The 144,179-nt window shown below is 38.5% G+C and overlaps 2 protein-coding genes and 2 long non-coding RNA genes across 4 annotated transcripts in view; 2 read left to right on the top strand and 2 right to left on the bottom strand.

Annotated features, from left to right (window-relative positions):
• The first annotated feature begins 1,237 nt into the window (after positions 1 to 1,237).
• TMC1 (transmembrane channel like 1) lies at positions 1,238 to 78,263 on the top strand. The gene is made up of 20 exons (XM_068927938.1): positions 1,238 to 1,496; positions 15,169 to 15,234; positions 15,360 to 15,735; positions 20,105 to 20,245; positions 29,172 to 29,262; positions 30,939 to 31,020; positions 40,881 to 40,987; positions 42,233 to 42,331; positions 46,609 to 46,751; positions 54,321 to 54,465; positions 56,489 to 56,683; positions 61,778 to 61,957; positions 62,161 to 62,313; positions 63,609 to 63,737; positions 68,534 to 68,601; positions 71,357 to 71,596; positions 74,232 to 74,357; positions 76,084 to 76,162; positions 76,257 to 76,395; positions 77,336 to 78,263. The coding sequence occupies exons 1-20, from the start codon at positions 1,238 to 1,240 to the stop codon at positions 77,605 to 77,607; spliced, it is 3,090 nt and encodes a 1,029-aa protein (XP_068784039.1). The 3' UTR covers positions 77,608 to 78,263.
• Positions 78,264 to 99,134: 20,871 nt separating this feature from the next.
• Positions 99,135 to 135,629, bottom strand: ALDH1A1 (aldehyde dehydrogenase 1 family member A1). The gene is made up of 13 exons (XM_009683236.2): positions 135,286 to 135,629; positions 124,929 to 125,033; positions 121,132 to 121,272; positions 117,627 to 117,756; positions 116,497 to 116,558; positions 114,319 to 114,447; positions 111,312 to 111,425; positions 109,446 to 109,548; positions 108,706 to 108,890; positions 105,777 to 105,941; positions 103,751 to 103,908; positions 102,071 to 102,145; positions 99,135 to 99,777 (listed from the first exon to the last, which is right to left on the bottom strand). The coding sequence occupies exons 1-13, from the start codon at positions 135,373 to 135,375 to the stop codon at positions 99,705 to 99,707; spliced, it is 1,530 nt and encodes a 509-aa protein (XP_009681531.2). The 5' UTR covers positions 135,376 to 135,629; the 3' UTR covers positions 99,135 to 99,704.
• A 79-nt stretch (positions 135,630 to 135,708) lies between these two features.
• Positions 135,709 to 144,179, bottom strand: part of LOC138064516 (uncharacterized) — a 13,736-nt gene continuing 5,265 nt past the window's right edge. Inside the window, exon 3 of the long non-coding RNA XR_011137782.1 lies at positions 135,709 to 135,777. This is a non-coding gene — a long non-coding RNA (uncharacterized lncRNA). The remainder of the gene's footprint in view (positions 135,778 to 144,179) is intronic.
• LOC138064515 (uncharacterized) overlaps positions 142,746 to 144,179 on the top strand; it is an 11,336-nt gene continuing 9,902 nt past the window's right edge. Inside the window, exon 1 of the long non-coding RNA XR_011137781.1 lies at positions 142,746 to 142,843. This is a non-coding gene — a long non-coding RNA (uncharacterized lncRNA). The remainder of the gene's footprint in view (positions 142,844 to 144,179) is intronic.

Raw genomic sequence — 144,179 nt, forward strand, 5'->3', positions numbered from 1 at the left:
TGTTGTGCTCCTGAATCTCTGAACTGGTCTGTGCAGACTAGGGCTTCTATCTGCCCCTTTTTGGCTGCTGCAGCCGCATTTACTGTGTTGATAGGTACTTGAAGACATGTCATAAACATTATTTTTAAAATCTAATCATAGAAAAAATGAGCAATAAAAGGTTGCAGTGAGACACAGACCTGGAGTCCCTCTATAAAGAGCAGCCACAGCTAAGCAGCAAATACAATTATCTGAGCAGCATGCCCATTTGTCAGCATAGCGGGTGCTGGAAGCAGCCAGCCATAGCAGACAATGTGCAATATCAGATGGAATTATTAAAGAAAGTATCTGTATCCATGACCACTCATTCAGTCATTCACTTTGGCTAGGATAAAGATAAGAATATACTTCTCAGTAGAAAACAGCATTGTCTTTAGAGGATATATATACACACGCTTTCAGATAAACATCTTCCCAATGCAGCAAATTTTTGGAATTGGCCTAAGGAACAGAAAACATGGCTGTGTAGAAACTCTGCTAAACATTTCCATTTTTTAATAAAAAATTCATTTGGCAGAATTTTTGTGAATTTAAAGCTTTTTTCAAGCTTCTAATTAAACATTTGCATTAATGGTGGAGCAATATAGATTCGGCAATCAAGACCAGTTTGGATAAATTCCTCAAAATAATATATGCTGCCCAACATGTCCTCTGATCTACATTACTGGGCTAGAAAACTTAGAAAAAATGGCTTCCTCAGAGACTGCTGATGGTTTCTGGATCAAGCTGAGCTATAAGTACAGGAGTATGTATTTTTTGTTATACTTAGGTGCTCTGCAGTCTCCTGATTGACCTAATCGCCTGGTTCAGAGGAATAACATCTGATTTTCAGAGAACCTTACAGTACAGCATTTCAGAAATGTCAGGAAAAAAGAAAGCTTCAAACGGCTGGAATTTCATTTAGTTTTGTGATTTAGCTGTTAAATTTTCCTTTTCATTTGCTACTCAGAAAAATTTATCCAAATAGGGGTTTACTTGCAAGTAGGTTTACAAAGTAGCTGCTTTCTCCTCAGATAGGAGAGTGGCACCAGAACAAGGTTGCTCGTGCTTCTATGACGTGATATTCCCTAACGAGTGTTCAAGAGCTGAATGCGATGGCTGGGGAGGCAATACTGAAAGCTTATTCAACCCAGCTTTTAACAATTTCTTTCATCGGATTTGTCATCCGAAGGTATGTGTATCCGAAGCCTCTTCAGGGATGCCCTGGTGTCACTATCACCACCCTGCTGAGCTCGCGCTGCAGCGGGACCGTGCCCCGTCGGGGAGGGCACTGCCCGTCCCAGGGTCACCCTGGCGCCTGGCTCGGCCCTGCACCTTGAGCATCCGCCTGCTGCTCCCAGACATCGTCAGCGTAATCACCCACTCAGCTGTGAAAAGATGTGAGATAATGAGGATGTTAGGCAAAGACCTACTAGTTAATGCTGTGCGGGCTCATCTGACTCATTTGGATGCAGCAGGTTAGGGAATGATCGATGCAAGTATTGCGTTACATTGAAAAAGGCCTTTTCAGTGGCACAACTACAGTAGTGCCATGACTTCAGCTTGTTCTTGTATATGCTTCCAGAGCTGCCTGCTTTTACTTTGTGCTTCCTTAAGGAAATATGCATTTTGAGTATCCAGAAGCAAAATGGCATTTTAAAATCCCTCCCTGAAAAGAGCCACCTTTAGCAAAAGAGTCTGTAGAAAATCATTAAAGGCAGTATTTATTGCCCTAAGTTTTGCACTGTGTTTGGAAACTGATAGAAAATGCACCATGAAGCATGGAAAAATGAACAATCAGAACATTTCATCATATTAGAACGGGTCCGCAGCTGATGTCAGAAGTGGCAGGAAAAAATTACATTGGTTATTTCTTTGAGAGTAGGTTACAGCATTGTAACTTAAATGCTGATTACAAGCAAAATTGATGCTTTCAGATTTACTGAGACACTAACGTATGTAGTAAATGTAGTTATGTCATCATTCTGTAGTGTCATCTTCATTTCCCTTAGGTAGATTCATCTGGTTGGCAGATGGCTATTGAACGGATTATCAATTTAGTGGTATTAGGGAGATGTTGTGGACTGATACTTTCCCCTCCTCCTTCACTGAGAGATGTTCCCTGACTTTCAGCTGTGTTAAAGGGATAATTGTATACTTCCATCTTTATCTTTTGTGTATCAAGCTTCAGTGTTTTGAATATATGGTAAGTGTCCCTGGCAAGGAGATACCGGTTTGAACAAGGAAAGAAAGAAGTAGCAAAATCTTCTAACAATAGAAAATTTTGCAGCGTTCAACAAACCTATTTAGGAATGCGACCACTTCTCTGAATCTGTCTGTGTCTGGGCCATTTTTCTCATTTATTTTGTATTAAAAACACTTTGTATTGTTCTAATTGTATTGAGTGCTATTACACGGAGCTAAATTAAATGTAAGGCCTCTTTTCAAGATTAGAGCGCTGTAGAGAGGACCCTGTGTAAATGAGAACTCTCCATGCTCTCTATGTAGTCGTTTATGTCCCTGTAAGAAGAGCACAGAGTGGCAGTAAGACGCTTCCAAGTTAAACTGATGCAGTTTGTCCTCAGCCCCCATTCATTGTTTTACTTCCAAGGACAACCACAAGCATGGGGTGTAGCTCCATGATATGTTATCTCCAGTGGCAAGCCTGTCTTAAAAAGTTCGCACCCTCTTTCTGCCCCCTGACCCTGGCTGTCCTTTCCCACGTCCTGTCACAACCTGAGTCCCGCTTTGGGCAGATGCAAGTGCTTGTGGGGCCGTGCTGCAGACAGGGTCACTGCACTAAGCCCACTTAAGCAAGTGATTATTTACTTTGATTAGTGACCCAGTCTACAGTGCAGCCCCGTGGACAGTTTTAGTGGTACAACTAAGTGGGCAGCAAAGGGTGGAGCGAAACAACAGATGCCTTAAACCGGCTACCCTGTTCAAGTTGATATGCTCTCAGTACACATGCTCATTGCAGCGTGAACTGTCCTGGAAAGTAAAGGTGGGAACTTGCGGAGATATAGTAACCCCTGCATCCATAAAGGTGCACCACAGACCAAACTGGAAAATCTGGCTTGTCTACAGTGAAAAGTTGCACTGTAGTAAAAATATTAAACTGTAGTAAAAATATTTAACTATAGCTGAACATTGACTGAATCAGGAGACCTTGAGGAACAAATAAAATGGGATGTGAAATTCAACTGTATCATAGTTAGCGCTCACTCAGGGATATTGTAGCTAGTGCTCACTCAGAGACCACATTCATACTGATTTGTAACCTTAATTCCTTTACTTCCTTAGATTTTGAATACTTGCCTTTGCTTCTTCGGTATTAATGTCATATCATTTTTGCTGCCAATTATTAGTAAATCAGACAGCTCTCTGTGTATTCCTTTCCTTTGCATATATCCAGACAGATACTTTCCAAAGTGGCTAATAAGTGAAAATGAGGTATTTCGGAGGTTGACCTATACAGTTCCACCAAGTCTATGCTCGTAGTTTGACTGCAACGGGCAAACGCCTTGTTATAATTCTCTCTCTGCTTCTTTTTGCATGTATTTGCAGAATCATAAACTTGAATGCCTTGTTCATCATACCTCTCAAGATTTTCTTCTTTTTCTTATTAAAGAAAGAATATTAAATTAAGCACAGGAGACTTCCTCCTGGATTTTTAGAAAGTGGCTATTCTTTTCCTGAGTTCTTAAAATCACAGCTTATTGGACATGGTCTAACTATGGCTTTACAGATGTGATGTGAATCTTTCCTCGCCTCTCTTTTTGAATGAGAAATATTTCCTAGGCATATCAAGCACAAGGGGCTAGGATTTTGTACAATGAGTAATTTTAGAATGCAGTAAAGGAAGTTAAAATACTTCAGGAAACATATTTTACAGACAAATGAGTAGTGCCTAACTTACATAAAAAGAAATGACTCTTATAATCATATATACAGACTTAATCTCTCTGGGCATATTTGAAACAGAGGGTGTTACTATTCTGACAGAACCAAGGCTATACGTGTGTGTATTTTGTCTCTAACTTGAATTTCAAGAAGAAGAAACTATGCAAGAATGACCTATTTAAATGCAAGCAGAGAACTGCATTTTGTATCATTTTATTTATAACCTGTTGTTTATAATCTTCTACTTCCAAACCCGACTTTCTGTCTTGTCAAATAAGCTTTTACTTTGTTTTACCATTAAGCTTGTCTGGTGTTGTAGAGTCAAGGTGAATCAGGGTAAAATTAGTAAACTTAGGATGTAACGTCTGCATAGAGGCAGAAGCAAGGAGTCTTAAGGAAACTGCAACGTCTAGTCATGCAAATTTAAACCAGCAGATTTATCAGCATAAGGCTTCTTTTGCTATGATGTTTTAATTCAGGGGAGAAATGCTTTTTGGCTTTTAAAGCTATGCCCTTTAAATATAAGTGTAAGGTAAAGGATGTCTTTTATGAGAAAAAAACATCCATATAGCTCATCCGCCACATACAGACACTGCTGATGTAGAGATGCATAGCATCAAAATGTTCCCCTTGTGGAAGATGTGCAACATCCTTGCTCAACAGGGCACTTAAGCATTTAAACAGCAACGTTAGCCACAGATGAGTATATTGCAAGAGAGTTTTTCTTTTTTCAGTAGTAATAATAAAGAAGGTGAACAAGTTCTTCCATTCTTTTGACCCTAGCATGCCAACCCTAAATAGTAAACTAAACATTCATGAAAAATTAATCACTTCGGAAATTAGTATCTTCTTATATTTCAGTCGGTGAAACTTCACCAGCACCATCCGTTCACTGACAGGCAGGCCGATGTTGATGTGGTACACTTTATCTTGAACCACTCAACCTTCAGACACTCTCCGATGTAGGTGGCAGCTGGAGCAGCCCTGTGAAATACAGTCACAATGCCTAAACATGAAAAAGCAACCACCATTGAAGGAAATGGTAATTATAATTATACATCTTATACAAGTATTCATTGTCTGCATGTAGCTCAACAGTGTGCAAGTTTTGTCTTCCTTTTGTTCTTTCTGACAGAAATTCGCCTTTGCCATGATACGTTATCTTTTGTTCAGAACTGTATTTTGCTTAGCTTTTGAAAGCAGCTTTCCTGTGAGTTGGCTTCTTATAGGATGGCAGTGTAGTTCTCCACTAGCTAGTAAATCAAAACAGTGCAACCACAGCCCTGCTGCTTGACTCACCTTTATATACAGCTCATAGGGAAGATTAAGAAAATAAGAATATTTTGTGGCTCCTGCAAGCTGCACAGATACAAACTTTACATTGCTTGTTGCTTTCAGTATTTGATATTAAACGTCAAACCCATGCTTCATAGTTAAGATAAGTCATTAACAATATTTCTATGCTGATACTGCACCACTATGTTCTGAATGTACGAAATATTTTGTAGGATGATAGTACTTAATGATTTATTGCGGCAAAGTGTGAAGCAACTCTTGGGCATGGGAAGTACTTTCAGTTCTCGCGGGCAATAGGGCTCTTTCCAAAATATTGATCTTTTTGACATTTCTGACCTTCGGCATGAAAGCAGATTGCCAGAGACCTTATTCTAGAGTGGTTTCTAATGAGTTCATTAAGTCTTGTTAAGTAGGGCTGATATTACTAAACAGTTCTTACTGTGTTTTTTCATCCAAATTTGTAATATGCAGTAGTAATAAAATGGATTCTGCTTTTGTAGAAAACCCCACAAGAGACTGCTTATCATTTTTGTCAGAATATAACCTCTTGTCCATTTTCTTTCCTCTTGTTGTTTGAGCACCTTCATTGTTCTTTTTTTCCCAGCTGTTTTCTGTACATACCTTTACTGAACAACTTTTTTTTCAAGTAACACATTCTAATGGAGCTCATTCTAATATGACAGAAACATAGAATTTCATGTAACATAGGCAAAATGCTGAATCAGGCTTGGTATAATTTTTTCTGAATAAGAAGCAATTAAAATGAGTATGATCATAGAATAGATTCATTTTTATAAAAAGCAGTAATGAAATTCTTTTTAGAAAATCAAAATTCTATATTTACCCTAAGTATCTGCCTTCCAATCAGAGATATATGACTGAATTGGCTTAGCTGCTGATTCAGTGATTTATTATTCACTCAAAAGAGTGATTTCACAGAGGACAGCATTCTCAAGGTGAACCCAGGTTTTTAGGGAAAGGTTGAAATCTTTAGATTGTGGAATTATGATCACTCTTGAGACAGATTTTGCATCAAAATGCAACCTTAAAGACAGTTATAGATTTATTTAGAGATAAGATCATGTGAGTAAATTCAAGTCTCAGTCTTGATTTAAGAAACATGAATTGAGTGTCACTGTAAGTAGGTATGAGACACTTTCAGAATGTGGTTCTGAGTAGATTTTTAAATTAAAATGTTCTGAGGACTGGAATTCGTTAGCATAGGGCTCAGGCACCAAACTAGTTGCAATTTCTGTACAGTAGGTTTTTCTTCATTATTGCTAGCAGTTCCAAGGAATATTCTTGCAAAAAACGGGCCCAAGAAGTATTGCAGAAATGCAGTCTAGGGTCATATGTTTTTTTCCTTTTTGATCTCTGTAGCTTTAGTCCTGGTTTGTCCTGGTTTGACCATTCTTCCTATTTCTTAGCATATCTTCTGCAAGTCTAGGAAAGCGGGAGCTGTATGGTTAATTGCCCTAAGTTCATGCATAGGAGCTCCTCGTTCTAGACTCCTCGTATAGGAAGGAAGACATAGGGCACAAGTTATCAGAGTGGAGGTTTAAAATAGATCAGATAAAAGTGCCTATTTTTCTCTATCAATAATAGACAGTCTGTGGCGAGCAGGTCACCTGTAGACACCTGTGTTAAAAGAGCTGTCTCCTCATAACATATTTGAAACTATGTTTGGGTTTAGGTCCACCAGAAATGCCACATTTGAAACTTGAACATAAGCTGTTTTTTCAATATTAACATGTGTTCTTCCCATGTTAGCAGTACTATGAATAATGGGAATAAGTTAAGTAAATCACACTTCAGAACCTGAAAAGGTTAGAGTGGTATGATTTACTGCAGTCTCACACTTCTCAGAATACATTGGACATTTAATATTCTGGTCCTAATTCTTGTAATAAAGACTGTAATGAAAGTGAGAAATTGCCCACCTTCAAACCAACCATGTGACAAAGAGACAATGCAAATACAGCTTCTTCCCATTGTTTTATTACAGTAACCAGTGGAGCCTGCCAGCTTATCAGATCTCTACTCATAGTTTGTCCAAAACATTGCATGATTAGATGTTCATCTAGTATAGGTACAGAAATTTGAGTATATCCACAGATACTACGGAAGCAGTAGTGTCCTAGGAACCCATGCTCTCATGAAGGGGGTGAGATGCTGAGAAGTCTCTCACTGAATTATCTTCCTCTTCTCCCTTCTCATGCAGGTTTCATAGTAGCAAATTGGCCTGAAATTTTTGATCTGAAATCATACAGTAAACATATTTATGCCTGAAAGGGAACTTTGCCTGAGATAGAAGTTTTGATGTGTAAACAGAGAGACAATATTCAAAGCCTGTACTATATAAGTACAGACCGGAAGGAAATTGGAAAGAGGAGAGCATAATCAGATGGAGTGCCCAACGCCAGCCACAGTGCCAGCTTGATCTATTTAAGCAGGACAGTCTCTGTTATTTTAGCAGATCATTTGTAATTTTTCCTTACCAACAAAAACCAAATGAGCAATTTATGGATGTGAATTGAACTGAAAGACTGTTTGTCATTCATTTGTTCCATGTGGTTCCTATCTGTAATTCTCAAATGTTGACTGCTTGGGTAAATTCTCTTTAGTGGCAGTCTACAGAAAGGGAAAGCTTATGGCTCCTCAGGCAACTTCTGGAGACTCTTTGGATGTAGAATTCTGAAGGCCACAGCATACATATTAAGACTGATATGCCTTCCCAGAAGCTAATGGTTTCGTGACATGGTATAGGATAAATATTCTGCCTACCTTAGTATTTACAACCCTGATAATACAGGTTCTGAAAAATAAGTGCTATGTTTGCTAGTGAAGGTGTAATTGAAGAGAAACTATTATTTCACTCCATAAATTCATAGCTCATGCTGGACAGGATATTTTTTCAAGTTGCGACTTTTAGTTTTGTACATCTATGGAAAGGAAAAGTTGCAATAACCACTAGGAAAAAAGAGAAGAAAGATCCAGCATGATCTCCAGTATTAGTTGTTCTAGCTGTTCTAGAAATTGCAATTCCCATTTGTAATTTCTGTGTTTCAGTTTATAGTCCTTAAAAAGAAAAATATAGGATATTTTTAAAGGCAATATTCTGTGGATCAGGCTTAGTTTCCACCAGTATGAATATGGGAATTCTTCTTCTCTTCTTAAATAAAGTTACTGGAGGTGAAATAAGAGATGGATCCTGAGACACCTAAGTTAATCGGAATTTTGCAGCCACAGGTTTTGGCCTCCACTCATGTAGCATGATTAGCACAAGCTGTGGGTCTGGCCGCTAGGCTCTTCTCCTATCAGGGTAGAATTCTCTCTGCTATATATCTAAAATCATTCTGTAAGCTCCACGTTTCAGCTTTCAATTTTAGCAGCTGTCTATATGTGGCACGTATCTGGTATTTCTTTTGCCTCCAGAAAGTGCGAATACAAATGGAAGACTTTAGGGTTCAGCAGACAAGATGTTTGAATCTCTACCTAGCTTCTATAAAGAGTTTTACAACTTGTAGTCAGAAGACCTAACTTCGATGGCTCTATTATTTAAGGAAATAGAGCAAGAAACACAACGGGAAAGTAACTGAGCAAAACCTGCCCCATCTCAAGCTGTTTCTTTTTGTTTTAGTTATTTTGTTTATCTATTGATAATTTCTCAGAATAATATTCTGAATCTAGGTAACATAAAAAGCTGGTTGATTATAAAACAGTCAGGGGCAGGGGCTGGAGAGAGAGAGACAGCAATCCTATGCCTAATTATCAGATCCTAATTGCTGAAAGGAAACATCATTAAAAATAGTTCAGATATTTTGATCAGATGTAAACAACCTATCTGGACGTCCCTCCATCACATATATTTTCTCCTGAGATAAGGAGGGAGCTATTTTCAACCATCAGGTTTACAAGTAAAAGTTTCACAGAAGAGGTCATAAAGAAATCTGAAAATAAAACTACAATAGAAATTCTGGATCAGATTTGTGGTGCAGATCTGAAAATTAAAGTAGAGGAAAAATGGTTAGACTTGTTAGACTGGAGAGAAAGAAACTAATTTTTATATTTGGTCTTGCCATCTACTCTTGTTTCATGGAAGGTAAAAATTAGTTTTGATGCTTCTGTATCTCAGACAGGAACAGTGGTGAAAAGAATTTGGATACAACTGAATCTGGAATATATAGATGCCTTATTTATTCAAGTCATATATGAAACCCTTCTGTTTCTCTGGAAGTGGAATCGTACATGTCAGCATTCCTGTGGTCTCAGGATCAGTCCTAATGTAACTTTTTAAAAACTCACCTTTTCCAAAACTCTGCTATTCCAGCCACTGTGGATCTTCTTTTAACCTTTTGAAGGGATATTATAGTAGAAGTGAGCTTTTCAGAAGTATTTATCAAACCAATCAAATATTCTTTGCTTTACATGGCGAAAGAGATACACAGATGCTTGAAAAGCAAAAATACCATTTTTCACTTCTTCACTCTGGGGTGTCCTGAGAGACTTGGGTCAATCTCTTCCTGTATGACCAATTCCTCATTGTTGAACCTCGGTTCTCCAGTTTATACCCATTGTGCAAATCATGGTGGAGGTCTATCAGCCTCCCTTAGCTATTGTTGGATGAGCAAGGCACATCTACCCTTGTGTTTCAAGATGCACCTGACCCTTTGGTCTAAAATTTGGTATGAGCGACAGTCCTTGCCTCAAGAGTGTGTCTGGGGTCTTGTGCACGCATCTGTACTCAGTATCTTTCTTTACCTTATGATTATGTGCCATGAGGGGAGCTGGACTGATTGCCAGTGTGCTGTAATCTCTGTCTTGCTGATGAGAATCTCCTGAGATGGATGAGCAAGCGCATCAGGCTTTAGCTTGCCTCATATCCCAGACAGCGGTCAACTCCTGCAACTCCATTGCTGCTCTCCCCTTTTCCCCACAAAGTGGGCCAAGTGGTTTTTCCCAGCATTTGGAATTACATTCAGAGGAGGGACTGTCTAACATTTAGGTTTCAAATCTTGGATCTTTGATGTCACTTTCTGTGAGATTTTGGTATATTATTTATGATATATTTTGCAGTTGTTACCTCTAGTGATATCATCATCATGGAAGTATTATCAGACACTGTCATATTTACATTTTTGGAAAAAATGGTATTAAAATCTATGTAGATACCTAGAACTGAATTTTACACCATATACTCTCCTTTTTGACTGATACTTCACATGCATTTATTGCTTATCATTTTGATTAATATGATCTTGCATTGCTGATATTTCTGCATGTTGGATACCCAGTTTCTCAGCTGTCTAGGATGATATCTTTCTGGCACAGAGAAAAATCCAGTACAGTTCAGTGGAAGCACAGTTATTGCTTGCAAGGGTCTATCTGAATATGATCCGTCTCACTGACTTAACAATTAAATAATATAATAAACATTTATTTTATAGCACATACCAAAAGTCATGCATTTTTTGAACCGTATACAAGTTTCTTTGTCCATCACTGAAATTTTTTCAAGGCAATGGCACAGAATTGCTTTAGCAGCCATCAGTTATACATAGCAGTAGTGTGAGCAGTAGTATTCCAGCACTGGGTGACATTTTATGAGTTAATTCCATGGATCATGGATTTATGAGTTAGTTCCATGGATCCTTCTCAAAATGAAAAATCAAATGAAGCTTATCAGTAAGAAGACAAGTTAAAAGAAAGTATGAAATCTGAATAGTACTCTCTGGTAACTGATACCCAAACAATTTGGGAAAATGGGATAAGAATACAACAGTCCCTATAATCCTAATTTCTAACTCAGGAAAGCTGGATGACCAGGATGAGCAAGACTGTTGAATGGCCCCCTCATACAGTAAAGGCTTCTAGGATTTTATAAATTCTGTTTTGTGCTTAATTTCCTCACCAGCATGTGACAACATTTTGAGTTCTGTTCTGAGCTGTCTTTTGAGATCTGATGCCCTCTCTTCACTGCAGTCTCTGATTTGTGGGTTATTCTGAACCCATAGTCAGAATGCCCTCATTCAAATTTTTGATGCTTTTGAGCCTAATCTCATTGGCTCATTTGTGGCTGTAGACTGAAACTTAATGGAGGTTTCATGCAAATCGATTCTCAGACTTGTGATTTTCCTGCCCTTAAGTCTAGCAAGATGACAAAGTTCCCTTTGAATCACTGGTGAAAAAAGTCAGAAAGCGATCGAGTTTCCTAGAGCGTAAGGTGTTATGGACTTTAACTCCAAATATACTTAGTAATCCATGGGGCAAGAGCAAGACGCACTATCTGGGAAGAGATAACAGCTGAGGAATAGTTTGCCCTGAGGTCACTCAACCTTAAGTTAGCTGACCCATACCTAATGACCAAAATTAGCCCTGTGAATGTTAATACAGTGAAGAAAAGAGGTCCTGTCAGCCCTTCTCTGGAACAATGATAAATTCTACACATGCGTTAGTGAGATTTAGTTGCTTTCAGTGAAGGCCTATATATATCGCTTTCATTAAGCTTTTCATAAGTGGGATCATACGAAGATCTGTTTGAAAAAGCAGAAGACAAGTTACAGACCTAAAAGGATACCACATAGTGACATTTTAACAAGCCAGAGCATCAGAAATACTCTTCAGTTTTCCTACAAGATGATAATACAGTGCCTGAGGAATGCTTTTCTACTGTTTCCCTGTGTTGCGGTTTATAGAGGAACATTTAAATTTAGTGCTAAAGTGCATTTAGATTTAGTGTCACCAGGAAGTGTAATTTATGTGTAGTTGAAATGCTTCTCCAGTAATTCAGTGAGACAGGGTTTGCCACAAGCGATTGAAGTGCTGAGTTATGAGCTGCTTAGCCTCTTGCTTTCCTCTTTGAAAAGTATTACCGAGTTAATGAGCTGAAGTAGCTTTCTAATAATAATAACATTAAGCACATTAATGATAATTTATCACTCTTATTGCTCTAGTGCCCACCAATTAGCAACATTGGTCTTTCAAAGAGATGAGTAAAACCCCAAAACATAACAAGGCAATTATTAATACAGCCTGTTGGCACTACATTTCTTGCATTACAGGGATGGCTGTAGTCTGGGTGCAGGAGGGGGTGACTATAACTGTGTGCCCACTATCTATTACATAAATGCACGCATATATGCTGCTCAGGACATACCTCAGGGGAATTAAAGCTCCCTCATTCCCCCTTCTGCTAGTGAAGCATATGCAGGTAAACTTGAGGACATGAGGCTCTTGCCGGGCTTCTGGCTTCTTTTAAAAACAAATTCTAGTACAACGCTTTCTTCATTGCATCCCAAGACCTTGGGAGAGATCTCTTACTCTCTGGTACACCAGAAACAGAGGGACAAACCCCCAGCATTCTTCTTCCTGCAGATTTGGCTGAAATCTTTCAGCATTATTTGATGCAGCACAGACAAAGTTTCCAAATTTTTAGTATGAACCATAGCAATGTGCGTTCCGGCAAACCTCAGACGAACTCATGCTAGTCGTTTACTTAACATCGAAGCAGTGTAATGAGGCATTCTATTGTTACTATTTTTTTAACAGAGTAAGCTCAGACACTTAAATTGAGCATGTTTCATATCTCTGGATGAGCATAGCACCTGGGAGTCGGGAATGACCTGAAGTTCAATCTGGTACTATAACTTTCAGCTTTTGCAAAAATCATCTTCGAAGCTAGACTGGTGCTTCTTGGGTTTGTCTGCAGTGGCCATTGCTCTTCTAGTCGTGTGATTCCATGTTATTACTGGCTATTTTCTAGGCTTTTTCCATGGTAATATCCATTTACAGTTGGTTTCATACTTTTGTCTTCATTAAAAAAAATCTATTCTTTATCACTCAGCTCATAGGCTAAGCTCATAGGTAAAAAGTATAAATGCAGAGGACCTGTCTGAATTCCTGATTAGGAATTCAGATACACTCCCCTCCGGTAGTACTCACAGTACTTTGGTGAAGCAATCTGAGATCCTTTATTTACCTTAAGCCTTTATTTTACCTGAAATGTTGGATTTAGACTAACGCATTTATTACCCCACGCTTTTGTAATTAATTAGATCCAAACAACTACGTTCTGCTGGGTTTAAGCTTGGGCGTTGCACAGTCCCTTGTTTCTACTTTCAGTGTTATGTCAATGTTATGCCAATTTCTGTACGATACACTTTCAGTGCTAATGCCTGCTTCAGTATATATGATAACTCCCCAGCTGTTTGCTTATTGTGTTCACTCATCAGAATCTGCAGTAAGGCCAATCTTGCATCATTAAAGCGCTTCCTGGGAATTTCTGTTTGGCTGGAGGAGACCACCAGAAGCACTAGTTGCAAACAAAAGACCGTGCCCTATTCTTGCATGCAAAATATCTCTTTAGAAGTGTCTGTCTCTATCTTTGCAAGCTTTCTATGGCAACGTAATGATCTTTGTCAAATGCAGATCTAGTTACTGTCAGCAACAGAAAGCATATGTCCAGAAAGAACAAAAGAGCACTTATTTTCACATTCCATTGATGATATTGAATGATAACATTTTTGCATATTCTTAAAAAATTATTGTGCAGATGCTGTGGAAATGCTAGAAAATGCTATTACAATGAAATGCTTTGTGGAGGGAATTTAAACTGTGCGTATGTCCCTGTTTTAAAATGCTTGTCAAATTCTGTATAATAACCCTTTGCACATTATTACATGCAATGAACCAAAACTCTAGTTTATTTCTCGTTTGTAGCCTTATGCATTTTACCATTTTTGCTTCATACCTTCCTGTCTGGGTAAAGCTAATAAGTTATGCCTGATAGTTTAGCTACAACAGTCACCAGATAGATCAACTTGTATATACATTTTCAAGAAGTCACTAATGGCTTAATAAATTCTATGAAAGCAGCTAAAGAATAGGTGGAGAAAGATGGAATATAAAGAAAAATTCAAAAGAACTATAGGTAAGTGAAAATGAAAGATAACTGTAATGTCTTGTTGCCTGAAAAACAGAGCCATATGGACAATGATAAGTTGCCTGTCTTGTGTGTAAAGAGAAGTTAGATGACATGTACCTGAAAACGTATGATATATAGGAATGGAATGAGAGCTGCCTATTTCTCTTCAGGCTAATATTTCTTATTGTTCTCATTAATACCCTACCACCCTACATCTCTCTGTCTGTTCCACTGAAGTATCTCAAATCCTGTCCTATGTCTACAAACTCAAATTTACCTCAAGAAAACGCCTATTGGCTTCTGGCTTCTCAGGTATTGGGGGGATTGCTTCTGAGGAAATGTTGCTGGTGAACACCACTGGCAGTTCTAGTAGTGGCACAATATGTGATATGTTCATACAAATATTTCCAAAAAAGAGTATTAATTGAATATCACACATGAATATCTTCCCCATATATACATAGTATTCTTGTGGCTATAATGTATGTGAAAGGGAGGAATATTTTTCTTTCTTCTCCATGTATGCCTGATCCCAGTTTCAAAGTGCACAAGGTAAATGATTTGGCTACTTTCTCATTTATGAATGAGTAGCAGAACAGCCTGTCTCAAATTAGTACTGATCTTTAGTAAAACTGAACAACTTAAGGAAGACATCCCACACAAAACAAAGGTGTTTTTAACGAGACTGAGACACATTTTTCATCTCCCTTCTTCTTTTCCCCATATTGTGGATGTTGTTGAGCATCATCTTTCTTTTCGTGGGTCCTCCTGTCCTACTTATTTCCATAAGATAATGAGGAAGTTCTTCGTGGCATTACTTTCAGGCTTACTTATCTGAGTGCTAAAGAACAGTGCAACTGCATTGTTCCTGTCGTCACCTTGTTTCTTGTAAACTGTTGATGGTGTTCCAAAAAGCTGGGTTTAGGAAATGGTGATACGGAGCAATTTCTAAGCATTTCATAAAAGCCCTGTATCCTAAGTGACTGCTCCTCACTTAACATACACTGAGCTGTTTTTTCATTTCACAGATAGCAGTGGTGTTGACAAAGAAGAAGACAGCGTTGCTGAGAATGAAGAAAATGTCAGAGAAATAGGTAACTAGGGATGGATAGCTCTGAGGCTACGCTCAGAAGTTTTTGGATTACGAAGTATGAAACAAAAGTGGGGAAGACTGCCCTTCCGCATGCTGCTTTCTCTTGTGTTTTTCTCCCCATCACAGACAAAGAGAGGAAGAAAGCAAGACCCAGAACCAGACGGGGGCATGCCAGAGGGAGAGCCAGATGTGATGGTGAGGAAGATGGGGATGATGACGAAGATGAGCCGAGAAGAGCTGGGCATCGCAGGCACAGAAATAGGAGAGGACGGGGAAGAGCATCTGCAAATGAGGGCAGTGATTCTGAGGTGGAACCCCGCAAAACCAGAAAGAACCAGGCAAATCAGAAATCCAAGGAAGATGATGAAGAAGAGGAAGACGAGAAAGGATGCAAAAGTGGGAAAGGCAAAAATGAGAAGAAACAGGATAAAAAGTCTGATAAGAAAGGAAAAAAAGAGAAGGCCAACAAGAAGAAAAAAGACAAAAAGAAATCAGGTTCAGGGTAATTCAGTATATTCATTTTTTTGTACAAAACTATTGTTATCTTATGAAAACCTGTTTTCACTTATAGCTGTGAAATACGAGAAGTCAATATGACCTCTTTACTCATTAGAGCCCAATTTGAGCTGGACAGAATGTTTTTTTGCAGTGAGGAAATTCTGACTGAGTGAAGTGGAAACTTTCCACAAAACCATATCCGTTGCAATGCAAAGAAGTCAGAAGGGTGTTGCAGGTCCAGGGTGCAACTTCTGGAAACAATCACCCATACCCTTCCGGGACCACTGATGCCTGATCAGAAACAAATTCAGTCATACAGAAGAGGAGCCTGAGCCTGACTCCTCCTTAGGGCATTAAATGCCCTAAGTTTATGAGTTGTTCCCTGGAGAAAGTAAAGGTAAGGTGACAGAGGAGGGACTGAATGAGAGAAGGATGGTCATGGAGGAGCTTAAAACCCAACAAGCACCTACCATTTAGTTTTATTTCTGGTGTGAACTAAAATCTTGACACCTTTTACAAAATGGAGTTCTTTCAAGCCTAGTTGGGGCCAACTTTTCACAAAAGATCAATGTCACAGCTTCCGGGAGTCAGAAGCAGGAACTGAGTGAGGTGGGACTGTCCAAAGTTCATCTCCCACCGGCTCCCACTGAAATATACCTAGTCACTTTTCCAAAGCATTTAATGCAAGTGGGGGTCCCACAGGTACTGAGCAATTCTGAAAATTCTTTTTTACTTTTTTCTTGCTCCCTGTCCTTTCTCATGTTTTTGAAAGGAAATAACTTCTGGGAATAACATTATCATGGAGCAAATGGAGCTAGATATGCTTATTTCAGTGAAGAGGGAGACAGATTCCCCTTTCCGCAGTCAGCATATGCTACAGCTGTTTGTGTTTCCAAAGGCACTCCTGGAGAGCATGGCAGGAGTCAAAAGGAAAATAGGATGGTGAAACATACTGTTGTATTAATTTGTCCGTGATCCCATTTCAATATACTTTGACTTCATTCCCCCTCCTTATTAGAGTGCCTTAAATCTGTCCTCATGTGAGCTCTTCACTATAGTGCCAATGATACCTCTCTGTAAAATTTCCTGTACTCATACGGCAACAGTCCTAATTCAGCCAATCCATGCTCCTTTGCTTATTTGTATTGTCTGTATTGTAAACATTTACTGAATATCAATTAAAAAAAGACCACTGAAAATATGAAACTTAATTAAGGTAAAACATTTTTGACTGTCTTCCAACATTCTGAACAACAGACGCCATCATACGTTTAGGCTAAATCATTAGAAACCGCTAACCAGGTCAGGATGTTCTTGAGGTAGTGAGCATAACACCTGAGGAATAACTGAGGACAGCTAATTACTTCAGAGCGTGCTTCAAGAACATTATATTCTTAGACATTTAGGAGACCAACTGCCAAGATTACAGGCTTTGCTTGATCTCACTTTGGATGAAGAAGCAATTATAATTAAGGTAACAACTCTGCCGTATGTAGAAGGATGGTCCTTTCATTTTAAAGCAGAAGCTGAAAAGATACATCACAAAATGACATTTAAAAAGAAATTGTAAGAAGTTTGAAAAAAGTTTCTTTCTTTCTTTCTTTAAGTGACCTATTGTTCAGACAGCTCTCTATAAATAACCAAGAGCATTCAAAGGGTTTTTTAACAGCAGAACAAAAAATAACGTAAGAACAAAGGAAAATATGCCGGTGATCAGTTCAACCGTGATTCAGGCAAACCTTGAGGACAGTGGGAGGATAGAAATATAAGCTGTCTAGTATGTCCATGAGGACTCATCGCAACAAAGGCTACGCACTGCTTAAAAGTGCATCTTGCTCTTGGCATTTCAGACAGTCTGAAAAAGCATGCCAAGAGAAAATAAAAAGTTGAGAAAGAAAAATTTAACAAGAAAAATGAAAGTAAAATTAATATAGACAATGTGTTGAGCAGGATATTATTCCACAGGAGGATAATATTGTATTTGTTGATGTCACCCTGTGCATTTCACAGAAGAAGACAGAATTCCGATTTTCTGACTCAAATCTCATAGTGCTTCAGCACTTGAGCTGAAGAAAAATCTACTGCAACTGTATCAGGTTTGACTGCGTAGTGTAACCATTCTTGTACAAAACTGATTACATAAAAAATATATGTATATAGATTTCTTAAAGGAGTTTAGAAAACTGGAATTCTGATTATTTTTATAGTTCCAAAGGAAAGTGAAAAATGAAAGATGAGGTCTTTAATTTCAGAGTAAATGTGTTTGCTGAGTTAAATAAAGCAGTCATAGGCTATGGGTACAAGAACCAGTATTATCCCTGCTTTACTCCTTCTGCTCGGCATAGCTTCTTTTCTCACTGTATTATTACCTGTCACTTTCATTTCTCACTATTATCACTGCTTTCTTGTGAAACTGTATTTCACTGTTGCACAACCCAGCAATTTTTTATGTCAAAGGAAATCCTAAGTATCAGGCAGGTTGCTGTCTGCTTTGTATAGCGCAAAGCAGCTGATGAAACAACTAAGGATTTAGAGGTCTCTCGTAAGCATGAAAATAGTTCCCTTTAATCCTTCTGCTCTTTTTCTTGACACTGCTCAAATTAAAATGCCTCTCAGTTGTATGCACAAATCCTTTTATTGACCTTCAAACGTTGGACCTAAGTCTTTATTTAGGTCTTCCACTTGCTCATCTCAATACCAGGATAACAATAAATATGTCTCATTGGCTTTCTAGAAGGATCTTTCTTTCTAGAGATTTACATTTTCTGTGGCATTGTTTCTCAACACATGAAATTCTGAAATTTTATGGCTGATGATTTCAACTTTTTAACGTGCCAGTCTCTTCAACAAACCACTTTTGAGTCTTTAGTAGGAGGCCATTTGATAAACATGAGTATCTTTCTTTCCTCCGCCAACTTACTCCTGTGTGCCTGGAGTTTTTAAACTCTTTCCCTGTAGCATTTGCTGAAAGTATATCTATTTTCCAAAGCTAAAGATAGATGAACAATGAGAAGTTTATATTTTGATGTACTGCAAAAAGAATTTTGCTTTTATCGTATTTGGTTGTTTTGACTTTTTTTATGAACATTCTTGCTGACAAGGCCTTTTGGTAGCAGAAAACACATTCCAGACATATCTTTTAAAATACTGAAATCTTTTACTGTGTTATCTGTTTTGACAGAAGCAGAAGTTTATAATTCCTTAGTTATCTGGAGCACATAAGCCGTATTATCAGGTGACTTAGGTAACTAATCATTCAGCTCAGACATCAGGTTTTGAATATCAAACACTCAAAAAGACAAATTGTAAGCAAAACTGTCTGAAAACTGCTAGCTTGATAAAGTTTGAATGAACTATTCCCAAAACAATTAAAAAATGGAAAACTGTTAAAACTGTTTCCAAAAAAATGGAGTACATTTTCAAACATTCTAAACAGAAAAAAGGGCAAAACAAAACAACCCCCTAAAAAACAAATAAAAGCACATCAGAATGGTTGTTTTCGCTAAGAGCTTGGTTAGTTGTAGGCATCTCTGTCAGCTTTTTAGGGCAGGAAGTTGGAGTCTAATGATTTCTTTTTTATTGCTTTCCTGTTAGCTGGCATAAAAAGAGGAAACACCTGTTGCTGTTGATTTGCTGCCATTATAAGATTGCTCACAGAAAAAAAGATCTGCATAGGTTTTAGGAAAGTAGACATTGCCTCAGTCAACATGATTTTTCATTGATGCTAAAAATCAGTGCTTGAATAATATGTTCATCTTGTAAACAAAACACATCTGGAGATGCCATTACTGTTGCCTCTGCTTACTAACAGCACTAGGACATGTGGCAGCTGCTCTGCAATGTGGCTTTGAACTTTTCCCAGCTCTGAAATGTTAGTGCCTTGATTAGAGGAGACAGCCATGGGCTTTCATCCGGTTTAAATGCATCTTCGTGGCGGTTGTGGTATCTCTTCTCTCTTGAGGCATGGTGAAGAGGGGTGGATAACTTAATTTTAAGTGCTACAGTTACAGCGTCCTCATTTGCCCACACTCTGAGTTTGGGCTAAACTCTGAGGAGGCTGGTTGCTCCTATAGGAGCAGTCATCAGCTGTCAGACATGTCTCCAAAAGGGCTGCCCAATCTCTGTCTGAGATGGGATCGCTACGGATGTGATGCTGGTTCAGCTGGGGCTCTGCCGTACGGCACTCGCTGTGCGGCTCTGCCTTTTACCCTGTTATTTCCAGCCAGTCTAGGAACTCCATCCTCCCTTCTGAGCAGCAGGGAGGACACTTAGGTCTTAGAGATGACAAGAATTAGCACGAAGTGCATACATCAAGGAAAACTTCTGTTCCTCCAGAGCTTTAGTGACTGTTTTCCCCCTGTTTTTCCTTGCAGCTCTGATTCTGATTCTGAGGAGGAGCCGATTACAGAGGAGGAATTGACCAAGCTGAAAGAAGAGGTAGAAGAAAAAAAGAAGTTAATTGCCACGCTACGAAACAAGCCATGGAAGATGAAAAAGAAGCTGTCTGTCCTGAAGTATGGTTTGGCTTTCATGATGAATATTTGCCATCCTGATTTACTCTGTGCACTTTTCTCTTGAACTTGCGCTTTATTTCTAGCTCTACTGACACAATTAACTTCAAGTCATTTCTGATCTCTACTTCTTTCCCACTATGCGCTTTCAGAGAAAGCGCATTTAAGTAGTATTGCAGACCAATGCTTTTTTCATCTCTGCAGACCTGAAATCAAATACGAAAAACTTAGATCTTTCTTTTAGGTTTCCATCACACGCACCAGCAAAAGCTTTCATTTTCTTCAGCTGATAAGTTTATACTAGATCTGATGCAAGCAAAATGTTCAATTTCAACAGTAACTCCAGATTACTGGGATGGGAAGGGAGGATTTTCCCTTCTGTCTTAACCTTCCTGGGGAAAGAACAGATTTATTTTGAATTTATGGAAAAAACAAACCTTTTTTCTATTAGAAACTGAGCTTGACATCTTGTACTTTTTTAGGTATGCCACATGTGAAACCATCTTTTGCCCTAGCAAATCCACTAGGGCACAGGAAACTGGGCTAATGTACAGAAATGTATTCTTTTGCAAGGGCTGCTATGCTCATCTGTTTTATATAGTTCAGCAGTCACTGTGGTACTGGCCAAACACCAGCAAAAGATATGACTGTATTTTGTTAGACACAACTAACAGAGGAAAGATGATCCCTGCTCCGGAGAGTTTTCAATATAGATAGAAAACACAAACATAATGGGAAGAGGGACCATAACAGAAGCTGAATCAACAGTGATGGGAAAATGCAGCGTGGAAGGTCTGTGATTTTTTTTTCTCTGGAAGGTAAAGTGATTTTCTGGAGGTGATACTAACGAGGAAATGGAATGTATGTTGTGAAAAAAGGAGAAATAGAGCAAAAGAACGCAGTACGCAGCAGACGTAAAAAGAAAATATGGTAAAGATGAGAGAAATTGCAGGAAAATTAGATAAGCAGGTGAGATAACTAAGTAAGAATTACTTTATTTTTCACAGTCTATAATTATAGGATCCTCACCAGCATAAAATAAAATTTTTACAGTTGTATCTTTATTATGAACAGAGCTTCTACTTTTATAGTTGTTTTCCTATTCTAGCATTGACATCAGCTGATTCTCTCAGTTTGCTTTTATGATGTTACAAAAAAGTGTTCAAAGACAAGTGGCATGCGTTTATGGTGAAGGTAAATTATAGCAACTTCTTTAGGGACAGTGTTGATTTAGTTCAGACAAAGGTCTTTAAATCAGAGGTGTACATTTTACATGACATAATTAGCTCAGCCACTAGATCCATGCTTGAATTAGGAGACCCTCAATGCACTTCTACAGATCCCCTCATGGTTTGAGAAAGGAAGAGTGTCAGTCCATTCTGGCCTTAAAAATCAATGTTACTGTGAAATGTTTGTGGTTGGGTAAGTGCTTCTAGTCAGCCTCAGTGACTGCTGAACTACTGTGCTAGACAGCTTTTTTTATACTCTGAGGTGGGCTTTCACAGTTAAACCAACAGCAGGTTTTCAAAATCACACCCTTATTATCTGCTCAATAACTGAAAATCATTTCTCTCTTAATAATTAGTATTAAGTTGTCCTCGTATATTTAGCATGGGCAGCAATTTCATCTGCATGTGCATTAGCTTAACCAACTTTTAAATTCTTAGATTTCTGCAAATCTAACTCAGTGACTAGACTTGCATTCAATTTTATTTGCTCACATCAGAAGGTTTATGTTAGTGCAAAACCTGCATCAATGTACTCTCTGGAGGTTTTGCAAAACAATAGGTTTTTCTATACTTTGCTACATCTCGCTTTGAAGTAGGCTTAGAAGCACTTTAGTAGCTTATTTGCCCTAGAAAAATTTGTATTCCAAAAGGAAATGACAGTTCTTCAGATTGGCTTCTTATTTTGAATCTGCTTTTATTAACTGAAGAATTACATTTATTGCTATGTAGCTCTATCAAATAACATTCCAAAAATAGTCACCATTTATGCTAGACAATCCCATTTTAGACTGTCACAGTTCTGTATAGAGTCATGCATATCTTGACAGACAAAAACAAACAAATCCAACAAAGTGCTGAAGTAAAAACGATAAAAGAAAAATTAATATTCAGTCACATTTTCAAACAAGTGTGCTGTGAATTGAGTTTTTAAACCTATGTTTTGCATCTTAGGTGAAAATCATGGAACTTGTGAGTGCTCACAACCTTTGAAAATATCAAAAAATCAAAACCAATCATTTAGGTACTATAATACAGATATAGACTATGTTTTCTAAAGTCCTGTTTTCATAACTGGCTCTTTGGAGCCTGAGTCTGATGAGTTACAGCAAAAGACCTTGTGTATTTATGCTTCTTAAAATCTAAGAACTAACATTCTTATAGCAGTGGCTGCTTTATTATGAGTATAGTTACAACAACACAGAAGCTCCTGTTTTGGTGCAGTTTGGATATCTGTAAATTTGTTTTGGATTAAAGGAATTTAGTTAACAGTTAACATGGAATCAGGCTGATAGACTAGCGTTATTCCTGTATATATGAAAAACAGGCATAAATGGCTTAAAGTGTCTTAAGCTCCTCAGTTGTTTCTTACTCTTGAAGGTTTTGGTCACAAATTATTATTAGTTACTCTTTCCCTGTATCATCCCCTTCTTCATCTGGGCAAATGTTTGAGTACTATGGGATGTGCACAAGGCAAGGAAGGCTTTAAAGATAGAAGAACAAACTTTCCTATTCTTTGTCTTCCAGCTTCTACAAAAAGAGATGCTTCATTGGAGAAAGTTTCTCCTCAGCATTTTGAGGAATGCCCTTTGTTATGAACCAAATCCCACTTCCATATCTGTTCTCAATTAGCACCTATATTTTCCCAAAAAAGGGGAAAAAAACCTCCCAAGGAATGCTTAAGAATTCATTACATATTCATGGCAAAATAAGAGAAAAAATAAAAATATTTCTCACATTATTTGAAAAGTGATTAATAGGGCTGTTAAGGACTTTTCTTGTCTAGATATTATTCATCAGAAAATGCTAATTTGTCAAAGACAACTGTTTTAGGGAAAAGTTTAATTTTCACTAAGTGGACCACTTAAAAAATAATTAAGAAATTTAAAACTGTTGAAGCATTTTGTTTAAGCATTTTCAAGACCAAAAAATCCCCTTATTCTTCTGATTCAAAACCACTTTCTTGTGCAAATGTAGACCAACTATAGTAAAATTATTATTTTTTAAAGAGGTAAGTAAATGTGAAATTAAATGTTTTGGATTTTCCTGAGGGAGGGTTTTTTTTTTCTTTTGGTACAGTATGGGAAAGCTAATTTCTACTCAAGTCCAGTGACTGCTTTGTAAAAAAGTTAATCTTTTCCCTCATTCTTTTGTTCTGAAATGTGTGAATCAGTAATTAATTTTAGAACACAGCTGCTGAACTAGTTGCTTTGTAGAAAATGCCTTCTGTTGAAACCTGACTTAAACACTCATTGCTGAAATGGCACTCTTATTCGACCTGCACCGCAAAATTAGATCAGCTCTAATTTCTAATTTACATCCCTGCATCTAGAAGACGCATTTCAGATAGCCTCTGATTATTCTCTGAAGACCTGCGAGCGAGGATAAGCCTCTGGGGCAGCTGTTCCCCTTGTGGTTTGCAAAGAGGGGACCTCTGTCCTCGCAAGCTCCAATCCCACCGGCGACACCACGCTGAGATCCTTGCAGGTCCTGAGGAGGGAAAGGAGGGAGGCAAAGGCAAGGAGAGGCATGAGATGGTGTCATATGGAAACCGGCATCACGTCCCCTGGCCCCTAATCATAAACGTGTCAAGCTGCGAGCAAAGGACTCAAGAGTCCATGCTGGAGCCCTGCTTTTTCCATTTTCATAGAAAAATGCTCTTCTTTAGAAGGGTGTTCTGGCTCTTCCCTTTTTCCTCCCACTGGTTTGCAGGGTTTGTCAGTACTGCTCTTATGCTCTTACTGCGGGAGATGATATCTAGTGCACACTTCCTCTTGAAACTGGTTACCTACACCAGTGCAAAATTAGTTGAAGAGCCATTAACTGGTAATGGCCATCAATCATCTCTTACCAGTAGGAGATTCAGAGAGAGAGAGTTAAATTATTAAGACATTTTCTGGATTAGAAAATGGCGCAAAAGAAAAAAACCCTTGGGGCCACAGCTTCAGCTGCTGTAAGTAGGAAAAGCTCCAGAGAAAGCTGAGGGTCTGCTCTGGGGGACTGTGTCCCTTTCTGGGCTTCTTCAAGATGGGTTTTGCACAGATGTGAAGCGAAAGTGCTACTGTGTTTGGCTCTTGTTACTAATCTTATTTCCTTCTTAGTACACTCCACATTTTACATAAAGGTTTGTGCTATGAAATAGGAAGGGTGATTAACAGTCATCCAGTTTATATCTACTAACAAAGTCTATTAAGTTACCATGTAATCAGATAATTGTACCTAGGACCCAGAAAAGTGCTAACAGCAGCCTCAGTTTAGAGCTATACCACAGGCCTATTAGGAAACTGTCAAAACAAACAAAATAGTGTTATGAAAAAGAAGGCAGTCAAATGTCAGGCTTATGCTCTTTAAAGGACTCCCAATTAAATACAGACTATAAAGAGACCTAGAAGGAGTTTTTTTGTTTTTCTAAATAATGCAGGGAGTAATCTCTTCTTCATCGGTCAGGGACAGAATTCAGTACAATGATTTTTAAATATTTTTCTTTAGTGCCATTTGTTTTATTACAGAACTCGGGTTATCCACCAAAACAGATCAAATGAAAACAGAATATTCTGTAAATATACAAAAAACAAAGACCGATAAGGTGCCTTTGTGAGATGGAGGAAATTTCTCCTCTTTGTATATTGTCTTTATACTCAAGTGTATCTATATTTCAGTTGTTTTACTGTGAACATACCGGCAGTCCCTGACGCCAGTGTGGCAGTCCCCGAGGCCAGCTGGGTATTAAATAACACTATAATTTGCCCATTATTACCACTGAACTGCTTTTCAAGTGAGCCCCTGCCTGGCAATGGTTGTTTTGCGATCAGTTTTTAGCCGATCTTTTTAAGACTTGGAGAAGCCCTGGGTGATCAATATTAATATGACATTTCTTTTTAATGAGTTTTTAGATCTTGGAGACTGAAACCTTCCTGAACTGTTACTGAAAAATGTGAGCAATCCACTTGAATCCTATTCATTAGCAACAGCCTCTGAGAGCTGTAATTCATCCTCCCTCTGCAATGCTGAAATGGTCAAAGTATGGTACACCTAGCACTTTGGAAGCTGTAACTCCACACCTACTATTAATAATTAACTCAGGCTTCTCTGGGACAATAATGCCTGGCCCCATGCAACATTTATTGGTTCCTTGTGTCGGTAATTCAATTAATAAGGTTTCTCTGAGGCTTCTTTAAATTCACAGTTAGCTAACGGGGTACACTTTGGCCTACCTTGTGATATAGATAATTTACCTATAACACATGATACCAGTGATTACAAAGCTTGGTTTTGTCTGTCTGTGTTGTTTTTGACACGTCCTCATGTTAGCAGAGTTGCATTACTTCCAAGCAGGTGTGCATATATATGTGCATCGTTTTTGATTGTTGTTGAGGCTTCTAAAATAGGACTACTTGTTTAAGACTACTTTTCATTGCTTGATCTTTACCCTTGCCTTCCATATTTTAATTTTAGCACAAAAGCAATGGAGGAAAGGACAAAGTTTGGTAAAAGTCTACAGAGATGTACAAATAGAGTCTTTTTTTTATTTTAGATTTCAAGGTATAAAGCTGAGTTAAATAACATACTGGATTATATTTAACAAAAAAGAGTACATGTCACAGACACGGAAAGGTCATTGCCAGCCCGTTCCCTGAGTGAATACTGCTGTGTGGTTGCTGAACTTTTAAAGCCAGGAAGCTTAAGCAAAAATGAGGAAAAGTTTTCCTTAACCTACAAATCAGAGAAGTCAGGAGCAACATGTTGGTGGGACTAACATGCTGCAGAGGGAAGAAAGGACGAAGGAGGGAAGGCAAACACATTCAGTCTGACGACTCCAGCACCATCTAGTAGTAACACTTCCCGTATACTGCCTTGTACCTCATTGCACATTCTCTGCCTCATTACCCATAGTCTTTCTTTCAAGCCCTACATCTGCCATAAATTTGCTTTTCATATATTTCATTAAAACTCCAGTGGGAGTTTTTCATAGAATCAAATTGTTACTGAAATTTGCATTTAACTACCAATTAAATAAGAACTGTAAATTACTCATGCAAATATTCATGGCTGCAGCTAGTGGATAGGCTGCTGTGGGGCACATAACTCCTCTATGTGCTTGTATGGGGTGGTTAGCCTCATAGCCTCTGGTATGAAAATGCTCTTTACAAAGTCATTGGGAAAAAGAAATCCACCACACGCGAGAAAAGGTAAGACTTATATTTTTTTTAACACAGACAAGGGACTTCCACTCTTCTCCATTTTACAAAATAACTACACATTTCTTTTGACTGCATAATAATGTCCCATAGCATGTGCTATATTTTACTTACTAAGTGAAAATTTTGGCTAAATAAATTGAAATTTGAAAGAAATTTGAAAGTAAATTCTTAATGATTTTTACCGGGGAAAATTCCTTCTTGTTCTGGGCCTTAGCTTAATTTTATAGCAGAGGATACTTATTTGACGAGAACTTCTGTGTTCAGCTACAGATACAAAATGCCATAACCATTGCGGAGGATTCATTGTGTGCTAATGGTTGCTTTAATATTATCCTCCTGAATTTCTAACTTACTGTTTCAGTTAAAAAACTTTTTTTTGGAGAAAATCTTGATATTCTGCAACAAATCTATGTGTAATCAGTAACTGGAAGAACAGGTTTTCTATGGATCTGTAGGTTTTGGTTTCAGTAATTTTTCATGAAACAGTTCCAGAATTTGGCTCACCTAGTGACAGAAGAGATCGGTAGAAGATTTTCCTCTTACTTCTTAAGTCAAAAATGTGATATGATTATTTGGGGAACTGGTACAAGCCCAGCTTATTCTGGCTCTTTTTGTGGTACTGCTTCACTGCTGGCTACTGAGTTTATGAGGAAGCTGCCATCTGCTGTTAGGACTGCCTTACATCTCTCCAGACAGCGCAAGATTTTAAACCTTGAGGACATAGATTGGAATGGGACTCTTGAGCACTGTTTTTCTGAAGCTAGAAGAATCCATTTTCTCTCAGTTATTTGAGACAGCTAGAATTTAAGAGGAGATTTTCTGAGAATCAAAATGAAAGGATGAGATGTTAGTGCTGAGCGTGAAAATCTCTGAAGTGCTCAGGGGACAGCCTCAAAGGAAAAAGCTAAGGACTTAGTCAGTGTCAAATGAAGTTAGCTAAAGCACAGAAAGATTAGACTTCAAAATCCAGAAGACACATGATCTGGAAGAACAAAATGCAGAATAAGGGATCTAAAGCCTTAATAGACACTGATTTGGTTACTGAAGAACACTTTTGAAGCAGTGAAGTGATGGGGTACGTGATGGCGGTGGTGGTGGTGGTGAGGTGTTTTATTTTTCCATCTGAATGTGTGTGCCTTGTGCTACGTTTAAAAAAAAAAAAAAAAGGATGGCTGGCTTGGGATCCCTGTTGCAGCGTGCACCTCTTCACTTCTGCCAGCCTGCATCCTCAAAGATGCAAACTGGGACTCGGCTGGTGGCAAAGGCATGCCGACCGCTTGGGGAGGTGAGAAGAGCCGACTCTCAAGCTGGTGCCTCCCCGGCGTGGTGAAGGTGTGAACTACAGAAGGTGACAGAGCGCCTCTGCGCTCAGAGGGCTCCTGGAGAGTGAATGATGGATTCTGCAGCTTTATATTGTATCGTCTCGGGAATGTCATGTCATTTTCTGGTTTTGCAGTTTGACACAATCTTTGCACTTGCTCACGTGACTTAAATCTGTGGGATGCAGATATAATCATGATAATTAATTTCACTCAGTGAACTTATTCGCATAGCTTCTAGAAAGATGTGTATCACAATTAACACTTTTCTAATTGTCCACTTTCCCCCAAGCTCTTAGTGTGATAACTAATATGATATACAATGTTTTGCAATAATCTCACTTGATGGTAAAGTGTTTACTCTGATGCATACGTTCAGTGTTAAGAAACCTTACTTTATTTTCCAGTGCTTTAGATCAGAACATGTGGCCTTTAAGGCACATTTTCTTCATAGAGAGACAATGGAATGGAAAAAATATTAGTATATTCTTGACCTTATCTGTTTATTATTTTAATGCATGGACACCATGCATTTTAAAATTGATTTAAAAAAATCTGCCTTTCATGTTTCAATCACTAGGGTATTATTTCATTTCCATATCTTTATACGGAAAAATTATTCTTTTGGGGACCACATATACAAGAAATGGTTGAGGATGGTACAGCTAAAGATGATATATGCAGAAATTCTGAAGGATTGAATTAAATCTGGTCTCGAGAAGGGTAGACACAGGGAAACCAGGCCTTTAAGTATGTATACGTCTCCAAAATAAAAAATGAAAAGTAATTTCTGTTAGGTAGATGGACAAGAACCAGTGGCCCAAAGAATAGATAACAGTTTGTAAGTGGCACAAATGGACAGTAGTTGGACTTTAAATGAAATACACCGGAACTACAAATAGCAGATAGCATTAACTGGATGTCAGCAAATACATTTGAGTTAGAAGAGTGACTCAAGTTGCTTTTTCTGTTTGCACCACACATGATTAGTCTTCTGTGAAACACAACATCTCAGAGCTTTTTTTTGCTGCACATTGCTGCACATTGCTAAGGAACAGTGCTACACAAGAATCTGTGATGGGGGAGGGGTTAGGACACACCAAAAAGTTACATTTCAGTGGCAGAGCCAAAATACTGTTTGCCATCACATCATCTGTATCTCTCTTTTGCCGTCATTTCCCAGAGAAGCTCAGCTTTTTGTTGAAAAGTTTGAAGGTGCCCTTGGGAAAGGAAAAGGAAAAAAGTTCTACGCGTACAAAGTGATGATGACCAAGGTAAATATATTATTTCATTAATTTCATGTAATCCAGACAGAGAGCTTGTTGTAGATATTGCCATATGTCCACATCTTTCCAAATAAAGTTCACTGTCTTTATTTGCATTTTAACCCTTTTTTCTATTGCTATCCCATGACAGAATTTCCAATGCAAACCCACAGTTTCTTTGAGACTTATCATCTAGACAAATGTCAACTTTTTTTGTGAGTTTAATTTCATACGGGTGTACATTGGCTTTCTGCTGTGGAGCGGATCCAAAGCCATTTCACAAGCCAAGTTTTCCTTGAGCCAGCCTGTCGTGAAGGGTCAGAAAGTGCCTTTCCCCTCTCAGCAGAAAGGCTGGCAGTGTCTCCCTTGAGCCAACGCTGCAGGGCTGTGCCTGCACAGCATGCCACATGGCTCAGCAGGAGCAAAATAGAAGGGCCGAGCAACTGCTGCTGAGGACGCAGAGGCTGCACTACATGCATCCTGGCAGGTTTACTGCCTCGGGGCAAGTCTGATGTGGTCCCATGGACTGTCCAGTCCCAGCTAATGTGGATTAGCGCACTTCTCTAGAGCTCGTCTTTTGGCTCAGTTTTATGCTCAGACACCACTCTGCAATGCAAAGCAAAGCAAAGTGTAGTAAGTTGGGATTCCTTTCAAAAGCATGCTCCTGCTCCAAACTAAAATGCTATGCAGAAACACCCTAAGAATAATATTTGGCAGGACTACTTGCTGTGGTCAGGTTTACCCTTAGCTCAACTGTCTCTTCTGCAGGCAACTGTCACATTTTTGTGACTACACATTTTTGTGAAGTCACATTCAATCAGCATTAATGTCCACAAAAAATAATTAGGCTTTCAAACTCAGCTGCGCACAAGAAGCTCAATTATAAAATTATTCTTATCCAATAGATAAAACATTGGTTAGAGTAGTTGCAATTAAATAACACAGCTGGAGCTCCAGATCTGGATTTTGAATAGCAAAGGAGAGAACAAATTAAATTCTCAGAAATAATTTTCAAAAATGAATGAGATGAAAGGAAGGGATTATTTAATCATTATTCTCATGGAAGAAGTAGAGGCTTCAAATAAAGCCAGTAGGAGCCACATTCAAAACCAACAAAAGAGATGGTTCTTCATAAATTAGTGCTTTTGCTGCAGTGCTCTTTGCCAAAGGATACTGTGCATCATTAAGGGGTTACATTGGCTCAAGGAGTAGCAGGGAAAGTCTGTGGCAAGAAAATTCATCAAAGGTGTTATGAAATATATAATATAAAATATAAATATGTTTTTATATATATAATATTATATACAGTTTCTAATATAAAATACATAATAACCCCATCTGCCTTAGCGGAAAAAAATTGGCATCCAGGAGGGAACTTAGCAGTATTGCATGCACTTATCCTCTTCTGCAGGTACCGCTTTTGACTGCTCTTAGATAAGGGATAGACAGAGCTCTGGCCTGAGCCAGCATCATCACTTTTTCAATTTCAAAGCAGAAATGGTTAAAACACCCATTTTTTCCCCAGGCAGTCCCCACACAGAGCTAGCAGCGCTATTTGTTGCGGTAGAAAATATCAGTTAACTATCAGTAACTCCTTCCATTTCCCATGGGGTCCCAAGAGACTGACGAGGGGTGGGCATGCAGACGCTCAGATGCTTATATTTTTTCCTCTGTGACCTTTTCAGAAATGGATGAAATTTCAAAGGGATTTTGAGAATTTTAAGACAGCCTGCATACCCTGGGAAATGAAGATTAAGGAGATTGAAAGTAAGTACTTGTAGAAGGTGATAAAGAATGGTATCTGGTATTGTATACTCGATGTATGTGAGAATTTTCAATTACTCTTTGATATTTTAGAAATGTATGTCCGTATCCAGTGCAAAGCATAAAAAAACAGGAATATTTCTTCTTTCATTAATATTTATTGAGCTTGATATTATGGCTATCTGAAAATATCTTTGAGGGTGTGTTAGTCACCTTACATATAATAATCTCCAGTATACAGGTAACAGATCAGAAGCCAGTACTGATTTTAAACCTGGAAAACTGCTATTGGAATTTGGCTATTTTCTACCTTCATTTCCTTTATAAATACTATGATGTTTTTTCGTCATCTTGAGCCTTACATAAGAGGATCTTTAGGCATTATTTCTCTCATTTCCAACCATGCTATATAACACAGAGGAAAAGAATCGTGATCTTGGATGTCACCATATCTTAGGCATAAATATAAAACAAAAGATTGAAGTTAGTACTGTAGCAATGTTTGAGAGCAGTTTTTGGCACAGGTCAGCTTTGCAGTCGACTTCCAGTAACAGATTTAAACTGCAGGCCTCTCTTTAAGGGAAACTTGTCTTAACTTCATGGGTACCTTAGGGAGGCTCTAAGTGAGCTTCAGCTGGGAGTGCAATAGAGAGTGACTGTTAGTAAACATCCTTTTGGATGTGAGTTATATCAAAAGGCAATGATCAGAACAACAGAAGAACAGGAAAACAATAAATTGTGAATTTTGTGGTGTTTTGGACTGCAAAATAATCCTTGAGGAGAATTTACATAATGCCTTCAAACATATGGTCTACAGATTGCTGAACAGATTACCTACTCATTTGAGGTGGAGATTAGAAGAAGCTACTGCATATATGTGGATAAAATCAAACTGAGCAGCAAGATGCGTGTGGTCTCTTACTGGTCTGGATAAGTAATAGACATCTTGAGGACTTCTGAGAGTGATGTTTCTGTAAACGAGAAGTCCTGGCACAAGCTGTTCTGCTGCTAATAACTTTTAAGAGACATTTCTCTCCTGGTAAAATATGAATGCAAAAATACACCAGAGTTACTTTTCCAGTCCTGCATCTATATCTATTTATTTTTTCTCTTGCAATGAGCAACATTTTTGCTGTCATCTGAAAGCTCCCTAAATCACAGTAGGATACTACCTTTTAATAAGCTGAAGAGGTAAGATTGTGAACTCTGTTCTTCTGTTATATTTTGTTCCATGTGTTCAGTTCACTGCTGATCTGAGTTGTAGTTACTTTTGTTGCAGAAACAATCCTGTGCTTTGGATATTAGTGATTTAAGAAGTATAGTTAGACTACAATTTGGTCCAAAACTCTAAAGTCTAGAACAAGTTTTGATTTCAAACAGCTCTGAAGTAATGCTGAGGAACATAATTTTAAGCTACAACTTGTTTGACTCTAGCTAATCTGAGCAGTAGCTCTCTCCTTGTACCTTATTATATTACCTTACCTGCAGTACTAAGCTCAAGGTCCTCTTGATGGGGAGAGTCTCCCAAGACCCTTTTCCAGAAAATGAAAAGTTTTTTTAGGTATTAAAAAAGGAGAAGTGAGAGAGACTGAAATGGTGGAAAGTCAAATAATGTATGCAGGAAGAATAGAGGATAGGGTCCATTGAGGCAGAGAGAACAAAAACTGCTGCTTCGACAGTTTATAGAAACCTAGTTGTCATCTGAGCTTATATATAGGTAGACCATGTACCATATCAGTCATACTCTTTCAGTTGAGTAATAGGCCAGGAATTATCTCATATTTGTTGGCATTTAGCATACTGTATTGTCCCAATAAAGGATTACACTGCCTTCTTGAAATTTCAGGTTAGCAAAGTCAATATGAGATTATTTGTAAAAACGTTTTTCTACCAAGCTCCTATCAAAATCTCCAGATTTGAGCAGAGATCAAATACAGGCCATGTTGGAGGAGCAGCCACCTTTTCTACACAGTCAGAGGCAAGCTTATATGCATGAACTCCATGAAATGTCCTTAACAATTGCTGTCTTTAGAGGTGCAGCTGTGTTAAAAGGAGCAGCAGAAGCAGTTCCGCAAGGAGAGGTGTGTTTCTAGAGGTGTGTTTCTAGAGGCTACAAACGGACCCAGGACTAGGAGGCTTGGATTCCCCTTGGACTCGTACGTCACTATGCCAACCACTGTGTCTTTCGGAGCTCAGTGAAGCCACTTATACAATAACAGTAATACTGAAGTACTGGACACCAGCCAAGGAAGAGGATATATGTGATGCTGTTTATAAAGAATTTGGCAGTAAAAAAACTGTGGTTGCTTGAAATTCACTTCATACAAGAGATGCTAAATGTGGTGCATTGAACAGTTTAGAGAATTGTGTTGCTGGTGCAGACAACACCTGACGTGTAACTACTCTCCTCCATGGTTGACCCAAAATCACAGAATCACAAAATAGTTAAGGCTGGAAGGGATCTCTAGAGGTTATCTAGTCCAACCCTCCTGCTCAGACAGGGTCATGTAGAACACATTGCACAGGATCGAGTACAGGTGAGTTTTCATTTGGGTTTGAATATCTCCAGAGAAGGAGAGTCCACAACCTCTCTGGGCAACCTGTTCCAGGGCTCAGTCACACTCACAGTAAAGTTTTTCCTCAGATTCAGATGGAACTTCCTGTGCTTCAGTTTGTGCCTGTTGGCTCTCGTCCTGTTGCTGGGCACCACTGAAAATAGTCTGGCCCCATCCTCTTGGCACCCTCCATCTGAATGGCAGTACAGCTCTCTGGTGTCTCAGCCTCCGCTCCCAGTTTTGGTTCATCAGCAAACTTGCTGAGGAGGCACTCTGTCCCTTCATTCCAGATCATTGATGAATACGTTGAACAAGACTGGACCCAGGACTGACCCCTCGGGGACACCGCTAGCTACAGGCCTCCCACTAGACCCTGCACCACAGATCACAACCCTCTGAGCTCTGCCATCTAGCCAATTCTCAATCCACCTCACCGTCCACTCATCCAACCCACAGTGCCTGAGCTTGCTTGTGAGGATATTATGGGAGACAGTGTCCCAAGCCTTGCTGAAGTCCAGGTAGACAACATCCACTGCTCCGCCCTCATCTACCCAGCCAGTCGTTCCATCACAGAAGGCTATCAGACAGGTCAAGCATGATTTCCCCTTGGTGAATCCGTGCTGACTACTCCTGATCACCTTCTGGCCTTCCACTTGCTTAGAGATGGCACCCAGGATGAGCTGCTCCCTCACCTTTCACAGGCCTGGAGGTGAGGCTGACGGGCCTGGAGTTCCCTGCCTCCTCCTTCTTGCCCTTTGTGAAGACTGGGGTGACACTGGCTTTCTTCCAGGCACCTCTCCTGCTCTCCAGGACCTCTCAGAGACGATGGAGAGTGGCCTAGCAATGATATCCACCGGTTCCCTCAGCATTTGGGGGTACATCCCATCGGGGCCCAAGGATCTGTGGGTGTCAGGTTTGCCTAAATGATCTCTGACTCCATCCTCCTCGCCCCAGGGAGAGTCTTCCTTTCTGCAGACTTTCTCCCTGGACTCCAGGGCCTGGGCTTCCTGAGGGCTGGCCTGAGCAGTAAAGGCCGAGGCAAAGGCGGCGTTCAGGATCTCGGCCTTCCCTGTGTCCTTTGTTGCCAGGGCCCCCGCCCCGTTCGGCAGTGAGCCCACATTTTCCCTAGTCTTCCTTTTGCTGCTGATGTGTTTGAAGAAGCCCTTTTTGCTGTCCCTGACATCCCTTGCCAGATCAAACTGCAGATGGGCCTTAGCCTTCCTCGTCGCATCCCTGCACACTCTGACAGCGTCCCTATATTCCTCCCAAGTGGCCTGTCCCCTTTTCCACCTCCTGTACACTTCCTTCTTCTGTTTGAGTTTTGTCAGGCGCTCCTTGCTCATCCCTGCAGGGCTCCTGCCCGCTTTGCTTGACTTATTACTCATAGGGATGCGCTGTTCTTGAGCTTGGAGGAGGTGATCCTTGAATGTTAACCAGCTCTCTTGGATCCCCCTTCCTTCTAGGGCCCTGTCCCATGGGATTCTTCCTAGAAGGTCCCTGAAGAGGCCAAAGTTTGCTCTCCTGAAGCCCAGGGTTGTGATCCTATCTTTTTTACCCTTCTTCCTCCTCGCAGGATCCAAAACTCCACCATCTCATACTCAAGAAAGGCCGAAGAAAATGGTTGGACGTCAGAATCATTATTTAAGAGGCTGATATTGTAATTAGATAGCATTATGTTTGTGGTGAGTGCTTAGTTGTGTTTGTTCCCACGGTTTGTAGTCTCTTGTGGCAAAATTGGGCAGTTTAAAGGCACTGAGAGCACTGTCTACACAACAGCTCATTTCAAGAGGAGATAGAACAGTGAAATAAGCAGTAAGTATCAGATTGTGTCAGGTAAGGTAGACTGTTTGGAGCACTCCTAGAAATCCATTTATCAGGGGAAACAGGAATGAGGCAGGACATTTGCATTACCTGATGGCTAGTAATGCAGTAGCTTTATTTTCCATATCTACAGAAAGAAGGGAATGATAAATTATGATGATTCATGTCTTTCTTCTCAATTCCTCCATTTTTATAGCTTTTGTACTAGGTATTAAGAATGGGCAAAGACTTCTCAGGAAAGTAAGGCAAGATTTTCAGGTGGAAAACAAAAATATCTTTAGCTGTAAAATGTGATTTTATTTCTTGATAATATAAAATATAAAATATATTTTCTCAGTCCTTCGTGGGTTATTTAGAGTCCTCATACAATTTAGGACTTTAATTTTCTCTGCCTTCATGGATTATTTAAAATCTAGAAAACCTGATATCAAATAAAAAATTCCATTTAAATCTACTATCTCATAGTTAATTACGAGGTGCCCCAAAGATCTGTGAAACATAGCCAGTCTGAAACAAGGACTTGAAGATCACTGGTACCAAATATATAATGAATACTCAGCCTGTACAGGTTATACAAAGAAACTGAAGAATGATCTCTTAGTTACACAAGGAGAGCTTGTTTATCTGGTAATATAATTGCTTTCTCAATAGTCTCTAAATTATATACAATAAAAAGCAAAGATTGGCTTTTCTGCCTAGTATATAATTATTCATTGAACACTTTTAAAGGGAGACAGGGTAATTTCTAGGTGACATATTGGAGTCTTCAGCTGTTTCAAACCTTCCACCAATAAGGTGGGAAACAGCCCCATAAAAGAACACCAATCCCCTACTCTTTTGACAACCTGCCAACACATGAACATAACAAAATCCGCTGGCTCAGTCCTCCACCACAGAGCTCAGTTTGTACAACTACCTTCCATGTTATTCTGCCTTTTGGCATGTTTAAACTAGTTTGTTTCTTCTGTGAAAATTTTATCCACCAGGACATACACGCATACGTGCATGGATCAGTGTTTGATGTCCTTCAACAGGCAGTTGAACACATTCAGAAAGGAAAAGGTCCTAGGTAGGATCTGCTCCTTCCAACAGGAGGACCATGGGATTAAAGCTGTGTGAGTAACCCTTTTAGGCCAAAGAAACTAGAGGTAAAACTCATATATATTATCCTCTGTTATCACTTTCGATACTGTGCTATGAGCTGTTTTCTTTCAGCTTAAAGGCATCCACTAAGCATTAAAGTGTAAGTAATATCAGGGATTAATAGGTCACATCAATAACATCTAAAAGAGAGAAAAATTTTATGAAACTTCTGTTTGAGTCCTACATCATCCCATTAATAATAAGTGTAAGATGCAGGTTTGTGAATGGAATAAAAGACTGACACTTACGTGCAACTACTCTATATAGGGAAACTCTTCATCTGGTTAAATGTGTGTGCAAAGGGATTGTTTATGCTCAGTAAACCCTCACAGCTCTTAGCTTCCACCCAATTACTTCTAAACATAAGTCATGTCTCTGCTCTTACGCAAGGATGATTTGCATTTTCTCATCTAAAAGCTGAGCTGCTTATAAAAAATCCCAACCAAACATGGAATTAACTGTTTATAGTAGAAAATGAGGCAAGTAAATGACATTTTCTATCCACTTAGAACAGCTAATGTTTATCCTTCAATCCTTCTACAAATTGCATCTGGATGCAGACCAAACATGACTAGTTTCAGTGCAGAAGCAAACCATTTTGCAATTTCAACAATATTTAACATATAAATTAATATTAGTGAAGGAATATAATGATACTTACATTTGAAATCTAGAAGATGAGCAGAGCAAAGGAGGTCAAGTAATTTTTGATAAATGACTCAGATCTGAGACATCATCTTTGTGATGCAGGTCAGAAATTAACACTAGCAACCTGATGCTTATACTCCGTGGCTGTTAGATGTTGGTGCAGTCTCAAAATTAGCCTGGGTTGTAGGGAGGTTGCAGAAGAGATGTAACTGAAGGTCCTATATGGTGGCAAAAGATCAGCTGGGTACTTCTGGGGGAGATTCCCTTGAATTACTAAAGATATACTGTACTGGTAAAACAAAGAAGTTATAAAATGATTCCTCTCAGACAAGCAAAAGAGGGTTGATAGCAGTGTGCCCTACCATTGCCAACTGATGTTGGAAGGCCAACAAATTCAAACCTATTTAAAAAGAATAAGGTAAAAGTTTTTCAGTCCCAATTACTATCTTTAGTGAACAACTACAGACTCACTCCTTTCAGACAAATGTTGCTAAGACAGCTGGAGTACAGGGCTAAACCCTAACTGATAATGTATCAGAAGAAAACTCACAGGAAAAAAATAACACTGTAATAAACACACTTTATGAAAACAACAGAACAGCTAACCTCACACACTTTCTGTCAACAGAAATAGCTATAGCTTTAGGTGATACAGGTCAAGTGACGAATGTGTTGAACTGCGGCAAGTAACACATCTGAGCCTGGCAGGAACTGAAAACTTCCCTGGACCGTTAGACCACGTACTAGAAAGATCAGGGAAGACAGTTCTTCATACTAAGCAACTTTGTAGTTGGTGTGGTCAGAGCTCTCAGCAGCTGGAGTGGTGGCCATTCTGCGCAGAAACTCCTAAGGTGAAGGAGACAAGTTTTGTCTGCCTAGGGAGCTATAAACAGACTTCAGGAAGACACTTTTAATAAACAAGGGGCTTCTTTAAGATGAGTCAGAGTAATATGAGAAGCAGACCAGCCGATATTATGTGTAAATCTGAGAGTTCCTGTCTGCTTTGAAGAAATAAGTCAGGTTCTTATTTCAAGGCTGTTTGTAGATACCCAAGAAACACATTGACCACAGCAAGTCAGATAATTCAACAATTACACTACTGTGCTCTAGACAGGCTGAAAAAGCTTCCTACAGGAGGAATAAATCTTAATCATTATTTTGGCATGAGATGTCACACCCTTGTTATAGATATTTCATGCTATAACCCAAACTGCAAAGTCACATTAACCACCCATTTAAAATTTACACAAGACTGTTTCTGTTGAGCTTATGGGCCAGAAACAGGGGAACTGCTAATGTTTAGATCTTCTTCTATATTGTAATCTTTGAAAGAGTTCTCCTTTCTGTGATTATTGTGCAGCAATATCATCTGCTAATAATAAATCAAATAATGAAGAAGTAAAGAGATTAATAAAAAGAATAGAAAAAGTACTACTATATCTGAGCCTGAACAGACAGACTTTCCTCTTTAGCCTCTTCCTGCTTTCATAATATTCCCTTCTTTAACTAATGCCCTTGTTATCGCAACCCCTTCAGTTGGGTCTGACTCTTCCAGGCTGCTACTTTTTTCTTACAGACTAGACATTTAGTAATATCTGTGCACTAGAATGTTATGGGAAGTGCACATTGCCATGTTGGGATAGGGTGAGCCTCCTCATTCCACAGCTGGCGTTTGAACAATGCATCCGAATGCATAGCAAGACTGTGGATACTGTACCAGCAACCTGGGAAGGCTGGCTAACGCCTACTTTAAAATATTGGACTTTCATTCATCCCTTGAACATGCTGCACTTCAAAGTGGATTCAAACCTGTGGTGAAACTAGAACTACTGTTGTTCACAGCTGGCACAGGCTGTACATACCATTTTCCACATTTCCTGCTGTCCCCTGTTTGGATCTGCTCATTCTGGAGAAGGGCAACCATAGCTAAATTATCTTCATCCCAGCTGGGCCTTCCACTTCTAAGAGGCTTCTCTTACTATCTCACTGATGAGAAGGAATTAAGGTCAATATCAGACTGTGCATTGTGACTTGCAATAAATACACTGATACGCATAACTCCAATGGAGTACCTTACTACATATGTTCCGGGTGGATGCATAACAGTGATTTCATCAGGATGGCATTCTTTGTACTGTAACTGGATTCATGAAAGGAAGCTACTTCTGACAGGAGAGAGTAATACGATTCACCTGAAACTAAACACACAGCAGGGAAGGTCCAGAAGCATCGAAGGCTGCTTGCTAACAGAAACCTTCCTAATTCCCCACCCTTAATCTGTTTGAGTCCATGCATCCCAAAAAGCTGTAGCTAGTTTGTAATGGGGTAACTGGCATAGCACAGCCAGACTGAGTGACTCAAAGTCTCTTGCCTTAGGCCTGTGCCCAGACTCCCCGGTAGGTAGACAACTGCTAAGATTGTCCTCTTCTTCCTGCAGAATTTCAAAATTGTTTTCATTGTGAACTGTGAATCAAGCAGTTTCTGAAGTGGTGAAATCCTTGACAAAATAGCTTGTTTCTTTCTTTGAACAGCTTTCATAAACACCACTTGCAAATGGATGTCTGCTCATACTGTAGGGATATAGCAGTTTAAGTATATTAAATTTTATACTGATTTTGTTAGTATGATAAAAAGCGCATAGCTAAACCCAAATGGACCAACTATGTTAACCTCATTTTACAAAAGGAAAACATTTGTTACAGGGCTTTGCAAAACAGTGTGGATACACCAATCTAAATTCCTATGCACAGAGTGATTCGCTTCTCATTATTTGCCATCAGAGCGTGGCAGTCTCCTTCACTAGACAGTGCGTGTGAGAAAACTTGTGAAAAGGTCGGTTTTTCCATGTGAATGGCTGGTAACAGAAATGAAATCTGATATTTTCCTAATTCTGACAGAGAGATGAACAAGACCATCAGCTGTTCTATATTCAGCAGAAGCAGTGCTGCAGCAAGCTGGCGTTAAATTCAAACTGCTATTTCTGTTTGGCCTCGCTTGCAGAGATATTGGTCAAATAAGGCCCTTGTTACCCAGTGACTCCTCTGCAGCCTCCTGCGCCCTGCACAGGGCTAAGCCAAAAGTGTAGTCCAAGGCTTCGTCTGTGCACCTGGTTTGATGGGATTGCCTCTGCACCTGGGTGCAGGTTATGTCAACAGCAGTGTAAGAGAAAGAAAGTGTACAACATTCACAGATCTTTTTGTTCTTCTCCGGTGAACAATTCTAGTTACTACACCAGTAACTGTGTTAGAAGAGCACTTACTCCGTGCCCTCGGAAAGACTGTTCGCACCAGCTAATTTTGTGCTTTGCAATAAGACCGGACTGGTACTTTTTAACATGTCAAGAATGCTCCCAGTGCACATTAGAAAAAAAGGAAAAGTGAAAAAAAATGTGATTCTCTTTGAATCCTGCCATTAGAGGATTTTGTATAAGTAATATGATAGTATTTTACATGACTGCAAATACTATGTCTGAATAATACTTATGCTTTTTTGTTTCTCTTTTTTATTTTTTGTCACATCACTGAATGTTAGATTGCAATCTGGAAAAAAGGTGTTAAGGTTATAGTAATAAAGAGAATGAAAAGCCTCTCCTGATTTTATTTATTTTAAATATACTTTGAGCAACTTTACCTTAAAGTAAAGAAACATAAATGGACTGACCCATCTGCTCTTTGTTCACATCTTGTGTTTTCATAGGTCACTTTGGATCATCAGTAGCTTCTTATTTCATATTCTTACGCTGGATGTACGGAATAAACATGATTCTCTTCGGACTGACCTTTGGACTTGTAATGGTGCCTGAGGTGGGAATGTTTTAAATTATCATTGAGAGTTGTTAAATGAATTTCTGTCTTTGCTGTGAAACTTCATAGGACTGGAATATCGACTAATTTGGTAGCATCTTTATGCATTAAGAGGTATGAAGGTGTACAAAGGCTGTAAAGGTGCAGCTTCTTCGTGGACAGCTGTCTCGAGAGAGGTCTCTTGAAATAGACATGAGAGAAAAATATCTGCAAGTAAAATATCTTCTCAAAATGACTTCTCATGGTTTGTGATGGAGCCACTGTTGTGTTTCTGTCTGTGAAGAACTGAGGAGAGACACTGAGACTAAACAACAGCTGAGTATATCTTGATATAATGTACATTGCAAAGATATATTCCAAGCCTATTTGGCAGCATGGGTCCTTTTCAGCAGCCTTAACATGCACGTATTGATGAAGCATGAGGGATGCCCACTGTATTTTGAGCTATTTGCTTCACTTTAAAAAATGCTGCTCACAAGCTTAATTTAAGCGAAAATCACTTCTGTGCAATATAATATCTAGTACCTTTCGACCACTAGAGTGTCTTTCTAAGAAGACAACTTGTATGGAATTACAAGTGTTGTGCCATCTCTCTGATTTCACTGTTTCACATCTTCTTTCTTTATCTCCTAGTGAGCAGATGTGAAAAGGTTGGATAGGAGTTTCCAACAGTTTCCTAGTACTGTATTTTAACAGCTCCATCTTCCACTGAAACCAAAAGAGAGAAAATGCCCAACCATTTCCAGAGTTAGGCCTTGTGACTTGTGAGGGCCCAGTGAGGACATATGCTGGGCGAGTCTTTCACCAGCAATGGGGAGACTTTCAGCATCTTCACTATCATCATCTAGAACCTAAATCTGTAGCATCTACCCATACGCTTTTCTTAACAAAGCAACAAAATCAATAACGAGAGAAAAATGAATCCATTTGTCGGTAAGACAAGCTCACTCCTCAGAGGAGTTTGGACCTCCCTATTGCCTCTGAATGTAAGAGGCACAGCATGACCACCCATTGATGCTAGCAGAACATCACTTTATATTAAAAAAATGTACCATCACTACATACTTCTAGCATAGTTCCAATTATTAATGTGAGGACGGATAGAAAGAAGCAGATAAGTAGGCCACACTCGGTAAAGAGTTAAGGAGCACACAATAAGTCTTCCTAACAACTGTCAGATCTGTATTCTTTCTCTTATTGGTATTTGGCTTTAAAATGTAAATTTCTCTCATTTCTTTGTTCCAGGCTTTGATGGGGAAGCCATATGGCTCTTTACCCAGAAAAACTGTCCCAAGAGCTGAAGAAGCAAGTGCTATGAACTTTGCTACTCTCTGGGATTTTAGTGTAAGTGATTATTCTTGCAGTACTCCACATTCAAAATACTCTTTAATTAGAGATTTAGTATGAAACATTTCAGAAGAAAACTGAAATAGCAATAATTTGCATAACCTTTTTTTGAATTTTGAGGATAGATATTTCCTTCAGATAAAACATATCATACTAAAGTCCGGTGTCCACATACACATTTTAGTATGTTTAGCAATAAAAAGATATATAGGAAAAATTATGTAGGCTGAATTCACATCTGTGGTTGCTGTCCGTTTCTTACAGGTGAAAACTGTCGTCCGTGTTTATGTGAGTTAGGGTTCCTAATCTGAGGAAGCATAGGCAATTAAAAGAAAAAGAAAAAGAAAAACAAAACAAAACAAAACAAAATATGCTCTGTTGGGCTTTTTAAAAAAACAAATAATATTATTGTTAGCTTTTGTCATTCTTGTAGAATATACAGCTATTTTAGCTGCATTGAGACATGTCTTAATTCTTTACTGTTGATGTGATGCCTGTTCTACCCTGAGGAACTGCACCTCCTATACTGACAGGCTAACAGTATTTTCTTAAATATGTCATACAACTTTTACTTTGTGAAAATAATGTTTTTATCTAACTTTACACGTAACATATCTCTGTCGTTGTCTTTATATAAAGATGATAGAATTTTGTATAAAGCCAGCTGATGGTAAATTTGGTGTTAGAGTACATTTATTTGAAGGCTATTAGAGTTTTTTATGGCCTGCAGTTGATGTCATCAAAAAGTACTCTTCACATCTAGTTACAGTTTTCCTTCAGATTAATGGAAGCAGCATCCATTTAGGTGTGTGATTTCTTGCTCAATCTCCTGCACTCTTTCCTTTCTGTAAGAAGTACCAAGACTTTCAAAGAGCTATGCATATTCATATCTTTTAGCACTTGAATTGTTTTAGCAACAGCAGGCAAGGATATGATGTTGGACGCAGACTCATTTTGGGGACAAATAAACAGATTCCTCCAGCTTAGAGCTCAGCCGCTATGACTGTCAGCAGAAGGGGCAGCCTCTCCGTTTGGATTTATCACCTGTGAGGTCCAACTCCACCATGCTGGTGGAAGGATCAGGGCAGGTTCTAAACGAGCAACCCAAGGGGGACAGAAGTAGATTTTCCTACCTTTTTGCAACGTACACAAAGCTCTTATCCCTCCTGAAAAGCCATAGAAAGGGTAGAGTGGCTATGCCTCCCATTATTATTGCCATTTTTGACTATGATTAGGGCATGTAGAGGTCCCTAATCTTGTGACACACAGATCCTGGACAAAAGCCCAGACAAGGTCCCTCTGGGGCTCAATACTCTTATGTGGAACTTCACATGACTCCAGATTTTCATCCTTTATTTAGCTTTCTTGGCTTCATTTTCCATCTTCAGCTATCAACAGATGAGAAATCTGGTTGCAAGACTACAGAATGCAGGAGAAAACTAAACTGGATACACTAATTTTCTCATTTACAAACAATTCTTTCAGGCTTACTCACTGTAAACCACTGAATTAAATAAATAATATAATAGGTAAGAAGTGGTATGTTTATCTGTCTTTTAACTGTAAATGTATATAAAGTGATCAGATGACTTCTGCTCTATTTGCCCGCATAAAATGCTGGACCTTCTTTGGTTACAAAGGACAAGAGGGCTCTTAGTCTTGCTAAACAGCCATCTGAATAACATTTTGCAATGACTGTTGCATTAAACAGCATTGCATTTGATTCATCAGGAGTTATATTTGAATGACAGAAAGAATACATCCAGAAATGTGGCTGGAAGTTTAGATAAGAATGACAAGAAGAATGACAATGAGAAGTTAAAGCATCAAGGAGATACTGGAGAAAAATGAGTAGTATAGTAATTTGGAGCTTTTGTAAAGAGAACAGAGATTTGAGGAGGTTTATACAGCAAATAGGGACATTGAAAGAAATGGATTGGAGAAAAAAGAGATGAATGAAGACAGATGGTGGAAGGAGAGGGGAAGCTTACAATAACTGAGAGAAACAGGGTCTGACAGCTCTGAAGAAGACAGTCTAGCAGCAGCAGTTAACACAGGGAGAAAATGTGATGGCAATAAAAGCATAGAACACGGCAGTGAAAGATGAATCCCCTGAAGTACTTAGGGACAAAAGAACTTTCTTGAGGCATGTCAGATTGACAAACATTCTCCAAAGGCAATGACATCTTTAATTGAACAGGTAGGAAATACTGTTTATCTGATAGCAGTTTTTGTACGCTAAAAAGTAAGTTATAAGCGACTGAATACATATTGATAAACATCATTTCATAGTCTAAAAATACCCACCAATCTTCAAAATGGGGAACAAAAGATGAGTTCAAAATGTTCTTTACTTTGTTGCCCTTAATACTGTACTCATTTTATTGACATGGCAAAGAGAAGTGGTTTTGGGTTCATATGTACTCTACTTGGAATTCAGTTTTAACACTGGATATTCTACAAATCAGACAATAATTCAAATCTAAAGGAATCAGGCTCTCGAGGCTCATTATGATAATATTTTTGACCAATATTATTATTTCATCCTTCTTCTTTGTTAGACTGAGGAAGGAGTGAAGTGATCTTCCTTGTATGCTTACCTTTACACAACTAAAAATATTTCAAGTTTCATAGTGAAGTGCTGTAGGCAAAGGTCAGGAAACAGCATACTGAATTATACACAGTAGAGGCATTATTTCTGACTTCACAGAGCACAGTGACTTATAAAAATATTTTAATACTTTGAAGAATCCAAAAGGCTTTCCAGAACAGCACTGGCTGTACAGAAACAGGGGCTAACATGGAATTATAAGACGCTGTAATAAATATAATGATGCAGAAGGCAAACTATTGCATTTGAGTGTGCCCTGATCAGTGTAGGTGTTCTACTAGTAATTACTAGTAAATATGTTCTATAATAATATTTCCCTTATCAGAGAATCAAACAGTACTATCTGCTATTTCTATGCACATGTCTAAAAGATAGTCTGATATGAATGAAAATGAGATCTATTTATTATCAAATCAAGACTTTTTGAATACTCCTGTTGTTTATCATATATTAATATTTCATTTTCACCTTAACAAAGTTGCAAATGAGATTTTACAGATAACACCATGGCCTGTTTCAGATATAGTAAGAGCTACAATAAATCAAATATATGTCTTTTTGATAATATGGAAGTATGTTAGTCTATTGGCATTGCAATCTAAAGGATTTATTTTAAGAAATATTAGCAGCAGAAGGGGACTGCTGTTTTAACTCAGGAGAGCCTCAGCTTACTGTTTTAGTGTCAAAATAATGCTCAGTCTATCCACCAATTACATTTCACCGAACTCTGCCTTTGACTTGAATTCATTATGTCAAGCCAGAGCTTTGCCATTGCTGTGCATGCACTGAGCTGCCCTTGTAAAGGTGTCTGAATATGGTGTTCTTCTAGGGTGTTGAAATCTTGCTATAACCTGAGAATTATCAGCTTTAACTGTTTTTATTACTTTTAGATAACAGAAATTGACTATAGTTGACCATAAACTAGTAAATTATTTTGAAAAAATCAGTGATCTGACACAGAGAATAGAAGGTCATTCACATTAAGATTTTTTAAAAATGGGAGAAACTTTGAATTTCTGAAAAAGTTACTGAAAAAATACACTTACATTTCATAGTCTTGAAGCTAGCCTATAGCGAGGCTTAAAAAAACCTGTGCATGGAGAATAATCAAAATGAGCCCACTGAGTACTGCATATCACCTGTGAACAGCAGACAGCAATTCTTGATAGGGTAGTGTGGGGAGAAAGTGTATGAGAATGTTATAACAAACAGGACATGCGAGGACATTTTAGAAATGTGGAAAACAAACTGCTAATATGACATTTTCTTGAAATTGCTTTCATACTTTTCATATTTTTCATACTTTGTGAAACAAATTTTGTAAAGTAAAATATTTTTGTCTTTACATCAAAAAGTATGTAGATGAAAAAGTTTTCTTTTCAACAAAAAGTATGTGAATGAAAAGGTTTTGACTCATTAAGCTGTAGTGCCCATGAAGAGTTTTAAAGACAAGAGATCTGAAAATCATCATGAAATATTCAAAGTATTTAAAAAAACTTCAAAATGAGAATTTTTCTATCCTTCAAGATTTATTATAATAATGCTTATAACCATTTCAAATGCATGGAAATGCATGTTTCAGTTCATTGCTATTGATAGAATTTCTGTTTATCTGCACATTTAACAGACTGGTAATGTTACCTAACTTTTGTTGACTTTTCAGGGCTTTGCACAATATTCTGTGCTCTTTTATGGTTATTACAATAACCAGAGGACAATTGGATGGCTAAAGTTCAGGATGCCTCTTTCCTATTTCCTTGTTGGAGTTGGGACTATTGGCTACAGCTTTATGATTGTCATTCGAACGTAAGTTCACTTTGGCTCTGGAGTAAATGTGTATTAAAAGAGAGATAATTCCAGTGTTGACTACTGAGAATTTCTTTTTTTAAAAAATGCATGGGATATGATAATTTTAAGAGCAGAACAAATGCAAGATCGGTAGGACTCTAATGCAAGGAAAGGTTAGCTTACATCAAAGTCTCATGAGATTCCTTAGGGCTATATATTTCTTTTTTTCCTGCACCAGCAAGTATGTCACAGTCTTGTAGAAGTGGGAAAAATCTTTACTGAAATAACATAGCACTTCCCTCCTGCAAGTTAAAATTGTAAAATGAATAAATAAAGTAAGCTGACAGAGCTGTCAGGCCATCTTTTCATAGCATTCCCCATCTAGTAGAATGCTAGCTTACATCAAGGAAATTTAATTGTTCTTCCTTTAACAAAACCTTACTGGAGTTAAATTCTTTTAGGAAGGAGGAAGATAGGAAAGGAGGAAACATATGGCAAATAAGTCTGTGTATAACTCACAGGCAGCAGTAAATGATCCTCAGCAAGACTATAGCAGTTTGCTCACATTTGCAGAGTGGTATAGAAGGGTTAATGCTATTGATCAGAGTAAAGATTTAGTGTCCTGTGGCAGACCAAATAGTCTCCAACTGTGCTTTCCCCAGGAAATCTCTATTTAATATAATGTTAACAACATAATATTAAAAACGGTAGGAAGCATATGGGGAAGTGAAAGAGGGCTTCAGCATTACGACTGGTGAGACGTTAGCCTTTCTTCTCTTGCATTCTGGGCTTAAATTTCCTTCTAGGATCAGAATTAGAAAGAATATTTATTCAGTCATACTTTATAGCTAGTTTCACTGTTGGAGTAAACTGTGGTAATTCTGCTAGTTTCAAAGGAGATACGTCACTTGTGAATATAATCTTTAATGTCCTTGGTTCAAGTGAGACAACCACCTACCAGAATAAATGCAGTTTGGTGGTAAGGTGGCTTTAGAATATGCCTAGGGTGAAAAAATTCAGAGCATTGCAGGTTGAGATTCAAGGACACTTGTGAATATAGAGGAGAAAATTGCAGCTAATCTATTTGTACTGTATTGTGCTGAAGCCAATATTTTTCACTTTCATGAGCATTAGATTAATTCATGTTCCATTTTTCAAATAATTCATGGTTTCCTGCATACGGCAAGAGACATTTTGGAAGAAAAATAATGCCTTCAATTACATATGTTTATATCTGGAGAAAGGACAACCTACTTCAGTAAAAAAGTCATTGGTTTAGCTGGAGAGTGTCTTTTAAAATATTTCAATAGCCTAGCTGTGAAGATTAGGAATATCTTAGTCTCAGAAAATTATATTTCAATAACTATCACTCAGACCAGAAAAAAAAAGAAAAAAATCCTTCCAGCAGAGAATCCCTGAGGCCCAAACAAAGGAAATACCCTTGGGAAAACCTACACTGTATGTACTGACTTTCCATATGGCCACATGACACGAGCGCTGATCTATATTTAGGAAATCTTAAGAGCAGCTCTTACAATGTTCCTCCTGCTGCTGTTTTGCCAGATAGCAGCGCAGCCAGCACGCAGGCTAAAAGGTGGTGTACCGGGGGTGCTAGCCTTGTTCGGCGTGTGTCGGAGATCAGGGAAAGGGGATGTCCCCACGCAAGAGGGAGTAAGAAGTATTATTATGCTTAGGGGAAACATTTAGATTTAGGGTTCCTCTCTGCAGCTCTTCCAGAGCATAGCACAAAGCGGAAATATTTCTGCTGTCCAAGTCATCTGTTAGTTTTAACTTCAGAGGAGGTCCACTGACTGTTGCCTTGTGTGGCTTCTTTGGGCACTCCTGTCGCCGCTCTCCCTCCAGCTGTGCATAGCTCTCACTGCAAAAAGCCCTCCTCAGACTGCGTCCTTGGCTCATCACAGAGAAGTAGTTTAGAGAAACTGAAACAAAGGAAGTTTTGGAGAAGGTTTTAACTCCTTTCTCTGCTTACGCCTCCATAATTGTTAATATAAACACCTTTAGCTGGAATTAATTCTTGTTACCTAAGGGTAACATTTAGATTCCCTGTTATTCAGGTTAGATGTTGTGAGATATGATTTTGGAGAGCATTTCTCTGAATATTTCCAAATAAAATGGGCATCATTATATCCAGAAATGATAGAAGTTATGACGTATGAAACAATTTAGGATGGAGCAATGTACTGGAGAATCTGAACACTGAATATATACCTGATATATGTAGTTTCATTCTCAAAATTACCTACCTAAGTTACACTATCTATATACACTAATACAAAGTTATACTGCCGTGCTGACAGGCAATAGTAAACAAAAACATACAGTTAAAAATCCAAATTCCTATTATACACTTGTCAGCCATCATTTTAGCCTAGTTCGTTCTAGGAAATAGGTTTTCTAACCACTAGGTTGTTCACTATTTTTTTTAGAAACTCTTGAGAAGGAATTATCTTAATCTAGAAAGTAGCAGTGGTACAGGTCCCCCCAGTACCTTTTCACTGTCCTTGTCCCTTCTGTATTTAAGCAGTAACATCAAAAATAGTGGCATGGTTTATACTTGCTCAGAAGGATTGGTTGTATTATTTACTTATTATTCTCTGCCTGTATTTGAGAATATATACTTTATTATGATATTAGAAACCTAATATGTAGAACATATTGACTTTAATAATATAACTCTGCTGCATTAGTCGACTTTAAAAAAGGAGATGCATTTTCCTAAGTAGGAAATTAGGCAGAACCTAGGGCTAAGTGCTTTATACTCTACCAATATACTCCACTCTTGTGCTCAACAAGTTGAATTAAATGATAAAATATGCAGAAATAGGGCAGCTGTTATTGCATGAATTATTGTTGCATATATATTATGTATGTGTATTTTGTGTGTGTGTGTGTATATAATATATATATAGTTATATATACAAAGAGTGTGTGTGTATGTGTATAAATATATACATAAAATAAATAAATAAATAAATGAATAAATAAATGAATAAATAGAATGCATGTTATTACACCTTGAAGTAGAGAATTTAGTAGTCCAGATGAGGTCAAACTACTGAGGAAATAATTCAGCGCTTGTGGATGTTAGCTCTGCAGGTCTTGCAGGGAGTTCCTGGGGCCTCTCTGTGAGGCAGGGGCTGACAGTCAACTTTTCTGCTCAAAACGTGCTGTTGTTGATAAGCTGTGTTGCCAGGTCAAGGAGTTATTGGAGGAAGTAAGCAGGCAGTGTAGTGTCCGAGGAGACGAGCAATAGATAGACAGGATATTCTCAGAGACCCTACAGTTTCAGGAGTTTCAACACCTCACAGCAGTGGAGATGCAGGTGGGCACTGTGCCATGTGGAGCAGTAAGTCATAAGTCTATAGAAGATCAAGGCTGGAAACTAGTCACTGCTTATATGAGGAGAAAGGTTCTTGCTGCTCCTGAAGACTTGCAGTTGATGGAGAGGTTCAGTGCCCTCCAAGCTGAGGAGGAGAAGCTGGACATGGTTTCAAGTGAAGCTCATGGACCCTATGCCATGCAGGAACACCCAGAAGAAGCAGCGAGTAATTGTTGTGGGTGACTCCCTGCTCCAGAGGACAGAGGCACCTATTTGCCAACCTGACCTCTTATCTGGAGAGGTTTGCTGCCTGCCAGGGGCTTAGATCTGAGAAGTCATGCAGACAGCTGAGGCTTGTCCACACGTTCAACTGTTATCCCCTGCTGCTCTTCCACATGCTCTATGAACAACACTAGCAAAGGCAACTTGGAAACTATCAGTTGGGATTTCAGAGCTCTGGGAGTGGTGGTCAGGGGTGCTGGGGGCTCAGGTTGTTTTCTCCTTAATCCTGCCAGTGAGGGGGTAGGATGGGAGGAGGGGCAGAGAGATAGTGCGAGTGAACAACTGGCTTTGAAACTGGGGTTGGCAGCAGGGTTTTGGTTTCTGTGACCATGGGACCCTGTCTGAAGACTGAGAACTGACTGGAAGAGGTGGGATCCACCTCACTAAATGGGGCACATGTGTCTTGGCCAGCTGCCTGGTCAACCTGGTAAGGAGGGCTTTAAACTAGGAAAGATGGGGGAAGGGGAGAGTTAAAGACACCACGCAGTCAGCAAAACAGGGCTCAGTGGGGATACCTCCAGCAACTTAATGCAGCCAAGGAAGTTCCTACAAGATATGACTATGGGGTATCCTCTGGCACCCCTCCTGGGAAATCAGTGTACTCGAATACCTCTCTGAATACCCGTACACTAACGCACGCAGCATGGGGAGTAAACAGGACGAATGAGAGATCTGTGTGCAGTTGCAGGGCTATGATCTCACTGAGATTACGGAGACATGGTGGCATGAGTCGCATGCCTGGAATGGTGCCAAGGATGGCTACAGGCCCTTTAGGAAGGACAGTCCAGGAAGGCGAGGAGGGAGAGTCACCTTTTATGTGAGAGAGCAACTGGAATGTACGGAGCTCTGCCGAGGGGTGGATGATGAGTGGGTCGAGAGCTTATGGGTGAGGATTAAAGGTCAGACTAACAGGGCTGACGCTGTTGTGGGTGTTTGCCACAGGCCACCTGATCAGGAAGAGGAAATCGATGAGGGCTTCTACAAATAGCTGGAAGTAGCCTCATGATCACAGGCCCTGGTTCTCATGGGGGACTTCAGCCACCTTCATATCTGCTGGAGGAACAACACAGCAAGGCACAAGCAATCCAGGAGGTTCCTGGAGAGCATTGATGTTAATTTTCTGACACAGGTGATGGAGTAGCCAATGAGGAGAGGTGTGCTGCTGAACCTTGTACTAACAAACAAGGAAGGTCTGGTTGGACTTGTGAAGGTTGGGGACAGCCTTGGCTGCACTGATGACCATGAGATGGTGGAATTTTGGATCCTGCGAGGAGGAAGAAGGGTAAAAAAGATAGGATCACAACCCTGGGCTTCAGGAGAGCAAACTTTGGCCTCTTCAGGGACCTTCTAGGAAGAATCCCATGGGACAGGGCCCTAGAAGGAAGGGGGATCCAAGAGAGCTGGTTAACATTCAAGGATCACCTCCTCCAAGCTCAAGAACAGCGCATCCCTATGAGTAATAAGTCAAGCAAAGCAGGCAGGAGCCCTGCAGGGATGAGCAAGGAGCGCCTGACAAAACTCAAACAGAAGAAGGAAGTGTACAGGAGGTGGAAAAGGGGACAGGCCACTTGGGAGGAATATAGGGACGCTGTCAGAGTGTGCAGGGATGCGACGAGGAAGGCTAAGGCCCATCTGCAGTTTGATCTGGCAAGGGATGTCAGGGACAGCAAAAAGGGCTTCTTCAAACACATCGGCAGCAAAAGGAAGACTAGGGAAAATGTGGGCTCACTGCCGAACGGGGCGGGGGCCGTGGCAACAAAGGACACAGAGAAGGCCGAGATCCTGAACGCCGCCTTTGCCTCGGCCTTTACTGCTCAGGCCAGCCCTCAGGAAGCCCAGGCCCTGGAGTCCAGGGAGAAAGTCTGCAGAAAGGAAGACTCTCCCTGGGGCGAGGAGGATGGAGTCAGAGATCATTTAGGCAAACCTGACACCCACAGATCCTTGGGCCCCGATGGGATGTACCCCCAAATGCTGAGGGAACCGGTGGATATCATTGCTAGGCCACTCTCCATCGTCTCTGAGAGGTCCTGGAGAGCAGGAGAGGTGCCTGGAAGAAAGCCAGTGTCACCCCAGTCTTCACAAAGGGCAAGAAGGAGGAGGCAGGGAACTCCAGGCCCGTCAGCCTCACCTCCAGGCCTGTGAAAGGTGAGGGAGCAGCTCATCCTGGGTGCCATCTCTAAGCAAGTGGAAGGCCAGAAGGTGATCAGGAGTAGTCAGCACGGATTCACCAAGGGGAAATCATGCTTGACCTGTCTGATAGCCTTCTGTGATGGAACGACTGGCTGGGTAGATGAGGGCGGAGCAGTGGATGTTGTCTACCTGGACTTCAGCAAGGCTTGGGACACTGTCTCCCATAATATCCTCACAAGCAAGCTCAGGCACTGTGGGTTGGATGAGTGGACGGTGAGGTGGATTGAGAATTGGCTAGATGGCAGAGCTCAGAGGGTTGTGATCTGTGGTGCAGGGTCTAGTGGGAGGCCTGTAGCTAGCGGTGTCCCCGAGGGGTCAGTCCTGGGTCCAGTCTTGTTCAACGTATTCATCAATGATCTGGAATGAAGGGACAGAGTGCCTCCTCAGCAAGTTTGCTGATGAACCAAAACTGGGAGCGGAGGCTGAGACACCAGAGAGCTGTACTGCCATTCAGAAGGAGGGACCTGGACAGGCTGGAGAGCTGGGCGGAGAGGAACCTCCTGAAGTTCAACACAGGCAAGTGCAGGGTCATGCACCTGGGAAGGAATATCCCCATGCACTAGTACAGGCTGGGGTTTGACCTACTGGAAAGCAGTTCTGCAGAGAAGGACCTGGGGTGTCCTGGTGGATAAACTGACCATGAGCCAGCAATGTGCCCTTGTGGCCAAGTGGGGCAACGGTATCCTGGGGCTGCATTAGGCAGAGTGTTGCCAGCAGGTGGAGGGAGGTGATCCTCTCCCTCTACTCAGCCCTGGTGAGGCCTCACCTGGAGTCCTGTGTCCAGTTCTGGACTCCCCAGTACAAGAGAGACATGGACTACTGGAGAGGGTCCAGCAGAGGGGCTACAAAGATGATTAGGGTGCTGGAGCATCTCTCCCATGAAGAAAGGCTGAGAGAGCTGGGCCTGTTCAGCCTGGGGAAGAGAAGACTGAGAGGCAATCTCATCAACGTGTCCAAGTATCTGAAGGGAGGGTGTGGAGAAGATGGGGCCAGACTCTTCTCTGTGGTGCCCAGCGACAGGACAAGAGGCAATGGGCACAAACTGAAACACAGGCAGTTCCATCTGAACAAGAGGAGAAACTTCTTTCCTGTGAGGGTGACAGAGCACTGGCACAGGTTGCCCAGGGAGGTGGTGGAGTCTCTTTCCCAGGAGATATTCAAAACTCACCTGGACGTGATCCTGTGCACTGTGCTCTAGAGGACCCTGCTTGAGCAGGAGGGTTGGACTAGATGATCTGTAGAGGTCCCTTCCAACCTCAACCATTCTGTGATTCTGTGATAAATCTTATTTATAAGTGTATTGGGAATGAAAGGCAAGATAGAAAGTCCTGTTAGTGATTTCTTGGTTTGGTATGACCAGCTTTTATTACGGCTAGTTATTTTAGATTTATTTTTTTTGTTTTTATGAAGTCTCTAATCAAATCTACAGCAGTTCAGGATGTTTTGTAGCTTTCTGTTTGAGAGATCTTTTTGACATCTTGTCTTCTATTGAGTTGCTCATCCAGCTGAATTTTTTCTGCAGTGCTAATGAAAGAAGCACGTAAAAATGTGTGTGGTGAGGAAATAAATGGTCAAAAAAAATGAAAATCCTTTCTCCATTTTTCTCTATTCTAGTTTCAAACTGAACTTTCTAGATTGAGTATAACAGGACTGATCACAACAATAATGTAGTTCTCTAAGAACAAAGTTAGAATTTTAGGAGTAATTTGAAAATTAAGGTCAGATAGCAAAACTATTTCTAATAGGGCATTTTTATGTCTTTCCGGCTTTTGTAGAATGGCAAGAAATGCAAATGAAGATGGTGGTGGGGATGATACTAGTTTTAATTTCAGCTGGAAAATGTTCACAAGCTGGGACTACCTGATTGGCAATCCTGAAACAGCAGATAACAAGTTTGCTTCCATCACAACAAGCTTTAAGGTAAAATAGAGCTCACTAAAGAGAGGTAAGCTGATTTATCTTTCACAGTGATGTGAACCAGATAGAACTAATGTGAAATATTAACTGTGCCTGGGATTTAGGTGCTTAATTTCGAATTGGGCAGCTATATACCTTTGTGGGTCTGGGTCTTTGTGCCTTGCCATTGTAACTCTCTCATTCTGGTTGTGGAGGAAAAAGCATCCTTTGTGTCCTCCGTGATTGCAGTTTTAGTTTTAGCAAAATGATTCTACTGTAAAATGATATTTTTCTTGTCCTCATCTTTGATGATTTCCAGTTTCTATGATGCTTATATCTGATTTTTTTTTTAATGCTGATGACATTTGCCAAGCTGACATTATCATCTTCTCTTTCTATTCTGAAGAGATACAATTTGACAGCAATATCATTGTCTAAAAAGGGCTATTCATCATACCAAAAGAATTCGCGCCAGAATTTTGAGTCTATACTTTCACTTCAATAGGAAGAGAAGGTTACCTTCCTTGCATAAGAGAAAGTTTTATTTTCAGATGAATTATGAAGCATAGCTCAGTCTACAATGCAATACAAGGCATTCTTAGGCTTCTTCTCAGTTTTAGGCTATGATGATTTCCACAGTCACTCTGTGATGAATGAGGGGTGGGATGTGAGGTGCAACACTGTGAAAACAGTGGAGAGGAGGTATGCTCTCTGTTGAAGGCTCAAGAAAGTGCTTCTACCCCAGGGTCAGTGGGGTAGAAGGCAGAGCAATTTCTAAAGCAAACTGCAATTTTCAGTATAATTATATACAGGGAATACTGCAGCAGGGTGTGTTACCAGGCAATGAGTAAGTGTGACTTGCGGTCACACTGAAAACATATGACGTGGGGACTGGAGCGCCAAGGAGTAGTAGCCTTTTCCAGTCACCCACCTCACCCTTCTGTTGTACATGAGTGATATTAGAGCTGATAAACTACCTCATCCTGCCCACCTTCCCAACTGCAGGCAGAAAAAAATAACTTCAGTCAAAGACAGTGGAAAGAAAAGGTCCCAGGAAAACAGAAATTGAAGATATACTGATGAGACTGTCCCTGAACTTTCCCCTGCACACCTACTAGGGACAGTTGCTGAGAGCTATTTGGGGAAAAACACGAACCGGTTGAGACAGATTTATTCTTGAGAAATAAACTCACACAGCTTAACCATGATCTTGGCAAGCAAGCAAGGAACCAAAGAGAGAAAGGGTGAAGTCTGGTCCTGAGTGAGGCCATAGGAGTTTTGCTCAAGAGCTGCTGCAGTCACCTTTCATTTATGTAACAAATGCAACTGGTAAGAAAAACAGAGACATGCAGACTAATTATTACGACTTAGGGGTTTAGCTTCCCTAATGGGCATCCGAGCTCCCTCTCTGAAGTGAGAAGCTGTAACTAAACTCCCTTTTCACAAGGACATCTCAGAGTGAAAGCTCTTCCTGCCAGCGAAAGTGGGAGCTGGAGATTAAAGTTACACCACAATCCTAATATTTATCCGTCATGGCCAAGGGTAAATGTAGGATAAACATTTTATTTTGCAGTATGAAGCTGTGCACTTTTTATCTTGTCTGAGATTCCTTTTCATTCCTCCTGAATTGCTGACTCTCAAAACTTTTTGCCATTTCTTCACGAATGCACACATTTTTAAGTGTGACAGTTCCTTTTGTGGCAGCTAGTCACACATTTATCCTTCTGGGTCACTCAGCCTTACAGCACCTCGCAAGCTGACAGAAAATGCTGGCTGCTTTTCTACACATGAGTGCAGGTGTAACAAGACTCCACAGGGACATGCTCACTGCAAGCAAAACAAACTCTGGGGAGCCAAAACCCTGGGACCTATCATAGTCCAAAACAGATTTTCTATGACAACATAAGCTGTTCTCAACACATAGTGACCAGTCATGGATTTGTATCTTCACCATTTATTTAACTGACTTCTAACAACTAGATAAACATGGATGAGTCTGACCTTTAAAGTGCTGCTAATAACACTCTTTTGTTTCTAACAAGTGCAGGAAGCTATTGTGGAGGAGCAGGAGAGCCGAAAAGAAGAAAATATTCACTTGACTAGATTCCTGAGGGTTCTTGCTAACTTCCTGGCCCTGTGCACACTTGCTGGGAGTGGCTACCTCATCTTTTTTGTTGTGAGAAGATCCCAGAAATTTGCCCTGGAAGGTCTGGAGAACTACGGGTGGTGGGAGAGAAATGAAGTTCGTGCTAACACGTTTTTATAATAGATGTGGTTTGAAACTCTGTTCCTATGCTCTGCATGTTGCATTTTTTTCTCCTGGAATTTAAATACTTTGGGTGCGGGTGGTAAACATTTAAGAAAGCAATTCTTCTGGTTTCCCTGCTTCCTGCTTCATTAAAATTATTATTCTTTGGTTGTTTCTTTCAAATGTCTCTTTATGTTTAGCTTTCATATGAGACCTTTGGCTTTTCTTCTCTGTGCTCCTAAGACTGTTTTTCAGCTGCTCTGTGGATGCACAAGATCTCTGCAAAAGAGCCCGTTGTCCTCTTTCTTTCCCCTTGAGACTGGCCCAGATGCACTGACTGGTGTGTGATCATGCTTAACTTTGGGGCCTCATGAGCATAACTTTGCAGGGCAGTAACAAGATGAAACTTATACCTTTCAAATCCCCTGTCCAGTCTACGAGCCTAATGTCATTTTTAGGGTGATCATCTCTTGAACAGATCTAGCCCTGACTAATGGATGTGTATGGTGAAAGTGATTGTTTGTTACAATGGTATGCAGTAAGCACCTGAACTCAGCTTTACCATATGGAAACCTGGGCAGATTTTACTTTCTTAATGAACACACTGTTTTCTATGTTGTAAAGCTAGCTGTTCATTGTTCAAAGCTCATATTCTGAAGTAATGTGTAAAATAGATACTTAATTTAAGATAAAGCAAAAGGATACCAACTTGCCAAAACTGCTGGGATGGAATGATGGTGAAATGAAGAAGGTCACTCCCTAATTTTGAACACCAAAAACCAATGGATAAAATAACATAAAAAACTCCATCAATCCATCTTTGGAATGTAGAGAAATGGTGCTGTTGACATTGGATGGAATTGTTTGAAAAAAAAATTGTTTTACTTTAGTGGGAAACAGAAGTCATGTACAAAATTACTTGACTTCAAGCAACATGAGCTCTGCGTGTGACAGCAGAATCTCACATGAATGCAGCACAGGAGGAATTCAGCTCTTTCTTGTCCAAAACATGTGGTAATGGATCTGTGATAATGAGAACTGTGCTACCAAAGCAATTATATTATCTTTTGTTACAATCTGCAAAGCAGTTAAACATATACATGTTTACATTTTGGGGGATTTTTTGTTTGTTTGTTTTACAAAAAAATTCCACTAAGGAGGCTCTGTATCACGGAGCTAAGATCTACAGCAGGTGTTTCTAAAGAAGGGTTGATAAGGCAGCTTTGTCAGGATTTGGCTAGCGCTACCTATTGGCAGGCAATGAACACACTTGTGAGGTACATCCTATTGCTCTTGATTAGAGGCTGATGCTTAATTAAATAAATGAATTTACCTTCTACCTAATAGCCATTTCACCATTTTTTCTCATTTTCTAGAAAGATCTAAATCCAGATTATGTTTGTACCATGAAGAAACAAATTGAGCTTTTGTTCAGAAAAAGGCCATTAACACTTGGTGTACTATTTAGAGTAAATGAAAGTACACCTCTTATATACAATTGAAGCATATGTCTCACATATATATTATTTCTCTCCCTGGTTATTCTCCTCTGCCATACTCCTGTAAACCTACGCAAAGCTGGCCTCATATTCAGTGAGGCTTAGCTTTCCCTCCATCACAGCAGTACCTAGTTTTGTGGGGTCACAGCTCAGATGAATAAGTCTAGCCCTTGTTGGGGAGGAGAAGAAAATTATGGGGAACAGGCAGACCAGGGCTCTATGGGATTTCATCAGGTTTTGCATATGTCCCCGTGCATGGCTGTGGCATGGTGGGTGATTGTGGACAAATCATGGATCATTTGCGAGAAGAGAAGGTAGGTGATATACATTAAATTTTTTTCCAGATGCAAAAATATATAGATTTCACATTTTATATATTGCAAGCTTAAATAAGTCCACAGATTTTTTGCCAAAAATATCCTGCTATTTATCCTGGAGTTTCTAGCAGTGGAGATTAAGCAGATCAGTGCATTTATATAGAACTTATTAAACCAATGCTCAGTTTTAACTCTAGGAATCATCAGACAGTTTTTATTACTATGAACTATAAATTCTTACTCAATTAATTTTAAAAAATGAAACTGTATTTACTAGAAAAATAGATCTCTATTACTGCTTGCTGCAGCAAATGCTAGACAACCATTGTCAGTGGAAGAAATGGTTTATTTTAACTAAACTACTTACTCTTAATGAACTTATCATTTAATCAACAAGCAGTCACTGTTCAGTACTTAATGTTGTGTTGGCACAATTTAACATGCTGGGGGGGGTGTGTGCGTGTTCATGTTTAGACGTGACTGCAGTCCCAACATCTTATCAAATTTGCAGCAGCTGGAGAAACAGAAAGGCTTGTATAAGCTGTAATTTTCTAGCTTTCAAAGTGTCGTGCAGGGGCTTGGTCTCTACAGTGGTTAAGCTCTCAGAGAGATAAAAGAATGTGTCTGGAACCACAGTTTTCACTAATTAGTGGGTGCCTCTTGATTGTTCCCTTCTCATAGAGGAATGTCATCGCTGTAGGGCAGAGAGTTTTTCTGAGATTCACTCAGCAGATACTGACTGTAAGATAATGTCAGCTACTGAGTATAACTCTATTGTGGATGCTTGCTGGCATGTTGCCCTTCTCCTGGCATATCATTCTATAATTTTTAAGTCACAGAGAACACTGAAACTGTGCCCAGTATAAACAGCAGAAGAAAGTCTGGCTCCAGCACCTGAGCCTGGCGTTGACAAAAAATCCAGAATATAAATTGGCCCCTTTCTAAAATCATGCTAGATGTGGCTAAAATTCATGGGAAGATGTATTTTTGCTTTTCTTGTCTGTCCAACAAAATCCTTTACAATAAACGAAAAAAAAATATGAAAATATATATATGAAACTCGTATGAGAAATTTTTTTGCTCTTGAAATATAGAACCCATCAAAATTTTTGAATTTTGAAAATTCAGTAGGCTACATTTATCTCAGTAAAACCTTGCACTTTTCATTACAATTGTTCCCCACTTTTCAGCTTGGCAAGTTTCTGTACCTTGTTCCACATTCCCAGTAATGTTTCTTTCTCCAGAATTAGAAATGCTCCCAAGATAGGGAGCATGAAGAATCAAGGCATGGAAAAATACCTATATAGAAAGCAAATGAAAAAAACATGGTTGCTTTAGATAGGCAGTAAAAAAGTGAGAACATAATAACAATTTTTAAAAATTACTGTAGGACATAACTTTTCTTCCAAAAGGCACGTTCACTATGTCTTCCAGTACAAGAACTATGGGACAGCAAATGAATCAAGTATGCAGCCTGTTACAATAAGTTTATATTTCAAGGATTCGTGATTGGTCATGCTGGCTGTAGCTGGCTTCAGCATGAGAGTCTGTATTTGCCATCTGCCACTATATTGTTTGGCTTAGTGGGGACTGACACAAAATATGTTAGAAACAATGTTAGGGACTTGGAAGATTTTAGATAAAAAAGTTTGCATAATTTACTGCTGTGAAAAAAACCCCAATGTATTAAGCACTAATATCTCATCTAGAGCTTAACACTCTAGTGCTTAATGCTATCTTTTAGAAGTATGAAAAAACAAGAAGATCCACAATTTCTATAAAAAAGATTTTTTTTTCAGATTAAGGTATGAAATCCATCGGCTATTAAAATAATAAGGTCAAGGTTACAAAAGATTTAAACATAAATCCTACTTTTCAGTTATAAAGCCACATGCTGCAAGTGGTGGTAGCTACATGTTTTTGTTTGTTTCTTTGTTTTTAAACTGTTATGAAGGAATAGTAACTTATTTGTCCTACTGACAAATAACTCTGTCTAAATACATAGAAAACATCAGTGAGTTCCTGTAACCATTAAAAATCTACCTATGATTATTTCTTGCATAGTGCTACAAGACATGTTCAGAATGTACTATGAATTGCCTGTAAGTACAAAAATCCAGTAATTAGCTCTAGAACGCATTAAAAAACCAAAAAATTGAAAAAAGTTGAAAAAGGAAAAGGAAAGCCATTTATTTCTTCAATCAAAAGCCCCAGTTCAACAGAAAAAAAAACTTTATAGGAGTGAAAATGCAGGAATTTGTACATGGACAAATTTATTTGTTGGCACAGTGCCCTTCTGCTGCGACATTACTTCTAAGAACCAAGATCCAGTCTTGACTCTCTTGATAATGGGATGCTAAAAATGTATTAACATTTGCATTAAGTTTAACAAGATGAGTTCTAGGATGACTGAGAAATGCTAGTTTCAGAGCAATTGGAAGATTAGATTTCTGTGAATAATTCTGTATTTTGTGACTTAATCAATTCTTTTTTTCTTACTTGTTTTATTTATGAGTCATCTCAAACAAATATCTTTGTATTTTCCACTGACCTTTGTCATTTAACTTGAAATATTTTTTCTGTTAGTTATTTTCTTTTTAAGTTCCTTGAAAATGCACTTTTAAAATGAAATTTTATTTGAAATTGTAAAATGGCATTTTTACACCTTTTCAGTTATTTTCATTTTTTGGCAGACACCATTAATTGAATTTTGCACTATTTCACCAAATATTTCAAGCAGATGTGAAATAAATTTTAGCAGCCACTCAGGACAGTTAGAGCCTTGGAATATCTCATTTTCTGTAGACTATATAGCACATGTTGAATTTTAAACTTTTTAATGAAAGCTAGTTTTTTTTTTCTAAGTTTGCATTCAGTAAACTCATTCTGTTTCAACACTGCTATGATAATGAGTTAGTGTTGTTAGAGGCTTCAAAGAACAACAGATAGGAAGAAAATGGATTGACTTTAATTTGCCTATGCAGTGAGGACTTGTAAGAATTAATTTTGGGTCAGATGTCACATGAATTTAATTTAGTACAGTATAAAAAGAAGACCTCAGATATCCATCTACAGTAGTCCACTACTGATTTTTCACCCCTTTCTTTCTTTGTGAAAACATCCTGCGATTCCCCAAACTGATTTTGTTTCTCATTAAATCAAATGCCAACTAAAAAGTAGCAGTGGAAATACACCCTTCTTCCAAATCAATAATAATCAAAGAAATTGCCTCTAGCACTTCACTACATATTTCTTTTTATCTTTTTACTTAGGTGAACATGGTGATGTCACTTTTAGGAATGTTCTGCCCAACACTTTTTGATGTAATCAGTTCTCTGGAAAATTACCACCCTCGAATTGCTCTAAGATGGCAGCTGGGACGCATCTTTGCTCTTTTCCTCGGCAATCTCTACACTTTCATTATTGCCCTGATGGATGAAATCAATCTCAAGGCAAGCTATTTACAGTGGCCCTCCCTTCCTTTTTAGCATGTCAAAGATGAGCTATGTCACAAACTTGTCAGGAAGATAATTTCTTTTCCTGTGCTGTGAAACATATCCATGCTTGAGCTGGAAATGGGAGTCCTGGAGTAGAAAAGGTTGAGAATCGGTAACACAAGATCATAATGTTGTTTTCCTATTTGTTTATTTTTCAGTTGGAAGAAGAGAAGATAGTCAAGTATAACATGACAATATGGGAAGCTAGTCTATACAATGGTACTATTCCAGAAAATTCAACTGCTCCTCCAATACAGGTGGACCCTGCAGATGTCCCCAGAGGACCATGTTGGGAAACAATGGTAGGGCAGGTAATGCAACTGTTTTGAGTTGATATTTGAAAATAGATCATAATCTGTTACAAGTTACCATATCAAAGCCCTCTCTATTTCAGCTGTTGAGAGGCATTAAGGCAGGAACAGATGCGGTGAAGATATGGGACAAGATGATGACAAGGTCCTATTTTTTCCTTAGCTACAAAGCTGAGAAAAAGTTGCTTTAGTTTCTTTGGACCCTACGTAGTAAGAACTCATTTGTTTCTCTTGATAGCTGACAGCATCTGATTTCAGAATTTTGATCAGACAAGATCAATTTCTGACTAGAATAGGCCTATGTCAAAGATAAAAAATGAGTAGCTCAGCAGGGAAATATACATAAAATCAGATCTTGCCAGCAGTGTGCATTTGAGAAGGTATTTCTGTCTTTAGCCAAATAGTATGCTGCAATACAACAGCAGCGGTTTAATGATAAATCTGCCCAGACATTTCATTTGATTTAGTTGGACATCCGTACCTATTGACCTATTCTTGTTATATGCCTTTTCCAAAGACTTTCCCAGCATCTCCTGTTCCTGTTTGATTATACCTCATTCTTCTTGTTGTTGTTTTGCTCCTGAGACTGAATAAAGCACTAAATTACAACTTTTTGCTGTTGTTTCCTCACTTTAAGAGTCTTCCCTCCTGGTTATCTCCAGTCCTGGAGAAGGCAACAGTCAGGAGCAGACAGGCAGGAGAAAACAGCCCCACTGGTCTTCTGACTAGCACTGGGTGACAAGTGATGAACACCAAAAGCTCATCACTATGTTAACTTTCTCCTTAATTTGGGATCAGAGAGAATAAGAGTTTTCTGGGCAATTGGGATAAGGCCTGATACAGTAGAGTTTAGGGGGGGCTTACTGGAAGTATATTAGAGGTATGAGGATTTCTGTTAAGATTTTTCTTCTTTTCTCTCCATATTTTTTGAGACTTGGGGCTCCTATAGGAAGTAAGCCCTTTTTTTTTGAATCTTCCCAATTATAGGGACCAAAAGGGATTTAAGATATCAGCAAAGAATTTCATTTGGGTGGTAGTTTTGGGTGGAAGGCTTTCCTGGCCTCATTATGCTCTGGAAGTCTTGGCTGAGAAAATATGAATACAAATTAGACCAACAGATGAGGGACAGTTTTTCTCTTGGCATCTCTCAGAACTGGTGAATGTAGAGGAGGGGCAAAGAGTCTTTTCTGAGTTGATCAGGGTAAGCACATTTAGGGATCTAGTCCACTATTTCATTATTGTTATAATTATTGATTTCCTAAACATATTCTTAAAAGAAAATTTTGCTTTAACAGGAATTTGTGCGGCTGACAGTCTCTGACACGATGACAACATATATCACAATTCTAATTGGTGATTTCTTGAGAGCTGTCTTTGTTAGGTTTTTCAATTACTGCTGGTGCTGGGACTTAGAGTATGGATTTGTAAGTATCTCATTTGCTATTTTAAATGTCTTTGTCAGATTATCACTTGACATTTTTGAAGTAAATTGTATTTTCCTCTCAAGCCTTTAGAGTTTATAGTTGACTAGACATGTTACCTTCAAAATCCCAGAACAATATTAAGTGTTATCTTTTATCAGAATTTGCTTCTGTGTTTTTATCTATCTTGTTCTGTAGGCTTTGGTAACATTAGGAAATGTATTTTTTTTCATTTGATTGGGTAAGCAAACTGGGTACACATTTTTGACACATTTTCATGTTAAGGTCTCATTCCTAGTTCTATAGAAAACAGTGGAGAGGCTCTCACTGATTTTCATGGGCTTTCAGACAGGCTCTTAACTGATTTCTAACATACTGAGGCAGCCAGTGTTTGTGGGGAAAAATATGAAAGAAGTTGCTGTAGAAATTTGATTAGCAGTATTTTTTACTGGAATTAGTTTAGCCAAAACAAAGTTAATCAGAACCATAGCATAAGCATGTGGGCATGCCAGCTCTTCGCTCTGGAGAGACTTTCTCTCTTTTAAACAGATTTCAGCTAGATTTAAATTAGCAGGCTAAGATACTTGCACTGACAGCTGCAGTTTTCACCTGTGAGGCGCCTGCCAGGATACCGTGAAAGTTTGTGAAGCCCCTCCTGAAGCCTCTCTTGTACAAACTACCTGCTATGGGAAAAAGCTAAGTCACGTAAAGCTGCCTCTGGTATGTCTGCAGGAACAGCTATCATAGCTGTCCTACCCATTCTCTTATTTGTCCTCACTTCCTCATGGTTTTACCTTCACAAGTATATGATTTTCTTGTTTAACTAAGAGCCACCTTTAAGGAAATGATTAATATTCAGAGGAAGGGAAAGTTTTGTTTTTGTGGTTTCTGGTTTAACAGTCTCACTGCTACTGTTGAACTGCTGTGAAATTTTAGCTATTTTAGCCAGGTTCAGCTTTCTCCCTGTTAACTGAGACACAGGGTCTCAACCAGGACAAGAGTAGCGATGGGGAGAGACAACCAGTCAGACAGCTTGTGGACAAACAAGTCATAATCTTTGTAATATCAATATCAAACGTTGGAATTTGAACATAATAAGGACAGAGAGCCAGCACAGCTTGTGGAGCTCTGGAACAATGTGTTTTCATATACTTACATTGCCTTTGGAGCTTCCTCATGTTTTTATATGTACCACAGGCATTGCAATAGCTGAGGCTGGATGTGGGGGATGCATGAATCTCTGTCACCAAGGCTACATCTGATTGGAAATAGGTCAGGCTTCATATTTTCCAAAGATGCTGAAGTGGTAGCCTGCACATTTTCCCTATTAGGATATCCAAGATCAATGAAAGAGCCTAAATGGATGCAAGCCTGAAAGTCATTCTGATGACTGTAGGACTCCACTTTAGGTGACTTGACTTCCCTTTTGCTGCCTTTTGGGCTGCCTGAAACTGCTTCACTATTGCCTTTTACTCTGAGTCAATGGGGCTCTCTCCTCATTCGCTGCAGGAATTGCAAACATCTTTAGAAAAAAGCTTTCAAATTTAGTTATGGTTTGGTCTTTGTATTTGAGAGGGGGAGAATATAGGGAGCTTTCTCTTTCACTATACCCTTTGGTGTATCCATAGTTAAGAACTCAGTGAGGATGTCCTTGGGTAAGGGGATGCTCAAAGTCTCTGCCTGCTAGCAACTATGCAATAGGGATGCTCTAGGGGATCAAAGGATGTTTCCGTTTAATACTCCAGTCAGCAAGCTGCTGGAGCATGCAACTTTCCAACAGGATAACTCATACATTTAAAACAATATACTTATGTGCTGCAAAGTGCTATTGCCCGTTGTGCATTTGACTTGGCAGAAAGACAGAGCACGCTGTCACAGAAACTCAGTCAGTATTTTCCCCTCACTCTTTTCAGGGTAGCACAAAAGTTAGCATCCTAAATGTTTTAGTAAGGTACAAACCTCACTCACAAAGTTTAAAGCATTCACTAAAGTGGGAGTTCAGCTGCTGAAATACTGTGCCTATTTGAGATGCACTAGGATGTCCAGAGCAGCCAAATGGGGCTACTAAATGCATGATCTGTGAGATATCTGCAATCTCCCAGAGCTGGGAGCGATCCAGTGTACTGTAGGGCAGCAAGGCTTGAATTGGGGTTGCCAGATGAGAGAAGCACCAGTTAGTCCATTAACACTTCAGGCTTAATTCTTGCTATTTAGCTTTTTTATCGTCAGTTATGTTAATATGTTATAGTAATTGAATCAATAGAACAAAGGCTACAAAGGAGAGAGCTTTAGTTGAGGTACTGAACTAAAGAGCTACACAGATACCGCCCTTTTTTCTAGCCAGCCAGCCACATTCAGATAGATAGTGATAATAGAGGGAGCAGCTCTTGACTGTCAGTAAGGAGGGAGAGTGAGCCTCATAGCCCACATGTGAAGGGTTCAGCACTGTTAATGGTAGCTGCAGCATATTTATCCAGCAGTGAGGGGATGCCTTATTTCCATGATATATTATTGTTCTCAAAGCATCAACAATGCATTTGCTAGTGGGGGGGTGCTGAATTTATTAGTTGTACAGAAAAAATGTAATTAGTGCTCCAAGGAAAAGATCTGCTGCCTTTAAAGAATTAAGGCATCTGAGATTCCTAATTTAAGCAATCAGAGTCAGTGCTGTAGCCTGGAATCTTTGTACTGCTCTTTCTGTGCAAAAACATGGTGGAAACTGATCTAAAGAAACATCTGAAATGCAATTTTTTTCTAAGTCTTTACCTTATTAGATACTATGAAGAAAGAGGAATCTGTGAGTGAGTCATGTCCAGATTTTTCATTTTGTTGACAGATTCACGTTTGAAAATCACCCTTTGTTCACGTGACAATTTCTATCCTGATCAGCAGTACGTATTTAGCAAACTGAATTGACAGTTTTCATTGGTACTTTAAAATTCAATTTATTATTAATAAAATAGTGAAGTTTTTGTTTAGCAGTATATAAGAATGGCTTTAGTGGGTCCCTCAGGTCCAGTATCGTGCCTCAGACAACAACCAGCAGTGAAAGTGCAGGCTGAAAACCACTGAACCTCTGGCAATCTCTGAGCTTAAAATCTTCTTGAGCAAGAGGCTGTACCAGTGTCATTGTGGTTAGCCGCTGTGGTGTAGCTTTTGTTCATTAATTTTTATACTGTCTTTAAACCCTTACAGATTTCTGACAACCAAAAGCTGCTTTTGCAACGAATTCCACAAATTAATCTGCATGTACTATAAAAAAGCACTTCCTTTGGTTTGTTTAAAGATGTAATTTCAGATCATTTTGTTTGATAGTGCTAGCTCCTCTGTTATGAAAAACAGTGGCACTTTATTTGCTCTATACGATCCTATTCACCTTCTCCACATCATTTATGATATCCTACCCCTCTATATAGCTCCCATTAGTCAACCATTTCCAAGTCAAGGGCTACCAGTCTATTTAATCTTTATTGGTATGGAAGCAAATTCCTAAATATACACAACATAAATATAGCAGTTTGATGCAAACATACGCAAAAATATCTGTACATGCACACAAGACTATGTAGAAAAAGCACAGGGGCTGCAAAAATTCCAGCAGTACAAATTAAAAGACTGGCTTTAATGTGGCCCTTTTAATAGAATATCTTTGGCTTGGTTCAGCCTCAAGGGAATAGCTATTTTTGTACTTCGTGCCCTTACTCCTTCTATCAGTTGTCAGTAATTAGTACCTGCATGGTATACATCATTCGTGATTTTCTTGCCCACCCGCTACAGTGAATCATGCAAGTCACCAAGCTGTGGTGCAGTATACCTGACTATTACAAGAGAGCTGATTAAGCAAAATCTTGTGACAACATAAAACCCTATGGATAATACGTTTTAATCAAATATTTTGGTGTAAAATAAAAATTTACAGCTCTTATTTCCTACCAGAAATTTTTGTTCAGGATTGCACACACACAAACATGTGCACACAAACAAATACATGTGTGTTGCAGGCATTGCTCAAATGCAGTGTATTCAATGTTTGCAATTGAAAAGTGTTCGTGAATTAGAGAGACGCTAGTAAATAGAATAAGAGAAGATCTGTGGAAATGATGTAAGTTTTGGAAAAACAGAATGAGCTCTCTGAATGTCGCTCAGAGAAGACAAAGGAACGATTTGGTGATAGTCTATGTATCTGAACTGGAAACAAAAATTTATAACAGCGCTGTTCGATCTAGCAAACAGCAATAATGAGATCCAATGCCTGGGTCCTGATATTCATTAGAAATTGGATATACATATTAAACAGGCAAGTCAATTAACCGTTGGTACTGTCTATCAAAGCTTAAAATGGATTCTTCAATAGTGCAATTGTTAAACTGAAAATAAGAAAGATATGTTACAGTTCAAACAGGAATTAATTCAGGGAAGCCTCATGGCTTGTACTGTACTGGAGAGCAGACTGGATGATCACCACAATCTCTATTAACTACTTCAATTAGAAGTTGACAAATTATTATTTTAAAATTTACCCAGTACCCAGAACTATTTTTATTCTATTTTAACACCTTCCTCTGTACGAACAGCTCAAAAGGATCTTCAATAAAATGCTGTAAGCTGCATTAAAGTCTGCCTGTTGGCTTTGAGTCATATTAATCTGTTTCATGATTCACTGATAATATGCAACAGGAGTCTTGACAAGACAATGACAGTATGTTTGTGCTGTTGAAACTGACAGCTTTAATCTACTGCAAAACATCTTAAAACCCTTTGTGCAAGCCTAATGAAAGCATTTGTGTTATTTCTTTCAGCCATCATATTCAGAGTTTGATATAAGTGGGAATGTGCTGGGACTGATCTTTAACCAAGGCATGATCTGGTAGGTATGGCAAAGGGTGTTGTGTCCTCATGGTCTCTTATGGGTCAGTGTTCTCTGTAGGACTGCAATATTTCTAAAAGGCTCTTCTGAAATGCTGATCATACCTCATTACTCTAGTTTAATGGAAGTGTCATGCAATATAGATCAAACTCTGGCACACTGAAATCAGTGGAATTGTTTCACAACTAGTTCTGGGCTAAGATTAAGGGTCAGATGCATCAGCATTTTGCCTTGAGTGGGTGAGACCAACCAGTATAAAGCTGGGTTGGTAAATGGTTTGTGACAGCCAAGCAAGCAGTTGGCCTGTACTATTTTGCTTTGAATTTCAATCTTTCAAAACATCATATACTCTTTGCCCATGGGTCCTCTGAAAAAAGCTTTAAAACAAATTTTCATATACTTGTGTGTGAGTGTGTGTATGTGTGTGTGTGTGTGTGCATAAAACACTACCGCTGCAGTATTAGTGCTCAACCCTGCAGCATGAGAGATCTAAGTTTCATTACATTTCTGATCTTTACCTGATACTTTACTGGCTTCTTCTCTGAATTAATTCTTGTTTAGGCTGACTTATTTAACTTTGATAGAACTTTGATGATTAGACTTTTTGCTTGGTGCAAGGCCCCAAGCTCTGTAATGCACAAAGGGCATTGGCACCAAGGGGCTTTACAAACCCACCAGCTTGCTCAGGTGAAGGGTGCATTAGTAGGATGAGCACATCGGCCATGGCCATGTATCTGCTGCGTGCCATCGGAGCATGGGCAGAGTGAGCCCAACTGGCTGCTGAAGTGCAGGAGACCTACACTGCACGTGACACTTGGAGTAAAATGATCAGCTGAGCTTTGCAATCAATGTGTTCCTGTTTGCCTTAAGTGTGGCATCCTAATTTGTAATAGGAAGCATTTCTCAAGCTGCTGTTTGTCAAAATGATGAGGCTGCAGTGTAACCTATACTTGCAAACTTTATACACAGTTGATCTCACTCACACTTTCTGCTGCTGTAACTAACACTTTAGGAGAGAGGCTGGAAATCACTCCGTAGGTGAAAGAAGCTGGAGACTGGGTAAGCGAGGAGATTCCTGATTACTCTCTACGAAAACTTCTTTATGTAGCAGCTATCATTTTATACTTCATTACGCCTACAGATTTTGCGCTCTTCTACGGTGCAGTGTCCTACCATACATGTTCCTTCACAGAATCTATTACTTGCGCCTTAGTGGTGCTGCATAGATACACAACATCTATCTGCTTACTGCAGAACTGGAATCACATTCACATGCCAATTGGTATTCACTGGCCCAAGTAAGGCACTAGAGCTGTGGGTTTTTTTTTTTAAAAAAAAAGGTCTGATGGCTTCAACTGAACTAAAGATATTAGAATAGTAAAAAAAGGGTGACTGAATTATAATAAATATACACTTCAGAAACCATTACTGCCGTTAATGCATATATAGGATAGAATTGTTTCTGTTTTACGTAGTTTTACGTATTCCACTGCACATGCTTGCCCTCATCTGAAGCAAAATAACAAGTTTAAAGTGCAGCAGGTGAGTTGCTGTATCACAGAGCTAGAAAGGATTTGAGAGGCATGTATTTGTGCATTTGTATTTCTTTATGAGAGAGAGACTGTGTGCTTAGGAAAATTCCTTTCTTCTCTTTCTCTCTGTTCTCACAAAGTGAGTGGACAGCAAGTCATTTGCAGGTCTTCTCCGTATTGATACGGTATTGGCAAGAACACCTCTAGCTTATAATAAATATTATACCTAGAACTTATGATAGCAGCCATGAATTACCCAGAGTTTCAGCTTGCTAAAGCTGAGTGTTTTGCAACTGATATCTGTGAGCATAAGAAACAAAGCCATGAAGTGGTGTCTGCCTTCAACTCTGTCTCTTTTCATTAAAGATGTATGATTTTAGGAAGGAGCAATATCAACATCATATATTCATTGTCATGAAATCTCTGTACTCTGGAGAACTTCCAGCCATGTAGACAAGTAGATCTATTCCCCATTTTATAAATAGAAAAACTGAGTCAGTCAGAGGCAAAGTGGCTCAGCCCTGCCTGGTCACCTGGCCAGAGGTCAAGGAAGATTCCTGGTCTTTTACATTCTACATCATTTGGCCAGGCTGATGAAAATGATTGCTTTTCGCTCAGTGTGGCAGAAGAAACAAGGTCATATAAAAATAAAATCGTCCCCACTGTTTCAGTGTCATAACCATGCAACTGTAGATGAAGGAAAACACAATGTTTTGGCAGATCAATAAGCAGTTCTTTGGAATGAGGCACTAAATAACCATGGTAACAGAAGTAAAATAAATGTCAGCTTGGCAAAAATATCCTCCTAAGATGATGCTAATATATTTAAAACAACAATAAAGAATAAGCTAGATTATTTTGATAATATCTAAATTTGGGTTACCTTTCTGTACACAGCACAAATGAGATGTTCCCTGAATTAAAGGGCCGAGTAAGAGTGGATAACATTTCATTAAGTGGTCATTTTATTTGCAGAGAAAAAGGGCTTTGGAAAATTGAAAGCAAAATTTCATATAGAGAATTTTCTCCATGAATCTGGAATTCTTCTTAAGGAGAAACTGGAGAGATAAGACCAACAGAAATTAAACAACCTCTTATGAACTAGATTTCTGTATGCACTGTGTGTGGCACTGTAAGGCGAGAATAGGAAAGGATGAGTGGCATATTCAGCAAGGTGGAAGTTCTACACCAAACTGGTTATATTTTGTATGTTCGGTTTCTAGGATGGGATCTTTTTATGCTCCATGCCTCCCAGCTATCAATGTTTTCCGACTCCACACTTCCATGTACCTGCAATGCTGGGCAGTGATGTGCTGCAATGTCCCCCAGGAGAGGGTCTTCAAGGCTTCCAGATCCAACAACTTCTACATGGCCATGCTGCTCTTCATTCTCTTCCTCTCCACGTTGCCTGCTGTGTACACTATTGTCTCCATCCCACCATCTTTTGACTGCGGTCCTTTCAGGTCTTTTGCATTTCATGTCCATGTCTTGTTACTGATGTGATGGACTGCATCATAACATCACACTGAATGATCCAATAATGAAAAGGAGCTTCCTTAAGAAGCTCCTGATAGGTGGAATGTTTAGTTATATGTCATTTTTAATGGTGCGTAACCCTTGAAGGTGAAATCATAGAAAACTGGCTAGTTATTTTTAAAGTTTTCCCTGAAATGTGGAAGAGAAAATCTTTTCTTTTTTTGGTTGGTTTTAATGAAAGTCAGAAATTATTCTTAGGGAGTAGGGCAGTGACCTGTTAGGCATCTCTCGTCTATTGGCTTGAGAGTGATGGCTGCAGGAAATAGCTGCACATGCTATGCCAAGAGGGGAATATTGGAGCATTGGTGAGCGGTGCTTCGCCAAGGAGGCTCTGCAGTCTTTGGCTACTCTGATTTTGTGCAATGGCACAATATTTAATTTCACACAGATGTAGTATTATCTCTCTGATGCTGAATCTGTTTCTTAAGTTTTAAGACCTCCACATTCACTAGTCTCTTCTGAAAAAACAGGCCTACTGTACCTGTGCAAACACGTGCCTTGCGCATGAGCCAGCTGATGTGCTGCCACAGTGCCTCCTTCTGTGCATGCTACCACTGGACAGTTTGGGATCTTCTCAGCATCTCTACTTGCCTCTTAGTATGAGATACAGCTTTAATGAGTACACAACAGCAGTTAATACATAAAATACAGATTTTTAAAAAGGCTTCAGTCCTTGCTTTTGAAATAGCAGAACAGTAGAGAATAGTAGAGAACAGTAAATAGTTCTACTATTCTCTACTATTTTGAGAATAGTAGAACAATAAAAAAAGGCTTCCTGATTGCAGTGAAGGTCTTGAATAATACATTTTTGTCATGGGTAAAATGATCTCTGCATAATCCCCAGTACACTTTGTAAAGGAGCAGAAATCTTGACACATTAATTTTGGCCAAAGACCATCTCTAGGGGGTCTTTTCTAGCCACCTGCAATAGTTGAAGTTACTAAGAGAGAGAGTTGCATGACATGCAAAAAATTTGGCTGAGACAGAAAACTGCTTGGATTTTAGGGAAGCGATGATAAAGCAAGTAATGCTAAGTAAGATTTTTATTAACTGAGTCATAGCAAAGAAAGTACAGAGGGAGACATCTGGAGTCAAGTCTGAGTAGCTGTGGTTATTTTAATCTATCATTACTGACATGGTAAGATTACTTTTCAAAGCAGTGAGAAGGTTAATGTAACCTGTAACTTTTTCACTGTCAAATGTGAAGGTATTTTCTTCTTCATCAAAAATGTAAAATCCTCAATACAGCTTTTAATGGGGAAGGGTTGTGAACTAAAGAAGGATGATTCAACCTTTATATAAGTAAAAAAAGTACTGTTAAGCAGATAAATACTGGCAGTGTGTGGCTATATATTAATAAAAGGTTTTCCTGTTGCTAAGTCAATGACTTATCCGTTATGAAAATTCCTATTCTTCTTTTTAATCCTGGATTTAAAGGGAACGTATACAACTCAGCAGAAATTTCTATATCTGCCAGGACTAGGAAGGCCAGGACAGAATTAGCAAAGTTGGAACAGAATAAGCCTTGTGTGTGTTGGTGAGAAGAAAAAGAGGATATAGAGTGGAATTTCACATTGGTCGGAAGGAAGTGAAGAGTAAGACCTGGTCTGAAGGAAGAGTTCTCCGTGTAATCTTATTATATCTGCAGGAAAAGGATAAAGGTTGAGATCATTAATTTAAGAAAAAGGTCTAAGTGGAAGAAATGTTTTACAAGAACTAATAGTAGGAGATAGAGAACCTCAATGGCTGGAATATCTGGAGGCAATTTGACGGATTTAGTGGCAACTCCTTTAACCAAGTAAACCTGCTAGCTGGTCTCAATGAATGCAAAAAACCGTATCGCTGGTGTTGTTCAGGTAAACAGTGTTGAAGTGTAGCTAAAAGCAAAATAAAAGGCAGGAACATTTGGAACGTCTATTAAAATAATTCTGCAAGAAAAACGTGTTTGTTAAAGGTCTAGGTAGAAAATATTTTAGATAAGTTAATCGTGGGAAAATAAATCCTGCAAATAATTAGTTTGCTACAAGAAAGGCTAAAATGTCCTAAAAGACAGCCACAGACTTCCACAGGATTGATACGGAGCAAAGAGAGGGGAGAATTTGGCCCAGTACACCACTGACTGGACGCTCTTTGCTAGCAGACTGCATTTCTTCTATCAGCCATATGAAAATGGTATCTGAGCCTGCCTCAAGGACTCCCTAGAGCCCAAATGACACTTCCCACTTTGAATGGTGATATGGAGCTCACAGCTCAGTACACTGATCCTTGGAGAATTAATCTCAGTGATAGAACAAACTCCTATTGGAAACTGCAGGCAGAATCTATTAGCAGACATTAAAAATAATGATATCTATTGTTCTTTTTAAAATACATAAATACTGTTTTAAATAATGACAGTTGTACAGTTTTAAGATTTAAATAATGCTAATTTATATAGTTTCTTGTCCTTGCCCCAAGTTTGTTGCAATGTGATTCATCTAAGTATTCATACTACTACGCTACCACTGTCAGAATATTTGCATGTATGTATGAATATACATTGTCACCTTTTCTATTTAACAGTGGGAAAACTAGAATGTTTGAAGTCATATCAGAAACTTTGGAGCATGACTTTCCTTCTTGGTTTGGGAAGGTATTTGGGTATGCCTCTAACCCTGGACTCATCCTACCTTTCATACTGCTGATGGTGTACGTATTAGAATATTAGCTCAATGGTTGCCTAATCTGAAGTCTATTAAGTTCTTTTCATTCTGAGTCTTCACTGCCAAGATATCTAACTAAACACCCTACTGACTGCCCTGTAGTGGGGAACTTGAAGAATTCATGAGCCTTTTATCTCATCGTAATTAATGTGCCTTTGCACAAAGGGCAATCTGGTTTTTGTTCAATGGTTTTCTTCTTCTTCTTGTTTTTGTTATTACTTTCCTTTTTTCTTTTTCTCCTTGTAGCTACCGTACTAGCCAAACTATTAAAATGCAAAAGCCTATAAGGAATCTGAAGTGCAGTGACTTTGCTCAGCCTGTTCAGTAGGCAGAACAACACATCATAAATCCTTAAATATTTGAAGAGAAAGCTGTCAGAACTCTGACCACCATGAAACACAGTTATTTCTCAGTAACTCTCAGTAAATCTGATCCTGAGTGCCTGGAACCTTCCTTGATAAAAAGAACACTCTATGCTGTTGGGCCTGGAGTGTGAGACAAGGTGGTGGGTGGAGATAACGCATGGAGATGTTCCTATCTCAGATATCGGTCTAAAATTCCTCATGCCCAAAACCACTTTGTGGAATAGGCCTAGGAGGAATTTCCTGTATATTGGTAGCTGTTAAAGACTAACGGTGTTTGAATAGACTTTGTCAGAGACTGTGTAAAGTTCATCGAGATAAAAGCTTTTTAAACTGCAATATGCATATGCAGGATTGCTTAGCATACTGCTAAACTAAACGTTAACTCTTGGTAGAAATGAGCTAGGATTTAACCCTGTATTGTATCACTGCCAAAAGAAGATTACAGAATACAGTAGAAATTACAGAAGGAGCAAAGTGAAATTCTGAGATGGAATTTGGCCAAGAGTCACTTAAAATCATGTTCTGTTTAACTGTTGGCTAGAAAAATAGAGAGCACAGATTGTTCTCTGAAATATACGGCCTCAGCTCCCACTGATCTTCTTGAGTACTATTCCTATCTTGGAATTGTTCAAGGCAAAGACAGAAAAAGAAAAAAGAAGAAAAGAAAACTCAAGGCAAAATCAGGCAAAGCAGAGAAAACAACATGTGCAGATTAATTTTTTACCGCTTACATCAGTAAAAGACTTCCTATAAGGATGTCTCTAATTAAATCAGTATGGTAAAAAATGCTAATTTCATAGGGTTATCACAAAAGTAGTACAATGCATTGACAAATGAAAATTTCATTATGCAGTGGTGTTTTTATTTGGTAGAAAGAGATTATAATTTAGAGCGAAAATTAAAATCTATGCTTTTGGCTGTGTTCTTGGCAGTACGTGAGTTTGCCTATTGTGTAAGTTAAAAAATATTTATAAATATAATCTACTCATTTTTAAACATGTCATACAGGTTAATTAACTTTCACAAGTTATTCTCTAGAGTACAATTCATAGCAAGGCATAGTTTTATGGACCATCCTCCTTAACTATCGTAAGAGCGGATGTGAAGTATTAATAGGTGGAACAATTTCTTTTAGTCTTTTTTTCCATGAAATAAGAGTGTCTTCTTCACACTGTGAGGAAGCACGTTGTTAATCATCAAAATACTACTACTGATAAGACAGTATAAATAGGGAAAAGATACGGTTTTTATGTTCACACGATTGTAGTTATTCCTGTAGGAATGATGTAAAATTCTTCATATTTAAATTATTTCCTAACAAGATATATTCTTTTTCTTTACATTTAGGCTGAGTATTTATTATCTCAATGCTACGTCCAAATCGTACAAGGAAGCTAACTTGGAACTTAAAAAGAAACTACAAAGTGTAAGGAATAAAGAACTGTTAATTTTTGTTTCTACTAAATATTAGAGAAGCTATTCAGCTCACTGAAATGTGCCCTCTCTCTCTTCACCTCTAGCAAGCAGAAGAAAATAAAAGAAGAAATAAACAAAAAGCACAAAAATCAAATGAACAAGAGGAAAACCCATTTGAGACAGAACCACCACAGCCAAAGAAAAAAGGAAATAACAAGCAAGATGAATCCACTCCAAATCAAGGTAAGGACTATTCTGAATTCCTAAGGTTTAGGAATATTTGTATGTCAGACTATAGTCGTCTTTGCTGTCTTTACTGCTTCTGTTGCAATAATACCCTCAACGACAGTCACACTAGTGACTTATAATTAATAGCCTAATTTCCAGTCCATTTTTGTTTCTGACTCTTTCAAGAAATACTGTAACACCATTTCGCACCAAGCAAAACTTTTTACTAAAGTAACAAAAATGTAGTACAGCTGTAGTGTATTGTAAGGTCCCAGTCCAAAAAAGTTGCCTAAAGCCTGATCTGAGTGTCCGTGATCTCTCTTACATATTGCAAATTAGTATGGTTCAAATATTGCTTCCTCCTATTATATTTCTTTGATTCAGGACTGTTCAGGATAGCGTATGGCCTCTAAGCCATGGTTCAACAGAAGAATATGCATTGAGAACACAGTACGGTAGCAATCCTTATCAGAAAGCCTAGATTGGCCAGGCAGGTCTCAACTCATCCTGAAGAACTTCGTAGGCTATTTCCTTATCCCTGAACATTACTAGACTTTCCTCTCCGTGTGTTGCACAAAACACTCAGAGGCTCATGACTGAGAGAGAAATACTTAGAAATGCGTTAGAAATGATCATCTTTGGAAGAACCTTGTGGAAAGCATGTCTGCCACCTACAAACCTACCTGCTTAATGTTGAAATCACCAGCCTTCACCATCATTTATAGATCATCTCCTTTTGCTAGTATATTTAGAAACAAGGGAAAAGTCTCTTGCTTCCTTTTTGGGGCCTTGCAGAAAGGACTGGAGGGACTGTACAGTACCAAGATCTTGGAGGTGTGTTCCAGACTGCAGACTCTCTACCAAGTTAGGGAGATGGTAGGCTGCAGCAGAATCTGTGAGGTCGGGAATTTCTGTTTTGCATTTTCATCCTGTCTGTTCTCGAAATATGTTTCAGATAACAAGAAAGGACCAGGAGACAACGAATCCAAGAAGAAGACAAGCCAGCAGCAGGAAGCAAGCTCCTCCCAGGGTCTCCAGCATCCAGGCCTGGCCCCAAACGGCCACTATCCCCCCCAGGGCAGGGGAGGAAACCTTCCTCTCCCACATATGGCTGTGACACGGCCTCCAGGGCCCCGAGGGTATGGAGTGCCAGGCTATCCTCCTGGAAACTCACGCTTTCCAGGGGCACAGCCAGGAGTGCCCAGGGGCCCTCCCAACTACCGATGAGGAGATTGTTCTTCCCATTGCTCAAGGAAAAGTGCTCTGTAACATGATGAAGGATGCTGAGGGAGGAAAGATTGGTTTCAGACCCCAAAATACTCCCATAAGTGCAGAACCCCATTGCGTTCACTGCAAATCTTCATGTGCATAGAAGTTACTCACGCTTCAGCATTTGCAGGATAGGAGGCTGCAGTATTCAAGTTCAGTAAGAAACCATCTGTCTGCTTGCGTTTGAAGGCATCGCAAAAATGTGTTATCTGTGTCAATATGTTCCTAACTTTACAGTTATTTATTAGAGGAACGAAAATTATTTGTTATTTAGTTGATTATTTTGCCTAAAAGCCTGAAAGAGTTTCTCTAGCATCTTTTTCTTTGCCGTAAAAACCCAGTTCACTGGAAACATAACTTCTCACAAAGCGTATCTGTCATTTTTACTTAAAAGAATACAGCTGCCTGTCGGATATGCTTACCCAAAGGGTTCAGACAGTGCATGGGAAATGTGGGGTCTGTTCAAAAGCCGGACGGTTATCCCTGAAGTCTTTGGGAAAATAATAAAGAGGTAAAGGATGCGGAATATTTTGGCTATCGCAGTGAAGAAAACTTAACTCCTATTACTTTACCACTTCTAGTCAATAAAGTAATAATAAATTTTATGACACTCAGAAAGACTAAAAATAATTTTGAAAAATCAAAGACAAGAAGAAATATTTCCTGTACAAAAAACTATCTGAGGAAGAGAGGTAGAAAAGTTTTTTTCTTTTCAATACTTTCCCCAGATGCTCATCACGATTGTGTCATTGCACAGAGACATTTAGTTTGCATCAGCATATGTGCTGTATATTTAAATACAACTGTTCTGTGGACTTATTATTGCATGCTTACATTGTAATGACTTCTAGAGAGTCCAGGGTGGAACAGGACTTTGGTGTCACAGGTCTTGTACAAACACAAAATAGATGCAAGTGCATATGAAAGCTGTTGCTACCTTTTCCTGTAAGGCAAATTTATTTTTATGTTCTGATTTTATTTCATTATCCAGAATTTTGTCCATGGTATTTATTTTAAGATCCACAAGAATAATAGCAACAAAATTAGTCAATAGACTCTTCTATAAAATCAATATAATTCCATCAGGGACCTTCTATGTAATACAGGTCTATTTCTACAGTAGAAAAACTTTAACCATATCTCAATATAATGCAAGTCTGTGACATCACTAATCGACTTACATATAGTAAATGACTGTGGAACCTAGTGATACAGGAAGTCATGCATATAAAGATATAAATGGAGTCAGAAAAGTATTATAAAAAAGTCTCCACAATATACAATGAGCCAGATCCAATTTCCAGCTGAACTCTTTAAATTAATTGCCAGAGTCTGGTAGGATGAACCAAGGGAAAGTTCACTTTATACTTGACTTGGCTCTTGTACTGCTTCCATAAGCATCTGCTATCAGCTGGAAATAAGATATTAGATCAAACAGACGTTTAGTCAGCACCAGCATGGCTGTTCTTCATGCAAACACTGAGTAATGTTAACCAAATCGAGAGATAAGTGAACCGCAATGATAACAAGAGAGGGTCTTTTCTAGTGAACAGGCTGGAAGCAAGTTGCTACTAAAAGAGGGCACAAGTGGGCTAAAACTGGATCCCAAGACACGATCACATTTAGGGTGCAGTGGGTCTTGTACTTTTAAATTAGATGAAGTACAGCTAAATGTAACATAAACTGTTTCATCTTTCTCAGATAAGATTTCTAATCTATGGACTTCAGACATACTGACAGCAGTGCAGTAATTCAATCTGTGCTTTAAGTGGAACGTTCAAATCTTTTTATAATATGATTAATTTTTAAAGTGTGTATGCCTTTAGCCCAGAAACCTATAAGACTGTCAGTACTCTCACTGATTTCAAAGTTAATTATGAGCCTTGATGCTCTGAGACTTTGTCTCATCCATACTTTCAAGATAAACTTTTTCCTACAAGCTGTGATTTGTCTATTGTTGATTTGTATAGAGATTTTAGATCATCTTTTTTTGTCTGGAACAGAGATTTCAAAATGAGAAAATGTTAGTTGAGAAAACACTAGATATTCCTTAGAAAAAGAAAGAAGCTAATTTGCAATCAAGACCACAGATTGCGTCCTGATATATAGAACAGGTGAATAAACTGATTTTAGAGATGCTTTATGGCTTGATGATCCTTGAAGAGGAGATCAGACAGAACTGTATTTTTCAAAGATGTTGGAATAAATTGGAGTTGTAAACTTGCTTAGGTGCAGCCTGCTTCTCTGAAATGTAGAGGGAGGTTTGTGCCGTGTACACCGATCTTAATAATTCCTGCTTCTATTAGGAGTAGATAATTTTCTGTTGGTATTAAATGGTTTCTTTTTCATTACTAGTGGGCTTCATTCTCTGTTCTACATTATTGTTTTACAGCAGTGAATGGGAAAGAGAGACAACAACAAAAACACCAATTGAAATTATTCTGAAGAACTTTCTACTCGATCTATATACTGTATTGATTTTCAGCAATAAATGTATTCTCGAAAGACATCTGTATATGCACAGATGAGCATGTAATAGCTAATCGAATAACAATAAGATCTGATGTTGTGCATGTCCTGTGAGTAGCATCAAACTACTGTGACTGAAAATGAAACATTTATTCACACTCCTTGATGCTTTTAAGTACAGATCTTTCAGGGCTGTGTTTAATGAACCTATGCTTTCAATGCTTCTTTAGTTCTGTTTAATTATCTGCCATCCTGCTAACAAAATAGCAAAGATTTAGCAGAGAAGATCTAACACTATAGTATTAAATGTTCTATACAAATTCCACCTCTAACGGAACCAGCTTTTTTCTTGGCAAAACTGGTTTCAGGATTGTTACAATAATTTTGCATGATCAGATTTCAACTCACATTTCCTTTCTGTGTAGCCTTTTCCTATCACCTCTGTATTTTGAATCATTCAGTTCAAATCTTTTCTCTCTCTACTTTCTTTAAAAAAGCACCTCACGCAACCTCCATCCCCATACCCATATATCTATGCCTTTATTTGAGTCCTGAGCAGTGCTGAACAAGTAACAAGCAATCTTGACAGCAGGAGTAATGGCCTGTGATTCAGATTATGCCAGATAATCTTGCTTATAGAGACAGAACTTATTTTGTTCTCAGCAGTGACACTTGTATCATTTTCTTTCCTCTATGCTGTTGTCTAAGACCTGCAAATTGTACTGGGAATATCTCGGAGCTCTACTATCAAATTACTTTCAGTAAAATATGGGCTCAGTGTGTCTTCCCACGTCCCATGGCTTCCTCTGCCAAATTTACATGCTGTTTTCACAATATTTGGATGGGCATTTCATGCAATTTTCTGCATAATAAAAGCAAGTTTCATGATGTTCGTGTACTGCCACAAAGGGGTCTTCGAAATATTTTGAAGTCCCTACCAAAAATTCAATTTTGCACTGATCTGTGAAAATTATAATTACTGAAAAATTATAGTTATTGAGCATATCTCCCTTCTCCTATTCATCTTTTTTCCCGCTGCTGAATTAAATACTTTTACTCAATGACAAAATGATGCTCCAGGATTTTGAAATGCTCTTAGAAGGAGTGGAAGCACAAGGATGAAAATAAAGTCAAGCCTTGACCAAATTCACAAAAACTCGGAGAGAGATCTTTTCATAACATATCCTTTTCAGCACGGTCTGCAGTGGTAGCCAATAGCTGAAAATAGCATGCATTCTGCATGGAAATCCATGGAAATGTAGAATGGCTGTGAAGCTGAAAGAGATTTCAATATAGGAAATTATTTAATTATTATACACTAGTAAACGAATCAAGAATTGCTTCCTGAAAAATTAGGTACAGTTTTTATCTATGCTGAGTCTTTTGCTTCATTTCCTAGTTCTCTGTGAAAAAGCAGGCTGTTAAAATTGTGGCTGGAGATTAACTCCAGAAGCAGATAACTTTTACTCTTTGTTCTTTTTTGATGAACGAGGCTATGTGAGTTTACTCTGAGCTTTGAGCTGTCCATGCCACATAACCTATCAGTATTAATTCCTTGTAATTGTCAAACAGTTCAAAAAAAAAAAGAAGGGCTTATAAAAATACGGCAATGCAAACACTTGTATTGCTTATATTTACACTTTTAGAAGATTTTAGGTTCTTGTAAAGAGTTGAAAGATATTTAGCTATGAGAATAATAATTCAGTACAGGAATAAATATCAGCCCTCTGCCTGTCTGGAAAACACCTGCATGTCCTGATGTGTGCATCAGGGGTGGGAATCTTTTATCCTGCTTAGCATGAAAATCTAAAGAGCAGAGCTCATATGCCACATCAAATCTTTTTTCTTTCTGTTGAGACCTAACATCTCAGTTGCAGTGCATAGTCATAGAAAGCTGTGAACCACATCTGCTGAAGTGTTAGCAAAATAAGAAAAAACCCCAGTATTACACACTTTATCTGATTTTTCCCTTGTTCCTGACATTTGGAAAACGTTTGTGTCTCTCTGTGTACTATTCCACGCAGTTAATATCACAGGTGCTTACATTTTAAGCAGCTTTCTGGCTTACATCCAGACTTTCTGGCTTAAATCCATTCTTATCATTTGTGCACTGCTATCACACAATAACCAATAGGTTTGCAATTAGTTGTGATTATCAATTACCTTTTTACTTCTTTGCCTGTGCCCTGGCCTGTGATATGTGACTGTGGGGAGAGCTTTTAACACTTCAAACTTTTAAATCGTTATGAGGAAGCTCTATAAAAACAGACCCAGAATGTTATATTCTATCTTCTCAGAATTAAATGAGAAAAACCAAATCCGGTGTCCAGTCTATAATCAGGTGATAAACTATTTATACTAGAAATATTTAAATTGTATAATTCTCAGAGCAGTTTGCAGACAATACTATTCACTAAACTGTTAATTTAACAGTTTGAACTTTCTGACTACAAAGTGGTACCAGTGCTCATCACAAGTGATTGGCTCCACAAACTAAAAGCTATTATTGCCTTTTGCCATAGGAGAGTCAAATGAATAATGGATCAGTAAAACTTTCTTGGCACTCTGATAAGGCAAGAGTCTCTGTTTTTCGATAGGATTAAAAAAAAAAGACATGGAAAAATGAAGGAAAAACAGAAAAAACGTAAAATATAACAGTTATAGGAAAAAAATCTTGTACTTTTGAGAGTTTCTCAAAGTATGAAGCCAGATCTTCAGCAAGAGACTATAACCCACCAGTAAGATATGTCTGTCTTATATAAGGTAACACTTCAGTCGTTATAGCGTGCAAGTATGAAACACAATTTCATCATAATCAATATGGGGCTCTTCTCTTACCAGCTGGAGTTAACTCCGGTATTTCAAAACCAGAGTTCTTTACTTCTCTCTCTCTTTTTGTAGGAAGGATGGAGTCAATGTGCTCTCAGTGTTGTACTTTAGTTCTGAAGAACATTCCTTCCTGCTTTTTTAAAATTCACTGTGATGTTGCAGCACAGACAGAGTCATAGCTCCAGGTACTTTCCATAAAAGATAATTTTAGAAAGTCTGCATGCTACATGCATTCGTTTGAAGGAATTGTATTTGTAACATTCATAATATTTTCCAAACAGCTTGTAACTCGTGTTATTGCTTGTTAACAGCTAATGCAGAAAGCCTCTAAAATCTGCCATCCCACACTAAAGGCATACTCTTGTGCTCAGTTTATAGCAATAGTGTGGCATTGTCAGAGTATCTCTGTCCGATGGCCATACATACTGGTGGACCTTGAATCACTTCCAGCTGCAACCAGATAAAAAATGTGAAAGTTTTTTTTTTTTAATAAGCAGTTTCTCTTTGCAGTTTCCCCTTGTTGAGATCAGGCTCGGTCCTAGCTAGCAAGCAAGAGCAGACTGATAGCTGTGCCCGTGCCACTGCTGCTCTCATGTGCTGGATTAGCGTCATGCAGATGGATCGTCTCAGTTCATAAGCTGCGTTCTCACTGATTTTGTCTGCTGAGGCAGGCTTCTTGGCACTTGGCATTTGCTGTCCCCAAATGACCTTTACTGCGCAGGGGAAAGCAAATCTCTTGTCCCTCCCCCGCAGACAGGCGAGCGGCATAACGCACATTGGAAGTGAGATACTCTGGGGGCATGGTGACACATTGATGCAAAGAGCAGTTTTCAGAGGAGCTGAGTGCCCACTGGCTGCCTGAATAACATGATGTTACTTTCATCACCAGACAAGACAAAGGATTAAAAAAAAAAAAAAAGCTTTCTAACAGTGTAGACGGTTTTCTGACAAACAAAACCTGTTACGGATTAGCCTCTGATTCCCCTCCCATTTCAGGAATCTCTCCCAATGATTTTCTATATCGTCTACATCTGAGGTTTGCTCTAGTGGTGGCTTCCCTCTCCCCCGCCATTGCCCCCTTCAGAGCGCGACGCTGCAGACCTGACCAGTGTGATGCCAGCCAGGGCACTGGCGCTGGGGCCGGCGCGGGGGATCCTGCTCACTGGCTCATGGTGCCTGCCTTCCAAACACTGCCTTAAATCGTCAAAGAAGACTCATCTGAGGAGTCAGCAAATGGAGAATCAAAACGTACTTCTTAGAAAAATTGCTCTCCTGCAATTGCCTATTCACAGAATGATAACTTAAACTATGTGATGTACAAGGAGGCCTGAAGGAACTTGCTATAGTTTACTTCAGGGTTGCCTCTAACATGTCCATTTGGTGAAAACATGAACGCATCTATGTCAGTTCAGAGCATCTCTAAACCTTATTCATTGTGCTTTACACCCTCCTTGAATGCAGATCTGGTGAGGACTCTTCCCTTTCTCTCCAGACCTGGGCTCAAAGAGGACACATTGTTATTAATGTGACCAGGGAAGGACTAATGCACTTTGCCTTTGCTCAGCAGCACAACAGCAGTGCTGTCCTAAACTCCCAGCTCCGGCTGTAGCCCACAGCCTTCGTCACAGCAAGGTGGTCCAGCCATGTGCTGCAGGTCCAGCCCCTTCCAGATCCAGAAGAGTAAGACCTCTTTTTTTCTGAGACTGCTGCCTTGTTTGTTTCCCACATGAAGAGGGGCTTCCCTCCCCTTTCCACTGCCCTGTCGTGCTGCAATCCTCGTCCCACGCAGGGGCAGGAAGATGTCTTCACGCATCCCCTCAGTTCATGCTATATAGACATGTGCTCTCTGTGAAACATGGGCTTGGCAATCCCAACATGTTACACTATCACAGAATCACAGAATGGTTGAGGTTGGAAGGGACCTCTACAGATCCTCTAGTCCAACCCTCCTGCTCAAGCAGGGTCCTCTAGAGCACAGTGCACAGGATCACGTCCAGGTGAGTTTTGAATATCTCCAGGGAAGGAGACTCCACCACCTCCCTGGGCAACCTGTGCCAGTGCTCTGTCACCCTCACAGGAAAGAAGTTTCTCCTCTTGTTCAGATGGAACTGCCTGTGTTTCAGTTTGTGCCCATTGCCTCTGTCGCTGGGCACCACAGAGAAGAGTCTGGCCCCATCTTCTCCACACCCTCCCTTCAGATACTTGGACACGTTGATGAGATTGCCTCTCAGTCTTCTCTTCCCCAGGCTGAACAGGCCCAGCTCTCTCAGCCTTTCTTCATGGGAGAGATGCTCCAGCACCCTAATCATCTTTGTAGCCCCTCTGCTGGACTCTCTCCAGTAGTCCATGTCTCTCTTGTACTGGGGAGTCCAGAACTGGACACAGGACTCCAGGTGAGGCCTCACCAGGGCTGAGTAGAGGGAGAGGATCACCTCCCTCCACCTGCTGGCAACACTCTGCCTAATGCAGCCCCAGGATACCGTTGCCCCACTTGGCCACAAGGGCACATTGCTGGTTCATGGTCAGTTTATCCACCAGGACACCCCAGGTCCTTCTCTGCAGAACTGCTTTCCAGTAGGTCAAACCCCAGCCTGTACTAGTGCATGGGGATATTCCTTCCCAGGTGCATGACCCTGCACTTGCCTGTGTTGAACTTCAGGAGGTTCCTCTCCGCCCAGCTCTCCAGCCTGTCCAGGTCCCTCCTTCTGAATGGCAGTACAGCTCTCTGGTGTCTCAGCCTCCGCTCCCAGTTTTGGTTCATCAGCAAACTTGCTGAGGAGGCACTCTGTCCCTTCATTCCAGATCATTGATGAATACGTTGAACAAGACTGGACCCAGGACTGACCCCTCGGGGACACCGCTAGCTACAGGCCTCCCACTAGACCCTGCACCACAGATCACAACCCTCTGAGCTCTGCCATCTAGCCAATTCTCAATCCACCTCACCGTCCACTCATCCAACCCACAGTGCCTGAGCTTGCTTGTGAGGATATTATGGGAGACAGTGTCCCAAGCCTTGCTGAAGTCCAGGTAGACAACATCCACTGCTCCGCCCTCATCTACCCAGCCAGTCGTTCCATCACAGAAGGCTATCAGACAGGTCAAGCATGATTTCCCCTTGGTGAATCCGTGCTGACTACTCCTGATCACCTTCTGGCCTTCCACTTGCTTAGAGATGGCACCCAGGATGAGCTGCTCCCTCACCTTTCACAGGCCTGGAGGTGAGGCTGACGGGCCTGGAGTTCCCTGCCTCCTCCTTCTTGCCCTTTGTGAAGACTGGGGTGACACTGGCTTTCTTCCAGGCACCTCTCCTGCTCTCCAGGACCTCTCAGAGACGATGGAGAGTGGCCTAGCAATGATATCCACCGGTTCCCTCAGCATTTGGGGGTACATCCCATCGGGGCCCAAGGATCTGTGGGTGTCAGGTTTGCCTAAATGATCTCTGACTCCATCCTCCTCGCCCCAGGGAGAGTCTTCCTTTCTGCAGACTTTCTCCCTGGACTCCAGGGCCTGGGCTTCCTGAGGGCTGGCCTGAGCAGTAAAGGCCGAGGCAAAGGCGGCGTTCAGGATCTCGGCCTTCCCTGTGTCCTTTGTTGCCAGGGCCCCCGCCCCGTTCGGCAGTGAGCCCACATTTTCCCTAGTCTTCCTTTTGCTGCTGATGTGTTTGAAGAAGCCCTTTTTGCTGTCCCTGACATCCCTTGCCAGATCAAACTCCAGATGGGCCTTAATTGTGCATGGTACGTTATGGGCACTATGTCCTCATAGTAAGGCCACTGGTAAGATGGGTTCCTCCCTCTGGGCAATGGCAATGTGAGTGCAGATGCACAGGACCATGTTCTCCAGATTGCTGTTCTTACTGGTATTTCCAGTAGGCACATCCGAACGACATGAACGGTTTTCCTGGTCATGTCCTCCTCACATCTCATGTTGTTTGAGAAACCTTCCCTCCAACAGAGGCTGCCCTAGGTGAGTTATATAGGATGCTGCCTCCAAGCATGATGCCAAAAGGCAGGGGACATCTCTCTGCAGAGGTGGTCCTGAGCCTCTTCCAAATCTGCAGTTCTGCATGTCATTCCTAAAAAAGCCACTGGTTATATGGTTATTTAGGCCATGGGAACCAACTTCTGCATTTGCCTGTGCAACTCAAGCTGGATAGCTTTTCTTTTATAGAGTATATGCTGTCTCCAGCATGATTCTAATGTTTTCTTTAGGGCACTCAATATCTCTTTGAATCCCATCTTCAGCCTCTTTATTTCTTAGAAGCTGCCTTAATGCTAAATGAATTTAGGTTGGTACAACCCCTTTGTACTTCTATATTCCATAGTGTTTTACTTAGGCGATAATTTATCTCAGTATTTCATTGGCTTTAACTCAGTGAAGATAAAAGTATCCCATTTTTCTTGTCAGTACCTGAACTTAATGAAGTTGTACCTCTGAACTCTACCTTGTCTTTTTTTTAACCTTCATCCCTCTCTGGAAATCCTGCTCTTTGCTTTTCTTCTTTGCTACCTCAGGACTTGGGTGATAGTTTAGCTTCTACCCTATCTGCTCTATCACTACAGACTATAGCTACATAGCTTATTATCCAGCATTTAAGCATAAACTTAAGGAATAGGCAGTTTCACTGACTTCAGTGGCATCTCTTAGAATTGTGTACCTATTTTAACAACTACTAAATTGATGCAAAACTTAACCCATGAAAAATTCTACATTTTTACCACTACTGCCTTTATCTGCCTGTCCACTTCCTTTTCAGCTATTCTTCCTTGTCAGACTTTCTGATTGCTCTTTGGAGTAGTGCAGCCTTTTTATCTGTTTGTGCAGCTCCCATTGTGGAGCTGGTTCAAATCTGATGGGAATCTTTGAGAGTTACTAGCAAAGTGAGTATCTAGGTGTGTGATTACATAGCCAATAACTTCACTTTGGTATGTGTCATCAGATATGATTTAATGTGGCTATTACTCTAGTGCGTAAGAAGAAAAATTTATAAAGCTTACAGTGAAGTATTGTTTTTTTTTCCTTTTCGTTTTCTAAGAAAGCAAAAAAAAAAAAAAAAAGAAAAAAGTGTGTGCCTTGATCTTCTCTCCAGTAGAGGTCACAATAACATAACATATTACTGTATGCCCATGTGAGCAGTTGTATTAGGAAAGGGAAAAAAACCCAGTACCATTTGATCCTTTAAAAGCCAAACTGAGAATGCCTGTAGGGCTTCAGATCAATGGGAATTAATGGGAATGCCAGAAGTTTACTTACAACTTTGTTTATATGTTGTTTGGAATAATACCAATACTACAAGCTTTATTGTAGTCTCAGAAAGGACGGAAATAAAGAATTTGAAAGGTTATGTGAAATTTCTGATGGGAAAATTTGATTAAAAAAAAGTCTCTATTTTCAAAAACAGCATCACTGAATCATAAAGTCTGAGCAACAGGTATAGTACAGGTCAAAATATCCCATCTATTCTCTCATTTCAAATGAGACAATGTAATATTCGTTGAAAATCGAACCTGAAGCATGACTGATAAAAATACAGAAAGGTGAAGTTGCAGGCTTGTCAAAGTGAGTTTTCATGGCAGGAATCTGACTCTCTGGGAAGCCAAAATAATAGCATTTGACTGAAGCATTTTATCTAAAGTAACTAAGCAATGCAGCAGGGTTTTACATTTTGTAGGCTCAATCCATAGATATGTGGCACTATTCAGACAAAAAGTCATGTCTGGAATAATTCCTTAAACAGTTTTGTGCAGCACTTTTTTTTTTTTGGACAAACTTTAAACTGCTAGTCTCTCATTGCAGGTTATGAATGGAGCACTGCAAAGAATTTGGTAGTTTTACATCTCATGGAGCATTTGTAGCGGCCCAAATACGGCAAGAGATTCCATGCAGAACCTTGACTGAAGAGAAAGCCACACTTTTATAAGCTATGATCAAACAGGGGAAGGCAGAATCTACTCTTTTCCACACAAACTGCCCATAGAGTTGCACACAGCACAGATTCAAAGTCTGAGAAATTCATCTCAGGAGGTTGTAGGTACATGCTGGCATTTCTCCACACTATGACTGATCAGGATCAAGAATACCTCAGATCATATCTTTCCCTTTTCTAACACAAAAGATAAGTATTAAAGTGTGGGAAGAATCTTATTTTCAACACAGTTTAAGGCAGAGGTGCAGCCTGGTTCCATGGAAAGCAATGGGGCATATATAATCCTTACTTTGTATTTCAGTTAACTACAGCAAATATTTATGTGGTGACAAATAACACACCATCTATGAACCTCCAGCATTACTCCAGAGAAGATAAATACCGCCTTAACTCTAGCTGCCACTGTGCAATGTAGAATAAATGCTTTCTGGTCTCCTAAGAGTCACAGGCTAAACTAAAACGATATAGGAATCTTGCAGCAAAAAGCAAGGAAAGTTAATTCCTGGGAAGGATGAAAAGAATATAGTAAGGATAATTTTATTTTCACTGAGTACTTAGCAAGCAATATTTTATTACTTATTGAGGCTACAGCTCTGTGGTATTTTACGACATGCCAAAAATACACAGCAGAATCCCTCAACCTATGTTTCAAGTGATGGTACTGTCTCTGCACATGTGGCAAACTTTGCTCACACCCGTAGCAAGGCTCTGGGAGGTTCTTCTGCTCAAAACTGTCCCTGTAGTTTTGCTTCTCTTGCTAGTGTTAGTCTAAATAAACATACGGCCATCCAAAGTGATTTGGATGAGACCTCTCAGACGGATGGCCAAAGAGTTATTGGATAAATTTCCTGTATCAGCTGTCTGAGAGATAAAAAGTAGAGGAGCAGTAGCTGAATCTGCAAAAGAATATAAGCATTTAACTTCAATTTCCATTGCATATATTCAAAATTTTAGAGTTAAATATTTTACTTTCTTGCTACCCTGCCTGATATTATCAAAGGTTTCTAAGAATATATCTTTCTACCACCAGAGACACCCTGCTACCTAGATGTCTACTAGGGCATATGCAAAGCTACTTGACTGTACCAAGCACCAAACTTCTTTCCAAAGCACTTAATTGTGCCTCCTCTGCTACTGAGAGCTCAGAGTACCTTGTTGGGAACATCTATGGGCAGTAGACTACCTTTAGATCAGAAACTGCAGCCTTAACAAGCAGGGTGGCTTCTAGGATATTTTTGTCAATCTCCTAGAAGTTGGCAAGTGTTTGAAGAGGGATTTAAATGAAGAGTAAATGAAAAATTTGTTTATTCAATATTTTAACTCAAGTCCACTGTAGCTCTATACTTAATTTGCATGAGATCACGGCATAAAAAGCATTATTTTCTGCCAGACAGATAATTAAATAAAGAATATTTCAATCCTAGGTAAAAAAAGTAGGAGTCTTCCTACTGGCAGTAGCTGAAGAGCTGTTTGCCATTCGTGTGTTTCTTATTTCACTGACAGATAAGGGTGAGTTTTAAGTAATATTGTGCTATCACCTCTTAGAGGCTAGGAACACTTCTTTTAAGTAAAGACTGCTGCAAATGTTCTTTTGACAGATGATATTTCTTCATGTATTGAAATATTTTTGTTGAACAAGTGTTTGTATTGCAGTATGGCAGAGGAAAAAATGTATTTACTGGGGAAAACAAGGCCAATTTGTCATAAGTGTCACAGCTGTAGAAGCATGTTTCACAGATTAGCCGTTGTTCACCACCTTCCTGAAATCCTCGTTAATATTTACGTCAAAGATTGAGCTGAATGGCATCCTACCCGCTAGCAGGTTAACTGTGGATGACTCCACTCTTTCGCAGCTATTCCTCAGGTGAAGACAAGGAGAAGAGAATGCAAAAAGCTTAGATATAACTTAAAAATAAGTACATTAGTGACTTTGGTAACTGCTGAGTATCACTGTAAGGATTACAGAAGTTTTTGTGCCATACTGTCGCTTTTATACATTGTGTACTTGCATCTCTTTCAAGTCTCATCTCAAATATGGATTCTCTGAATCTGTTCTTCATGATTTTTTTTCTTAATTCTAAGTTATCAATATGTATGTTGAACTATAGCCTCCTAGGATAAGTATTCTTTAAAGAAACATATAGCGATATAGGGAGGACCGATAAAGCTTAGGAATAGGACCTTGTAGAAGACTGACAAATTTAAAGAGCAGGGTGGAATGTTTGACTTATTGACACTTTAAAATGATGCCACCAGAAACTCATTCTTACGCAAGCAAAACAATTATGAAATTGAATTATTTTCACATAATAGGAGCCATTTTATTTGCTATTTCTACCTCTGCAAAAAGTTCTGTGTATTTTTCTTTATTGATTCCCTACTGACTTTTACTTCTTTTCTGCTAGCATATATTTTCTTCCTTCCCAGTGGGGATTCTTAATTTACTTTATATCTTTGCTACTGCTTATTTTCTCCAATTTTGCTGTTTAAGCCCATAAATGTTTGGTGAGATAAAAAGAGGTAAATCTTGTTCCTCTTACTCAAGAAATCCTTCTTCCTTTATCTGATTATTATGAACAACATTTGACCTTAAGGTTATTTTGCTGGTTAGTAGTGGTCCGTGTGCAAACACACACCGACATGCACACTCACAGACTTTAGAGCAGCAAATCTTCTCACAGAGACCACAATGACTAAAAAGTAAACAGATATTTTCTGTTTAATTATGTAATGTCTTATTTATACAATGACAATTTTAGTTTTAAATATTTAACTTGTTTCTGGATTCTCTCAACTGGTGCTCTTTTTTTTTTTCTGTCCTCACAATTGTTATACAATTCCCTGGTTGAATGCGGTTATTAAAAGTCTCACCTTCAAAATAATTTATTCTATTCAAGAGAAAGATTAGTTTTAAGGATGCCTATTTGGTTTGTTTAAAATTTAAAGAGCTAAAACGCACCTTTCAGATAAAACACGCTTTTGGAAGTTAAAGCAGGAAAGTAACACAAGCAACCCTGGACAGTAAAGTACCAGACCATGGTGAATAACTGGTTCTTCTGTTGACAATGTAGCACGGCTCACAGGAGATATTTACCCGAATCACATGGATATCCAGACCTGTCTAAATTAATGCTAGCAAAGCTGACACAGATAGAAATCTTCAATTTAAACAATCTCTATGTGGATGAGGCTGAAACTTTCATGGAGGCTATAGAGCCTCCAGGCTGGTCTCTGTCATCCACAGGTCAGTGCCAGCATGACCACTGCAGGGTGCTTGATTTAACAGTCAAAAAACTAGATGCTAGAAAATACGTTTCTGCTAAATCTAGTGGTTATGGGAAGTTTCAGTCTGTCATGAGGTGATTGCTTTACAATACAGGTACTAACTTCTCCCACGCAGCTCTTTATATAACATGAATGAACTCTTAGGAGCTGTCCTCTCCAGCTGTAATATTTACACAACATCCCCCTCCACAAAAGTTTGAGTCAAACTGGCTCACCCAGCTCCTCCTAGGCAGCTGATTTAGTGCTAGGGAAGCGGGCACAGAAGCAGACAGTGAAGCTGCTGTGTCCTTTTTTTTGGACAGGCTTGTTGGTGTGGATGAGAAGGTAGGCATAAGGTGTAGTTATTTTCCTTCCTATCCTGCCCAGGATGTCAAAGATTTTTAATTTCCATAATGACATTTTATGAAATAAAATTCTGTTATCTAGTTCTGTTCTTATAAATATACTTTATAATAAAATGACTTACATGTAAGCTCATATTTGTACATCACTTGCACATGATTAATATTTAAATATAGTCTTTTTTAAGTAGAGTACTTACATGAAAAACAAGAATGAGACAAAGTAAAAAGTTCTACTTATGTGCAACAAATATATCTCATGAAAATAAGTCACTTGGCTACATGAAGTTAAAAAATTACCCCTAGGGTCCATAAAGCCACATGCATCAGTAGTTCTATTCCTAGCAGTGAATCAGCTGGTGGATGTTAACAATTCAGGCTATATATTTACCAAAGCAAGAAAAAGTGATAGATAAAACATTAAAAGTTTTACAAGAGCTTCCTTGCTTAGTGATGGCTGGCATATCATATACAGAAAATAATTGCAGGCAGTTCCTGAAAAATCAACATTTGTAGTGAGGTAGGACTGGTTTTATATCAGTGAATAGCCCAATACATGCGCATTTTTTCTTTGTTAAATGTAATAAGACATTTCTGAAGAGGGGTACAGTGACACAACACAGGTTGAGGAAACATGCTGTGAATGAAATACACACCCTGAAGACAACTCACTTGGTTGATTGTAAGGTTTAGGTTCCTAAGATATTCCCTCATGGAGATTAATCTCTCCTTAGTGCTAATGGCTCCAGCTGTCTGCTTCCATTTGTTTGCTGTGGTCTAAAGAGAAACATAATGAAATCCAACCTCTGCAAAATAGAAGACATGAAACATGCTGTTTATTAGATTCAGCAGAGATTTCTTTAGCTCTATAGAGAGGACTCTTTGTTTTACCCATTTTTATACTATTATGACTAGTTGCCCACATAAATAACTCAATACAAGTATCTCCTCAATCATATTAAAATTATTCATTGTGGAGTTCAACATGAAAAGTTAATTTCATAGCAAGTCCTACGGAGGTGTCAGGGGAAGTAGGCAGAGGCAGCAGAAAACTTGACTGCTTTTGCCATTGGACAGTAGACAACATACAGTAAAGTTAACAAAGAAGCTTTTTTTGTTTTTTAAAGAGATGGAAATTGGCTATATTTTGACTTTAACTGTTTGCTCTTGTTCATGACCACACTCCAACAACGCTTACATGGATTCTCTTCCTTTAGAATTTCTGGAGCTGGAAAAGGCAATAGGACCTTAGATTTCTTAGACAATGTCATCAGCACAGCAGATAAGTAGAGTCAGGATCCTCTGTGCAACAGTCAGATCTCTTATAGGTACCATGTTTTGAAAAATACTCTATCTATAATAAGCATTCTATGATACGTGTCTACATGCCTACATCATTATAGTCCAGAGGAAATGTTCATATGACACATTTCTTCCTTCACATTTACACAAAATCTTTCCCAGTTCTTCGGTAGACTTAGTTGCGGTGTTGTCTCTTCTTGCTGAGTTCACTTACTTGCTTGTGAGAGATTCCTCTCTTCCAAGTGCAATCAATCTCAAATCTTTCTCAAATCTTGCCAGCCTCGTTCTTGCTGTCACCACATGGTATGCCTTTCAGAGCTAAGCATGGTAAATATGTATAATAAGGAGCTTTATAAGGTACAAATGCAGAATCCATGTCACTGGAGTCACTGGTGTTTGACTAGAAGCTAATAGGTAAGGCTTTGACTGCTGATACCTTTCTGTAAGGTATGATGACACAAAGGCATTATTCTGATTCTATCTGCCGCAGCTGGATTTATGCTGTATGGATCATGCTATATTACATTATCAAAGCTTCTTAATTTTCCATGAAAGAAGAACCCATATCTGACTGTGAAAGGATGGTGTCTTGTCTCAGTGGTTTTTTTATAAACTTGTAGTGCTTGTCAGAGGCCATCAAATTGCTCTTCAAGCTTGGAGTTCCTCTTGTATTGTGGTGTTTAGAGCATTCATAACTGTCAACCAAACCTGCTATTCTTTAGTTATAAGCTTATGCTCTGTATTGAACAAAAAGTAATATGAGGAGTCCAAACTAAAATAATGAACAACTCTCCTTACGGCTTACTTCTGAAGTCCTCTCAGTACTAATGTATTTTTTCAGAAGAAAAAAAATCCATGGCAACATTCTTGTATTTTGGTTAACATTTCTCCCCAGTCTTTGTGCAATGCCTGCTAATAATATGCAAAAGCAGCTGTGGTCTCTTCTTACTTGGCCAGTTTATTATAGTGTGTGAGAATCATCTTTGTCACTGCCCTTTGAGGACTGTTGCACAAGTCTGCATTTCAACAGTCAGTCTTCTCAGTGCTCAATTCTGTTTATTGAACCTTTATGCCTGTTCAATTTTTAATGCAACAAGTGATTTATTTCCTTCCTACAAGACTGTGAAACATTTTATTTGAACGAGTCAGTTTATGCTGTGCTTCCAGATCTTTAACTTCTGTTTCCAGAGCAGTATACTCATCAAGCCACTGTTTTGCTTTCTGTGTTGCAAAGGTTATAATTCAGCCCTTGAGAAGAGTCCCACTAAGTCCACAGGGACCTATTATTCCCAAATTTTCAGAGGCTCTGCTTTTGCTTCTTTATTTTAAAGGGGGCTTTTCCTAATGAGGAGTTGTTTAAACATCAGTTTTCAGTAGATGGAAGACAACCTTAACATCAAGAGAACTGGAGCATGACTTGAATGAGAAGCGGGAGAGGGAGCCATCAGGCAGGACAAATGCAACCTGACAGCAAACATGGGGGTGGGAGGGAGTGTCATCTGTTAAAGCCCTTTATTTGAACTCAGAGATCTGATAGAGTGTCACCCTCAGCCTTGCTTTCATTCCTGGTCTCACTCCTCTCACTTCTGCTATTGCTCCCTTTTTTTCTCCCTCTTTCTCTTGCACTTGTCTTTTGTTTTATCTTTTGTATCAGAGATGAAATATCCCGCTTTTCTCCTCCTCCAACCCTTTCTTCCTGCCAAGATCTCACATCTTTCAAATTCCTCCCTAAAACCTACTTCATCAGAGAATTTTCGCTCCTTATCCAAGCCAGATGCCTTTGTTGCTCTGAATATTTTTTCCATATCTTCCTTTGTCTGTCTTAAGACCTGAATATCTGGCAGTTTGGGATTATGAGTAATTTTCTTTCTTGAAAGAGAATGAGAATTCCTTATAGCCTCACTATTTTACCTGAAACAGCCTGAAGGTCTCTCTTTCTCGCTATTGCCATTCAACAGCCTTCCCCCTTTTTATAAAAAAGTAGCATGCATGTGGAGGATAGACTGTTTGGATAATGGCAGGACATTGCCTTTAAGGACTCCAAATTTCCAGGACTCGCTTTCCACATGGTCTAGAATAGCCTGAAAAGATAACTTTCCAAGAGCTCTGCAAAAAGATCTCCTTAGTGATGCTTTTGCTCAAAATTGCAGTTATACACTCAATAATGTTAAAGAGAGAGAAAAGACAATCACAGGTGGCTGGAGGTAAGCTCATATTCAATGCTGCTAGAATTTTATTATATTATAGGTTGTTTATTAGGGCACCTACTGCCTTGGAGAAGCACCAATAAAAAAACTAACATTTTAATCTTAACATAAAACGTATATTCAGTAATTGCTGCTGACTATAGCAGTCATTTTCAGGAGCTTTGAAAACAAGTGCAGCAATTCACTTTCCTTGTTAATTTTTATTCTCTGTGAAATGCTGAACATAACTTCGCTAATGTTATGAGCAGTGCTTACACAGAAATCAGCTATTGCTCTTCTCATATTTCATCCTACTAAATAAATTTCCACAGTGCTACTTTGGCATGTAATAGGAGTAATATGACAGTGATTCAACCCCAGAAAGAAAGGGCCTCCTTAATTACCTCTGTAATATTTGCAAAGCGTTAGTCCTCATTTACACCTACCCAGACTGAGTATCACAAGCCACTGGACCCATCTGCAGATATAGCTGCAAAGATGTTACAAAGATATTTCACCAGTAGATTAAAATAGAGTCTTTAGTAATAACTGAAGAGCACTCTTAGTTGTGAAGGCGGCATTGGTAAAACTCATTTCTGAGAATATGTTTTACTCGCAGAGATATTTTATTACTACCGATAGTGTGTGTACTGTGGAGAGCAACCCACACTTGATGTTGACTCTGCAAACCTGAGTTAGTAACTGAGTAGTTGAGTTAAAAATGGGGCAATATTCTGAAACTCTTCTGGGTTGAATGCTTTTGTCACACAGTGTGAACTGATTTGCTCTTGTTAGGTAAAATGGACTGTGCAATTCATTGAGACTTTGGTATGCCTCCTTCAGACATATCTCAAATACTTTAGACAAGCACACACATTTCTTTAAATTAATCAGAAGCAAAAAGGTCTACCTCTTTACATTGGCATCTTTTGTGAACAGCTTCAGCTGGCTGTCAGTTTAACCTAAAGCTGTACTTGGCTCTGCTGAAATATCTATATCTTTCACCTTGGTTCAAAGGCAGCCTTTGCAATTTTTAGTTCTCTCTCTCTTGCTCATAGTACAGAGTGGATGCACTTCTCTGACTCAAAATTATTGCAAAGACGACAACTTAAAGTCACTGCTAGGTGCTACCTTTTGATCAAATTGAAACATTTAAATCAACAGAACAAGAACATCACCAGGTTTCTTTTACAGAATAAAAGTATTTCAGGCATTGCGAAGAAGAATACATACAAACATGCAGGGACAGAGTCAATCCTTCTTGTATCTCCTTGTATTTATGCTCCCCTCTACCCCATTCTTTGGGTTACATTTCAAAGACATTCTTTGCTTGTGCTTATAGTAGCAGATAGTGTAGGGCTGGATTTGCAGTCCCATGCTGCAAAAGGACCCCGCTGGGCGGTGAGGACCCACCGCCCATGCTGTCCGCAGTCGGAAGGGTTTGCTTCAGGCTGGCACCAGCTTGCTTCCGTGAGCTGAGTGCTCGTGCCCTCCAGGATCACCAAGCTCTGCGGACCAAAGTACAGTGAGTGGGGACCATCAGGAAAGTCACTTCAAAGGCGCACTCCTAATCCAAACCATAATGTATACGTACGCTTATCCTTATTTGGCTTATTTCTCTTCTCTTTGGGACCTCTGCTCTTGACTCCAGCAAGAGCAGAATTTGGAGAAGAATGAGAGATTTATGAAGCCCTGTACCTGCTCTGCATACTGCCTTGCATTTCCTTTTAAATTTTTAATCTTTTATTGTATCCAGATTTCCTCTAGTACAAAATTCCTTACCGTTTTTAAAGTATTTCAAAGCGTTTTTTTCCCCTTCTTCTTTCCAGCTTATTTTCTCAGGAAATTCTTTTTTCTAAACTTATTTATTTGGCATTTATTTTTATTTCTGTGCTTTCTTCTGCACACTTTCTTCCTCTGAAGAAGCTCTGCTAACCATTACCACAGTGCATTTCTACTTTCAGTTCCGTCTTCTTTCTTCTTTCTCTTTTATGACATGGGACGAGGATTGGGTTTGTTTGCCAACTATGGCTAGTGAAATTGTTTTGGTGGGCAAACGAGTGGGATCTGGAAGGGTCACCTTCAAAGTCAGATGTTATGGAGGCCTATGGAGGAATGGACCTCTGCCACAAGGCCTATGTCCGAATTTTAACTTCCCTAAAGACAAAAGTTGTTTGTATCTGAAGAAGAGGCGCAGTATGAAAACCTGGTCATGGTTTCATTGCAACTCTCTTTTTAAAAAAAGATCTGACAATATACCCAAATGAACAATACCTCCTTCCTTTCAATACTGTGCAACATCTCAGTTTTTGCTGCTTAAAAATTTATAGCATACCATATTTTTAAGAATGAATAGTGTCCATATATAAGGCTGTATTTGTGTGTGTTTGTGTGTGTGCGGGTGTGTGTATATACACATATATGTAACCAAAAGATGAACTATGGCTCTCAGCTTTAGTGAAGTTCAGAGAAAATACGACCCTGTCGGCAGGGGATTAGTTGGTGCTTGGAGAGCACTACCCCAGAGTTTATCTGGTGGGTGCTGACGGTAAGTCACCGTTGGAGGGGAAGAATGAAAATACCGAAGCTGCACAGATGGAGAGACCTTAAAGGGTTACTGTCTTCTTGAGACGTGTATGTCTGGAGAGGGCCTTTGTGAGAGCAGCTGTGCGGAAAAGAGACCCTAAAGGAAAAGGCTGAAGGGAGGCAGGTGGACTGGAAAGAGGAGGAGAGGGAAGTGTGAGGAGTATGTACGAGTTACACGCAGGTGTGTGAGTACTGGGAAAATGGAACCAATATAAATCAGAAAGGAAACTCCCTTCCCTGCCTTCCACTTCCCTCTTTTTACCTCCACACGTCTACTTCTCTTTTGTCATCTGTTTAAGACTTTATGATACACTTATCACTACAAAGCCCAGTGCTAGTTCTTGGGAAATTGGACGGTGCTCTTTGTTTGTGTTTATATTTTTCCATTTATAATACTGTCAAAGAATTACAGAGTTTAGTCTCCCTATAGCCAATATAATATAATTCTAATGGCCTAAACACATCATTGAGATAGTGGTGCCTTTTTAAGGATGTAAAATGTGCTACACAGTGCCCACCTGTAAACCAGTGCAGTAGAAAAGACTAATAAAAGAAACAACATTAGTTTTTAATGCGGATTTTAATAGTGTTTAATATTATCCAGATAACATTTGTGTAGTACTTAATATGATGAACAGCTTCAACATTCTAAGAAATACATCTAGGAGAACTCGTCTACGATTTTCCAAAGACACAGAAAAGTACCTATCTGCTAGTTACTCATAAGTGCTTTTCTTAAGGCCACAAAGAAAAGAAAATACAAAGAGAAGCTTGCCATCTAACATTTAGAAGAGCATGCAAATTCAAGCTGTGCCTGTATGGTGTACTGCAAAAGGAACATTTTCATAGCACTACAGATAACTTCCAATGAAAATAAAAAATGGTTCTTTCATAACATGAATTTCAAAATGTTACCTATGTTCCAGATATTGAAGTTTCCCTCTCTCTGTTAATCACATTTTAATTTCCTACATTATTGTTTATATTGTTAATGCAAGCAAGTATCTCTTATGCAATCAGAAAGCAAAAAAGCTAATGAATAATTTCGGATATAAAACTTCTCAGAATTCACATGGCTTTTACAGAGTCATTTAGCATTTGAAGAAGCTAAATTTGACACTTCGGGCAGCATTATGAGTTCTTTTGTGGGATTTTGATAGTAACAGTCTTAACTTCTGTGTATTCATGAAGACCATATTCTCCCCTAGATAAAAGAGAAACAAAGGGAGTACTTAGAGCAATGCTTGTTATGAGAGTTATGTCCTGGATAGGATTTTCTGTGGTGCTATACAATTGGCCAGATGTATAGCCAGTACCCTAGGCTTATTCTGAATATGTCTGTGCAGCTAGACTGCTGCTGGATGCAGTTTCATTTCTATGTAGAAGAATGCTGTTTAATCAGTTCAGCGTGTTTCTAAATTGAGCTTCTGACAAACAAATCAGAGACATACTAGGTTTCACAAGCACACTTAACAAGTCTTTTGCAAAGGTCTTCCTCATCTGTCAGTTTTCCCCAGATTCAAAGAGCAGGTGCTTCATCTCTAGTAAATGGGGGGACATAATTAATCCACTACCATATCTCTTAGTGACAAAATCTTAACTTTTACTGACGCATAATTAGCAGGATTCCACCTTTAAATTTTACATTATGAGATGAAATTGCTTGTGTGCCTAGATATTTTGTATTTGATGCAGTCACACAGTTTAGATAAATGATTGTTTTATAGAGCATCAAGTTGCTATATATAATGCTATCCAGTCCCCACAGCCATCTTACTAGGTATATAAGTATGCAAAACAGAAATCTGTGCTCAGGACTGAGCACAGTGATGTGGGAAAAAGTTTACTAATGTCCTTTTCATATTATTTTGAAGTGGCATCCTGTTAGTATGTAACACTCAATTGTTTTTCTTTGCAGTAGTATTATTATTCCAAGAATTATTTAGAGAATTTTCTTCTGCAATTCAAGGAAGTTCTTGCTATGCCTTGATACATCGACTTTCTGATTATTACAGTGTAATTGTTTCACACTTATTTCTTCCACTCCTAAAATTTGTTGTCACATATTATTTTCAAAATTATTTGGCCTTAAATTTCTTTTTTTCAGGTCAGTAGTCTATCTAGTACTAATTCCTTCCTTTCGCTATTGCCGAAGTATGTTTTGCTGGTTCACTATTTGTGATTATGCACCAAACATTAGGAAAAAAAAGTCATATGCACAAAAGCTGGCCATATTTAAAATGCACTATTAAAGACAATATTAATCTTTATGATGTTATATTATTGTTTTCCTGTTATTTCCAGTATATAAATCCCAACAGTATTTTTGCAAAGGACAGTAATTCAGAATTGATGATCTCCCAATTTTTGGCATTTAGCAAACACAAAACAGTCCTTGATAGTAATGGCCTAAATTATTGGTTTTCTTTTTCATTTTGACATTTTCTAAAGCTCCCTGCACTGGAATAACTCTGTTTCCTTTGAAGTCAGTGGGAACCTTGCCATGAGGAGCAGATTGAGTTCAGTGATGAGCAAGTACAAAAACCCTAGCCTTTCTCTCTCTTAAAAAAAAAAAAAAAGAAAGTAAAAGAAGCTTTGATACATTACACCTGCACACATATTATTGAATTACTTCCATAATTCAGTATAAGTACTTTACTTTTGAATTAGCAAAAGGGAAAACTTATGTGCTATCCTTTTCTGTAAAAATAATTGGGTTGCTATTCTCACTTATTTGGTATTTAGTAAAAGGCTACTTGTAATTTATGTTCCAAAAAACCCCAGAAGACATAATGCTATATAATATAACAAACAAATACGATCTCTGATGTTTCGTGATATAACACATTACATGATTTGTTTGCTAATACGAAGATCAGAATGAATGTAGATAAAACAAGACATTATTCAAATTGAAACTGTACTAAACTTTGGATATTCAAAAGAATTCTGCTAGCTTTTCATTTGTGTATACTTCTGTACTACTAGTTTAGGGAAAGGCCAAAGGCTTAAAGACCTCACAGGCCTTTTTTTGTCATTACTTTTTGACCAAGCTGGACGGTAGTGTAAAGACATTGTTGCCACAACTCTATCAACCTGAAAACTCTTTTCTAAATCAAAGGTTTTGAAAGTGGAGCAAGAAGGTCTTATGATTTCAAAAACTGAGTACTTGAAGGGGATTTGACAAACTAGGCATGACTGTATATGTACTTTCATGCACATGATACTCTCTATATATGCAAAAACCGCACAGTGTAAACACAATGGTCAGTTTTACATATATATGAAAGCTACTAAAAGCCATCATTTTGAAAAGATGTGTATACGTCAATAATTTTTTTACTATTTTTATAGAGGAAATCTTTGCTTGGGATTGTTCCTAATAATAGGGGAAAAAAATCTCAAACTGAGCATCCTAGTCACAAATATTAAGAACGGGCTTTGGAATTTCTTTGTGCAGTTCTTGCAAAACTACACTTAAAGAAGTATTTACTTACATTTCCCGTCCATTTCCTGACATCTTAAATCCTCCAAAAGGACACTGAGCAGAAAATGCACCATAGCAATTAACCCTGGAAGAATAGGAAAGTGACTTTACTTAGTGTAGTAATATTTTTCCACTTCTAAAAAATTAATGTTGTTCCTTTGACTGCAATAAAACAAAGGTGATATTCACAAGCTACATATGACTATACATATTTCAAAAATCCGTACAGAACAAGATTCAGAGACACAAAATATCACCAGAAATTGTGCTGCTAGATATGACCAGGTTTTATCATTGATCAAGGACCTTCAGCCAGAGTGACAGTTTAATCTTTCTGCTGATAACTATGGTAAATCTTCTTCCTAGCTGGTGCATCAACTTTCAAACCAAAGAGTAGTCCTAGTTAGTCTTCTGCAGGTACTCTTCCAGTAGGTAAATTCAGGATCTCTTCTGTCCCTGTTTAGGGAATTTTATTTGATGCTGCTCAGTGGTTTAAACATTCTATAATGTTGTTGAGGATAGAAATACATGAACAGGTAGGCTTGTTATTAAGAAAGGAATTTCACACAGGGAATTTGTAGTATGAAGATTTTTCGTGGAATGAGCACTCTGCTCGCCAGCTGAGAAGCTCTTTCTGTCTTGCAACATAGGCAAGTAAGAGATTCTCCATTTTCACATCTCACAATTTTTTCTACTCTCACAATCAGCCTACTGGTTTCAGCAAAAGAGGTTCTTGTAGCTGAGGCTTTCTAGACAGACCAACTCTGATATAAGATTAAAAAATAAAGCTTTTGTTTTTTCTTTTAAACCTTTTTCCTTTTAAAAGAATATCAACACTTGAGTCAACAATATTAACTGAGTTTTAGGAAGTGTGTTTGCTTAGGTCACTGGACCTGGGCAGGAATTTGTGCTGGCTGCAAGTTCCTTGAGATCTAATATATGAGGGAGACACACTTTGGGTTCCAGTAAACCTGTCTGTTCTCTGTCTGATGCACTGTGATATCTGTAAAGAAGTAGGGGTCTCCTTGCCAGTGACAGCCATGAGATTCAGTCTTCTCTTCCTCCAGGGCTTCACTCTTGCTTCTTCCAGTCTTTTCCTTCCCAGCTTCCTGCAGGTCACCTCTTTCTGCTCCACCTCAGTATGGCAGCTTCTTTGGCTCCCTCTTCTGCCTCATAGTACCTGTCCCTGGCAACTGCTCCTGCATCCTTGTCTCCAGTCTCCTCCCATTTCTGGTTCCACCCTTCTTGCAGCCACATTTTATCAACCATTTCAATCTTAGGAGGACATTTTGCACAGGCTAATGGCCAAAGGCCTTCAAATAGTGGATTTCTTTACACAGGACAAAAAGCAATCCTTTCAAACCACGTATGTGTTAGGCTTTCTCAGCATCCTGAATGGGAAGGAATGTGGCACTCTCACTGGATTCCCTTTTCTCTCTTTTCCTTTTAAGTAAGTCACTCTGCTTTTTCAGAATGACTCTACAAATGAGTCATGTGAAGACTTGTAAGAAATATTTATTTTATAGCACATTAAGTGTGCAAAGGTGGGGGGAAGAGAGGCAGAGGAGAATGGCATTAATCTATCTCTTTGAAGATGGACAAGAATTGAAATATAAACGTCTACTCCCCCAATTACTGCCATTGGCACTAGCAGATCTGAAGGAGGAAGATTAAATAAGTCATTACTTACCATACTGTTCCAGCCTGAAGAGCAGCTGTAAACGTCAGCGCTTTATCAACGTCTTTGGTAAAAACTGCTGCTGCTAAGCCATAGGTAGTATTGTTCGCCCTCCTGATAACTTCATCTATAGTTTTAAACTTCATGATTTGTTGAACAGGTCCAAATATCTGTTTCAGAAATGCACATATACATCAATTGAATTAATATAGCTCATTTTTATGAATAGTTTATATTTTAATAGTTACTTCTTTCAGATGGGCCTTATTTCCACACTCATTTCGTTAAAAGTACGCCTCTTAGAAGAGAATAATAAAAAGTATTGTAAGTTCACATAACTGTAAGATTTGTATACTATACCACATGTTAAGATAGCCTATTGTAAAAGGATTAATAAAGCAATAAATGATAAATGAATGGAAGATAAACGATGAAAATAAATTAAGAAGAGACACCTACCATACAGTTACCTAACATGAAGTCACAAATTGTTACAGACCTATACTGGATGCCAGTAAACTGTTATTTTCTTCTCTACTTGAAACTGAAAAGACTTTCAGCTTCTTCTTCACCTGAACTTTTTATTAGAGTTTTTATCTGTGCGAGTAGCTGCACAACCAGACACGTTTGTCAAGTAAAACAGCAAGTATGGTCTTCTTGTGGGTGTTAAGTATTATGCAAGAGAATACTCTGTCAGAGTCAGCCACTACACAGTCGTAATGTCAGGCAGGGGAAGGAGGGCATTGACACATTAAATGAGTTTTATTCTCATAGAAATCATGAGCTTTCCACATGATTTTACTGGAAATAGTGCTTGGTGCTAAGTTTCTAACTATAGCTGAAGGGTTTCATTTACATAAATCAGAAAGCCACTGAACATTCCTCCACAGTTCAACCTGTGATATTCAGAACCTGAATATTTTTAAATTGTCTTGGCTCACTGTGGTTTCATTACTCAACAGATTCAAAATAGCATGAGAAGAGCAGTTCTCGTGGTACTGCTGACCCACAGGAAACCAATAAATCCATGAAGAAACATATCGCCATGCAATTTCCCACGTGACTCCCAGACTTGCAAAAACAATCAAAATGACCTCTCAGACAGCCCTCTCATATTTTTCTCCCCTTTGTAACGAACTCTAGATGCTCCAGTGGTAATTTTAAGTCAGCCTATTTACTCCTGCTGAACGCACTGGATACTTTTAGCGAAAAACATCGGTGTTATTGTTGGCTATGTAAAGCAACATCAAGGTTTGCAATGATTTTGAAGCAGCTATTTAGTATGCAGAAGCATAAAGGGCACCAATTGCAGCTGTTAAAATCAAGGCGAATGTAAAAAAATAGAGAGAGAGGAGGCCAAGACTCTACTTTGAGGCTCTATTTACACAATTATTTTTCTCAAGCAAAGCAGCTCTGCACTTTCAACCCTCTCCTCTCTCTTCCAGCTGGCTACTGCTACCTGGACACTGTCTCCGTAGTGCAGGCTCCTTCAACACTGCGTAGGCACATCTGCAAACTGATCCAGGTTAAATAAACTCTGCAGAGGTAAAACTGTGCTTTGTTGTCATTGCCACTAAGAAAAAAGTTTGTGAAACCACAGCCAAACTCTTTTCCGTTGTCACAGAATAGCTCCTTGTTGGAGAGCTGCACCAAAACTCCAGCTGGCTTGATTCTTTATAGGGTGCAATGAGTTCACAAGCTGTGCCTTCAAGGTTTGTTACAAGTTACCATGATTCTGGTATGAGAGACACAGGAGTGATGTAACTAACAATCCCAACCTAACATTTGTTATCTCCTATCAGCTTAAGCTGGAGCATTTGTTGGCAGGCCAGTCTCCCTCTCCTCTCTCTCATCTGCATGGAGTTGCTGAAATGGGTACAAGAAAACAAGAAAAGGATTTTAAATCACACCAGGCTGGAATGACAGATTTACTGGGAACATTTTTATGTAGCCACTTGACCTTCTAAATGGATATTTTGTATAGATATTTAAACGGACAATCTCCACTGAAAGTACAAACTACCAGTAATTTATTTACCTCTTCTTTGGCGATGCGCATATCATCTGTAACATTAGAAAACACTGTGGGCTGGATGAAGTAACCTTTGTCTCCCCACGGACCTCCTCCACATTCCAGTCTGGCTCCTTCTTTTTTCCCACTCTCAATTAGCTCCAGGATTTTTTGAAACTGCTCCTTATCAATCTAAAAGAAAAGATATTACAGGGATGAAAACAATGTACACAGATAACAACTATTTTCTAACCCATGAGTTGTGTGGCAACAATGTTCTAGCTTTGTTCAATTATATATGTTGAGGTGAAACAACTGAAGAGCCATACAAGCGTTCCAGTCTTAATTTCTCGAAACTTTACAGGTTTTTCTGAGATAGATTAGTAGTAAGAAATTTAAGCATAAGAGAATCAGCTCTCTGGAGTCAGCTATCCTATTTTTCCAAGGAAAGGAAAGGAAAGGAAAGGAAAGGAAAGGAAAGGAAAGGAAAGGAAAGGAAAGGAAAGGAAAGGAAAGGCAAGGCAAGGCAAGGCAAGGCAAGGCAAGGCAAGGCAAGGCAAGGCAAGGCAAGGAAAATACTCTGTAAAATAAATGTATTCTATACTTCTTTCAATACTCATGTCAACTACAAATTGTCCATTAAAATGAGAATTGCTGGGCTTGATTCTGCAGTGTAAGAGAGAGATTGAGACAGCTAGTGGGATTCTTCCACACTTCCCTAGGGCCAGTAGATTGGCCCTGCTCTTTTCCTAAACTATTTAAAGTCCGTTAAAAAGCAAGAGTGACATAATGTAATTGAAATTCATTGCTATTTCCAGTTCATTCTAGTACGTTAGTGGAATAAAGACTCATACATGTGCGCCTGAGAAGCATAGATGGCAAATTGTTTACTGCATGAGGCTAACTCCTGTCCCTTACACAAACCCACTAACAAATACAACCTATGCTAAGCGTTTTCATTTTGGCTCCATGGTATAGCAGAACGCATGGTATTTGCCTGGGAAAGGAACCTTCTTAAAAGGTTTTGGGGAATTCTGGAGGCATACTAGACTAAACAGCTATCCAACAAAAAATGTGATAAAAGCTTATTTTTATAAGAATATTTATATATAAGGATATTTATTAGAATGTTAGTTTCCTGCACTCCCTTTGTCATTATGCTTTCAAACAATTGCCTCACTGCACGCTGAAGACATAAAATTTCTGCTATCCTGGTGACCTCTTGTGCGTAAACACCATGAAAAGAAAAAAAACGTTCAGATGATATAGCTCGTGTTGCTGTCTGTTGTTCCTTCGTTATTATCATCATCATCATTATTTTTCTTAATAATGTGTGAATATATACGTTCCTGTGCATTCCAATAGGGCCTTTGGCTCTTCCTCAGTGCCCACTGTGCAAAGCAGTGCCAAGGCAGGTGCTGATCTGCAGAGCATGCATGCTGCAGAGATGGCAAATACAGCCTTCGAGGTGACCCTGTGACAAGAGGATGCAGTGGTATGCCTGACCCAGGACATTTTTTCCATTTCAACAGAGAAATAGGCAAAGCACAGCAAGGAAGTTAAAGACAAAGAGAGGTATTTAAAGTAATCCATACAAAAGAAATGAATCTAAACTGTATGGTTACAATTTGCCATTAAAGTTGGACTGGAAGAGCAGCACAGACAAAAGTAGACTGTATGAGTTCTAGAGGGAGAAACTTTGCTAACCCGTAAAGAAGCTGAATGCTAAAGCTTATGAGGAAGAAAAAGAGGTCAAGAAAGGCTAATACTGAGCCTGCTGGAGAAAGAATTTCTCATTTTCTTTCAACTGTTCTCAGTAATGCCATTTTCAAGTGTTTAACCTTCCATTTGGCTTAGTAAAGTTTTTTTTTTTCTCTATCATTTAAACTATTAGTACAAAAATTATTAGTACAGAAATAAAGAAGCAATAACATTAGGGTGGATTCCTCTTATTTTAGTGTTAACTATATACAAGGCTGAAAAAACAGATACTGAGCTCCTAGAGTTTCCTTGTTACAGACTCCCTGATGGCTGATATTTGAATTTATTCAACTGAAGATATTAGTTTATTAGCAAGACACATCTCAGGATATCAAAATAGCATCCTTAGTATTTTCAAATTCTGCAAAGCTTTTGTGACTTGGAATGCAGTTTTCTAATCTGCTTGGTGTCTTTGGCTATATAAAATGACTGTTATAGCCAATAGAGAACTTATTATCATTATGAAATGTGTTGGAGTTTCCTTCACTCCAGCTTTTGCTTTATATCTGATAGAGTTCCTTCACTCTAAGGATCAAATGGGTACATAATAACTGCCAAGAAATTGTACATCCTGTAGTATAAACTGATATGTGAATAAGACTCTAGATGAAAACTAATTTAAAAATTCTCTGTGATAATCCACAGGCCTGTGATAGCAATGCTTTCTGATGTTGCCTGTTAGCATTTGTTTAATGGGGCAGCTGTTGACATAATCTTTTAATATAGGCAGGAAAAAGTACAAAATGATGTGTTTAAATTGTGCAACACTAATATTGAGAGTATCATGATAATATACTAGCACCTTGGAAAAGGGGAAAACACACTATCAGCTTTAATTTCCTCAAGCTGCTCACTTACAGTAGCACTATTTGAATACAACGCTATTAGCAGTCTGACACAGGTGATTGAACTTGCACTTTTTCACTTGCCACATCTGAGCTTTCTCAAGGTGTTTTAATTCTGTAAAATTGTTCCCATTCCATAGCAAAAGGAACCAGAAAAGAGGATCGAAGCTTACCTTCAGGCCTGTGATAGTGGCAGTAATGATTAGCACTTGGATTTCTTCCTTCTGATCCCCCGCCTAACCACTAGACAATTGCACTTAGCTATAACATTAATACAATAATAGAATTATAAGTACATTAAACTGTGATGTCCTATTCAATTTATATTAGAAAAACGTAACATAATTTACTTGAGGGCCTTGCTGTACACAAGGCAGCAGAGGATTCCCAAGGGTGTACTTCTTTGCTCGTTCAATGCTTCGGCGAACAAACTCATCGTAAATAGGTTCTTCCACAAAAAGCCTAGATGCTGCTATACAGCACTGACCCTGGTGGTAGAACAGACCAATATGCGCAAATTCCACAGCGGTGTCCACTGCAAAGAAATGCAGAGTTCATCAGATCATAAACTTGAGCGTTTACAGCACAAATTCTTTATTGCCCTTTCTCATGCCACCTCATTTCCCTTTTTAGTACTTTCTATGTTTTGTGCTTTAAAACACAGATATTCACCTGTTTACTTCGGTCCAAAGCTACTCTTATGAAGAACAGCACAGTATACCTGAACAAATGAACATTTGACTGTGCCACGTGAAATGTTGATTCAACATTATTTGCTCTATCAGCAGTACCAAGAGGAATATTCAGCTCTAAAGTTAATATACTTATGTAATGTCCATCGAGTTGGTTTTTGTTTGGAATTAATGTTGAATTAGGATGATAATTACAGTGAGGGTGGGCCTGCTGTCAGAACTTCCCATCCATCACTGAGCTCTCAGTTTCTTCTGGTAATTTAAGTGAAAACTATGGCATGACTAGAAAAAAATGAAAAATTACCCCTCTTTCAGTCATATACATTTTCCTACAAAGAAAAGAAAAAAAAGTAGGACTTGCAAATGTATTAGGTGTATGTAATAAAAAGTCTACTAACAGTCTGCATCCGCAAATATAACAACAGGACTTTTCCCTCCAAGTTCCAATGTAACCCTCTTCAGATTACTCTTCCCTGCTGCTTCTTTGATTAGTTTGCCAACCTAAAAGGCAGGAAAAGAACAACTTCATCTCAGCAAAATTTATTATGACCTTAGTAACACTTTTCTGAGTTCCTCAAAAGTGAAAATCACAATTCGCAATTGTCCACTATCACAGTAACTGTAGAAACAAAACAAAACGAAACAAAACCAAAAACAAAAACAAAAACAATAAATGAAAGAGAGAGTAGACTTGGAAGAGAAGAGCCAGGATGAAGATGAATCACAAGCTAAGAGTGCTTCCTAAAACAGTTTCCCCTTGGATGTTCTCTTAACCAACTGCCAAAGATATCTGGTGCTTGCTTGTACCACCATTCTGCTTTCTCCTGTCTCTAATCTGTAGCAGGCACTGATTTCTGCTTAGCCAATTCCTTCCTAATGGAAGGATTAGGAAGATCATTAGGAATCTAGTGACTGAGATTTCTCCACTTTATACATGGGAAAAGCCCTTTGTGGCGCAAAGTATATGAGGGAAAATGCAGATACCCACACTGCCTGCATGGCCTATGCTTGTCCTTCATCAGTGACAAAGAGGTCTCAGAGAGGTAGAGGAAAGGGATAGACCTGGGCAGAGGCACTTGTCCTGTTTGTTCCAGTGACAGCATAATTAAAGGAACTTTTTTCTGTGAACTGTCTGGAAAAAAATACAATATGTGCTTCACTTGTGAGGGGAAAATGTGGCCATGGCCAGTAACTGCTAGCATGTAGCAGCCTTCAGATAGTTTCTTTCCTGTGCTTGCCCTCTGGCCTTTGGGAAGGCTGCTCCTTCCTTTCTTGCTGCTAAATTGCTATGTCAGATGAGGAGGACTGTCAACAGAGTCTACAGATATTCCCCCTGCTCCATGTGCCCTTGGAGGTAATGAGGTTCCCTGGGAGCACGGGGGATTTTAGCTGTTACCGTATGTTGGGAATGTCTATGGGATATTTCTCAGAGGTTGCACTTTTGGGTTGTTTTCTTTTCCCACTACTTTAGCGCTGAGGGTTTCTAAGAATAAACACTCAATGCGTACTGACCCTTGACATGAGGCAATGCTATTTCTCTCTGGAGTCTATATCCAGGAAGCTAAAATACCAGTTGGCAGCTCTTCTACGTAGCAAGCATGCATGCAGTATAGCATAATGCTATGAGTATATAGTTATATAATGTCTGCACTGAGGAATCTTTAATCCTATGAATCACTGCTCTTTAGAAAGAGGGCTAGGGAAAATTAACAGTGACCTTCCTTCCAATTATTAAACTCATACACATTCAAGTACACTTCCAAGGCCATGCAAATAATCATCTGCATTATTCAAATACCAAAAGCCATCACCTAACCTGAGTCCAGGCAGAACCAGAAATGATATTTCTAGAAATACCTTCTTACCATCATGTTGTTATTAAAATTAAATAGAACAGAGCACAGCTGTTTCACTTTTGCATTTGTAAAAATAACCAGTCTTAAACAAGAAGCAAACTGAAAAAGTTATGAAAATATTTTCTTTTTTAAAGGACAAGCCTTAAAATAGCATTAGTATAGTAGAACCAATTGTATCTCATGGAGTGCCTTTGTTTGAGGGGCTTTCCTGCAATACAAACATTATTTAAATATGTTTGAAGTTAATAATAGCCAACAAATCATTAAACAGACTTTGTTTAACAAACCATCAGCCAAAAGAAAGAAACAAGTTAAAATAGTTACACAGAATAAGTTAGGCATTAAATCATTACTGGGAATCAGAGGGGCAGAGTTCTTGCTTACGCTTTCTTGCATTCGTTATAATACCTCAGTAGAGCCTGTGAAAGCCACTTTATCTACATCCATGTGGTGAGAAATTGCTGCTCCGGCAGTGGGTCCAAAGCCTGGCACAATGTTCACAACTCCAGGTGGGAATCCAGCCTGAATTGAAAGAGAGAAACCCATAAATTTGAGGAAGTGATAATAACTAGAAGGATATGTCTCAAATTGTCTTATTTCTCGTTTCAGTTCTCAAGCCACCTTTTCCCCAGCAAACAGTTATTCTCAACTGCAGAGTCCCAAATGTGTTCATTTTTCACGTTGTGTTCTTCTCCACACTTCTATGTTAGGCTATTAAATTTAACCGTTTAAAAAAAAGAACTCTCTATTTTATCTTAGGTTTTTTTCAGTGGCATTGCCGACAAAATACATTTATTTTTTTCTTTTTTCCCTCAGTCAGATGCGTAAGGAAAAATATTGCTTAGTTTCTTGTCTGCTTCATTAAAACTGTTTGAATCATTGCTTGCCTATTGACTTCTCCTTATTCTTCAAGTAAGAGGATACTTAATTTGTTAGCAAGTGATTACTTAATTAATGATTATTAATTCTATTAATAATATGAATCTGAAATTCTGTTTTGAAAAATGATGGAAATAGTATTTCAAGTTCCATGGCTTTGCTTCTCCTCCTGGGCATGGGTTGAAAGCAGAGCAATGGACAGCATGACAGTTTACAGTACAAAAGAAGGTAGATCTGGCTAACAACCATGAAAAACATGGCTGCCTGGCATATCTGCAGTTCCAGTATCTTGCAAAGTTTCTTTTTAAAGATGCCATTCCTATGGGCCACATAAAACCTGTTGTCGCCTACTAATTCTGTACTGGATATGCTCCACTCATAGACAAAATAAGTTATTTTTCTCCCACCAGTCCATCAGCCCAAACTCTCATGAGGTGCAGCTGGATTTTCTTCCCACTTTTGAAACAGGTATAGGATCTCTATGGCACTTATGAAGCAGAGCAAGCATAAACTTATTAGACCAAAAATATTATTGCTTAAATGAGTCACTTTTTAGGGTTAAACAGGACTTTGGAATAACATGCACAGATTCCATTTTCATTTATCTGCTGGCGAATTACACCTCCTAGACCACATATCCTGCATTACAGACACCAGACAAGTGTTTCTGTTCCAGTAACTTCAGTTGATCACAGGATTATGCTCCAGTTCACTCCATCAATCTTTTAATGCTCATTTAGCATTTGAACATTTAATATTTACCCCAGAACTGATGAGACAGTAAGGTTCTTTGCATTTCCTTAGCAAAGTGCTTCATACCTAATCTGTACAGATAGTTTACAGAGAAAAATGAGGAAGATATCCTCTACAGAGTGTGTGCACGTGTGGGGCTAAGTCACACCTTCTCACTTGAGGCATTCAATTTCTATGTCTATGCTAGAAGCTAAATACCAAAGGAGCCCCACAAGGGCTATTAGTAAGGATAGGAAGGACTACCAGCTACGACTATATTTCTTTTCGGATGCAGATATTTGAGCAATATAAAATTAAATTAGCTCATCAGTTAGTTTCACTAGAACTCTAAAGAAGCTACTGAAGTGATCATGGAATTTTTGATCTCTTAAAAGGATTTGGGCTCCTATTTTGGGGGGGGGGGTAATCCAGATGTAAATAAAAACTCAGCTAGATATTGGTGAATAAATCTTGAGTCATCTGATGAGATAAATATTTGTCTTTAATTACTGCCCCACAATGTTTGCCAGATAATCCACTAAAGAAGACATTTAACACTGATGTATTTAAATTTCTGATTCAGCTGTTCACTGAATAGGCAAAATGTAGATCATTCCTTGTCTTTTCCTAAAAGCCTTGCAGTGTCATAGCAGTCATTATCACTGCGGAATGTCCTGAGCTTGAATGCATTCATGACCACATTGCCAGTCATTAGCTCTCCTTTCAAGAAGGCATATCAGAACAGATGCTTTACTAGACTCAGGGCAGAACTGAGTTAAACTGCCTGCAAATTAACTTTTCTACAGAACAAAACTTTTTGATACTTGCTAAAAATCAACAGAGAAGATACCTCTGAATGTGTTTAAAAGCTATCCCTTCCTCTTTAATATTTTCTGATAACTACTCCTGTGTGATGGATTAAAGGCAGGATTTGGCTTCTTCATAACACTTGTTTCATCGTCTTTAGTCTGCGCTGAGTATCAGAGTGTAGGCCATCCATGTGCCCTGCTAAATCACTGCTTCAGAGCAGCATGCTGAAATGTGCTAAGTCATTGCCATTAGCACTTTGAAGGTCACTGAGCTGGCGATTATTGACATCCGTGCCAACTCCTCAAACATATGAGATTACATTTGTTGACCTTGTTGGGAGGTAGGATAGTTAAACTATTTCACTGATATTCTCTGGATGTTTGCAGGGCTGGGCACGATAATCAAGGCTGTTTTGCAGCCACCTAGGAAACTACCCTGCTTCCTGCACTCAGAAGCACAAGTTGTCCCCTTCTCCCAGTTTCTGTGTGAAGAGAGTTCATGAGTTTGGCAGCAGTTAGGCAGTTTAGTTTTACAGCTCTCTGTTAATAACAAACTCATACTGGTGAAATGTTGAGTTAAAAAACAATAATATTAATAATAATAAGCTGTACAAACAAGTCCCTTTCTGTGATAGCTATGCTAATAGAGCTGTTGCCACCAGTAACTCAAAAACCCTGCTCTTGACTCTTTGTTTGCTTTTGACTTTGAAAGGTGTGGTGCTTTTGTAATACACACGTTTGCCAAGGAATGGGGTTTACTAAATTGCTATTGTGAGGTTTTTTTTGTACAGGGACTAGGCTGAAAGATATTCATGCTTTTGCCCTGGATTTGCTTCACTGCTTTACAGTAAGGCGAGTTCCATAGCACAAGGCTAGACATGCAATGAGAAGTACTTACACAGGGCAGCCGGGCTTATATTACCTCTGTGGCATTTCAGCTGAGGTATTCTCTTACATTTCTGAGAAGTGCAAAAACTCGGCTGTTACTGACTTACCTCTTTAATTAGGGATCCCATGTAAAGGGCACTCAGTGGAGTTTGTTCTGCTGGTTTGACAATCACCGTGTTTCCACAACAAAGGGCAGGGGCGATCTTCCAGACAAACATAACCAATGGGAAGTTCCACTGAAAGACAGATGAGAAGGTGTATCCTATTTCTAATACACCACCAAATTGCCTTTGCTTTTTCTGCAATAATAACATGAATTGTCAACTGGATGGCTGAACTCTTTGTTGAACTCTTTTCAGTGTGAAGATATTTGGAAAAAGCAACTGGTAAGTAGTGTTATACAAAGATCAGTGATTTTGGTGTATGTGAGTCCAGGGGATCCAAAGGGTTAGTTAAAATCTCAGCAGACAATGGGAGTACAGCTCTAACAAAGCTTGACAAAAAGTTACTGGATTAATGGTGAAGTTGGGAGTTTTGCTATCCTGTTTCTTAAACAACTACATCTGTCATCAGTTCAGCTTTCTAAGGGAGATAAGGTAATAATTTGTAACACTGCCCCTGCCTTCTTCCCTGGCCATTTCCCTGGCAGCTGCCTTTCATTGTGAGCCCAGCCAGGCTGCAGAACAGCCAACTGCCCAGCCCCTATGTCCAGCAATGTAAGTCACAGTGTGGCTGGGGCCCAAACCGAGCTGGTCATTTCTGCCCCTTTGAGAATACTTCTAATGGCTTTGGAAGTACTGAGCCTCACCGCAACAGATATAGAGGGTTTTACATCTAAGAAAGCAGGGGAAAAGGCTGTTAACTCTTACTTATTATGTCAGAAAAGCTTGGAGAAATACAACTACTCTCTTTCTTTCCTTAAGTCGTTCCAATCCTCCTCCTCCCCAAAATAATGAAAGCACAAACTAGCACAAGGTAAGGGAGTACAGGGTTTCCTAGGCCTTCCTGAGTGAAGTAGAATTATGTGAGTGAAGGAAAAGCTGAGCTAGTCAAAGTGTTCTGCAACATTCACATAATCCTCCAAGATTTGGTTTATATAAAAAACCTCCAACTTGATGGGTTCATGTTTCAATGGCGAGCAAAGAGAGATAGACCTAGAAGTCCTTGAATATTTGTGCTGGCGGCCGGTGTTTACATTAACAGCCAACTGCTTATACTCGAAGGCTACAGTTTTACTTAGAAGTGCCCACATCTAGTGTGTCTAGTTCATTAGCATATCTTGGCTCTGAGCACTTTATATGAAATGTCCTGTGCCTGGCTTACAAGGGAACACACAATGGCAGCCCTCCTGGAGGCTCGATACAAATGTTATATTCCAGTGATGTCCTCAAAACCAGTGTAGTGGTCTAAGCAGAAGTTAAACCTCCAAGCTCAAATGAAAGACATTAGTAACATGCATGGGACCCACATGTCTGAACAGACCTGGTGGACAAGCTGACTATTTCAAAGACTGGTAGGCTGTCAGACAGGTCAGGTCAGGCTGCTCACACCCTACCATGTGCTCAGAGATGGGTGGATTAGGAGAGTGCAGTAAAACTGTAACAAATAGTAATTATTCTCATAGCAACTCATCTAACCCCTATAGACCTTACCAACGAATCTCAGAGTCAAGTTGCTCAGGGTTTTGGGTGCTCAGGCTCAGGCAGTCCTTTTGACTCCACTTAGAATAAGTAGCTCAAAAAATTGGGAATTTTGATACTCTGAACAGGAGATTGGGAACACGTGGTTCAGTATCACTGCGTTTATTGGACATATTCTTTGTGTTGTTACTTGTACCATCAACAGGGTGTATGAGTCTTAGTTATAAATAAAGATCCCAGTGGTCTAGGTGCTGTTTAAAACAGAATAGGATACATTCTGTGCCCCAAAGAGCGTATCGTTTACAGGCTCTAAATAATCACTTCTCCTACTAGTTTATTCTCAAGTCTTTCAATTCCAAAAGAACATATGCCTGTCTTTCAAAACAATCTATCAATCAATCTATCTTTTGAAATTTTTTCTTTTTCCGTACACAGGGAAGAGCGAAGCAAGGGTGGACAGTTGAACATTCTTCAAAAATGCCACTTTACAGATTTCGAGGAATAATCAAGGTAGTCTCTACCTTATAGGACCAGAGAAGTTCTGACCAGCAATGTTTCACAGGTCTGCTTGCACAGACAAAATTTCAAAAGTAAGTCCATTTACAGGAGGAACAATGGTACTTTGTATAAATGGTTCCAACTTACAGGAATAATTTGGCCACACACGCCGATGGGCTCATGTCTTGTAAAGGTAAAAAAATTTCCATCTAGAGGAACAAGAAATAAATTAGACGTTCAGATAAGGCATTTGGGAGAAACAGTTAAATAAAAAAGAAGATAAACTTGGATACCAAGGTTAGCTGCATATTATTTTACTTATAAATGACATTTTCAAAATCTTAACTATGCAACAACAATCAAAAAGTACATCTGGATTCAATCTCTACTTTCCTCATAGCTTCAAGGTTTGATTCTGCCAGTCTAACTGGCTTACTGCAATGGTAACCCTGCTCTTCAATATGGTATGCACAGAACACCAATGAGCATTCTTCATTTCTTTTTTCTTCTATCACCTTTTTTTTGGGAAAGTGTTTTTTTAAAAGCTACTTGCAGTCCTAGATACATATCAGACATTTTTTAATATTAGATCTTAGCTTAAATAAAATCCATTAAGTATAAAATTCTCTTTGTTTCAAACAAACATGTGTTCCATTAAGCCTAGTATAGGGATCTTCGTGATGCAAAAAGTTGGAAGTATTTATCACTCTAGTTTTCCTTAATTCCTTCTTTATTACCATTCCTTTTTTTCTTTCCCCCTGAGAGACGACAGTTAGACACAATGTTTTCATAGAACTACTTAATGGGAAGAGAGAACAGAATGGAATTTCAGCAAAATAAGAGAGTATTTCCTCATTTCTGTCTGTTGAACTCTTTCTAATATACTATCTGAAAACTGAGTCAAAGATTATTATTTGGGCTATTCTTAGCCTTAATGAACAAATACCTGGCTTACATTATTGCGGATTATATAGCCTACACTTTGCTAACCAAAAGTAACCTATCAATCAGATGTTTTGGATACACATACAGGCTAACACCTTTCTAGTCAGTAAGGAGTACTTATTAGTGGTATATCTATCAAAAAATCTATTTGAATAACTACACTAAATACGTAAAAAGAGTACTATGATAAACCTCAATTAACCTTAAATATGTCTAAAATATTTTCCTTTTAAGATTTTTTTGTGGTACCACTTTTAGAAAGAGATATTTTTTTCTTAAAAACAGATCATATGGATTCAGTCCTTTCTTTTGATCTTCTCAAAATTACTTACCCATTGGGATAGTACGACCATGGTTTTTATCAGCCCAGCCTGCACAGTAGCGTAATGTTTTAATACAGGCACCTAAATCCATTAGGTAGGCAGTGGAAAAGAGTTTCCCACCATCAATGGATTCCATTGTCTGCAGGCAACAACAATTACAAAGTTAATATCAAATATTGATAAGTCTTCTTATATCAGTAATTTGTCATATAGCTTTCAGTTGTTCAATTTTTCAGCTTTACTATAATCATGTAGAACAGTAATTCTCCTCTGAGAGAGAGTTAACTTTTGAAAAAAAACCCAAGTGATCAATTTACAGATGAGAAACTTTCATAAAGGTTTATTCTCAGCAATCTATGCAGGTAAATTGGTCATGGTACATTTGAAATGATAAGAAGTTTTGAAAACATTAAATTTCTCCCAGCTGAATCACGGAAACTGCTCTGATTTAATCTAAATGTTCTACAAGTGTAGGTGAAAAGATCTACAACTAGGAGCCTGTGGGTTAGCTGATGTAAAAAAAACAAGTGGTCCCCCTCACTCTATGTGCGTTTTGCATTTACACTTAAAGTAGATAGTAGCTTCCTGGAAATGACTATCACACTTGTTTAGGCTGCTGTACTTTTTAATTACCAAGGAACATCTTTCTAGGTGCTTAATGAATGCATAGTTGGCAAATTATGTGAGGAAGAAGACTCAAAATATGCAATACTAGTCCCAAAATAAACCTTGAGAGTTGCTGAAAGAGCAAAGGAAAGACTTGAGTCCTCAAGAACCTGTAAGGGAGAGCAAAGTAGTATGAAAAATAAACATTTATACAGAAGAGACTTTCTTTTATTGGCTAGCTAATAACTGAGTGAACAATCTAGTCAACATGATGGCATCTCTCCATGCCTGGCAAATATATATCCAAAACCTTAACCCGGCCAGTATTCATCTATAACTTTTCCATTGACTGATTCTGTTCCTTGTACAGTGCTATAATGATCCTGCAGAGACCTGAGCACTGAGTATGGTGGAATTCCAGCCACATCTAGAGAGTGTGGCTTGGATTAGTGCCATTTGAATACCCGTAATTGTTGGGAAATTTAGTTAAAAGACCACATGCAATTCTTAAATAACGTCAACATGTTCTTGATACTTCTAGAAGTTTTGCCCCAAATTTTCCAAGCCTGGAAACACTGGGGACCTTCAGTTTTGTGCACAATCCTGTGAGGATGCTTGGCAGGAAAATTCCAACTTATAGTTCCAAGGTCTAATCAAATCTCGGAAATATTCTTTTCTTTTGAAATTTGATATTTCATATAGCTAAGGTTTCTTAATGTTTCAGGCTGAGTCTGTAGCCTGATCGCATAAAGATATTGCTTCATCTAAATACTCCTTGTATTGTCCATAACTTAAGTGAAAGGACTGAAGGAAGAGAATAGACCAAGTGGAGAAGCCATCAGTGCTTGATGGTTTTCAGCAACAAGGAACTGATTAAAAGAAATATGCCCTTGCCACTCAAGGTGGTAATCCAGCCCTGTATTGTTTCCATTATCATTGACCATAGCAGAAAATGCTTCCCTGGCCCCAAACTTATGATCTCTAACTTTCAACATCACAACAGACTCAAACTTTAGAAACAAAATTCTTTGTGGCTCTTTCAGTACCCTTCTGAGACTTACTCTTCCAGCAGCCCACCTACAAGACTATTCAGCCTCTGGAGCTTTTGGGATAGGCATCTTATCATTATAGGAAATCACAAAATTGAATAATTTTGATCCTGGCCAGATGGACAAACTAATGAAAATGTATTTACAATGACGTTTAGGAATCTCTTTTGGCCTCTAGTAGTTACAAAGCTATTTCTCGTTCTATCTCAGCTGGCTCCCCTGCTCCTCAGATAAGCGGTGAGTGAAGAAAATAGCTTTGGCTAACTCAAACTATTCTGATGAAGTCTGCAAAGCACTTCATTCAAACACACCTTATATAAAAAGGAAAAGTAGCCAATAATGTATTGAATGTGTGGGAAATAAAAACAAAGTCAGTAAAACAGAAACAAGGAATAGGCCGCAGAGGGAAGGAGCATTTTGACGCTATAAATATGGCAAATAAGAATAAAAACTGACTTCTCTGCTTCCTTGAGGAAAAAAAGTTATTCCTCTGTGTTCTTTGCACGTATAATGTCTTAGGCTGTATGACAAAGAAGGAAATGCCAGTTCATCCAATATTTAGCTGACAAGCAGGTATACTTTTCCTATAAAAAGTGTATTTCCTTTAAAATATAGTCTCTCTCAGCTCCAGTAAACCTAACATTGTTAAAAACACAAAGGATAGCCACCTGAGTTTTCTCCTGAGAAACTTAATTTTCATTCCAGATCAAGGTGGCAGGATTAGTTTACAGAAAATTTAATTGAAGAAAAGTGTAAAGCTGACAGTTGCGAACTTAGAATTTTTTAGCAAATACCCTCAGTTCCAGGGCAAGCATCTATCAAGACTAGAGCCAGAAAGAAACAAGAACAATAGAATCTTTTTTGCAGATATTATGTACTTTGGAGATTTAAGTTTTACCAGCTTATTGTTGGTGCTGTTTGTAGCAAGTGACTAAATATTTTGAGTTGTGATTAAATCAGTCAAAGTGTTAATCCTGAATTTTGGATGCTCTTTACGCTTTCTTAACTTTTTAACACTGTTCACAGTAAACCAGAGTTCATCTTTAAGATATTGAAAACAAGTAGCCTGTCTAAACTTCAGTTCCAGGAGGTATGTGACATAGCAGAAAGATAATCTAAAGGGCAGCATCAGCTTCAGAGTTTAAAACATGTGCAGGGTAGTACAGTCTACCAAATAAGTAGTACATTTCTACTTTAAACATTGTCTGTTGCATTTGTGCACAGATGGTGGGTAGTGGTGCTGCTGTTAGGAGTAGTAAAATGGGTGCGCCAACAGAGAGCAGCTGGCAAGGACAGGAAATCCTCCTCCCTCCCCCTCACACCGATGCTCTTCATACTAACACACAATTTATGTTGTCCTTGGTTCTGGTTAATATTTTTCACTCGTTGCCAGGTACAAGTTGGAATTAGTGAAGCACCAGTGATTAAAAAAAAAAAAAATCATACCCATGAATTCAAGGTTTCTCCTAGTTCTGACTTGTTTCTTCTGTAAGAATGGGACCTCTGAGCTGAGCTGTGATTTAGGCCTTGAGTCATGTCTTGATTTAGCCAAATGTTAAGCATATTTTGGATGTTAGTGTGTCCTTAACAATCAACAATTAAAACTGCATTGATTGTAGGGGGCTTAAGCATTCTCTTAAAGCTGATCAAACATTTAAGTGCTTTGTGGATTTGGGGCCTTAGGGGCCCAGAGTGCAAGCTGGTTTAATGAGGTCCATTTGCAATAAAGAGCAAAACCAGGTATTGAGATAGCGTGATTTTCCAATGGGTTGAGAATGTCACTCTTGCTGTTATCTCTTTCTTTAAAATCCAAGGCATAGACTTTTTTCCTCTTCTTTTGGTTCACATATTATACTCACAGCAAGAATCAGCCGATCTCTTTCAACTAAGTCAGCCAGTTTATTCAAGAGCCTTCCTCGTTCTGAAGCATCCATCGTTCGCCAGGGTGAACCAAGCTCAAAAGCCTTTCTGGCTGCTTTAACAGCCTTGTCTACATCTGCCTGTGGAGAAAACAGGGAAACTTTTATGATCAGCAATTGATTCTGCCACCTGGTTTTGTTGATTGTTAGCTATGCAAAGTGTTTTGCAGAATAAATAAGAGACACCTATCCCATTAGAAAACTTAGAATCTAATCAAAATTAGTACAGTAACTTTGTCATAGTAAACTAGATGCAAGTTTTTCTTCCTCTTTCACAGATTTTTGCTACCATTTCAGCAATGTGAAGTCATATGAGAAACAGATGGGTTCTCAAAGCTTCTAAAATAAAAACATATTAAGGAACTCTATTTTTAGGCTTAGTTTTTCAAACCTATCTGCCTTTTAGCATCCATAATTGGGGATGCATCCATAAGTTGCATTGCTGATGCAATTTAAACTCTTTCATGTACAAAGAAATGCCTAAATCTGCAAGTTAAATTTTTAGGCATCTAACATAATCTAAAAACATCTGGTGTTGTGATGAAGCCCAGTTTAGAAAAATCTCTTTCTTAAAATGTTTTGTAAAATGAACACGAATGTATTATTGGGAAAAGCAAATAATTGCATTTGTTTTTGAAGATGTTAAGGAACATAGCTATTTAAAATAATGGGAGTGACTGACTAACTGGACAGGTTTAAAATGCTGAACCTAAGCACTCTGAGCATAGTCTCTGGATTAAATAAATTAACTTTTCAGATTATGAATGTTTTTATATCATAATTTGCTATCTATTATTTGGCTTTTTCTATAGCAAAGAGATGTATTGTAAATTATATGAAACTCTTCTCTATGTAAGGGTGTTTCAGCATATAAAAAACTCAGTTAAAAATCTCCTGAGAAATGGCTTTCAGTACTTGGAATTTTTCTGTATTTCATGAATCTTGTAAAAGTTTTCATTGGAAAACAAAAACAAAGAGGTTTATTCTAGTCTTTTATTATAAATTAAAAACAAATTTAAAGAAAAAGGTCAAATCTATCTATGGCACATTTCTCTGAGCCATTTGCCTGCATTCTTCAAAGGATTTCTTTTGAACTTTTCTTGTATTGATAGTGGCTGAAGTTTCCTCTGGGTAATCACTATCAAGGTTGACTAGGTCAGTAAAGTTGACTAAGTCAACATCAAAGTCAATTGTTTTTAAATGTGAACCAGCTCTAGAACTGGATTATCAACTGATGTTGATAATCAATAATTAATTCTCCTTAAAGGCAGAAAAAAGCCCCAAATCCTGCCTTGGAATGCCCAGAAAGCCCCTAACCAGCGCAGAAGACCCCCAAAACTTTTTCTATTTGTAGAGGCAAGAGATCTGGGAAAAAGATGGATTGTAAGGATCCATCAGCTAACTCATCATTATACAGCAGTTCTGACCAGTCACTTACATCAGGTAGATGAAATCCAGCACATTAGGAAGGATTGCATCTCTTCTGAACTCTCAGAATCTCGTCACGTGCCTCATCACTTAGCTGTGGCCCAGAAAACTATGTTCAATGAATAATTGATTCATATTTTCATTTTTTTCTTATATTTAACTATTGTAAACATTCTAAAGCTTTTCAGTACAACAGTTTGGGATGTATACTTTGGCCTGTAATACTTGTCATTTTTAGGTATTAGAAAGAAGAAGGTAAGAACTTATGTCACTTTCATGAATGGTGTAAATTAAAACTAAACATAGTGAATTAAAACTAAATACAGTGTTGTATGTTCTTTCTACTACAGGTAGAAATAATTAAAAGTCAGGCAGAAATTACTTAACACTAATAAATGTTATGAATGAAAGGTAAGACAAAATAGATGTTCTTCAACTATATAAAGTTAAATTTGGGTATATAAATCGACACTGAAAGAATTGAAACTGATAGTCCCTTGCAGAGCTAGTTGTTTTAATAGATTTTTATAGATGTGCATTTACTTTACAACCCACTGACCATTTGTTAAGTAAATTTAGTCCTCCTTTATTATTACTGGAAGCCTTTAGGATTAGTGAATGTAGCTTGAAAGAGCCATCACACTGAAAGGAAAACAGTTCCCACCCACATATATGTCTGCGCTTTGTAATCTCCACTTTTTTTTTTTTTAAATACCACTGCAAGGCAGTGTACGGCCCTTTGTCAAGTCTATTGTACACACAAATTAAATTCCTAAAATCTCTTGGCTCATTATCTAAAGTCTAGGCTCCAGAATATTAGGTTCACAATGACTGTGCAATTTACTAGTTTTGTACATCTCACTTGGCAATTTAGTTAATAGCAGTTGTCATTACACATTAGTTTGCAAAATTATTGGAGAGAAAGCAAACCTGTGTGTCAAATAGTATTATCTCTTTATTTAGCGAGTTGTTAGATTGCTTGTAAAGAATGAAAGCTACAAGAGTTCTGAATGCTAAGTGAACAGTTGCAGGTCGTGGGTAATTTAATTTGAGGATGATCAAATATCAGGCCAACCTGATCTGAAATGTAATTTGATTTTCAAAGACTGAATAGAAAAGAGGTAGAAGGGGTAGCATTTTACAACAAAAGCACCTATGATGCTAGCATGATACAATTCAGCAGTTAACAGCATGCTTATGAAATTCTTTGACTGAGGGCAGAAAGAGCCTGAAACTATCTCACTGAGACTGAGCACTGGATATAGATAACGAGGGCTAAAGAAAAGCAAGAACAAGACATTTCAAGAACTCATATTCAGATATTTGAGATTATAGAAAGCCAGATTTATGTAGACTTTTCTCAGCCATCTTTTGTGTAACAAAAAGTTTAAAGATGACTTCACTATGACTTTCTTAATACCGGCGGCATGCATAGACACTGTTGCTCATGTGCTAGACACATAGCATTTGGGCCAAAGTTTATCCAGAGATCCATGACAAAATTTTAGAATCAAGTAACTGAGGTTCAATAGGCACTGAAAGTTCAATTCCATATAAAGAGAATTTCCATACAGTAAAATAAAATATTCTGAAAGAGACTGTGTTTATGATATTGGCAATGAATTGTGTTGGTAAACTGGTAAGAAAGGTACACTGCCTATAGGTTTCATAATACTTGACATGGGTAAGAAGGGGTTAAACAAGCATTTTGCTGCTAAATATAAAACAGATTCTTTAAACAAATCATTACAAGCATGCATACCTCTTGATCAAAAATGTGTCCAGCTGAAAACAAATTGAATTTTAGATGTCATTTTGTGAAAAATATGAGTGAGTTTTCTGGCTTTTGGACATGAACATCTGCCCTTGGTGGGAAAGTGTAGACAAGTAAATAAATTTTTGCATGAACCAAAGCATTAATTATAAAATCAGTATTATATTCAAGCCCGGTTAGTGGCCTTTTTAATATAGCAGTGAGCTAGAAATAGATAGGTGAAAAAATAGTTAAAATGACAGTAAAATGACTAGATAACACAGATCAAAGATAAAAAATAAAAATATTATTATTAACTAATTAAATGAGCAAAAAAAATTTGCTCATAATTTTCTTCAAAAGAGTAAGGTCCTAAGTGTAAATCAGTTTTCCAATGTCATTTTACACACTACATTAAGTCTTAATGAAAAAGCTAAGAATTATGTTTGCAAAATTTATATGAGAAGAAGCAGCATTTTACATGAGCACAGAAGGACGTTTACTTTCCTGCTTTTAAGGTTCAGAATTGTATTCAAAACCAAGGTAAAAACCCTACCTTATCACCTTCTTCAATCTCACAAATTTTCTCTTCAGTTGCAGGGTTAAGGACTGCAAATTTTTTACCACTGACTGAACCATGCCACTCATTGTTTATAAATATCTGCAAAAGAAAAAAAATAATGCAAGATTATTAGTAAAATCCTGTGTATTATCTAGTTTAGTGACTAAATTTTTTCTTCATAACTGAGAGCTGTCTGTCTGGCATCTGAGTGCAAAGTAGAATAGCTATTTCTACTTTATTCTTTATTCTTTATTTCTTCTTTATTCTGGAGATGAGTGCTCATATATAAACTTAACTTGTATATAACATATATAACACTTTAACTTATATATTAACATTTACAAAGTTAATTTTCACTTTGTCTCATATAATGAAAAGATGTTGGTACACAGTGGTCCTTCCTTTGTCAAAACAAAGTCTATGAACTATAGGGCAGATATGGTCCTAAGTGATCTATGTAAAATTACCCCCCTTTACTAAACTCACAGGCTTGGCACTGTGGAAGGCTTTTCTGCTCCTACAGAAATAAACATATCCCTGCAGAAATAAACCCAACAATTGGGTTTAATACATGTAGTACATGTACTGTCTTGGAGAATGCCACTCTATTTAGCTCTCCTTTAATTCTTTTCATTCTCTTCTGCCAGAAAAAAAGAGACTCCCAACAGGAAATAACTGGTAGCATGTTTCTTTGAAATGAAGTCTGAAAAAACCACAGTCCACTGAATGAAACAAAGAGAACCATTTAAACAGTGACCAAGAAAAGTTGTTTGTAGAATTGTCTATTTCAATATTACAAGAGAAAAATATTCAGAGATTCGGGAACCTGTCTGATTTTTCACCAAAATCCTGGTGCCTCATTGGATGTGATCCTAATCAATATTTAAAAGCAGAAACATAATTCTATTAATCTTTTACAGGAAAAGACATGATCTATTCCATTAGACAAAAGGAGAGATCATAAATTAAGATGAAGTTATTGATGTGTTTGCCAAAAGTATAATGATAGCATCCATGGAGATATCCTAGACTGTCCTTCCAGTTGATAGTAGGTGAATTTAGAGAGACACATATTAAAATCACAACAACAACAACAAGTTAGCATTACATACTCAGAAAAAGTTCTCTGTCAGACACCACGGTTACATTGCAAAAAGTTGGATTAATTCATTGATTAAATCTCAGATACCTGTTTTTTCAATTGCTGTCCTTTTCAGCCTCTCCTAGTCTTATAAGGAAAGGAGGTCTTGTCTTCCATGCCATGGTCTTACCTTCCAGACTGTAACCAGCGCACACTAAATATTCATATTGGCCAAGGTAGAAGAGTCCAAGAACTGATGAAAAGGGACTTTCAAGGGTGGCTCTTGGGCAGATGGCATTGGTACCCAGCTATACATATAATTCAATACAGCTAGCTCAACATGTCCTAGCAGAAAATGTATGAGAAACAGTGTGATCTCTCATCATAGCTTAAGATGCTATTTCCTATTCCTCTTTTTGAAAGAATACTTGCAGGATCTTGACCCAAACATTTTCCCATCACAGCTCTGTATTTCCCAGAGTTTATACAATGGGTGCCAGATGTGGCGTTATGATCATATGTCCATAATCCTTCACTCAGCTTGGTGATATACTCGCATGAACATACATCAAATGTTGCTACTGATATTATACGTGCCCTTACTGCTGTGCAGAACTACAGCTGATGGTCATGTTCATGGGTGGCTCTTCTCTTTTCCCTCTCTACCTCAGATTTTCTCTCCAGCACATCAGGAATTCAAACCTTTCCCTCTTTTTTCTTCAGTGTATGCAGCCTTTCCTTCCTTGGAAAGATGTTGCTGCTTTCCTTATGTGACTTCAACTTTTGGCGAGATAGTCTTGGGGCGACAGTTTTAGCTGTCATTACTGCATAATCAGTGTGACTATCTTCTCCTTAAGCCAGTCACAATCATTTGTTGCTATTGAGAACTTATTTAGTAATTTCCATCAGTTCCCCAACTATCTCCAGTTTAATTGCCACAGGCTGCAAATCTTTTGTCTCCCTGGTATCAGTGCTGCTTCCCCGTCTCCCATCCAGCTGATAAGGATAGAGTGCAAGCATGCCCCAGTTATTCTGAGCGTCGCTACTGATGTAAATATTTTTACTGGAACTGCAAGAGGCATTACAGCAAACTAATGATACTTGTGTCCAGTCTTTCATACTTCATTCCAGTCTTGAGGATCTCTGTTATATCTGTGGACTGATTTTCCTCAGGAGACGTCACTGCTTTTGAATTTCCTTTCTCCTTCCTGGCCCGTTTTTCTAAGCTGTTGCCATCGAGTGGGACATCCATAATCCAGGAATACCAGGCAACCATACTTTGCTCATTTAAGTGTTTTCTGATGACTTTCACATGACAGGGATAGGAGCAAGTCTAACAATATTAAACACAAGAAAATAAGCTAAAATTATGCTTTCCTCAATCTTGCTAGAATATCTTGTCTTTTTGTTTAGTATCATTCTATTTCAAGATCTTAATAAAGGGACAAACACTTAGTTAGTAATTAAACATTTAAAGGCAACAATTGCACAGTGGCTGGCCTACATTACAGTTAACCATAACAGCTTACCCAGCAGCAATGAAACTGATATCCAAAGCTCATTTAATAACTGCTAGGAACTGTGCACTTACTCAGAGATTAAACTTCTATGCAGGCTGAAGTCATGCAAAATTACTTTGCATGGCTGGAACACCATCACATCTTGATTAAAACATTGCTGGCGAGCATATAATGAGAACAAAATAAGAAAGGATGGGCATTGTGGTTTCCCATATTGACCTTTTATGATTCATAACCTTTCATGGTGGAGTAGTAGCAGAAATTCAAATCTAGACCTTTTTATATGGGGATAAGTAATTGGCAAATGGACAATATAATAGAAGAAATAATTAAATATTTAAATTCCTTATAAAGTCTAAATGACATCAGTGTCAAACTGGAATACTTTCTCCAAAGATAGCACAAAATCATTTCTGGTTGGCTTTTGCTCTTATTTTGTTGTCTGTTCGGTATGGCTCTTTCCTGCTCCTCCAAGTCCTGGCATTCTTATTTCAGTTTTGCTATACATCCCTTAAAACTACATCAAAAGAGTGTTTCAGGAGTGAGAAGTTCTGTGTCCATGTAGGTTTTTAATTACTGGCGAATCCTGTCTGAATAATAGGATTGTTGAGGCAATCTGTATAAATTAATCTACTTCCCCATTAAAAAAAGAAAAAGGAAATATACCACAGAAACTACTGAAAAATCTCTTTTTTTTGATTCTATAGGGAAAAATATGACGCCTTCTACATCACTGTAAAGAGGTAAATGGTGTCTTCTAAAACACTTACTTTATACCATTATAAAAAGACTATAATGCTGTTGAAGTGTCCCTTTTGTCACACTGAAGATTATACAAAATGGACTAATTAAGCAATTGCTAGACAGTAGAGAAGGAATAGATCTATTAAAAACAGTCCCTATCTTAGTTGTAAATACTGAGATTATACGAGAGAACAAAGCTGTGAAAATTCAGAAGACAATAGCAGTGTGAAGGCCAAGGACTTCTGGGTGAAATTTGAGGTAATTATCTCTGTTTATAAATTCAAAGTGGAATCTGGGCCTGATTAGAAGGTGGGCCAGAACCGTGCTACCCTAAAAACTGCCATCTTTGAACTACCACTGGTGAAATTTTGAAAGAGTTAATTTTTTCTTTCTGAATCTCTAAGTTGTCTTGAAAGAGAAGGGAAAACCTCCATGGAAAGACCTGATACATTGCACAGATGTGTTTGATGCTGTGTAGGTTGCCCTTTAAAGTGGACACTATTATGTGTATAGTCTGATATTGCCAGTAGCGATTGCCTCTGCTGAATCCTCCCTACGCTCTTTGGGTTGAGGTCAGTGTTGAAGTGGGATGACCTCTCCAAGAGACTCTAAAGTGCTGCGTTTGAGACCATCTTCCTCCCCGCTGGTGGCCGGCATCCTTCTTTCCCATGGGCTTCCAATGCAATTGCATGGCTTACGGCGCAGGGCAGGCAGTGCTCATGCTCCTGGAGATGGCGGCAGGCTCTGACTGTACCATCATTGCTAGGAGGACACTTTATTCTCAGATTACACCTACCTTTGGGGTCATGGTTTGAAACTATCATCGTGCCCAACTGGTTATTGGTTATAATGTTGGTTGTATTGACCACACAGCCAAAGGGAGACCAATCAGCAAAAAAGGTGTCGTTCCCATTCCCTCTCCACCAAGATAAAACACTGCTGCTGCTCGTAACAACAGGAATTTCTACATTCATACAGAGAACCAGGAAACACTTTAGAGCCAGCAAATGAAAGCAAATAATGCTTGATTTGGGGCAGGGCAGAAGCAAGGCACCATACCTGCAGGATAAATGTGTTTTGTCACGTGGAACTGCAGTTTAAACACAACCACCACAACCACATATGCTATGAAAACAGGAAACCTCTCAGAGAAGAGTTTTTTTACATAGTATTGAAATTGCATACACTGACTCTCTGGGTAGATATTAATAATGGGTGAATAATTTGGTAATAAACTGTCACGACCAATGAAATATTTCTCTCTAAATGGATATGGTAACAATTTGCTATTATTATGTTCCTTTATGTCTGAGTTTTTTATATGTGGGCAGCATATATACAGTGTCCTTGTTACCTTTAACTGTCAGGACTTACCAGCAAGCTCCTGACTTATCAAAAGCTGTAAGGGAAATAAGGGAAATATAAGCCCTTGGAAATTTCAGGAATATCCACATAAAACTCTGATAGTTATGAGAGGGCAAAGACAGCAGTTAAATAGTTAATAAGAAAAAAGCCATCTTTAGTAACTAGTTACATTGCCAAGAAAAGAGACAAAGTAAAAGGTAAATATTAACATAACACTGCTATGATGTTACAGTATGCCAAATTCATATCTGACTGTGAAAGGAATAATAGTAAAACATACCATTTTTGGAAGTTTTGAAAGTATTTGTTTAAATACTACATTTATTGTACCAACTAATATCACCCATGAAATTACTTTAGAGTATCTTTCTTATTAATCTTTCTAATGCCATTCTCTTTTAAAAATGTAATGTTATTACATTAAGTATGTACACAACATTGTATCAGGACTGTATAAATCAAACTTTCCAGATGTCTTCTTTAAGTTACGTGGCGGCCTTCCTTATACAGGTATGAAAGACAGAAAAGAGGAGGAAAATGTCAAAACTCTTTGTATAAGCAGTATTATATATATTGAGAGCAGCTGCATTTCAAGTTGTGTGAGAAACCCTGCTCATTTGCAGAGTATATGCTGCAAACAAACAGGATGTGGATTTCTAAATTCAGGGAGCATTGATGTCCCAGCCCCATCTTACTGAAAAGAGCATTTGGGATCATCTTGCAGTAGGTTACAGCGTTTTTCTGTCAGGTAGAACTTCTTTGGCAGCCAAAATCTAAAATTTTTTGTCTGTTTGTCAGAAGTAAAGGCAAAAGATCCACTTCTGTCTTGCACATGCTGTGCAGGGGGTTATCTGTAATGACTGAATACAGCCCACGGGGCTTACGGCTGCAAATTTATGTTACAAGGACTGACATCTTAGAAATGCTGTTGCATGCATTTTGTAACTGCTGTTTCACAGGCATTTTTAAGAAATAACAAATTTAAGAATTTATAATTTTTACCCTTCTTTACACTAGATCTGGAAATCAGCTTTTGATGTAGATAATAGTGTACGCTACTAATGCTTTATATTTAAAATTAAGGCCCCATAACAGGCTATTTCAATCAAAATGGCTTTGATTGGCTTCGGCTTGGTGTTAGAGTATAATAAAATCTTGATTCTCTAAACTAATTGATTTCAATTCAGATAATCAGATATAAAGCTTCCACCATTTGGGGCTTCAGTTATCTGAAGACAGAAGTGTTTCTGTCTTTCTTTAGACAGTTAATTTGGTCACTGAAGTGATCTGAGCAGAGAATTGGGAGACGAGACCTGCTCTTTGCCTTTCTGTGCCTTCTCAGTGGGTTTGTTTGTTTGTTTGTTTGTTTCTCCTTTCAGGGCTTGTGAATATTGCAAAGACAATGAACTCATTTTCAACATTTTGCAAAGTATTTGTTAGCTGGAAAGTGCCATATTTATGTCTTTGTTGCATAAGGAAAGCATTTGACCCAGGACAGCTTTCTGTCAGGTGAAATATGCCGCAGCTCTGCTGGGAAGGATTTCAGGGCACTGCCCTAGGTGCCAGCCCCCAGTAAAGCGTAGCTTGTTAGAGCATTAGAGTATTTCCCAGAGATTAAAAATCCCTTTTGTGGGCTTTCTATTGTGCACTATCTGTACAGGATTTTCAGACCTCAGTGCTTTTGTTAAAGTGACTTAGAAGTTTTAGTCAGTTGTGTAGCATGGAGAAAATATTTCATTTCTGATGCTAAAAAGCTCCTATACATGGCCCCATATTCAGGATCTGTCTATAAATGTATTCTTCATTAGGGAAGGATTTTTATTAGAAGATTGCTACTATAATTTGTAAGCCAGACTACAGAGATCTAGTCAAGAAAAGTAAAATTACCATCATAAAATGTGGACAACTCAAACTGACCTATTAAAGGGGGCTTTATTAATGTAGAAGAATATGTTTAAGCTGTCTTCTCTTTAGCTACTAGTAGCGCTTCCAAACACATGTAGAAAATGCATAACCTCTTCCCCCTATTAATCTGCCACCTGGTCATCTACAACTATGGCTTGACAAAGCTTTTCTTGGCAATATGTCCAGCTGCCTGTTATATATAGAGCTAAACATGGTCACCCAATTTCAACAGCTGTTCAGCTGACTCTCTGCTCACAAACTTTCTTGAGCAGAGGGTCAACCAGGAAGCTACATCGCCAGCTTTTTTAAAGGGTACATACATGCATGCATACATACATACATACAGAGGCGTCACCAGGGCTCTAGCTGGGCTCTTGAATTCAGCATTGCTCGAGTGAGATGAGGCACAAAATTGAAAAAAAGTTAGTATCTATTTACACCTGCTCTTATAGCCTGCAAGAATTACTCAATTATGCTTGGGTTTGATGCTGCCAGTAAATCTTAGAGTTACATCCAAACCTGAGAGAGATCTGCGTCCCAAGAGCAGACTCATTTCAAGTGCTATAAGCTCTGATTTACTTCTCTCAATAAGCTTCACTGACTGTTACTATATTCTTTAAGCAGTACCATCAAAATCAGTGAAATTACTGCTGAAACCACTCAAGGTAAGAAATTGCAAAGCTTAAATAACTATTTCCTATATATTAATATGGAATACTTGCTTTGAAGTCTCCTTTTTTTCCCAAGTTTTTCCTAACTAGAAACTGATGATTGGCTAATATTTTGTGTGACAATTTTTTGTTTCCATGGGAACTGTATTTTATTATTGATGCAGGAATTACATTTGACTTCTGCACTGAACTAGTAATCACAGAGGCTATCCTTTCTATTTATTATTATTTTTAGTTTTTTAGTGTGTCAGTTAGTGGCTTTGCATTCACAAAGTCGACTGAATTTTAAAAAAAAGTTTATAGTTGATTAGCTTTACCACAGACTTTATAATTAATTTTTTCCCTTTCTCCCCTCCTCTCATTTTTATGTGTGATTACAACATACTTGCTACTTGGCTGCAACTTAACGTAAGCCAAACGTAAGGTGGCTTACGTTTCCACGCTTTCTGGTATCCTGCAAGGAGCTTAGGAAGAAAATACTTTGCTCTTTTTCTCCTCCAAATGTAATTTAACAACCTAATATATAACTGATCTGGATTTCCCTGATTAAAGGAGTATGATAGGGCTTACTATGTATTGGAAAGAATCATGATAGAAATATTTTGTCAAACAACTGTTGTCTAATTCCTCAGAGCTGACTAAGTGAAATATTTACTGGTACATTTGTAGCCAGCCACCAGCACTGAAACACTCCTTGAGTTCATTGGAATAACTGTAAAGGAGACTCAGACAGGAAAGCAATTCAGGATCACACCATGGTTCAACATCCAAATCAGTTTAACTGTCTAAAATTCATTCAATTTAGCGCTTGACATTCTGATTCCTTGAAGTGTACTTAGTCTTACGCTCTGTGTAAAAGGCACAATCTGAAATATATCAACTTGTATGCCCCTAGATGTACAGAAATACTTATTTGAAATAACTTTATATAAGGCCCAAGCTGATTCCTACCACAGCAAGCAAAGTAGGGAGAGACTTAAACTAAGAGGGTTTAAACTAAGCGCTTGGAACATCTCCTGTAGTCTTTTCCACAGATCCTTGTGTAACGGCTGTTCACATTATACCATTATACACAAGGAGAAGACTGAGTTCCCAGAGGTGAAGGGGCTGCTGATGGTCCAGGTCCTTCAGGTAGCAAGGTCAGTACATCAACACGAATTCACACTACTCTCCTCTTGATCCCGCAATGCTCCAATATAACTTGTGAGGGCAAACCCACACACCGTGCACTGACTTCCAAGGGGGCAGGAGAGGAACAGGGCGAGTAAGAAGACATAGAGAGGAAAGGTTATGGGAAAATCAGCCCAGTCACACTAAGGCAATATTAAACTGCTGGAGGATTGCTGAATGTGTTGCTGATGGAATGAAATTTCTATTGCCCATTCTCCCCGTCCCCCCGTTCACTTTTGTGGCTTTTAGACGATAGTGAAGAGAGCAGAAAAGAACTGCAAAAGAAAAGCATTTGCAAGGGTATATTTGATTTGATCAGTTGTAGGTATACAATTCTGCAAATGCCTTGCAATTTTGCAAAGGAATGCATTATATGTGGTTTTTAAGGAACTGCTATCCATCATCAAAGGCAATAAGGCAAAGTCAAAGGCAAAAAAAAAAAAAAACCTTTTACTCTCTAGATGACACTCTCCTTAATGTAAAATATAGAAACTTCCACCATGATTCCTATCCTGTGATTGCCTTTGGTATGTCTCATATTAATGAAGTAGTTTTTTGTCTACTAAATATTTTAGGAGGATAGAAATGTTTGTCGGAATTTGTTTGTCACCTTCAGTAGCACAGGATTCCTGAGTTGGCAGCTAGCTCTTATTAGTTATTTTCTTTTGGAAAATTTAGAAATTGAACAAATATCACTACAGTTTCTGGAACTCCACTGTCCACCTGGAAATAAAATATCTTCTCTGAGCTAAGTGCCCTTTTCCCTTTTTTTTATTTTGGAGACAGAAGAGCATTAGTGAACTATCACATGGCAGAACTACACTGCTCTCCTAATCTGTTAAATATTTACAAACTAAGGTCCTGCATGCTTTATTCGAGAAAGGTATGCATTGAAATCTGGGTTGGTTTTTATATTAAAAATATTAAATAATGGAATAGAACAAAATTCAAAGTCTAGATAATTGTTAAACATTTGAATGTCTTGCATTTGGGAAAGAAAGTGAGCAGTGATTCCAGAAAAGTAAGAATTATTTTCTTTGAACTGGTAATGAGAAAAAAAAAAAAAAACAAAACTGTAACCAAGAAGTCTCCAAAGAGAAGAGGTCCTTTCTGATCAATTGCTCTACCTGAAAATTTCAAAGGACAGAGTTTCAATATTTTTGCAATAGTTTGCTCAAAGTTCTTGCAGATATCTGCATACTATGATATTAAACAGGCAAGGGGTCTTTTAAAGCTGCAGACACAAGTCTTCCTTAGCTGTGCATTTCTAACTGCATATGGAAAGAATTTGCTATTACAAAAAGTTTCTGGTAGTATTGAGTAATTAGCAATGGTAGCCTTTATCTGTTATGTTGATAGTTACTTGCTTAAGCTGAAAACCAGACTTACTATCTCTGATAACAATACGTGAGTATTATGAATTTTATTCTAGTTTAATTTTCACACATCCATTTCTGCATGAGTATATTTGGCATAATTGATTAAATCTAGTTATAATACATTGTGATACCCTAACATCTTAATTTAGTCTTGCTGTTCTGAAAAATAATATAAGCTTTTCCTTCTTTGCTCCATTTATACTTTCTAGGAAACTTATCACTACAAAAACTTTGGGGGGGCTAGAGGGAACTGCCCTCCTTCCTAAGAAAGCATAAAATAATTCTATCATACTTACACATTTCCTGACACACTTGCATACTTCCTGAAATCTTTAGGCAAAAGGATCACAGAACATTAATTACTAACAGGTACAATATCAGAAACAAATCTGAATAAACATTTAAAACCATCCCTAACTTAATGTTGCTTCCATGGCTCAAATAAGATTAAATTAGCTCATCTTACACTCTGAACTGAATGCATAAGGAAAGTTAACAAATGCAAATCCTACTAACCTTAGTGTACTTAATTTTCAAATCTTTGAGTGGTTCCGGCAACTCTGGATTAACCAGACCAGGATTGCTGTCCGAGCCTTGTTTCTTCATATTTCAGCTGAGAAGTTTGTAGATGTTCCTGAAACACAGGTGAAATGAGGTATCAGGGAAGCGCAGTGATTTTTGTCCTGACTGAGCACTTAGCTTTATTTGTGCTTTTTTATCTGTACCAGCTATAGTATATTTGCATACAGGAATATGATTGGATGAAAGAATTCATTGCAAAGAGAAAATGACACTACTTATTTTTAAGAGCAAGAGCAACAGTGTTTTCACTGAGCTGAGACATCTACGAAGTAAATTCTGCTGTACCAATCTGCCTACCCAGACACAGTGAATTCCTTTCTGGGAAACACAGTTTAAGGTATCCTCTTCTTACCTCAAAAATTACTTTCTTCCAGTAGGCAGGTCCACAGACTTTAAGTGGAGCTCTTCACTTTTTTGAAGGCAGCTCTGGAGGTAGAGATAGACTTGTTATCTCTGGATAAAAACTAATCCCTCACTGTAGAGCTAGTGAGAATAGTTCCCAGAGCTGCAAAGTATTCACTAAAAAAACAACCACTCTAGATTATGCTTTAATACATTCAGAGTAAATTATAATTCCTACAACTAATATCTACTGTGTGGGTCATACAGAAAAGGGATGACTATGGTAATACAAAGTCCCTTGTGTGCTTTTCAAGTAATATGAAGGTGGAACCAAATAAATTGATCCAGAAAAAAAACATTGTGGGTAAAACTAAGCAATTTTTTTTTTTCCAGGTGGCACTGCAGGACAGAATTTTAATTACAGTACCCCTTGGAAAATCTGGGTTTGTGCCCTTTAAGATGAATTATTTAACAGATAGAATCTTTCTACTGAAGCTAGAACTCAATGGTGCATGTATGTGCAGCTCTGACTATTCAATAATACGTATACCTACGGTACAGGCAAATTTCTTTATAAAGCACATGAAACTCCTTTCTTTACGAAGTTTCACCTTTTCTGAAGAACAGCATCAAAGAACAAACAAACTTTTTTTCTGAATTAACACTTACTTTTATATGCTAAGCTTTTTATATATGCACAAAGGATTTGAGCAGCAGAAATAAAGAGAAATTGTCTTATTACTTTCATTGAGAATACACAGATGCTTGAAGAACTCACTGAGACCAGTTAATTCTTGTATCAGGACTCATCTAAACCATCTGGCAATGGAGGCTCTGCTGCTTTTAGCTGATGGATGATATAGAACATATCATGAGATTAATCTTATGATGCATTAGTTATATGTAACATACTTTCTGAATTAAAGAGCATGCTATAATTCTCACTGATGATTTTTGTGTTTGGACAGATGATTGTAGCAGGAGTTTCTGGCCTTTACAAAAGTCAAAGTAATTTCTGGAAAAGAGATGATTCTATTCTCAGAATGGCTTTCTCCTAGTGAGATGTAAATAACTGTGGGGACTTGAACAAATTTCAGCCATCCACTCTTTCATGTGAAGAAAGGGCTCTAGTTCTCATCTCCATAATGAATGATTTCTAAGGTTACCAGCTCAGTTACTTCCTTCCAGATGCATCCTTCAGCTTCTCTGCTTCGAATGGCTGGCTCAGGATATCCTAAGGTACAAGGATATATTCAAAAGTGCTATGTTTACCTCTTGCTGATATTAACGTTTTGTGTTACAGTGTCTGCCTACCTTAAAGACTGTCCTTGAGCCTCAAGAAAAAACCTAGTGTCTAAATAGGAGTTGTTCATTAAAGATGCTTAAGCATTTTCATGATATGATCACACTTTCATCTAGAAAATAGCTTTTCTGGGCTATTTTTATTCAGCAGATTTTTGTGCCTTTTTAAAAAATTTTCATGCAAATTTCTGATTTAAATACTAAACTCTAATCTTTATAACAGTCTTCCTGTTACTTATTTCTCCATTAGCCCACAAAGATTTGGTCTCCAGCTAGCTCACCTGCTAATTGCTCAGATTTGCATGACTTAAACTGAACTTAACTGGAGCTGTAACACAGAGATCAGTGGAAATAACTGGTTTCAAGCTTTCAAACAAACAAACAAAAAATCTTTCTTCCAAGTGAGACCTTCCTGAATGGATTCTCATTTTTCAGGCTACATTCATGTTTTGATTTTTTTGTTTGTTTGTTATTTGTTTTCAATGATTGAACCACAAGTGAATTAAGGTAACTTCTCTGGAAAACAATGGCATTTATCCCCTTTCGATTTCTGTAAGGAGAGGCTGAAATCTCATCAGACAGGCTTTAGAGAGTCTATCATGAATGAAAAGTTTCAACTTTTCCAAACACTCTGGTAATCATTGCTTTATTTTCCATACCATTCATTCATTTAACACTTATTTTACCCTCTTTTTTCCTTTTTGTTTCCTTCTTTCACTCTTGGATTGCATGAATTACCTTCACTCCTACACTTCCAGTGACTCCTTGCTGGCTCTAGCCCTTGTATGTTGTTCAAAAGGTCACATCTCTTAAAAAGATTACTTGCTATCTTGAACTCTTTGCTTGTCCTATTGTCTGGCCTTATCTGCTGAAACTTGTTCCCTGTGTTACCATTAATGTCAGCAATTCCTTTAACTTCTTTGTCTTCTCATGTCTATGAATGCCTGACTCCCCTCTCTCTTCCAGGAAATTCTGTTACTTAGAGCAGTTGTTCATGATCATCTCAATCCCATCCATTAACTTTCCTGTTCACTTTCAGCCTAGCGTTACTTCTGGCCCAGTGTAGATATGATTTCCCTTTCCCCACTTCCTGTCTTCCTGTTTATTACAGCTTCCTTCAGTTTTCATTCTCTGAAGATTTTTTTCCCATTCTGCAACATTATTCTTATACATCTCACCAAAATAAAGATTAGCAGACTCTATTCTTTTCAGAGGGTGAATTAAGCAACGCTCAGGTATTACACATGGAAGTTTGCATAGTTTTGTTGCCAATATTTTCTGTCCAACATGGAAGACTTTAGATTCTATTTGATTTTTTCCTCTGCTTTTAGTCATTGTCTTGATTGTTACTTATTGTTATCTTCTCATTGTTAAGATAAGAGCCATTTGCTTTGCCACTCTGCACCATGAAGAAATACATGATATCATATGTAACTATGTGATAGAGCTTTCTACTCTTTAATGATTAACTTTTCTCCTGGTTTAAACCTACTGATTTCCTCTATTCAGTACATGATCAAGGAGGAATAAAGAAAGTAGATGATTCATCATAGAAATTGTAATTAAGCAATGAAGCTGCAGGACACTGGAGGTGCTAAAACACTTGATCTGGGACGGATGAACTTTGGGCCTGACTTATGTTATTCTATGTGAGTTATTTAAATGAAAGCTGGTACACTGCTGACTTGAAAGAAGCTGTAAATCATTTATTCATATATTTCTTCATGAGGATTAAAAAATTAATAACCAACCAAACATAGCATTCCACAGTGCAAGTTACTTTTCTCCTCAGATGTGGTAATACAGCAGAGATATCACCAACATTGTTAGCAGTTGCTTTTTGATCAGGTTTATTGAAACCCAGGTGGGCAAGCTATTTGGCTTCAAGCAGATTTGGCCTATACTCTTGTGTTTCATTATAGCAGCATGGTCTGCATATGAGATATCGCATGCAGACTGAGGCAGACTTTTCAGTTGGGCTCGTCGGAAACCTCCAACTAATGAAATCAGTGTGTCAGCTAATGAAAACACCCAGAGGCAACGTGCCACTGGATTGACTTCCTTAAATGCAGTACTAGTACTATCTGAAATGTCCTACCTAGCTAGGGATGTTGGTTCAAGAGAGTCCTGTAGGTCCCCTGTCATCTCTGACAGGCTTCTGCAGCAGAAGCCATGAGGTAAGGTGTAGGGTTCTGCTTGGTATTTTTATGTTAGTTTATGTCAGGCAGGACACAGTCTGAAAGCTATATAATTGTTACAGAACTCACTCTTCCAGCATTTAATATAGAAATATTTACTTTCTAATTATACCATGTTATTTCAGAAGATCTGTTTTTCAGATGTTCATTTAAAACCTGTTATAAAAATAGACATAAACTCTCTTTTCAAAACAGTCTATTTTTTTTTTTCTGTTCTGTTTTTATTCTTGAATCAGTGCCAAGCATCTTGCCAGTTCCCATAGTCTATGTGCCTCCATTCTTCAGCATAGGGGACAGGTGACTTACTCTTTGTGTAATGCTGAGATTGTGATCAGCATTCTACCCATAGTTTCTACAGAAAGGAGAGTTTGCCCTTCAGAATGTATATATTTGATCATTAAAGACATAATACTATTATCACTACTAGACATGCTCAAACCTATGTAGATCAGGTAAGTCTGCACATCCTCTGCTTGCACTACCTTTAATGTAGGACAGTGCAAGGATTTTATTGCAGGAAAGCAGGCAGGAGATGTTCTCTGCTTTCAGTTGTTGTCATTTACTATTCTGGGAATGTTCCTAATTGCATTTTTTTGGCATCTGTTGATCTACCAAAATTACTCCTTGAGCTGCATAACTGCTGTGCATTCTAGAAAGTGGTGTAACGGTCTAAGCAACATCCAAAAAGTTGTAATTATTATAATTCAAAACACTTCAGATGAATAACCTAACATAGCAGCTTTAAGTGCTGTTGTCAAATGTCCTTTGGAATAGGAAATAAACTGAATCATCTGATGCACTCCACTGTTTGGCAGCAGTGCTGTATCATCTGTGCTGAATTTAGACAAGTCTTTAATGCTTAAAGCACATTTTTACCTCACAAAACCTTATCATGAAAAATCACTTGAAAAATCTCTATTTTTACTGATTAACAGTATCTATGATTAACTGATTATTGTTATACTGATTAACAATATCAATGTTATTCAAAATCATAATTAGCTGAACCACTTCTTCCAAACTCATTTTAGCCAATGAGTCAAGAGAAAAAATGATTCAGTGATTCATACAGATCCCCTAGTGGTACTGACAGAAACTGGCTTTAACTAAAGTGTGGAAGCAACAACTGTCAAAAGCACCAGAATATGTTTAAAAAAAGGTGATAATCATTGATATTCATGAAATCATTGGACCTTCGCTCTAGAATCTTTTTTCCACTTTGCTAATCTTTCTTCTGACAACCTGTCAAAAACTATTGAACATAAAGAGTGGTCACTATTTAGATTGCTGTGGAAAGGCAGCCATGTTAGCAACTTGTTAGCAACTGGAGTGTGTTTTATGATCTCCTTTCTAGTATAAAATGAAAGGCCAAAGAAGGCTAGGATTTAAAATCTCTGATAACTCTAATTTTGAGATTGAAGTATTCAAGTCAAAATGACTAAATATTCAAGGCCATTGAGCAAATTCGTTTGACTTCTGCAGCACACTACATATGCTGCATTTCTGAAAATCCAAGCATTCCTTTTATATAAATATTGGTATCTCTGCGTACAACTATTCTTCATTCATTGTAAAACATCTATAAGATACAAACTTCTGGAGTGAAGCAGCTGACAGATATATAAATATATATTTGAGTTTTAACATATTGCATTTAGTAAAAAATCTTTCCCTGTTGCTACACGGAAGATAACAGTGTATGAAGAAATGTCCCAAAAGATATTTCTTGATAATGCTTCCACAAACAAGTCTGAGCACATATAAAGCTAGCTGCTGTTTTGCTGATTCATGCAAGCACCTTTACTCCGGTAATGGCCAGGCTTAACTTGCATTGGTTCTCTAAAACAAGGGCAGAGGCAGAGTAAGAAGTAGAAAAACCAGTGCTACTTATTTTGTAATCTTGGTATCAAAAGATATTGAATAACTTCTTGCCACCTGTGCTTGGCTTGCTTGTGTGGAAGCCTATTGTGAGGCCTATTCTCTGCTAAATCCAGAATTGACACTTTCGGCCGAAGACACTTTCTGCAAAGTCTCCTCTGTTTCTTTGTAGAAGGTGCTAGACCTTCTACATAATATAACACTTTCTCATCCAGAAAGAGACCCATCTACTAGCTGATCAATATTTTTCTTCTAATTTCACTCACAGATCAGAAACTCCCTTCTCTACTCTATATTCTGCATGCAGAACGTAGTCATTTAAACAGACATAGTAACAAATTGAAGTGAACAACTTTTCATCATACAGCCTTTCACAAGAGTAGGAAAAGTATAGACAGATCAGGAGAGTACCTAAAAAGGAAACTTAGGATTCGGTATGGAAATTCCACAACCCATACTTATAGTGTGGGCAGCAGTGCACCCCTACACGTAGGGACAGCAAGGTCATCTGGTAGACCAGGGACTCTGCAAATCATCTAGGCTGCAGTAGAACCAGTCAAAACCAAAACTGGTTTAGAAAACCAGTTATAATCCTAATCCTTCCCATTTTGCTGGGCCAAGATGATGCGATTCGTCATGATTAGCCCATCTCCATGGGGCTCCCTTAAATTTAGGTAGCTCCTACACAGCTCTCCACATCCATGCTAGCCATGTAGCATCCCTCCATAATCTTTGATGAGAAATGGGCCCTTTAGAGCACAATTCCTTACACTCTGAAAGAGGCATCTAGTTTAGATTATCTGTATAGATTCCCAGAACTCCCTAACTATTGTTGGTGACTGTAAAGGGAGTCTAGGCAGCTAGTTCAGATACAAATATCTTACTGGAGATATCTAGAGTGAGATGAGATGGGTCTCACTTTTTTTCCCCCATCAACTATAGGGAGATGGCTTCCTGCTTATCATTTATGCCAGAGTTGTAATAATCTGTTAATAAAGGATAACCATATTAGAGATTCACAGTATACCTTCCACGGACATGGCCCCTTTCTGGCCCTGATGAGAAGATCAACATATCCTCTGTGCAGGGAAGCCTTTAATCTTTGAAAGATTGACTAGGAGTCCAGGACTATTTATTTAAAATCTAGCTTAAAACCTAGGGTTTAGTTAGGGAAAAATGCTTTACTGGAAGCATGTACATCCACCTAAACAACCACATGTTTTTAGAATGCTCATCTCTCTTTCTGTTACCTGGATGCTGATTCTTCCTGATCTCTGATTTGTATAGCATACATTTCCTAATGTGTATAGGACAATCTGAGTACGAAATAATGATTTTAGAACTATCACAAAAACAGCACCAAGGAAAAAAGGAAAAGGAGAATGTTAAAGGGAACTAGAAGTAGTGTGGGACAATGAGAGAGAATAGAGTAATAATTTCAGGAATTTTTAACATCGTTTTTTTAAAAAGGTTAGCTGCAGAACCTATTTCAGCCATAGGGAGCAATTTTCTTTGTAAAACAAATTAGATGATTAAGTACTAATTGCTTCAGCATTACAGCACTTCCAAAAAGTTGCAAGAATATTTAGTAATGTTTAATATATTACGTTTCCTTAGATTGAAATGACATGTGATTATTTTTCTCCCTTCTCGAATTTATCATCAAAGAACTGAGAGAAAAATAAAACAGATCCCAGTGTCTCTGAAGACAGCAACAAATGAAAACAACTCTATAGTCTAATGCCTCCGAAACATACATACAAGGAGAAAAGGTCAGTTTTCATGAGAGAGGGATAAACCACACCAACAAAAAAATGTAGCTCTGAATCTTAACGGTCTGCTTCTGTGAGTGTTTACCCTAAAATATGGAACATAGAATTCTAAATAATGTCTTTCATGTAAATAGAATTTTTGCTACTGCACTCATTCCTCCTTATCGTCTATCATGGCATCAAATATTTGCAAAATTAAGGTCATAGAAACCACCCATTCGTAAACTAGCAACTGACAAAAGTATGCTTTTTTCACTCAGGCTAAACTAGTTTTCATGTCAACAGGATGTTATTCAATTAAAAAATTATTAATGGTCTGTTGCTTTTTTAACTGTTCTCTGAAATTTAATGGAGATTAATATCTCTTTTGCAGTACTGCTTTGAGAAAACTACGGAAATAATATTGTATGTAGGCTGTAACAAATGAGAACTAATAAAAGAACAGTATTACCACAACATCTTATAAGTAAATGAATATGAGCACAGTTTTCACCATTATAGTTTCAGATTTCGTACCTGTCTTGGAAGCAAAGAATGTTTTTGACATTTAGAACTTTTTTTTTGCAATATTGTTACCTTTGCCCCTAAACTATACTGTAAAAGTGCAGCATTAAGTGGAGACCATTTGCCTAAGTCAGGATGACAAATCTGCCTTTCTGTTAAAAATTAAACTAGATTTATGTATTTATTTATTTAATTATTGAATATATGTAATGAAATAGTTTAAAGTTTCCTCAAATAGTTGCTTATGAATAAGGAGGCAGATTTATGGCACAGGTCACAAATAAAAGCTCTTATGTCACGAATAACTTGTTGCAAATCAGTTGAGTTCATGCAAGTGCAAAACTAGTCTGAGTTGGATCAGAATCAGGCCCAATGCTAGTTATTAACCTGCATTGTTAGCAACAATTGCTGCCAAGTAGTTTTCAGCATTTCCTCCATGAGCCTTTGTTTCAAAGCCAAGATTTAGACAGCTTCAATTGATTTTACATAATTGCTATGTGTGCTTTATAAGTTTGTGTGTAGTGATTGTGTTCTTCAGCTATAAAAGCCTTACATGTGAAAATAACCCTTTTTCTACTTCTGGAGTTTTAAAGAGCATCTAAAAACTTTTAATGTACAACTGAAAAAAAAAGGGATATTTAATCTACCTCTTTTTTGATTAAAAAAAAAAGTTTTCCAAATATATATTCCATAATATGCTTATATCAACTTTTATTATTTTTCATCTTTGTATTTGACATTAATATGCAGCATTATTATAACTTGCAGTGAATTTGCAGATTTATTTTTTGTATAGGATACAAAAAATGCAAGGCCATAGCATCTGCACAGT

Source organism: Struthio camelus, chromosome Z, assembly GCF_040807025.1.
Source record: "Struthio camelus isolate bStrCam1 chromosome Z, bStrCam1.hap1, whole genome shotgun sequence".
In the NCBI taxonomy this organism is placed as follows: Eukaryota; Metazoa; Chordata; class Aves; order Struthioniformes; family Struthionidae; genus Struthio; species Struthio camelus.

Coding starts and splice junctions, on each gene's coding strand:
- TMC1 (XM_068927938.1), top strand. CDS start 1,238: ATGCCCTGGTGTCACTATCACCACCCTGCTGAGCTCGCGCTGCAGCGG. Junction 31,021..40,880: donor GAAGATTAAGGAGATTGAAA/GTAAGTACTTGT, acceptor GTGTTTTCATAG/GTCACTTTGGATCATCAGTA. Junction 68,602..71,356: donor TTTAACCAAGGCATGATCTG/GTAGGTATGGCA, acceptor TTCGGTTTCTAG/GATGGGATCTTTTTATGCTC.
- ALDH1A1 (XM_009683236.2), bottom strand. CDS start 135,375: ATGAAGAAACAAGGCTCGGACAGCAATCCTGGTCTGGTTAATCCAGAG. Junction 121,273..124,928: donor AGATTGAAGAAGGTGATAAG/GTAGGGTTTTTA, acceptor TTTTCTCCACAG/GCAGATGTAGACAAGGCTGT. Junction 109,549..111,311: donor CTTTCACAGGCTCTACTGAG/GTATTATAACGA, acceptor CCTGCCTTTTAG/GTTGGCAAACTAATCAAAGA.